The sequence below is a fragment of the Hibiscus syriacus genome, unplaced genomic scaffold, assembly GCF_006381635.1.
Source record: "Hibiscus syriacus cultivar Baekdansim isolate YM2019G1 unplaced genomic scaffold, ASM638163v2 tig00111403_pilon, whole genome shotgun sequence".
Taxonomy (NCBI): Eukaryota; Viridiplantae; Streptophyta; class Magnoliopsida; order Malvales; family Malvaceae; genus Hibiscus; species Hibiscus syriacus.
In genome coordinates, this window is record NW_024063083.1 from 175,496 (window position 1) to 312,631 (window position 137,136).

Sequence of the window (137,136 nt, forward strand, 5' to 3'; positions counted from 1 at the left end):
TTTTCATTATATGATTGAACCATCACTTGAATCAGACTCTAAGCCTTTAGAATCCAACCTTTTTAAGTTAAAATCATCCCATAATTGATATATAATCTTCATTGTAGGATCAATTTAGTTTCATGTTATGCTCTTCTTTTCGGCGTTTCTCAACCTTTAACCATTCAAATTTTTTAGGACTTTAATCATTCAAAAACTCAAAATTAAAAGAATGTGTTACTTGTTTCAATTTTATTGTCTCCGTTTTCCTCTTCTTTTTTCAATTTTACTTTTGCATTTTTTCTAATATGGTTTTGTTACTAGTTCGATTTAATTTATAGGTACGATAATAAGAGTGTAGTTTAGGTTGATTTAGGGCTCAACAAAACTAGAAAAAGAACATGAGTGGTTCAGTTTAGGGTTAATGGAGTTAGAAGAGAGTTGAGTCTAATAATGTGTATTGGTGTAGTTTAGGTTGGTTTAGGGTTCAATGAGACTAACAAGAAGAGTAGAGGTGGTTTCAGTTTAAGGGTTAAAAGAGAGACACATGTAGAGTTTGAGGTAAAAGTAAAATAAATTTGGGTTTCGACTTTCGGATGTGACAATAATATCAGTTTTATGATCGATATAAGATAATGGCCAAGAAAGAGGGTGGTAAGGTAATGGGCATTTAGGTAGGACAAGTGAGGATTGATGAGTGAAGTTTTGTTTGATGGTCGGTGTTAGGTTTTGCTTAAGTGAAGGGGTGAATGGTAGTAATTTCAGGTGAGAACGAGAGATTTTAATTTTTATTTTTAAATCATGTGTGGCACAAATACTAATGAGAGAATGATTAAATAAGAAAAATTTAAAAAAAAATAATGATTAAATTAAAAATATAATATTCAATAATAAAAGTAAGTGTGTGAATAACGCTAAGAGATGGAATTAGAGAATTATATTAAAAATTTTATTGTTATCTTAATTTAAAATTATATAATTATTTTAATATAATTAAATTTAAGATTTATCATTTTGGGATGAAGGATAGTTTTCAATTTTAAAATTTAAATGAATTAAAATAAATTTATTTTACAATTTAAGGTCATAAAAAATTTTATCTTCGTCCTTATAAATGTGATAGGTGATAAATAGTGTCATAAAAATATGGACAAAGCCAATAAAATTCTTGGGAAAACAAAATTACAAAATTGAATTATAAATTCTTATAAAATTTAAAATATAATTTTATTATTATAGTTATATTTAATCTTAAAATTTTAAATTTTATCATTTTAAAAGAGATAAAATATAATTTTTGTCATGTATTAATCTAAAATTTATTATAATTAAGGAGATTATTTAAAGGAACTATAGCCCATGGTAGCCCCTACCTTAACCATCAAAGAGATTCCCTCAAAGAGATTCCGACAACCTCTTTGGCGGGAACCGAAGTCAGCATCGAAGAGATTTGCTCATCGACTTCTTCTTGCCGCCATTTTAGTTGAAAGGTTTAAACTTTTTTGGTTATGAAGTCAACAATTTATAGCAGCTTTAAAATGCCAATTTCGTTTCTTTTGTTGTGAGCTCTTACAATTTACTGGTTTAATTGCATGTCCCAGAGGAAGCTATCCAACACACTTGAATTATGATAAATTGACAGTTTATCCAACACACTTGAATGCTTAAACATCAGGTAGTAGCATATACTGATTAGATTAGTTATGTATCATGTTGGCAATTGTTGGATGAGGTAGAGATACGGGAGTTGCTTATCAATCGTATCGGTCATCGATTCAGTTGGGGGAGTTATCCTGCTCGGACATGGAAGATCCATGCTGTTAAGGATTGAAATATTTATGTGGGAGTGGTAGTCAGAGAAACAGAAGCTTCCCGTGGTGGCAACATTGGTGGAAAGGATAAAGGTCCTGAACTTGGCCTTTGGGAATTTTATCTAAGATCACAATTCGCCGTTCTCTATGTACCTTGTAAGGAAACACGTACGAGTCAAGATTCCTCATGGTGAGACCCTTGAAAAATGTTGTAATGCTTCTGAAATGTTTATTTGCAGCTTGAAGGCTCTTAATTGTTAAATTTGTTTCCCCTTAGTTCCTTTTTGTTATCTCTTTCCTGTTATACTAATGCTTCTTGCTTCATTATTTATATGCCATAACAGTAATGCTTAGCTTTGATTTAATGTGTAAGAAAAAGATCTGCAGTTTGTGAAGGACAAGGAGATATTGCATGTCCTACGTTCAATGCAGACTGGAACCTGGATTTTATAAGCAAAACCAGATGTCCCTGTGCCCTGATTTCTATGGAAGAGGATTAATTGTTCACAGAGATGGATCAGACAATATGTGAGCACCGGTTGTCATATCGGATAAACCACATTTGCATTTTATCGTTAGACCTCAGCACAGTTTTTCATTTCTTTATGATCTCCCATTTCAAATCATCTTAGGTTAGTTTTGTGACCAAGGGCAATTTCTGGTCACAATAATTCTCTAGAGGATTCACTTTTAAGAAGTCCGTAGAGGCAGATCTCACCTGCTAGTTTGCAAATTAATTGACACTGTGCACACCGTACTTACATGTTAACGCTCATGCTTGCTTTGAGCATCTTAAAATATTATTCCAATGATACTCTTTGTTGTCAGGGTCGGCATAACAGGTGGTGCATCATCGGTTCCGGACAAGATTTTCCAACTCCCAGGAGTAACAGTGCACTCCAGCCTTTTTTTTCCTACTCTTTCTTCCTCTGCAAGTTCTCTTCTGATGTCATTGCAGACAGGGCTTCTATACCTCCTACTGCCAGGGTCATATGCGAAAGACATGATGTCTGTGGTGCCTGTTACACGAGTCACCATGTTTCATCATGGTAAATCTTTCGAGTTTCAGCTCCTACGTTGTCGGATTAAGCCGGGAGGTGTACTTGAAGGACTACAACCCTGCCAGGTTTTGCTGGGGCTTGTGTCCTAGCCTGGAATGGTTGAAGGTCTAGTAGTAACTACGCATATTCATTGTCCAACTTAAAAGGAGATGATTTCATCAAACATTCGAGAGTGACATTTTTGCATCGGTGTAAATTTATATTTTAAACATGCCCATGACATGAAAATATGCTAGAACCGTAGGAAGATTAGAATCTTAAGTTCTCTGGATTTCAACTGCCTTTGTTGTAAGCTAACAGCTGTTTACATTTGATATTATCGCAACTTCTACGTTAAAACATATGGTATCTGCCGCTTTATTTATTTTTTTCTCACGAATTGGAATTTCGGGGGAAAAACGATTTTTTGTTCTTTTTAATGAACTTTCCTTTCACGTTCACTGACACACTACAGTACAAAGATGACAAGTGGAGAACCAGCAGACAATCCGGCGATGTGAACAAGAAAACCAACAGCGTCAAAGAAAAATAATAGCTAATAGGTGACTTAGAGCTTAATTAAAACAAGTTGACCCGTCAAATCAAACTCCAATCAGCAATGGAGAACGCTGAGTAGCTTGAGCCAAGTTGTTCAACCATTAAAAATTAAAGAATCGAAAACTCGGGAAATTACTTAAGCAGCAGAGACGAACAAACACGTATATATCTCTAAACCTAAACGAAAGCAACAAAAAGAGAAGACGTGAAATCCAAAGGAGAGATTGGTAAAAGGCCAAACGCGTCTTCGAAGGCAAACTAGAGGCTTAAACAAAGCCCTGTGTCTACATTCTCTATGTATAGAAACTATAACCTTCCCTTTTGGTTTCACATTTCTCCTTCTATATATATCGTTCCTTCCTTTATTACTCCCTCAACAAAAACATTTCTGAAACTATCTTCAAAGATAACTAAACCTTCTTCTCTTATTTAACCATGGCTTCTTTCAAATTCACTTTCTTTCTCTTCCTTTCTTCTCTCTTCCTCCATGCTTCTCTAGGTACGCCATTGTTAATGGAAACATCTCTTTTACATATATATGTTAATGTCTCGGGCGTGTTTTATTATATCTCATTTGATTATGTGAAATTTGTGCAGCTGAGATTGTTTGCGAAGATTTACCACATGATGTTTGTGCGTTTTCGATATCGTCTTCCGGGAAGAGATGTTTGTTGGAAACGGCGATGGAGAGAGATAAGGTAGAGTACCAATGCCGGACGTCGGAGGTGGTGGTGGAGCGAATGGCGGAGCATATCGAGAGCGATGAATGCGTTCGGGCTTGTGGGGTCGATAGGAATGCCATTGGCATTTCATCCGATTCCCTTCTCGAACCACAATTCACCAACAAACTTTGTGCCCCTGCTTGCAGCCACAACTGCCCCAACATCGTCGATCTTTTCTTCAATTTGGCCGCCGGTGAAGGTAACGAATTTACAGAACTTTTCCTTCTTTATAGGTCAAATTATGGTATCAGTCCCTCCATTATGCCCAAATTATGGTTTTGATCCATCTTTATGTGATATTATTTGCTTAAAATTTTTCTTGGTCTGTTGATAACACACACCACGCCTACAGAAGCAACCGCTCGAAATCAGATATTTTAGGATGAACATTCCTTTTTACCATTAAAGCCAATCGAGTTTCTAATTTCTAATGGTATATCCCGATGGTTGGTTGCAGGAGTGTTTTTGCCAGATCTGTGTGAGGCTCAGCGCATCAACCCACGGCGATCGATGGCGGAGTTCATGTCAAGCTCCGGGGCAGCCCTTGGCCCTGTTCCCAATGAAGCAGAGTTATTTGTGGCTGATGCTTTAGCTTCGGCTCCGGCCCCGATTCCCTAGAATGATCAAATTCATTTATGGTGCTTTTCGTTATTATCTAATAATTGGTTTCATCAGAATTGGATTGATTCGAGATGTAAATTGATTTGAGGAATAATTTACAGGGAGAAGAGAGAATTCGGAGTTTGTTTATGAGTGAAGTTTAACAGACAGGACTGTGTCTTATTCTTTTCTATATACATTCTACTCGGCATAAATACATCTTTCCATTTCATTCAGTATAAATAAAACAACTATTCTCTCTTTTACATAGGGTAAGATTGGTTTATATAGCTTAAAATTTAAAAGTTATATATATATTTTTTGAAAAGTTTGATGAATGAAAATAAATAGATAGATTACGAGCAGAAATAAAGAGATTTTCTTTAAGAGAAAATAAGATAAATTAGTTTTAATTTAAAAATAATAATTTTAATTATTAAATTCAATTAATCTATCTAAAATACATTCAAAACTTAAAAATTTTACGATGCGTGAGTAGAAAAACACCAGCGGATCAATTTTATTAGCATCAACTTTATACAGTTTGACGAGAACTTATTAATGAATAATTTATATCATTAGATCCACGACATCTTATCTTGAAACAATCAAAAGAAAAAAATTAAAGGAAATTACAATCTTACGAAATGAAAAACCCCCCAAATAAAATAAAATGTATGGTCATAGAAAAGAAAAACACTCTCGTCAAATTAATTAAATATCCTTAGCATTGTGGAAGATCCGTCGGCGGTGGAGGCAAGGTTGTTTCCGGCGTTGGTCCGTTCTCAACCATGAAGGCAGTGGCAAGACCCACCGGTAAGTGCATGTCTAGGTGGCAATGCAGTAGCCATACACCTGTACAATTTAAGATCATGTATTAGAAACAATAATATCAAGAAGTCTTTCTCTCTAATTGTATTTAGTTCTTCAATTATATTAAAGTTCGATATTTAATCTTTTAAGACTATGTGTAAACATTAACTAATTATTTCATAAAAGGTAGGATTGGTTGAATTATCATTCCGATCTCCAATTAACCAATAATTAGTGATAGATTGATGGCGCGGTTACTTGTTCTTTTAAAAGTTTTAATTATCCTATATTTTAGATTTTTTTTTACTTTCTTATAATTTTATAAGTTAATTCTTTTTAAAAATTTAAAAAATTATTCTTAATGTAAAATTCTATGTCCGTCGTATCTACAATTAACTATTAGAGTTGAACTAACCCGGATTATTAGCTACGAATCTGATGACAGCCCATCCTCCTACCGGCACACCGATTGTGTTGCGTATCTGGGGGTTAACAAAATTGAGCTTCTTTCTATCAGTAGCAGGGTTGTAGTTTCCGAACCCTTGAGCCAATATATGGAAATCAAAGCCATGGAGGTGCATGGGATGATTCTCCGGTCCAAGGATATTCGTATTTTGAAATATTATCTCGACGGTTGAGTTGAATTTAAGTTTGGTGACCTTCGTACTCTTTGGAGCAACCAACATCAGAGGGTTCTTGTTAACGGTATCGTTGGTGTAGTCGAATTCGATGGGAGGCTTCGCGGGGAAATCGGTGGTGTAAAAGCCATTAACGTTGTGGTAAAAGGCTTGCAATAAGGACAAGCTTGTAGGTTTCACGAAGGATTCATTGTTCATACTGGCTGAGAGTTTTGAAACCTGGCAACTTGTGTTCGCCGGGCAGGGCTCGAACGCCAACCCGATGGTGACGAACATTTCGTGATCCACCTTAAGCGGGACAAGATCCCAGAAAGGCCCGCCGACCAACCCTTTAAGGCCGGTAAAAAACTTGTGCGCCACAGGGGTGTCGTTGAATGCCGGAAGTGTCGGCATTAGTGGCGTCACTGGCGACGGACATCCATCATAGATGAGGACACCCCTTGTGGTGGTATTAGCAAACGGTACAAGTGCACCGCCTACAGTTGCAGATGCATATGGTCTAGCGGCCATGTAATATGAGCCGACCGGTTGATCCGCCGTTAACAGAACGTCAACCGTCTGACCGGGGGTGGTTACTACGACATCAGTGACATAAGGCTCGATGTAGTTGGCGTCGATGGCGACAACTGTCATCTTATGATTGGCTATCTTGTAGAAGAGCTCACCATTGAGTGCAGCGTTGATAATACGTAAGAGATAAGTCTTTCCTGGCAACACCGTAAGCTCGAACATTTCTGATAAAAAACCACTTAATTAATTAAATCATATTCAAATAAGATTATTTACTTCTAAAATCAACTACTTATTATTTCTATTGAAAAATAACATAAGTCTAAAATAAATTGTAAAAAACCATTTAATTTAAATTTAAAAAAAAATAAGGAAAAAAGAAGAAGAAAACTGATTGTTATGAAATGACTTACGATGTTTAGAGCAAGGGTAGAGATCACCAGGCCATCCATTTATTGTAAAAGCATCAGAAAGCTGAGGGGGAGCTCCTGTGGCAGTTGCCAGTGTCTCCACATCAACGACATTAGCGTTCCACCACTCACCTAAAATGACCGGAACTTCCCTGTAGGGCATAGGGAACGGATAGGAGTGGCCGTCTCGGGGACGGATGATGAGTGCCCCGTAGACGGTGGAACGGAGAAATGAGACGTGAGCATGCCACCAAAGGGTTCCCTCTTGTTTGATGATCGTGAATTTATGTGTATTTACATCCGGGTCGAATCGGACATTGAGTGACCATGCTAGGTCCATCTGCCCAGCCACTCAGCATCTGAAACACTCCATGCCTGCACAACCAATAATCATCAATTAATTACTCCACCAACATATATAATATAATTTTATTTAACATTAGCAATGTTATTGAAATCATACCAGTGAACAGTCATGTTGTAAGGTGACTGGTTAAAGACATGAACAACTAATGTGTCGCCCTCTTGAACGCCAATCGTCGGACCAGGTAAACTAGCATTTACTACAGTAATCACTTGCCTTCTGCATAGCCGACTAACAGTCAAATTTTTCACCTGGCAATAAATTTAAGTAATAACTAAAGTTAGGGTAAAAATATTCAAAAAGAACAATATAAACGGCTAAATCAAAGCTGCAAGAAGTAGATAATTACGTAGAATGAGTGCTCCACTATTCCAGCAGCCGAAGCTGTTGAGGCAGCAAAAAGAAGCAAAGTGCAGGCAAACAAGAACTCATGGCGCCCCATTTTGATGAAAGAAGAGGAGAATGAGACAGTAAGAAAAACAAGAGCTTCTCTATATATATTTGAAACGCAGTGTTCCTCGTGGAACTTGCATCACATTATTTTTCAACCAATAAAAATAAAATATATATTCTTATCATATGTCAACTAAAGCCTGTAATATCCAAAATATTTGCAGCTTGGCAAACCATTTGTTAATTATTTTATGCATTTGGAATGGGTTTATTATGAGAGAATTTGGTTGGTGAGGGATAAATCGACTAAGAGTGCAATTTCCGAAATAATAGATTTTGACAAAATATATTGTAATTTAACTGAAGAAAACGATGTAAACAACACCCTGGATTAGATTAATCATTTGTGCAGAACTATAACGTATAATATATATGCAAATTTTCAAACAACCCACAGCAATTGGTTAAGTCCAAAATCTAAGAGTTGGTAGATATCCTCATAATCTTAATCAAAATATTAAAAGGGATATTATGTTATTGACTCTAATAATATAGAATTGCCCTAATTAGTCATCTTCAAAAGCTGTTACGTGCCCAAGTCTTGAAGCCGTCAATTGATTTCTTTTTTGATTTTGTTGGAAACGTTTTGGGATTAGCTTGTTAGTTAGCAGCGTTGACCAAATGATTAAATGGATTTTCGAGATATAGACCAAGGTTCGGTCAATCTTGCATTAGGAATTATGATTTCGCCTCAAGAGTCGAGTGAGAAATATGTGATTAATTACACTATAATGTGTCACGTCTTACGCTTCAAAAATTATATGTAATAGGTGTGAGATGACATAATATATTAATCTATTGTTGGTAAAAACAAGTTTCCAAATTTAAAACTAGTTATATTGTACATTTTATTTTATATATTATTTTTTAAATAATTATGTGATAAGTGATATTAAAGTGATCTATTAATTATTTAATTTTACATTAATATAAATAAGATAGATTAACATTATATACATGTCTATAATGAATGTCACAAAATTTAATGATGGAAAATGTCATATCCTATATTCCAAAGGAAATAGACTGTTTATAAGGCGACAAAGTGATTAATCTCACAATAAAGAGAAACAGAGAGATTATGAAGTTTAAAAATGGTGGTGCTATACATATCCTAACATACATGTCTTTTGAAAAGAGGATATTAATTTTATAACAAACGACACATATTAAACAACATTATAAATCTTACTTAGAAATATTATTAAGAAATATATATGTATATTTTATATGATTAGTGAAATTCATTTAAATTATAATTAATATTTATCATAATATTATAAATAATTAAATTTAAATTTAAACATCTCGATGTCCAAAGACGATATTTAATTTTTTTCCATATGTTAGTATTTTTGAATATTGAACTTTTTATACTTTCAAGTACTTTTAAATATATTTTTTATTTTTTATTATTTTTAAATATTTTACATAATTTTCAAATATATTTTAATATTTTGAATTTTTAAATAAGTCATTAACTTTTCTTTATCATACTATCATTCACATGTGTATTGCCACGTCAATCAAGACAGACACAAGATTTTATGTTAGGAGGTAAACATATAAATTTTAGGGAGCGAAAATAGATTATCAATATTAAATACAAAGAAAAAATCTAAAATATATGATAATTTGCATTTCGATACTCTCGGAATTTTACAATTTAATTTTCACTCTAATATAAATTTTGGCTTAATGGCTTTTTTTCTCTTATACTCGATTAAAATTAATATGACATTAAACGTACTACCATATTGTTGTGTGTGTTTTTATTTAACAATGTCATATTTATTAAAAATCAATTTTAGTCGTTGATAATGCACACATCCTATAGTTGTAATTGTTCAAACTCAAGTCCTTTAAGAAGAACAACATTCTATTTCACTATTTCGATCACTCAATGAGTTCGACGTGTACTTCAATTAATTTTGTTTTAAAAATTAAAAAAAAACTACTAGGATTATATAAACTGTTTAGTGGGCGAGAGATGATGTGCTCTTGACATATAAGATGAGATACGTTTGATTAAGTCCTTCAAACAAGTTTATTAAGTGGTTAAACAAACCTCTCCCGAAGCTGTCATTTTCATGGTACAGACCACAGAGTTCGAAGAGAGAATGCAGACAAAACACAAGAAGGTCAATGTTTTTTTTCCCTGCAAGTTGGAAAATCCAATGAGTGGAAAGAAAAATGTAACTTCTTGTTGTTGAGACCTAAACATTCCTCCTAAACAACTGAATGAAAACTTGGAAATTCCATTCCTGAATCTGGTCTGGCATGTGTGGGCCACTTGGATTAATATTAAAGTAGTTTGACTTTTTAAATAAATCTGGACGTTGAGATGCATTTTTCACATAAATATATTTATTGCATACTGATATACAAGTCTTAGCTAATTTGTTCATATTTAATTATTTTTTATATATATTGGCTTGGCTGCGTCAAGAAGACTTGGTGTATATGTTAGTTTCTTTTTATTTTCTTTAATTTTTAGTTGGAGAAAAATTGGTGAAATATTGGCTCCGGTCCCTCTACAATTCTCTGATTTGGAATTTAGTTTATATACTTTAATTTTCTATAATATACCTTTTCTAGTTCATAAGAATATTGACACTATTGACTATAATTTTGATTAAAAGACTGACCAGGATTTTTCACGAAACCATCCTTTTAAACTCTTTTTTTTAGAAAAAATCGCATGTTAGCATTTTAATCAAAATTAACTAGTTGAGTAAATAAGGAGATTAAATTATATCAAATTAAATTATAAAGATTGAATGTAAAATTTAAATACAATAAAAAACTGAAATCATAATTTGAATAAAATATACATAATAATACTGCTTTCTAAACATAATAGAGGGACCAAAGTAAAAATTGACCAAATATACATAATAATACTGTGCTTGGTAAACTATTGGAATTTTTCAACATTTAATTTGGTGAACCTTGCATAGCTTCTTCCTGCACCAACATAGCCAGATGGAAAGGAGTAGTGCCGAAGATCTCTCATTCCATAGTTCTATCTCGACCCATCTTAGCTAATAAATCAACTGCGGCATTTCCTTGACATTACACATGCTAGAATTCCACTTTTCACTTGTGTTGAAGCAACTTATGGATCAATTTTTTGAGCAGAAATTTTTATGATTATTAACCTTTAGTTTAAAAATCTTCATAATCTCTATGCTATCTGTTTCAGCGAGCAACTGTCTTATTCCCGTGCTCCAAGTCAGCTGCAAAATTTCAAAAACAACCCAAAACTCTGCAATAATGACCTAGCAACAACCTAATTAGGTTCTTTTATTTTTATAGCCATGTTATATTTTTGGAGATATTCTTCGGATATATCCTTCGAAAATAATATCTTCACCTATGATTCATTTAGAGTCTTATACTTCCCGAATGACTACAACCCGACAATTAGATCTCTGACAATCTCAAATGATTTACCAAAGTCAAACCTGCTCCAACAGTTGTAATCATCTTGTTTAAGTCATCCTACAGATGATCATAGCTATGATACCAATAGCCCTATATATCGGAAAAGGTTGAAAGGGGATCGTCTCCATCTTTTCATCTTCTCTTTCTTCACTTTCATCTCCCCTTACGCTTTTATCTATTTTATAGAAAAATATTTGACCATCGATCGTTATCTCACCGATTTGAGACTCTTTGCTTAAATTAAAAAAAGATGAATCGATAATGACAGATGAAATTAATATATTCTATCTGTTCTCATCAACAAACCAGGATTTGAAGTGTTGTATATATAAAAAAGATATAAAGTGAATATGTTTGTTCGTTAGATGGAGACCTAACCCTGGGGACATCTCAGTAGAAAAGTGAGAATCTTTGGATATCAGACTTAGTAAAGAAATGCATGCATGAGCGCATAGACGTGGTGGCACTATTTGGAGTTTGATAATCAACATCTCTTTTTGAGAAGCCATCGACGCCAAGATCTTTAATGACAGAATCGCTCAAGGTGGTTTGGGAGAGATCGTAGCCAACAAGATTCAAGGATAGAGTTTGGGATGTTACATACATTGCTTATATAACATTAATGTCACCATTCAAAATATTTACTATGTCATTTGAGAATATTCTAATTCCAACGGCCATACAAAAAGCAGTTGAAATTTTATACCGGAAGAAGAAATCAAAATCCTAAAAAAACAGTGATATACGAATCCTTATTGATCTACCTTCAAGAAAGAAGACAACGGACTGTAAATAAATATTTACTGTCAAATATAATTCAAATGGGAATGTTGGATTTTAAATGTTATAAATGGATTTTAATTGGCAGTTCGATGTTCAGAGAAACAACTAATATATCATCAGTATTGTCAAGAATATTTTCCGCCATAATAGAACCAATCATGTGAAAATTGATAAATACATCATTTCAGCGGAGATCAATAATGGTTTAATTAAATTAAACTATGTTTCTACATAAAAATAAACTTATGAATGTCTTCTCCACGACCCTTTCAAGAGAAAATTTTGATGAGCTCGTATTTTAACCGAGACTTTACAATATATACTCACCAAGTTGAGGGTAGTACAGTTTGTAGTCGAATAAATTAAAATTTGCTTGTAACTTAACTATTAGAGTTTAATTTTTATTTTGTATTCTTCATTTTATATGTGTAATTAAGATATTAAACTTATGAATAGGTTGACTTTTATAAAACTTTAAGTTTGAGTTGTATACCTATTGTAAATCTACATGTTTAAGATCTAATATATGTTTTAGTTTTCAATGAAAAATTACAGAGTCCGAATATGTTCTCTTCTCTATTCCAAAACGTATTTTTTGTTATCTACAAATGTTCATTTTAATATGAATAAAAATGTAAGATTCAATTAGTCCGAATCTAAATTCGATCCAACATAATTTAACAATAGAAAAGATAATATAAAACCATTCAGCCAAAAAAAATTTTTACCAATATCAAAATGACCTCAACCCCATATGAAAACCAAATCGATAAATTCAAATGATTTGAAATTAAAATGACACAAATTTTATATTAATTCTAATTAAAAAAAATTAAAACTCAAAAGAATATGACCTTAGTTGGGTCTACCCAAATCAAAATGACATTCTCAACCGATGCTTCATTCTTAAAACCGAAAACGGAATAAGAATTGATTGTAAGGGAAAACGACGATGCAGTGGAAGGCAGCCCCACCATTAATTCAGTTGCCCCTCTTTGGTTATGGGAGTGGTTCCAACACATTTGACGCTTCATATTGAAACCCCCTCCCAACCCGGTTTTACTTGTTTTGTTCCTTGCAAATAATTCCCATGTGTTCGATGCTACATAAAACCAAAAGCTCCTTTTAACCTCTCCATTTAGCTTTCATAATGGACGACCCCCCACCTTGTGCCCAATCCCGAAGATATTTTCACCTTTTTTATATATAGATCGTTGAACTTATGTACATTTTAACACACACAAAGCAATACTTCAATAATTTACCAATAAGTTGCATAAACGGTTGTTTTAGCTTTTACTTTTTCATGCAATTATCTCCGTTCATTTTATAAATTTTTATATAAATTTTAAAATTAGACACGATTAATTTAAGTATATATGATTTAATAGTCAGTTTACACTAAACTACCTTTGGTCTAACGGCAGTGGTCATAATTCTAGAACTACCATCATCAAATATAATGAGTTAGTATATAAAACTCCTCTAAGACGAAAGGAAGGGTGGCTCGATCTCGAATCTTTATCTTCTTTCCCCATTTTTTTCTTTCTGACGTTTAAAAAATCAAATGATTCTAACGGTTTATAACTTGTCAACTAATAATCGATCTATTAATGACCGATCACCGATTGTACCTCTTCATCTAAATCAAAATAGATAATATGTCATCATCCTACATAACTATATTTGTTCCGCTAGTAAAACTTGTTATGTTTTTTCTTTCTTTTTTAAAACTTGTAATGTTTCAAAATTTATAATTGTAGACACCCATTTTTGTCCGGATTTAAAAATATTATTTATTTATTATTACTATTACTATTATTATTTATTTATTTATTTATTATTATTATTATTATTATTATTATTATTTTGTAGACCCCATATTCAACCCCACCATTCTACTAAATTCTTAAAAATCTGGCTAGTGCAACTAAATTCAACCGAATGTGGACCTCCTGGGAACGAACGTGCGCACCCACCACCTCGCAACTAACCTCATATGTTTGCTTATTTTTCTCTCAAAAATGAGAGTGGGAATCTGGATTAGTGCTTGGCTTATTATTTAAACCAACTTTAAGTTGGAGACAGAGGACATGCACAAACGAAAGGGGCTGAGTTTCATCGTGGGGGTAGTTAACGCCATTTTCCATGCTTTCCTCACTCTCACCATTGCCCTATGTCATATCTCTCTCTTCAGTGCCTTAGTCTCGCTTGACCAGGCCCCAAATATCATCTGAATCGCTTCCACCTCTTCCCCAACGTCTCATCGTTCTAGGCTGTGGGCAAGTATCGGTTGATTTCTTGGCCACTGTTCCTTCTTTCCCTAACCCAGACGACAAAATCAGGAGCACTAGCTTAAAGGTTCAAGGAGGCAAGGGTGTATTGGAGGAGCTTGAAGCTGATGAAGTCAACATTTTCTTCTTTATTTGAAGAAATCTCTCGATTCAACGCAATTTCTGGTGGGCTCCCATAGCTGTGACTACTCTTTTGTTCCGTGGTTCAACTCTTCCACTTTTGATAAATCAGTTTAAAGCTACCACAAAAATGACGTTAATGAGGCCACTCATGGAGGGAATCAAGGAGCGGATGTCAAGCTAGTGATTCCTTGTCAATTACCGAGGGTCAAAATGAAATGAAAAAGCTTTTCAAGGAATATGGTGAGACTCCGTTTACACTGCTGTGCTTATAAATTCATTTAAACCAAGTCAGTACTGATGTTACCGTTAACCCTTGCTATATTTGACTTTGCTCTAAATAAATCAAGTTACCTGGAAATAAATGGGTTTAAATTTTGTTTATTTCCATGTTTACCACGTGCCATAGGTCATGGGGATGTACGGTTTAATCAATAAGTATTTTCCACTTTGTACATATTTTTTTTTCTCTATTTAAAGCATTATAATTTAGGCTTTGTATTTTCTTGTATTCAATTAAGTTTTTTTCTTATCTAACATTTTCGACCTTTTTTAGAATAATTCCAACCAATCCAAGGTAATTAATTCGAATTGAATTTTTTAATTTTAATTTGTAATTTTCACGAGTAAAACAACCGAAAAATTAATTGGTACCGAAAGGACAGTACAAGGGTGATAATCCTTCCTTGACTATAACCGACTCCCGAACCCGACACATTTCTGGTAAAACGTAGATCATGTAAGATGGTATCCGATCCACCTAAATATTTTTTTAAATGATCGGTGGCGACTCCAAATCATTTTTCCTAAGTCGAAGCCCAACTCCGAGGCCCACCCAAAAGACGGTTTCGACAATAATAATTCAAAATTAATTACTCGTGTGATCATTTAAAATTTATATTTATTAGATTGGTGAAATGTACTTTTTGAAAAATCTAGAATGATTATAAAATAATATTTGTTCAAAAAAAACTTAACTTTTAATAATACACACACAATTTATAAATATAATTGTTTAAATCTATTTTTTTTAATGAAAAACAACATTCTCGTCACTTTGTTTGTTTGATATGAAATAAATAAGAATAGAAAGTTGCAATGAAACGAAAAGAAAAAGAAGAAAATAAATAAAAGCAATGTGGAACACAACATTTTGCCTTAAATGGAAAGTAGACATGTGGGTTTGGATCCAAAGCAGGCAGTGGTCCATTTTTTTATTTTCAAACGGATTCTCGATTTCGCTCTCAAAGCTCCATTGCCATGTTACCCTTTTCTAAGTGTCATTACATTAAGAACTTGGCTTTTCTTTGGTGAACTTTTCAATTATCAAAATATTAGTTTATTTTAAAAATTATAATGATATGGGATGAATCATCAATAGCTCCTTCAACTTATTTTTGAACCAAATTTATCGAATGATTTCAGTGATAAAAAAGTGTTACTTTTGTTAAAGATTTTAAATTCGAGCAGTTACATCTGCATGATGTGTATATATTGATAATATGTTAAGAATATTTTAAATTTATACTATATACTACTTTATAATCAATTCAAACTATTAAAAAACCTCAGTTTTGAACCCGCAAAATTCAGTTCTTTTCTTAAATAAAATGTTATTTAATATAATGAAACATATATTCTATCAATAATTATCATTGATAAAATGATAGAGAAATTATACGTTAATTTTATTAAATAAAATTTTAATCTTTAAAAGAATCTATAAAGTGATATTATAAATTAAAAAGAGTATTGTTCTCCATAGTGTTATTTTCTCTATTATTCTAACAATCAGTCGAGGGTTACAACTATTCAAAACCAACATTTTCCAGCACATGCATTTCGCTAAACTAACCGTAACATTCTTGGATAACTCTCGAACATAACAAAATTATTATAATTTTTAATTAAATCGATATTTAATTAATTTATAATTTTAAATTGGCAATAAAAAATATTTCTAACGTTTGATTAAATAGTTATTTTTATTTATATTATTTTTTAAATATTTTCTTTTAACGTTTTATTTTGAGGAAAATAAGTCTATGTATGGATGGAAACCGATAATTAATAAACGGTTAATGCTCTAAAATAATAATATTTTAATTTTAGAATGAAATATTAAAGACTAAAATATTTATTTCAAAATATTTTTATTTTGAAGCTAGCTTGGTGTGCATATATATATATATATATCTTATGGGAGGAAAGAAACCGAAGAATGTTCCAAGGCTGCTTCAGAATAGCTGAAGAGATTTTTAAAGTTATTAAAGAGATTGTAGGTATTCAATTAAGGGGAAGAAATATTAACAAACTAGACAATGTAAATATTAATCTTTGTAATTTTTGGGGTATAGTCTAACCGATCATTTGATTTTGTAAGTATTTTGCTCATATGGGTTTAGGTTGGTGATTGATTTTTTGTAACAGAACTTTGCTCCTTTGAGTAATAAAATTAGAATTATCCCAAAAAAAAAATGTTAAAACAGCTAATATAATTATTTAATCAAATATTAGAGTTTTTTTTACCTAAAATAAAATACTAACAACCAAAACACGACAAAAGTGGTTGAATAATGCAATGGAAAAAAATCTTCACATAGTACAATCGAACAATTATTTTCTTAAATATGGTGATTGCTACAGTGACCATCATAGGTCTTCAGGAGCACACAGCGACCTATGGAGCTGTAACAGAGAAAAGAATTACTACAATAGAGAAAATTTTGTCGCAAGGAGTACTTAACGACTTATGGAGCATTTGACAATCAATAAAGTCATTTTAAAAATAATTTAATTAGAACGGGGAAATTTTTTTCCAACATCAACAAAACACTAAAAAAAATTAAAAACAAATTATTTTTTAAGATAAATCTGTCATGCCCTCTTATTCATCAATTTCTATAAAACGCAAAATATTAAAATAATAATAATAACGATAAACGACAAAAAAAAGTATAATATCGTAATTTCGCACATATGTAATTTATAAGCCACAAAATTTTCTCGAGTCGCATAAAGATTTATTTCCTAAAAGAAACAAGAACATCTCAATCATGGACCGTCCGATAGTGCTTAAAGATGCACACATAAGTAAACTGAGACCATCTGACGTACATAATATGGTTAAGACAAAGATCCAAAGTACAAAACTGAAGTCATAAACACCCAACAACTCTGTGTTTCTCTGTCGTCATAATTTTTTGGGAAGTTCTACAGTGCGGCACTCACTGCACTCACTGCACGTTTCCCTTCTTCTCTGTCTCTGCCTCAACACCTATACCAACACAACCATCGGTTCTTTGTCTTAAAACACACTTATTCTTCTGTTTTGTTTTGGGTCTTTGGGTCACTTCTTGTTTTGGGGTGTTTCGATTTTCTCCATTTTTACAATTCTTTATAGAGTCACCTAATCCAATACCATCTTCTTTAAATTCTCACATTTCATCCCAACCTCGTTCAAAAGCTTCAACTTTGAGCCTAAAGTTTTCAGCTTCCCGGTGTCTTAATTTTTTTCTCAAAATGTCATCGTTGGAGATGTCCCACGTCGATTTAGAGCAAGGAATAACTCACCGCCGGAACGGGAGTGACATCAGCTCCGACGAGGCTAGCGTGGGCTTCTCGGACGCCGACGAGGGCTCTTCCTATTCTCAGTTTTATTCCAGCGTAGCGGGTTCCTATTGCGCTTCCGATGGGGAGATCGGCGATGCGTCGGATTCCAGGAGGGTGTCGTCGGTGTCGAACAAGTCGGTGAGATAGATATCGAGAGGGGAGTCCATGAAATTAAAATGCATTTGGCTAAAGTTGAGAAAGATTGTTGAATTTGTCATTTGGGTCATGAATCTGGTGTTCCTATAGAACTGGGTTGTTCTTGCAAGGATGATCTCGCTGCTGCTCATAAACATTGTGCCGAGGTTTGGTTTAAGATAAGAGGAAATAAGTAAGTAAAAGAATTCTACACATTAACCGTTTTAAAAAAATTAATAAAATATTTATTAGTCAATGACAACATTTACATATTTTGTATAAATGTTCGAATCTAAAATTATTAGAAAAAATAATATTTTTTTATTGTTGAGGTCACTCGATTATTGAATTGAATTCCTGAGGTTTATCGTTGCTTAGACTTGGGTTTACTCTTTATTGGCACTTGGTAGTGTAAGTGTTTAGTGAAATGCTAAAATGTTGATTGTTTTAGGATCCTAGTCAAACTAGAAGAGATGCATGTGAAAAAAGAAAAAGAAAGTGGGGTTGGAATATGGATAATACATTTTACAAAAGGAGGTTGACAGAAATTAAAGTAAAGCAAAAGGCAAAAAAATTATTGACAACTTAAGGCATTAAATGTTAAGGGATGAAGTCATAAAATTTTAGAAGAAAAAATAACTATTTATCAATAAAATAAAAAGAATATTTAAATTATATAACAATTTAAATTTTTTAAGGATTGGATTTTCCCTCCAATCCCTTCGTCCATCCCTGAATTGATATGTCTAATTAAACCCTCAATTCTTTGATGCTATGTGCTTGTTTTTTCCAGGTTTAGGACTAGATATTTATCTTTAATGTAAGATAATCGCTTGCTGGTGCGACGACCACAATTGTTGAAACTAAGCATAAAGTTGTTATAATTAGAGGTAGCATGAAGATAATGAAATGCAGGGTGTAATTATTATGTATATTTTATCATCAGATCTATAATGTTGCACGGTCCATTACTCATTAGCCATCATTAGCCATTATCCTTGTGTCCGATGCTGTTTACCTCATCATCATATTGTGATTTATCATACTTGTTCTCAAACTCAATCAATCTGCTTCTTCTTTTTTCCAGGACCTGTGAGATTTGTCATTCTATTGCACATAACGTAGTCGGAGTTACCGAGATCGAGTCGACGGACCAATCGAACGAGACCAACAGTTCCACGGCAATGGCTGCAGTGACGGTACCGACACCCCATATAGAGTCTCAAAGCTTCTGGCAAGGCCACCGCTTCCTCAATTTTCTCCTTGCTTGCATGGTTTTTTGCATTCGTCGTATCATGCCTGTTTCACTTCAACGTTCCGTCGACCTAAAACTCTTTAGAACAGTTCCTGAAACAAAAACTCGAAGAACAACGAATCGGAATAACCGTGAAGGAACTCGGAGAAATGTGTTACTGCAATGATAAGTAGTAGACTATATATACGTATTTTATACACCCCCAGTTTTTCTCCATACATGTAAAAGTTTGTATGATAATATAACACATGCACATCCATCATAATGAATAATCGAAGCAGTGTCTTGCTTTAGTATTTTAGAATAGGCAATCACTATATAAGGTTAGAGAAGAGCTTTGGATGGTGTTAAGAATAAAGGAATAGTGTAACTAATTAGTTGTTAAATAAGCTGTTCAAACTGTTTTGGATTCTGTTAAGAGTTTGTCGGGTTAACAACTGGGCCGTTTGGGTTGTTAGAAAGTTGGTTATGGTAATGCTTTGTAATTGGGCTATAAAGATGTAAAAGGGCTCGGCTCCCCCATTTTGATTGTTGACCAACCCTTAAGTCTTGTTTATATACAAGATTAACAATTAATTTATAACAAATCCAACTAACTTCCTACTAACTACATACAACACTTCCCCTTAAATTGAAATACATATTAAGACCCAACTTGGAAATCAAGTATTCATGTTGTTGACTTATCAGTCTTTATCATAACATCAGCTAACTGATCTGTTGTAACATGTTCAGTGTGAATAAGACCTCCTTGAATTTTCTCTCTTATAAAACGATATAAGAGAGAAAATTGTAGATGCCATACTTTAAAATTCTGCAAAACATTTGCAGAAGATCATGCAACAGTATCTTATATTTTTTGGACTCCTATGAAATCAACGACCCCTATAGCTTTATATATAATCTAATAATGGACATCTTTGATATAGAGCATATTGTTCCGATATGAGTCACAATATGTGATCAATTGGCATCCACCCAAAGCACTCAACAATATTTCTCTACCTACATTCTTCTTTATGTGCCTTCCTAATTTGAGTGTTGCTTCAAAACGAGATTGCTTCATAAACGGACTCAAATGATGCATTGTGTAAATTATATTAAATCTTGTCAATCTGGTGGTGAATTTGAAATTGAAAAGAACGACTCTTTGTCGTATAGAGGTGGAGATGCGCATGCAATTGACGTTGATGATCAAACGAAGTCCGATGACTTCAAGATGGAAGTAGCAGAAATGTTTAATTGTAGCAGAGAGGCCTCATCTAGTTTTCGTGCTTTTCGTTTTGTCTGTCTTTCTTGATACCAGTTCTTGTGTACTGCATCATAAATATTCAGTCTTGGGCTATGAATGCAAAGAAAGAATTTTGAGGAAAGAATTGATGCAAAGGTAAAGAATTAAAAGAAAGGAAAGGGCTATGAATACGACAATTTTGATGTATTTTTGGCATCATTTTAACTTATTGACTTTTTTATATGTAAATAATATAAAAATAAATATTGATGTGGAATTTTTTAATAAGTTGGTACCATATGAAGACATTTTTACTCAAAAATCATTCTGACATGAATTAATTACCTATAAGGTATCGTTTCAGAAAATTTTATCAGTCTATCATCCGACAAGATCCACGCCTTACCCGAACGAGCTGACGCCATGTCAACGAAAGAGTGCTAGATTGATAAAATTTTATGAAACTGTATACACACTTTTTCTGGGCGAAATATGCATATATATTTATATATTATATATGTATTATTGTTATTTTATTAACTAATATTGTTACATGTTATAGCCTTATAAACCCAAGTACAAAACAGCCCAGTAGTGGACTCGTTACACACAAGCAGCCTAGGAGCACGCCAAGCCCAGTACAACAGCCCAAGCTTTAACCCGCGAACCAAACCTGGGTTCAGGACCCGCTGGAGCCCGTACCGACCCAGTGCAAATTAGAGTTTTTTTCAAACCCTAATCCTCAAGCACCATAACCCCATCTTCGAAGACCTTTCAACCTGCCACGTTTCTCGATCGACCCCGAACCGTCCAACGAATGGGACTCATCCATCACCAACAAACACATATATTAGTCTTTTACTAGGATTCAAACTTCTAAAAATATGATTCACATGCATTATAAATAACCATTGTAACACACGAAAATCACACACATTTACTAGGCAAAATTACACGAAATACGCACGGAGATTAGGAAGCAAACACAAAGTATTCGAAGCATATTTTGTTAAACACTCGCGAAGTGAAATAAAAGTTGAAGTTTCGTACCTTTCGAGGCTTGCATGCTTTGCTTATTTTTTTTGCTTTCGAATTGTAAAACCCAAAAACCAAAGTGGTCGCCGATGACTTGAAAGGGGTGTTCGAATTTTCTTTTTTAGATCTACACCCCCACGAGACGAATTTTGGAAAACTATGGTGATTTTCGAAATGAGGAGGGGATGGGCTTTCGAATGGTATTTTTTTTTATTTCGACGTTGATGATCGGCGGTCGGCGAGGCGGTAGGGTCACCGGAATCTGAAAATCCACTGCGGTGTTCTTCAAGAATGAAGAACACCCAAGAACGAAGGAGAGAAATTTAGAGGGGGCTTTGATTTTGTTTTGGGCGATTGAAAAAATGGTTGGGTGTTTGTGAGGGTTGGGTTTTATACCCAACACGATTGGTGACCCACGCGTCGACCCAACCTAGGGAGGATCCGCGAGTTTTTGCGCAATAATGGGATAATTCACATTTGGTCGCTTGTCATTTTAAAAGGTTTTATTGTGCCCCGAAATGCTTTGAAATTTGTCACTTAATTTGTTTTTTCTTACAATTTTGTCCTTTTCTAAATTTTAATTTTCTTTTTTATTTATTTTACATTTCATTATTTACGTATATTTCATATTATTCTATAATATTTTCTTTATATTTTCTTTATATTTTGTTTTTTTGGTTTTTCCTAATATTTTAATTTTTATATACGTTTTTTTATTTATTTACTTTATTTAATTAGATACTATACTTTATATATATATATATATTTCATTTTATTATATATATTAGTTTTATTTTATTGTCCATTATTTTTTTATTATTTTCTTTGTTATTGTTTTTTTTTATTTTTAATCCTATTGTTATTTTCCTCTTTTGCTGTTATTTTTGTTTTATTTTTGCTTTTTTATATATTTTTTATTCCTTTTGTTTTATTTTATTTTTATTTAATTTACTATTTTATCTTATTTGGTTTTATTTTTATTTCTATCTTTATTCTATTTGTGGTATTACTTCCTCACTTTTATCGTTTTATTTTATTTATTTATTTAGTTGTTTTCTATTTTTGTTTAACCATGTTTTTAGGGTTTATACAATTTTACCTTATTAGTGTAGTGGCTGTTGCATTTAGTTGTGCAATTAGTGTTTTCACATTTCCGCATTTTTATCTGAATTTGATTCCCTACTTCGCTCAAAATCTAACATTTATTTTAAAAGGTCTTTGTTCAAATTTATCAAGAGATAAGTAATTTGAGATAGTATTTTTATCTTTTAATTTAAACTTTTAATTTTTTTAATTAAAGACAACTGGAAATTACGTAGTACTGAAAAAGACAGTTTAAGGGTACTAGACTTTCATTAAATGTAACCGACTCTCGAATCCGATACATCTTTAATAAGACACAGATTTAATAAGAAACAAAAATATCCGATCAATCTATTTATCTTTAAAATAAATGAGCCTGATCCGCTCAATATATCTAGAGATCTTTCTCTCCTTTTGCACGCAAATCTCGATGAATCTCTCTGTTATACTGTGCTTACTCGGTTAGCGGTAATATACATGCTTATATGCGTATATAAGCTGTGTATTTAGCCAGCTTTTACATGGTTATAATTTACTATTCAAATATTATTTGTTTTTTTTTTAAATTGAGATTGGATTTATCTGTTAAGAACATAGATTGAAAGAAAAATATAATTTGTGATGAAATGTAAATTTTACCATTCATTTTTAGTTGTTTTAATTCATTAAATTTTGTTTTTATTTTAGTTTTAGTTATATTTTTAGATCTTTAATTCGTTAAAAACATTATGAATTATGTCAATGTGATGTAGAGACGGATATATGTGACTTTTAAAAAAAATAATTACACACTTATTATTTTAAGAAGATTGTTTAATTTAATTTATTAATAAAATAAAAAAATAAAAATTCACAAATCCATTTTTTAATTTAAAATCTATTATTATGTAAATGTGTCATCAAAATAACATCATTTCATTTATGTTTTTTTTAGTATTTAAAATAACATTATTTTAACAAAAAAATCAACAAAAGTACGTGAAAGAGTTTAAACCAAACCATTCACATTGTTACTGATTTAATGGTCTAATAATATAATTAAAATAAAAATAAAAATTCAATAATGCTTAGAATTAATAAAATCTTACATAATATATTTTAATCTTTCTATAGTTACTATTAATTATAGTAAATACTTTATATAATTATTTTATAATTGTTTATTTATCATTATTTATAAGAATTCATTTATTCTTCCTCTTCCAATATTTTTACTTTGTAATTTAGGCTGCTAAAGGAATAGGGGAGTAGGGAGACTGTCAATCAGGGTGGAACCTTTTTATGGAGCTTTTCTTTAATGCCGTTATTAAAGCAACTCATCATTGGCTTTACCGTTTTACCCTTCGGTTCCTGATTCATTTACTTTTTCTCTTTCCCACCGTTTCTTTTTTTATTTTTATAAATTTAAAAAATTCTAAAGCAAAAAATAAAAACATTTTTAAATAAATTTAGAATTATATTCTAAAAGAACATTTAAAAAATGTGATCCTGTGGGATAAGTTTTAGCATCGTGGTTTGTTTATATAGTACTATGGAATTCAACACGTTTCATTATGAGGCTCCGTATAGCATACGTGGCTACTTCTCAATGAATAACTGAATATCTTGCTATATCCTGGTGGTACCTTGTACATTTTTTTACTCAAAAATCAGTCTGATAAAAAATAATTACTTATCAGACATTATTTTAAAAAATTTATCAATCTAACATCATTTCTTGCTAATAATTTATTGAAAGAGAATTTTAGAATAAGAGGCAGGGAGAAGGGGGTTTCTGTTGTTTTATAGATAAGGGAGCAAAAGTGGAGGATCCAAGCCAAAAATGGAGAATCTAAAGCCTCAATCACCCCATGTAGTCTTCTAGCCCTTCCCGGCGCTGGGACACATAAAACCCATGCTCAAACTAGCAGAGCTTCTCAGCAATGCCGGTTTCCTAGTCACCTTCATCAACACCCACACATCCACCACCGTCTCCTCCCTTCCATCGACACCAACGCCTTCCACCGCCGCTTCCCTAACTTCCACTTCTTGTCCGTCCCCGACGATCTCCCCCCTCTCCATCTACGCAACTTCTTAGATATATTCCCATCTATCAGATCCGCCATCGTCGCTGCACTCCGTCAGCTGTTGGTTTCTGATCTCAACCGCACAACCACCTGCATTATAGCAGGTGGGATCATGTCTTCTTCTGCCGTAACTGCCGGTGACGAATTTGGGATCCCTGTTTTAACGTTCCGCACGTTCAGTGCTTGCTACACCTGGACTTACTTTCATTTGTCGAAATTCGTTGAAGAAGGGGAAGTTCCACTGCAAGGTTAGCTTATTGACTTTTAATCGATGAATATTATACAGATTTTGCTTCTTTTACTCAGATACATATGTGTATTGTTTTTGCAGGTACAGACATGGACAAGCTGCTGACTTGCACTCCAGGCTTGGAAAATGCTTTAAGGCGTTGAGATCTTCCGGGAATTTGCAGGTACGGGCGTTGACTAAACAAGAACCGATCAAATTATTTCAGTTAGACTGATTTATTCATAATAAACTTTGTTTTGCTTAACGAATGCAATTAATTAGATTAATGGAAGTCCGATTGGTCTATTGCCCGAAATCGAATCGCCCGATTCATTGTACTATTTGCAGGGTTGAGAGAGCTCAGTATCCAATATTGGAATTCTTTATCAACGAGGCCACGGCCATGCTGCGAGCATCTGCTCTCATACTAAACACCTTCCATGAACTCGAAGCTCCCGTTATTTCTAAACTCAGCTCCTTGTTCTCCAAAATCTACAATATCGGCCCTTTGCATGCCCTCTCTAATGTCCGTATCAACGACGACCCATCCCCTCACTATAAAAATTTTTGATTGTTTCAATAAAATTATTTATTATTAAAAATATTAAATTTGTCACGATATATTTATTTTAACTAATTTTATTTTTTATTATGTTTGTTAGAATAATCTTGTCATGTAAAGTTTATTGTGACATTGTGTTTGTTATCATTATATAGTATTTATTTAAACAATAAAATTTCGTAATTATAATTAACTTATCATAATAAAATATTTGTCATTATCAATTAATTATTTTGTCACGAGAAATATATTTTGTCATAACTAACTTATATTTAAATATCAAATATAAATTGTACAAAAAATCAAATATAAAAGGTTTTTGTGACGAAAATATATAAGGCACCAATAATTATTTTGTCGCAGTAACTATTTTTTCACTAAATGTAACTTACAAAGATAAAATATTTGTTAAAATAAAATAATTATTTCATCACAAAAAGTAACTTTTGTCACAAATAACTTAAATTATAACTACAAATATAATTTGTCACAACAATGTGAATATAATTATTTTTTGTGATAATATTTTTTGTAATAATTATTAACACTTATAGTTATAAAATATGTCACTAAATGAATTTTTTGATGCAAAAAATTATGGAGAGAAATCTTTGTGATAATATATTTTGTCACTATAATTAAAACATATAACGACAAACACTATTTTTTACTAAAAACTTGAATCTCATTATTTGTTGTGACAACTTTTTTTGTAACATTAATTATAGCTTATAGTTACAAATCGTGTCACTATATGATTTTATTTTTGTACCAATAATTGGAGATAATCATTTGTGACTATACATTTTATCACTATAATTAAAATATATAATCACAAACAAAATTTGTCACAACAAATCTAAATCTCATTATTTGTTGTGACATTTTTTTCTGTTATATTTACTAAAACTTTTAGTTACAAAATTTGTCACAATATGCCTTCAATTTGACGTCAAAAAATTAGAGAGAAATATTTATGATAAAAATTCGTAATAAAATTTATTTTGTTACTATATGTTACACATGTTTATTAATTGTGATAAATTATTATGACGATTTTAGTTTTTGTCATAATTGTACATCTTTTTTCAATTTAATGTAATAATTATTTTTTATCATCAAAAAATTATTAATAGTGACAAAATTAATTTTAATAATTAAATTTATCACAATACTATAAATTTCTTGTAGTGCTTTAGCATCATCAACATACGTTTTTCCCAAAAAATCACCGTTGAACAGTACATTTCCCGATCAGGCACCCGTCAGACTATATTTTTCGATCTAACACCTATTGCAGTATAGCGCGTCCCAGGGGGCGCGCTTTATCATACGTGGCGTAAAGCGCACCCCCTGGGGCGCGCTATACCTGATTTGTAATAAACCCGGGTGTTAGTTTTGTAAATATTTTTAAACTGGTGCCTAATATGTAATTAATTTCTGTTATGGTGATATTTGTAATTTTTTAAAAATATCAAAAAAATATTATTCACTTTTTTAAAAATAAATAAATATTAAATTTTAATTTTATTAAAAATGAATAAACATTATTAACTATTGTTAAAAAAATAATAATTAATGAATAATAATTCATTTGATCTCTCAAGTGTAATTAAAAGTTTATTTTAATATTTTTTTATATTTTTAAACAATTAATTTTAAAATATTGTATTTTCAAGACCTAAAGTCAAGTTTATGATTGTTAAACAGTCGTAGGTGTGGAAAGCTACAGGGATCGAATGAAAATTCGATCGTACAAAGTTAATAACTCAAAATTGTCTAACTGCTGTCTAAATATCAACTTAATTGTACCACGAATAAACATTCGATCAAAGAGTTGATCTTTTCTGCTCAATCTTCACAAAAACTGTTTTGTCTCATCATTTTCTCCCGCGTATGAACTCCTTTTTTTTATAACATTCATGCAAAAGAATATATGTATTAATAATATTTATAATGTTTATTCATTTTTAATAAAATTAAAATTTAATATTTATTTTATATTTTTTAAAATTAATATTATAAATAATATTTTAAATAAAGAGGTGATATTTTTTAGCTTTACATTATATTTTTATTGAATTTTATTCATTTTTAATTCATTTTATTGCATTTTTATTTATTTTATATTTTTTATAATTAATATTATAAATAATATTTTAAATAAAGAAATAATAATTTTTAAGTTTGATTTGTTTGCAACAGTCAATCAAACAAAAATGGCAAAACAAAAGTGATTAGCATTGAATTAAAAAGCACAGCTTGCAAGGTAACTCTGACTCCCTGCATTGGCAGTGACAGTGCCAACCACAAATAAACAAAAGCAAAGACTCAACTGAATTCTCCAAATAATGCAAAGGATCATAGCAACGTTTTAAGGCTGTTAAATTGTGTTATTAATTCATATATTTATATATAAAATATAAATTTAATTAATTATATTTAATTAAATTGTATAACTTTTCCATAATTATTATGTGGAAATAACAAGTTAACTTTTCTGTAATAATATCAATATATTTCTAAATAAAAAAAATTAAAGCTAAACAAAAAGGATAATTAAAATCGAATAATAAATTGTGGGGTAATACATTGTAATTGAATTCGTCAGAGTAGGGTAAATGTAATTTAAATCTGGCAGCGGAAGAGACAAAAGAAATACAGTAAAAACGTGTGGAGCCACCAAAGATTACTTAGAGAATTGCTTGTCTAAAGCTCCTGGTTTGTTTTGAAATTGATATTTTTACACAAATATAATCATAACAGAAATTAATTATATATTAGGTACCAATTTAAAATTATTTATAAAACTAACACCTGAATTTATTACAAATTAGATAAATTAAAAAATATAGTATGACGAATGCCTAATCAGAAAATATATTATTCAACGGTAATTTTTTTTGGAAAAAAACGCCTCGTCAACAACAACAACGAGTATACTATGGAAAGAGAACAAAGATTGCATCACTTGGCTCGATTCCCAACCATCGAAATCAGTCGTCTTCGTTAGCTTTGGGAGCATAGCGAGCTTCACGCATGATCAAATACTCGAGTTCTGGCATGGCTTGGTCGACAATGGGAAACCATTTCTAATGGTCATACGACCCGACTTGATCATTGGAGAAGATAGTGGTAATTCGGGTCAACTCTTGACGGACCTTCAAGAAAGGACCAAAGGTAAAGGATTGATAGTGAGTTGGGCACCTCAAGAAAAGGTGTTGACTCACCGAGCCGTCAGCGGGTTCTTGACTCACGCCGGCTGGAACTCGATCTTGGAAAGTACACATGCGGGAGTGCCGGTGATTTGTTATCCTGTAATAGCGGACCAACAGGTGAACAGCAGGTTCGTGAGTGAGGTTTGGAGAGTGGCTTTGGACATAAAAGATAGATGTGAGAGAAGAGTGGTGGAGAAAATGGTGAGGGATTTGATGGAAGTTAAGAGAGATGAAATCATGAAGGTGATGGATGGAGTTGCAGAGCAAGCTCGGAAGAGTGTTGAAGAAGGTGGTTCTTCTAATCGGAACCTGGAGTTACTGGTTGAAGACATAAGGTCAATGACTACTTTGATTTAACTGCACATTACCCGAAATGGACAAACTTCACATCCCACTCAAACAACAACGTCCGGAGAGAGGATCAAAGATGCTTCCTTTACCCGATCCCTTCATCTTTTCTTTTATTTTTTTTTACTAAGAAAAATATTATCAGAAACAAACAAAATTTGGGAAAATGAATAAGGGTATCATGTGATAAAATTATGTCTTAATTCCTAATTGGTTGTCATCATCTCCAATGCGTAAATTTCGTCGTTACTTCCTGCTTTGTTTATTTAAAAACATCTTCTCCAAGAAAACTCACCTCCGGCAATTGTTCAATTTTCTAGAGCTTTTCTCCCTTCTCAACTCACAAAATCTCTTGTCGGCATGGACATGCCTATGTCGAATAATAGCATGAACTCGATGAACATGCAAATGAGCTTCTATTGGGGTAAAGATGTAACGGTTCTCTTCTCAGGGTGGCCGGAAAGCAACAAAGGCATGTACGTATTGGCCCTCTTCTTCGTTTTGTTTCTAGGAGCCGCCGTTGAGATTCTGGCCATGCTGCCGGCTGCATTTAAACCTGGGACCACCAAACCCATCCATGGAGCTGTCATTCAGACAGGCGTTCACGTTGTTCGGATGTGCTTTGCTTACATGGTTATGCTCTCTGTTATGTCCTACAATGTTGGGATCTTCATAGCTGCAATTCTTGGCCATGGTGTTGGGTTCTTTGTCGTCAAGTTTCGTGGTTTGGCTACGGAAACCGGGCAGCACGAGGACTTGCCTCGCAATGGTGTCGCTTTTAAAATTTGATGGTATTTAATGCGTCAATCCGTTTCAATAATAATGATAATAATTCTCTTGATATTAACAGAGATTTAGAATTCTAGTAACCCTCGTTTCCATATAAAAATATTATATTTTAGATCTCATATTGTCGTAAATTGTTTTATAAGAAAATTAGAAAATATTATAAATAGATATTATATTATAATTGTTTTAAATATTTAAAAAATTATTGTCAAAATATAGGCCTTAGATTTCGTACAGGCCAATTCCAGTAAATTGGTGTTTATAGCCCAACCAGCCTTATAAGAGTGATAACCACTTAAAACTCATGGAGTATGAGAATTGGAGAACAAACTTTACTTTTTATCTTCTTTTTTTAATCTTTTGAATTATGTGCACCCAAGTTTGCAATCAACTTTACTTTTGGATTTGGTTGATGTTAGAACTTGTTATCTTCTATTTTTAAGTTTTCGTAATTATTAGCTCATAGAGCATGCGGATTTTGGAAAACGAACATAAATAACTTGGGTCATATCTAAACTCTTGAACTTTAAAACTTAGAAAATAATGCTCCATTGATGTCAAATCATATATATTCAGCCCTATGTTTTATATCAAATTCCAGCTGGAACTTGCCAGTATTCATGAGCACCACAAATTGATCCTTCACACCCAACAAGCAAGTGCTAGGGTTGAGTCCCATCACCACTGGCTATAGTGCCATAACCCACCCCTTTGCTAATGTAATACATAAGACTTCAAAAATTGATCGAGTGGCTATCTAAATCGATAGCTTCCCAAACAATAGGATTGATTCAAATCATAAATAATTTAATATCATTTAAATAAAATTTCAAGTTTATGTGTAAAATTTATATTAAAAGATTCATCTATTAAAATTAAATATACAACACGAGTGATCTGAATTAGTTAAAATGAAGCTTTAAAATTAAGAGAATAAAAAAACGAACGTTTCTTAAAAATTTTAAATTAACGTAAAATTCTATATCCGTTATTGTCAGAAAAATGGGGGGAGATGGCTCAAAATCAATTTCATTTAATTTCAAGTTCTCCCAATAAAGAATAATGGATTAGGGAAAGGTGGCAAAAGAGTAACCCCACTTTATCTCATTAGGATTTCAATTTGAACAAAATGCAAAGCTTATTATTATCATTATCCCAAATCCCACAGCATACAGAAGTCACAAAAGAGTAATAAACCCGGCCAAACCAAATTAACAAAAAAGCTGCTGCCTTGCCCTAATGAAACTATAAAACTCCTTTAATTTCACCTAAAAATCCAATTCTCATTTTCCTAATAACCATATTTTATATCTTAAACCTATAAATACCCTCTAAACTACTATTTTCCCCCCACTAAACTACCCACATGCACTTTTTTAAAAGTTCTAAACTATCAATATGTCCATTCTTGAGGTAACCGAATCTCATGGCTGATTCCTTCTTGTTCTCTGAACTTATTCCCACCACTTCTAAGCCTCGAACCAGCACCTACAATAGTCATAAACCAAACAAACTCAGCAGCAATTCACAAACCATTATATAAAATCAGGAAGTTCTTTTACCACTATCAGTAGTGACGCTCGCTTTAAACCGAGAGCGAAGGTGGGGTTGAGCGTTAATCTCATCGAGATTCAAGTTCAAAGCGTCAACCACTCGAGCTGGAAGCAAAACAGTAGGACAAACTGCAAAGAAAAAGAGAAGAAAGTCAGATTTAGGAAAAACAAAGACAGCAATTAGCAAAGAAAAAGAAAAAAAAACAGTTATGGACCTTGCTTCTTGCGGGGTTCAGCCGTACCATTACGGCGAGGCAAGAAAACACCAGTTCCAGCACATTCCCTTTTGCCAGTCGAGCTGTCCAAGAAAACAGCTCGCATACCCGACTCCTTTGGAGGCTGGGGTTGTTGCTGCTGCAGAGGGGGCCATGCAGAAGGGAACAAACCCGGAGGCCTATTAGTATTGTTTTGATGGACCAAATGCTGCTGATGGCGCTGCTTCTTTCCTCCCCAAACTCCTGGGTTATTTTGTTTCATTAGCTGGTTTTGCTGCACTTGCTGAAACTGAAAGGACAATAAAAAGAGCCAATTTAAGAGCCTGCAGAGGGAAATTTTCAGGAAAGAAAAAAGGTATTTTTAGCTATGTCTTTAAAGGTTTTTACTTGAGTGGCCCGCAATGAAAGAGATTTGTGACGGTTTGGCGAGGGTTTTTTGGCTGGTGGACCTAGGAGGCCCTTGTTATTGAACCCGCCGTATGGTTCTTCATTCATCCGTACCATCGCAGCTTCCTCTGCCGCCGAACAAAACAGAGCCCATGTTCCCGACGGTGATGAAACTCGAGATTGACAGCTTGAGCTTCCATGGCTGGACCTAAACGCAAATAGGCTCGATTCGGGAGAACTGCAAAATACCCAATCCTAAAAAATGGTAGCAAAAATAACGAAACAGTAATAAGAAATAATCATCAATCGAAAACCTATTGCAGAATCGAATGTTTAAGTATAAACAGACCTTGGAGTTTTTAGAGGCAAACGCCGGGTGGTTACCGCCAAAATCATCTTCAAGAGTATAGCGAGCCATTTGACGAGTTAACCCAACGAGGTAATCCTCTTCGTCACTGTCTGTCTCGGTAGAACCCACCACGAACTCAACTGGAGAACTAAGATCCGACGGCAACCCGAGGGGAAACAAGTCCTTGGGAGGACTGTCGTTAACTTCAACCTTCTCCAGAAACAAGTCATCGTCAGCTAAAAACCGAGGCGGAAGCCTAAACTCACCGTCGTCCAAAACATCCGCCATGAGCGAAGAAAGAAAAAAGAAGGTGCCTTCGATGTTATGAGAAACGGATGGTTTGGTTCAGAGATTTAAAAACAAAGCAGTTGCACCTTGCACCACTGATTCTTAATATCCTTATAAATTCTGAATCCTAAAACCGCAGGTGTATAAATATAGAAGTAACTGTAACAACGAAGAATAGATTTTGCGAGTATGGGGTTAGAAAAGGCAAAAAAAAAAAAATCCAGAGGAGGAGGGCAACAACTAACAAACACGTTGGCTGGCAGTGGCACCTAAGATTTTACAGACTAGGAACGACGTGGTCCACCATTTGGGCTTATGCAGTGTGAGTGGCCCACATTGTTTTCTTTCCATTTTCTTCGGTTTAACTTTAAACTAAAGCCATAATAAAATGTGTAGATTCAAATCCCACATGGAATGTTTTTTTTAAATAAAAAATATATAAGTTCGATTTTAATGTATATATATATATACAAATATAAATAATATGATACTTTTTACATTTGACTCCATATGTAAAATTAAACAAAAATATATAATTTTGTAAAAAGAGTTTTTGTAGTCATATGTGTATAAGGGTAGAATGATAATTGTGTATAATAGGTTGGATTAAGTGAAACAATCACTTACCATAACTGTCACGTGTGAATTATGTTTTCATTCAAATTGAAACGATTCGAAACAATTCGAATATTATCATATGAGAAAATAACTTCAGTGACCAAAAATGCCTTATAATATACGATTTTAACCAACTTTTTTTGGATTTGCCAAAATGACCAACAAAATCGTAATGCGATCGCTAATTCGCAACGCGATCTCAGGTATCGCAAATCAGTTTCCAGATTCGTAACACGAACTTCGACTATGCATTGCGATTTACATATTCGCGTTGCGATAGTCCAAGTTCGTTGCGATAGTCTCCAAGTTCGTTATTGCATTTGTTTCTTAAGAATTTTCTCTAAAAAGATAGTATTCGCGCGGACGTGTCGAAGACACGTATTACCACGACCCGAGACGAGACGAGACCGACGGCGGCGGCGGCGCGCGAGAGTCCTCATTGTTCTCTATCACTCAACAAGGAAGTGGGAAAGCCAAGCCTTAAATACCGTTTCCAATAGTGTTTCCAATACCATGTGGGATTGAAAATTCACTAGCACTTTAAATTATGAAGAAACGGAAGAAATTTTTTGTTTACATTTACAATAAGCCTCTCGTAATCCAAGAACATGCTTTACCAACTTAACAAAACAATTCATCACGATATTGTCTACTCTGCTCGGTATTTCGAGCAAGTAGTAAATGTTTATTATAATTGAACTTAAAGTGTATCCGAAAATACTATTGGGAACAAGTATTGATAATGCTCAATCCCACATAGTATTAGAAACACTATTGGGAATGGTATTTAAGGCTTGGCTTTCCCACTTCCTTGTTGAGTGATAGAGAACAAGGGGGACTCTCGCGCGCAGCCGCCGTCGCCGTCAATCTCGTCTCGACTCGTCTCGTGGTCGTGGTCGTGGTCGTGGTCGTGGTAATACGTGTCTTCGACACGTCCGCGCGAATACTATATTTTTAGAGAAAATTCTTAAGAAATAAATGGAATACCACTAGTCGTTGCGATTTTGGACTATCGCAACGAATTTGGAGACTATCGCAACGAACTTGGAGACTATCGCAACGAACTTGGAGACTATCGCAACGAACTTGGAGACTATCACAACGCACTTGGAGACTATCGCAACGAACTTGGAAAATCGCAACGCGAACTTGGACTATCGCAATGCGAATATGTAAATCGCAATGTGATAGTCGAAGTTCGCGTTGCGAATCTGGAAACTGATTTGCGATACCTGAGATCGCGTTGCGAATTAGCGATCGCATTGCGATTTTGTTGGTCATTTTGGTAAATCCAAAAAAAATTGGTTAAAATCGTATATTATAAGGCATTTTTGATCACTGATGTTATTTTCTCTTATCATATTTATAATTTAGTCTAAACAAAAAAATTATTTAAACTAAAAAATGATTTCAACTTCAAAATTATAAACATAAATAATCGAAAATTAATAAAATAAAAAATAATTTGGATTAATAGTAGTTAAACTTGAAAAAGACAAACTTTAAAATTAGTAATTCAAATTTGAAAGGAGGAAAATCAAAACTAATTTTAATATCAACTTAGCAACCTATATTTTATTTTTTATCTTTTTTGTTAATGATTAGGGGGTGGGTGATAATTAAGGAGTAGTAGTTTAGTAAACACAAGGGGATTGAGGTTAAGCAAAGCAAATGGAGGATGACGTGGAAGTGGAACGAAGTCGGCAATTTTTTAGTTTTAGTTAGAAAAGTGGATTGGGTCAATCCATTTTCTCTCATTCATTGAGGGCGTGTCGTTTTCAAATTTCCCCAATTCTGGTCGTTGGACGGTGCTCCTCTCCTGGATGCAACACCTTCCATTCAACTCTATTCCATAACCCCTTTTCAAATCCACATGCCCATTCGATTTAAAATGTTGTTTAGGTTGGGATCGGGGCACTAGGGACATGCTTACCTGCGGATAGGGACAGCTCACACTATCTACTTGGCCGTTCAGTTAGAGACCGTGCATTTCATGTACCTTCCTCCACCTTCCAGCTCCATGTATGATGTACTCGCGATTATAGCCGTTGGTTTCCTCGCAACAAAAGCTGGATGGAGCTTTCGTGACCTTGCCTTGTAAGGGAAGCGCTTCATGATAAAGTTATCTATTAAAGTCGACAAGTCGGCGTGACAGACATGAACTCGTTTTGTTCCCATAGTTCCCCCATAAAAATGAACAAAATTTCACCAAATAATTTAACTTTCACGCCTTAAGGATAATCGAAAAACATTGTTTTTATTATTATTATTATTATTATTATTATTATTATTATTATTATTATTATTATTATTATTATTATTTATCGACATCGTTATTCGTCCGGGCGGGGAAAAATCGATACCGACTCGAGGTTTTCTTTTTGAAAATCGTTTAAAAATGTGAGGAGTCGCTACCAATTATTTAAGGTGAGATTGGAACACCTTAAAAACCGGATGATTTTAATAAAACATTTCATTTTAATAAAATACCGAGCTTTAGGTCTGCGAAAAATCCAAAAATCATGTTCATGAGTCAGTTACGCGTGGGGAAGGATTAGCACCCCCACAAGCGTCCAAAAATTGGTACCTAGTTGATTATCGTATATTTAAAATTAGAAATTTTGAGTTCGATCTTTATTTAATTTAAAAATCATTAAAGATACAAAGTTTGAAAATGATATTCGTTTATTGAGATCGATAACATTCGCCCCCGAGCGTAAATGCGGGAGATCAGTTATTGTGTCTAATAACCGAACATTGCCTCGTTTTTTTTAAAACATGACATGGTTTTGAAAAGGATGTCGACTTATTTAGGGAATTACCAGTAGTCACCCCTGAGCGTGATCGCGGGAGATATACTATTAATTCCTTAATAAGTGAACAGTGCCTTAGATTTATAAAAATAATACGATCAAACAAAATTTTATTTAATCCTAATTATACTAAAAATAAATTAAGGTTCTTTTCTAACCTACGGTGTCAAATTATGAAAATTAAAGAATATAAGGGCTTAAATCTAAAATATAGGCTCTAATATTAATCCTATTTAATTTTAATTAATTATTGAATCGAATAACTAAGATGGTCCCTCGAGCGTTTACGCGAAGGCCGACTCAAATTATCCCCTAAATTAAAATACTAGTTTAAAATCTAAAATAAAATGGAGGCTCTATTTAACCTATTTAATTATGTCAATATTTAAAGTCTAATTGAAGTTCGGGAACTAAAAAATCAGAGAACTAAAATAACGGGCTCTAAAAGATTTAAAAATCTAAAGACCTAAATTGAACGTTTTTAAAGTTAAGGGATTAACCTACTTATTAAACTAAATTTTTTAGAAAATATTAATCATTAATTAATTTTAATCGAACAATTGATTCGAGTATTCGGGGGTATAATGCGAAAACTCGACTCAAAAACTCAACTCGAATTGCCCCCTAATTAAACTACATTGTCATCCTAATTTCTGATTTTGATTCGAATATTAATCCTACCTAAAAATAAAATTACAAAATAAATTAAATAAATACTAAAATTAAACAAAATAATAAAAATTACAAATAATAAAGAAAATTAAAATACAAAGATCTAAATATAATAAAATTTAAATATAATAACTAAATTGCGAGAAAATAAAAGAAAGTAACTCAATAAAAAGTAAACATGGATCAAAATGCAAGAAAATAAAATTCAGTAACTACATTAAGACTAATAAGTTCTAAATCGAAATAAAATAAAATTACATGCCAAAATAAAAAATATATAGAAATAAAAGATGCAGTGACCAAAGTGTAAAAACTCTCTAAAATTAAAGGTACTGAAACAGTAAATTTACCAGAAAAATAAAGCATGCATAGAGAAATGGTTAAACATCAATTTCGGTCCTTACAGTGACTAAAATGTAAAAAAAAAAAGGAAAGTTGGAGGCATTTAAGATGTAATTTTACCATTAATCTAGCTTATATATATTAACCTTTACTCTTTTTTGTTTCATTTTTACCCAAAACGCAAAAAAAAAAAAAGGAAAGAGCTCTTGAGAGCTCTCTCAACCATTGCACCGCCGACAAACTTGCTCAACCCCAACCACCGACCGGTCGCCACTCCGACCTCCGTACACGATGACTGGAAATTCTAAAATCGACTCAAATCTCCCCGAAACAATAGATCTACCCATTAGGAACCCTCATTGAGACTAAAACCACCAAATAAAACTAAAAACACTCCGAAATCGCTCGGTTTTCCCGGATTTCGGCGACCTCTGATGAGGCCCCCTTTGGTTTAAGTAAGCCTCGATTCCTACTTCTTTTATTTTCTTACTATAAAATACATATTATTTATGCTTTTTATTATTCTGAAATTAAACGAAAAAAATCAAATATTATTGTTATTTCGAAATAAAAAAAATTGAACGTTGTTGTTTCGAAATAAAGTATAAAAACTAAAAAACCACTACCTTGCAAAACTGCTTTGTATTTCTATTGGAAACAAAAAAAAAGCGATCCCTTCATATTATTTTTCTTGGCTTTTATAGCCAAATGTTTACATAATATAATCATAAAATATTACAAATGTTTCGGTGATTTTCCGCATGTCTCTGCAGGAATCAAGGGATGGTGGGAGCAGGTGAAGTGGGTAAACTGCATTTGACTTCTGATTTGAAAATTGGGGATTACAACTGCCCCTCTTTGCTTGTTGCTGTGAAACAGGAATAGAACAAAGACATAAAGCACCAATTTTCATCTGTTTGGTCCATCACTGAAATTTTGAGTTCCAATTTCTTTTGATCGGACGAGTTCTTCTCATTATGAACTCTTCATTGGAGATGTCAATCTACTTCCTTATGTGATGAATTAAAATGTCGATCCAGCTCCTCATGTGATAGATTAAGATGTCGATCCATCTCTTTCTGTAATGGATTTAAAATGTCGATCCACCTTCTTCTGTGATAGAATCGAGCTAAAAGTTGACGTTGATCCAACTCCTTGTACGATGGATTTGAGCGAAAATAAAAATGTCGATCAACCTCATTCTGTGATGGAATCGAACGAGATATCGATGCTGATCTACCTCCTTCTGTGATAAAATCGATCAAAAAGTTGACGCTGATCCAACTCTTTCTGCGATGGATTTGAGCGAAAATAAAAACGTCTATCCACCTCATTCTGTGATGGAATCGAACGAGATGTCGATGCTGATCTACCTCCTTATGTGATAAAATCGAGCAAGAAGTTGACGCTTATCCAACTCCTTCTGCGATGGATTTGAGCGAAAATAAAAATGTCGATCCACCTCCTTCTATGATGGAATCGAACGAGATGTCGATACTGATCTACCTCCTTATGTGATAGAATCGAGTAAAAAGTTGACGCTAATCCAACTCATTCTGCGATGTATTTGAGCAAAAATAAAAATGTCGATCCACCTCATTCTATGATGGAATCGAACGAGATGTCGATGCCGATCTACCTCCTTCTGTGATAGAATCGAGCAAAATGTTAACATTGATCCAACTCCTTCTATGATGGATTTGAGTGAAAATAAAAATATCGATCAACTTCCTTTTGTGATGGAATCGAACGAGATGTCGATGCTGATCTACCTCCTTCTGTGATAGAATCGAGCAAAAAGTTGAGGCTGATCCAACTCCTTCTGCGATGGATTTGAGCGAAAATAAAAATGTCGATCCACCTACTTCTGTGATGGAATCGAATTAGATGTCGATGTTGATCTACCTCATTCTGTGATAGAATCGAGCAAAAAGTTGACGCTGATCCAACTCCTTCTGCGATGGATTTGAGCGAGAAAAAAAATATCGATCCACCTCCTTCTGTGATGGAATCGAACGAGATGTCGATGCTGATCTACCTTATTTTGTGATAGAATCGAGCAAAAAGTTTAACAAACTCTTCATTACGAATTCTCTACCGAAAATATTTATCTTCTCTTCAAGGTTTTTGAATTGACTGCAGTCCATTAAAGATATGGATTGATTCTCTGCGGAAGTTGTGAAATGAATCTTTCGTTGATTCTCTGAGTTCCTGTTATGTTTTCAAAACTTTATGTAAATGTATGCATATGCTCCTATTCAATGAATGCATGAGTATACATGATGTGTTCTTTGGGTTTTTAGGGTTTCGTAAGCCTTTATTTTCCTATTTTATCACTGTCGAATCCCTGTCTTTGTCGACTCTGTGTTTTTCAGGCTGCTGTCATTTCTTATTTCGCCCTTTCATTAATCCTTTACTTTAATTAGTGCAAATATTGACCCAAATAGACGACCTCGGATTCCCTTTATTTTACAGGTCAATTAAAAGTAATACAGAGAAATTTATGGAATTTGTATTATGCTAAGTTACTTGTGGCACACATAAAAAATGAGTTGAAGATTGAAATAACACTAATGAAATTTATTGACAAAAGATAAGTTTTATACAAAGTCATGGAAATCAACAAAAAAAACTCTGGAAACTGCACCAATTTGCACAATTTGACACCCCGAGGTGGTCCTCTGTGAAGTCCTTCATGAACTACTATTATCTCGAGGGGTTTACTTGCCAGATGCTTCATATCAAAATTCCTTTAAGTCGCCCTTTTCGGGTTTTCGACTCAAATCCTCCTTTGGTTTCAAAGTGCCCTTTACGGGTTTTCACCTCGAACCTCTCCTCTCCTTTTTTTCTTTCCTTTTTCTTTTTTTTCTTTTTCTTTTTCTTTTCAGGCGTAGTATTTCTTGACAGAGTCTAAATTTATAGGGTTTTTCAGTACCCTTCCATCCATCTCCACCAAAATTATCGCTCCCAAGAGAAGGCCTTTTTGACAACATAGGACCCCTCCCAATTAGGCATCCATTTTCCGCGGAAATCCTTCTGGATAGGCAAAATCTTTTTCATTACTAGATCTCCCTCTTTGAACTCTCTTGGGCGTACCTTCTTGTCGTGGGCTCTCATCATCCTCTTTTGATACATTTGTCCATGACATATAGCATTCAACATTTTCTCTTCAATAAGATTCAGTTGATCAAGGCGAGACTGAATCCATTATGCTTCATCCAACTCCACTTCTTTCAAGACTCGAAGTGATGGAATTTCAATCTCAATAGGTACGACTACCTATGTTCCATATACCAGAGAGAAATGTGTTGCCCCTATCGATGTTCGCACGGTCGTTCTATACCCATAAAGGGCAAAAGGTAATTTCTCGTGCCAATCTTTGTAAGTTTCTGTAGTCTTCGTAATGATCCTTTTGATGTTCTTGTTTGCTGCCTCTACCGCCCCATTCATTTTCGGGCGATAAGTAACAGAGTTGGCATGCTTTATCTTGAACTGCGAACAAAGTTCATCCATCATCTTGTTTTTCAGATTAGTAGCATTGTCTGCGATGATTCTTTCTGGCAATCCATATCGACATATTATTTCCCTCTTTATGAATCTACAAACTGTAGATCTCGTGATACTGGAATAGGAAGCGACCTCTACCCATTTTGTGAAGTAATCAATTGCTACTAAAAGGAATCGATGCCCATTTGAAGCTTTTGGCGTGATTGCCCCAATGACGTCCATACCCTACATAGAGAACGGCCAGGGTGAGCTCATGATGTGCAAAGGTGAAGGTGGTGCTTGGATTTTATCCGCATATATCTGGCATTTATGGCATCTTCTCATGTAATTGACGTAATCCGTATGTATTGTGGCCCAATAGTATCCATATCTCATAATTTTTCTGGCCATGGACAAACCATTCGTATGTGTTTCGCACGTTCCGCCATGTACTTCTTCCATCACATTCTTTTCTTCTTTGGCATTTACACATCTCAGTAAAACTTGGTCACTGCCCCTTCTATACAGGATTTCCCCATCAAGGAAGTACCTGGCTGCCATTCTTCTGATGGTTTTCTTGTCAATTTCAGATGCACCGGGAAGATAAGTCTGGTATCTCATATATTGTAGGATATCGTGGTACCATGGATGACCATCTATTTCTTCTTCTAGGTGATAACAGTAGGCTGGGGTCTCGTATACTTGCATTGTTATGGGCATCATGTCTGTTCTTTTATTAGCTTTAAACATTGCTGCTAAGGTAGCTAAAACGTCTACCATTTGATTGTCCTATCGGGGGAGATATCTGAACGTGATATCCTCAAATTCTTTTAGTAATTCGAGGATTAAATTCCTGTATTCGACTAGCTTTGAGTCTTTCGTCTCCCATTCTCCCCTTAGTTGGTACACCACTAGCGAGGAATCTCCGTATACTTTGAGCGTTTTGATCTTTCTTTTAATGGCCGCTTTTAACCCCATAATGCAAGCTTCGTATTCGGCCATGTTATTGGTGCAAAAGAAATCTAATCTTCTTGTGAAAAGATAGTAAATCTCCTCTGGGGAAATCAACACTACCCCAATTCCATTTCCTAAAGCGTCAGAGGCACCATCAAAGTACAAAGTCCAAGATTTGTTGCCTTCAGAGCTTTCCTCCTCGGTAGAAATCCACATAGTTCAGAGACTCATAATCCTCCGAGGTACGACTTGCAAGAAAGTCGGCTATAACGCTCCATTTTATTGCCTTTTGACTCACATAGACAATATCAAACTCAGATAACAATATCTGCCATCTAGCCAATCTGCCTGTCACAGCAGGGGACTCTATCAAAAATTTCAACGGATCTATCCTTGATATTAACCATGTAGTATGGTATAACATATACTGTCTGAGTCTTCGAGTAGCCCAAACTAAGGCACCACACAACTTTTGAATTGGTGAGTATCGAGTCTCGTAATCGGTAAACTTCTTACTCAAGTAATAAATGGCTCTTTATTTTCTTCCTGATTCATCATGCTGCCCTAGTACACAACCCATTGAATTCTCGAAAACTGTCAAGTAGATAATTAATGGTCTGCCAGGTACTGGCGATACCAATATGGGGGCATTGGACATGTACCTTTTGATGACTTCCAAAGCCTCATGGCATTCGTCATTCCATACCTCAGGATTATTCTTCTTGAGCAATTTAAATACCGGATCACATTTATCAGTAAGCTGAGAAATAAATCGCGATATATAATTTAACCTTCCTAGAAATCCTCGAACTTCTTTCTATGTGCGTGGTGCGGGAAGGTCTTGAATTGCCTTAACCTTATCCGAATCAATCTCGATTCCTTTATGGCTTTAATTGGTACTTCCTTAATCGTTGGAATAACTTTCTCAAATTTTGTACATGCTCTTCTTCCGTTATGGACTTGGTAATCTTGTCATCCACGTATACTTCTATCTCCTTATGCATCATGTCGTGGAAGAGAGTCACCATGGTTCTTTGATAGGTTGCCCCAGCATTCTTCAACCCGAATGTCATTACTTTATAGCATAAAGTTCCCCACATGGTTATAAATGTCATTTTCTATATGTCTTTAGGGTTTATTTTAATCTGATTATACCATGAGAAGCCATCCATGAAGGAAAACCATGAATGCCCCGCAGTGTTATCCACCAGGGTGTCTATATAAGGTAAGAGAAAATTGTCATTTGGGCTAGCCTTGTTAAGGTCTCGATAATCTACGCACATGCGGACCTTCCCATCTTTCTTAGGTACCAGTACTATATTGGCTACCCACTGAGGATATTTTACCTCCTGAAGAAAACCTGCATCAATCTGTTTCGATACATCTTCCTTAATCTTTAATAACATCTCTAGTTTCATCCTTCTGAGTTTTTGTTGGACGGGTTTGCATTCTGGCTTGATGGGCAACATGTAGACTACTATATCAGTACTTAGCCCTGGCATATCTTGATACGACCAAGCAAAGACATCTTTGAACTCCTGGAGCAAACTTATCAACTCTAGCTTTATTTCTACGGATAGAGTAGTGACAATCTTTATTTCTCTCTGTACCTCCACGGTCCCCAAGTCTACAAGTTCTACTTCTTCCTTGTGGGGTAGGATATGTTTCTCATCTCTTTCCACCAATCTTAATATCTCACTAGGGACTTCACAGTCTTTTTCATGTTCACATTCATTGACTTCTTCCAAACATGGTGGTCGCTCGAAATTTGTCTTGTAACTGGCCTTAGGAATAATTATGCTAGTATTATTGCGATATCTACATGAAATTTGACTCGGATATATTGGAGAGTAAAGAAATAAAGAATATTATGTAATGAAAAAATGAAGAATTTGGAGATTTGGAGAATAAATAATATGATATGAAGAACATTATGAAATAATGTGAATAATGAAAATGATTGTTATTTAAGGAAAATATCTTTTATTGATTGATGGGATAAGCGTGAAGTTTTACAAAAAGTCCAACATATATTTTTTAGATGCTAATACAAATTATTTCTGGGCATTACTTTGGATTGACCCTAAAAACTTTGGTTGTCCAATTGTCGAGCTTTTCACCAGGTAAGCACGGACGGATTCCAGCTAGAAACTTCCCGGGTTAGTTGCCCCCATAAATCATATTGATTGACAGTCCTTTCAGAGCTTTGCCTGTCATCTCAGTTTCGATGGCGCTAGTCAGCTGTTGTTCTGCGTTGTACACTTCTCCAAATTTGAAAGAGCTCTTCAGGGGAGGAAATGACATGCGTTATCCTGAGACATCCTCTCCTCTCAGTCTGGCCTTTCTCGCCTCATTCTTTTTCTTCATTTCTTGACACCGCTGCTGGAAGGTGGGCTTAAATCCGAGCCCGAAACGGTCCTTCTTCCACTCAACAGTTATGGGTCGTACATGCCCCTGCAGCTCTTTTCCCAGTCCTTTACCGATCTTTGCTCCTCTTCCTAGGGTTTGTCTCACTGTCATATTAGTACAATTCGACAGTGTGGGTCGTGGAATTCTACTACCTTCAACCACATAGGTTATATTGATGAATTCCAAAGCCCTGAATGAGCACTCAAAGGCATCCTCATTGATGTCGATATACGGGGTCTCAGACGTTACAAAAGCTATGATTTCTTGTTCGGCCCCAATACTAACCAATCTTCCATCAATTACGAACTTCAGCTTTTGATGCAGGGATGAAGGAACTGCCCCTGCCGCATGGATCCAAGGTCTCCCTAACAAACAGTTGTATGTCGGGTGGATATCAATTATCACAAAATCAACATTGTAAATAGCAGGCCCGATCATTAAGGGTATTTCTATCTTCCCATCACGTCCTTCTGGGTTCCGTCGAATGCCCTGACGATGTTATGATACGCTCTCATGTGTGAGCTATCAATGGGCATCCTTTGCAGTGTAGCTAAGGGCATTACATTCAGTGCTGACCCATTATCTATAAGAACCCCTGGAAGGACATGACAGTGGCAGTGCACAGTGATAATTAAAGCCTTAATGTATCCCATCCCTCCTTCCGGGATCTCATCATCAGTGAAGGTAATATAGTTGTCAGCAGCTATGTGACCCATAATTCGATCCAATTTATTCGTTGAGATATCCTCAGGAACAAACGTTTGGTTGAGTACTTTTAGCAAGACGTTTTGATGTACTTCGGAATTGATCAAAAGATCCAAGATTGAGATTTTTGCCTGTTGTTTGTGAAACTGCTCCACTATATTGTATTCACTGTGCTTAAGAAACCTAAAAAACTCACGACCTTGAGCTTTAGTCACAGGCTCGTTAATGATCGGTGTAGGTTCTTCATTGAAATTTTTTTGCATTACGACGGCTTCGGCTTTAGCTTTTCATTTGTCTACCTCGAGGGACGTTTCTGGTGAGTAGCATCTTCCGCTTCATGTGAAATATCCCACATCACTTACTTCTTCTGAGCTTGATTTATTTTCCTCGTTTGTTCTTTCAGACATCTTGGACCCCTCTGGTATTGATACATTGGTTGTATAGCTCCAAGGAACCAATCGGGTATCCTTGAATGGGAAGAGGAACGGAGTTGTAATCACCACCCTTGTAGTTGTTGACGATGATCTCTCTTATCCCGTATTAATTGTGATGACTATCGACTTTCTTGTCCCCGTCATTCTGCCCAAGCCATCCATCATACATATGCCTATTTCTCATGGTTTCTCTTCCTTACTGAAAGATTCCACTTCTCCACTATCCATCATTTTTTGAAGCAATTCTTGAAATTCAGTACAATTCTGGATATCATGGTCGTTAGTTTGGTGATGTTCACAGTATGTTTCTTGTTCCAATGACCTTGATTTGGGATTGCCGTTAATCATACCTGATGTACACAGCTGCTTGAACACCCAACAGAGGGGAGATTTGACTTCTTACACCTTTCTCTTGGTCGTTCTGATCTCTTCTTCTTCGACCATGTTGATTCCTTTCCCCCCATGAGTGGGTATAGGGTGAGTATTTACAGTTGGTGTTTTGAATTCCAAATCTCCAGTGTTGATAAGGTTTTGTACAACCTTCTTAAATTACGGGCAGTTCTCGATATCATGCCCAATAATCCCTGCGTGGTATTCACAGTGAGTATTGGCATTATACCGGTGAGGGTAAGGTGGTTGCATCGGAGTTAATTTGTAAGGGCGTATTAAATCCGTCTTCAAGAGCGAGACGTAGATTTCTGAATATGGTACTGGCACTGGTGAGAAAGTCGGTCTTGTATTCTCCCTTCTCTGTCTTTTATTTTCATGGGTGTTGGTCTTCTCCTTCTTAGGATGCGAAATCGTGACGCTGGCTGTGTAGTTCTTTCTATAAGTACTCGTTTGGTTCACTTCATTGTCTTTTTTCTTGAAATAGGGCTTCTTCGACCCATCACCTCCTTCAGTCTTGCCACTTTTAATGGCATTTTCCGATTAATTCTCCAGAAAGAACCAAGTCAGCAAAATTCTTAGTAGCATTTCCCAACATATGCCCCAAATATGGAGCCTTCAGCGTATTTACAAAGATAACAGTAGCCTCTTTTTTCAGCAACGAGGGTTGTACTTGTAAAGCAACATCGCGCCACCTTTGGGCGTACTGTCTGAAAGTTTCATTATGTCCCTTTTCCAAGTTCTGTAATGTCAATTTGTCAGGCACTAGTTCGGTGACGTGGCGATACTAATCATAAAATGCTCGAACCAAGTCTCTCCATGACTTGATCTGGGATCTAGTCAATTGATTGTACCATTTAATTGTTGATCCTGTTAGGCTGTCCTGGAAAAAATGTATCAATAGTTTCTCATTTTCAGTATACCTTGCCATTCTTCTGCAGAACATCATGAGGTGAGCTGATGGGCAAGTAGTTTCATCATACTTTTCAAAGTCTGGTGCTTTGAACTTCGGGGGTAGAATCAGGTCGGGGACCAAACTTAGCTCTCTAGCATCCATTCCATAGAATGACTCTACTTCTACTGATCTCATTCTTTCCTCCAGGCTTTTCAACTGCTGGGTTATATCGCTGTTAACCCTACCTTTCTCCGAGACTTCCTGAAAATCAGGTGGTAACTCTTCTACGCCTGATTCAATGGGTCTTGCCCTAGCAGCCGGTGGGTAATTGGTTTGAAATACGGGCTCATTATGATTTTTCTGATTCGCTATGTAGACTCTCGGGCGAGCCTCTTGCACAGCTGGCGATCTAACTGAAATGTGCACTGGGATGAAACCGGGAGGATACGAAGGGTCGGGTGTAAACCCTGGTGGGTGCTAGGGGCCAGATGTAAACCCGACAGGATGCGATGCCATAGGTTCAAACCCTGGAGGATGCGAGAGATCCTGATCAGATGATTTTGGTTGGTTAACAATAGCTTTTCCACTTGTAGCGTGCTTCTTAAACATTTCTTCGATATTTTGTAGTAGGCCGTCTTGTGAACTTTCCATCATTGCTTCCATTTTACTTAATCTTTCTCTCATCTCTACTTTTGCTTGTTTGTGTTCTTGTTCAATTTGAGCTAATTTCTCCTCTATTTTCTTAGTTTTACGGGTATCGTATGGGTGCGAGGTGAATGCCAGGATAACTACAAATAATTGGAAATTATATTTTATTATTTGATGAATTTTAATGAATGAATGAATGAATTGTTATAATGCAATTATCAAGATTTCAAACATTCAGAAAAACGTAAGAAAATGCAAATGCAACCCGATATTGATTCCGAAATAACTTAGTTCATACAAAAAGTACTCAACAACACACCAAGTCTAAGCACTTAGGCAAATAGAATACATCCTCATTGAAATTAAACGTAGAATCTTGCCCTATCGCCTAATATCTTGAGCTCTATCATCAATCCCAGGATACGTCGCTCTTCTTCTGAATTTGGGATCACAAAAACTCTGAGAGCTGCCGCTTCTTCAGATATCTGGTAGACTTGACGAGCAACATCACGGGCTTGATTCACTGCTCTTTCCATTAATTTATGATGCCTCTAAATGGTGTCCTAAGCCTGCCGTAGCGCGGTTCTGAGCTCTGGATTGGTCGATGGTCGATTTTCTTCCAACTGTTAGATTCGTTGATGACCTCTCAGTATTGCAGCTTCTAGTTCAGCAATCTTAACTTTTAAAGCCTCATTCTTTTTCCTGGCTACGTCTTGTGCAGATGAGTAGATCAACCTTGTTTCTTCTAACTCTGTTATCCTTTTCTTCAATATCACATTTTCTTTTTGAAGACGGAGTACATCGCTGTGAAAAGTCTTATCCATACGAAGTAGCTGTGCTTCGAGCCGTTCAATCTGTGCCCGTCTCTGTGTCAATTCTTGGTTAGCCTCATCTCTTTGCTCTCTCAGTCTTTGAGCGTGCTGCAGGGCTCGCTTGTTTTCTTCTTGACCTCTTCTTGCGCTTCTTTCTACCCTATCAAGTTTTATTTTTAGGGTCTTAACAGTATGATGTAGACCTTGGGCTCTCATATTCTTCTCTAAGGCGAGAAAATCTTGACTTAGCGCATCAAAACTCTCTTGAACCTTCTCTTTGTCTTTGCCCAATTATTTTATCACTACATCCTTCTTAATCATCTCGAGCTCCCATATTGTCTTCTCATCTGAGAAGTTTCTCTGTACTTTTTCTCTTTCCAAATTCATCAGTCACATGTCCTCTTTTAACAATTCAGCCTCTATCGGAAGCCTCCTCAATCGCTCCTCTATAGTCAACTCATCTTCTAAATTTGGCTTTGGTGTATTGTTATTAATTCTCTGTGACCTCCAAACCTCATAGACTGGTGTGAATCCAGGCTCTATCATTTTAAAGTTCATACAGTGGGGTTTCTACCACGCTGTATAGATTTTTGAAATCCGCTATCAGTAAACTGGAGTAGAGAAAGAAAATTCTGCCTCCTTCAGGCCGTGCGTAGCTGGTACGAACTGTCAAGTACTGAACTGTCTGAGTACAATTAGTGGAGTATACCCGATTACTCCCCATAATCCGTGCAGCATCACAAAGCTATCGTTACCGCATCTGAAAAATATGTCCTCATTGGGTAACTAGTAAGCCTTCCAATCAATCTCAGTATTATTTACGTTACGGAGAGCTTCAACCCAATCTTTTCTCTTGCTATGCTCCGGGATTTGGTATTTGTCGAGGAAATCCACCAGAGGCAAAAAATTTGATTGATGTCTCTGAGCCCAGCCCTTCTCAACTATCCAGGAGTGGCTCCACCACCAAACTAGTAATAGTGAAGTACATCCAGTGAACTGACCTCCTCCCAATCGTCTACACTGGTTTAGTGACAGGAATGTTTCCGCAAGGATGGCTGGTGCGAGATTCTTTCTGGCAATAGTTTCGACGAAATCGATTAAGGCAATGTCAAAGTGATCCTCGTTCTTAGGGAAAATTACCAGGCCATATACTGCAAGTGCGAAGTGATCTCTTCTTCTTTTTGATGGAGTCTGCTCATAAATCAAACTCTTCAGCTGAGCCCAAGAGATCCCCTCATCACAAATGTACTCTTCGACCCACTCCTTGATGTTTCCCGTCAGTGTGATCATTTTGGTTATGAACCCCTTATGTCGAATTACCTTGGTGTAAATGGAATGTCTTCTAACATTCGGGATATTCAGCAAAGCCGTATACTCTTCCAAGGTAGGGGTCATATCTACTTTACCGAAAGTAAAACACCTATAAGCTGGATTCCAACACTCGGCTAAGGCTCGGATCACCACTGAATCTACTGGCACTCTTAGCAGCTCTACGATATCGCCAAATGTCTCTCTGGATATAGTCTTTTCGTTATCGTCCCATGTGGACCAGAATCTTGATAATTTTGCCCAGTGTGCCTGCTTGACTCGAATAATCACCTTCTCAGGCAAAACTGAATCTTCAGTACTAACAAGGTTGTCCCCGAACCGCATCTGCCCATATTTAGCCCAGGTCTGAACACTGATTGCATTCTCAGTCCCATCGGAAGTCATTGTTGCCTTAAGCTTTTTTATACTAACTAGGTAATCTGGGAATCAATATCATTTATGAAATGACATTATATGATAATGATACATGCAATCAAGAAAACAAAGCAAAAAGTTAGTGACATTAGAATAAATCACTAAGAATCGAGGAAAAATTAGTGAATATTTAAAAGATCGAATGTAAAATAATCATAGAAAATTAAGAATCCTAGTCTCATACGATCTAATTCTCCTAGGTTGACCACATGTCTCTAACGAGGTAGGCTTACTAAATTTTCTATATGAGGTTGGGTTCTAACAAAGGTTCCCAAGCCATCTTTACAACCTGCTAAGGTTGCCCCCCCGATTCTGGTCAGTTACAGACTTGCGAATCAGGTTCAACTCAGGAGATCACACCACTAAAAGCATACCTCGGATCCGATATCCGGATAGGCAACTTAGGGTGCTTTTCAAAGATACTATATCAGACCCACACAAGAAAGCCCAATGCTACTCGTGAGATGTGACGTTTCTCCCTACTTAGGTAAACCAGGATTGAGCTCGGGTTTAGAGCTATGATATGCAACAATCCTAAATATTCACAAAAATGTAAGCATTAACCAGAGTGAAATCTTTTTTTTTCTTTTTTGAAATAACATAATGAACAGTAAATTAAATAAGATCGAACTCGTAATTTCCAAAATAGTAAATATATGGTAACAAACTCGTGGCTCGACTCTCAATTTGTTTTAAAAACAAAAGTCCCCAGTGGAGTCGCCAAGCTGTCGACACCGTTTTTCGCCCGGGCGGGGAAAGACCGATACCGAATCGGGGTTTTCTTTTTTAAAATCATTTAAAAATGTGAGGAGTCGCCACCAATAATTTAAGGTGAGATTGGAACACCGTAAAAACCGGGTGATTTTAATAAAACATTTCATTTTAATAAAATAACAGGCTTTATGTATGCGAAAAATCCAAAAATCAGGTTCGAGAGTCAGTTACGCGTGGGGAAGGATTAGCACCCCCACAAGCGCCCAAAAATTGGTACCTAGTTGATTACCCTATATTTAAAATCAAAAATTTTGAGTTCGATCTTTATTTAATTTAAAAATCATTAAGGATGCAAAGTTTGAAAAAGATATTCGTTTATTGAGACCGATAACATTCGCCCTCGAGCGTAAATGCGGGAGATCAGTTATTGTGCCTAATAACTGAACATTGCCTCGTTTTTTTAAAAACATGATGTGGTTTTGAAAATGATGTCGACTTATTTAGGGAATTACCAGTAGTCACCCCCTGAGCGTGATCGCGAGAGATATATTATTAATTCCTTAATAAGTGAACAGTGCCTTAGATTTATAAAAAATAATACGATCAAGCAAAATTTTATTTAATCCTAATTATACTAAAAAAAAATTAAGGCTCTTTTCTAACCTACGGTGTCAAATTATGAAAATTAAAGAATCTAAGGGCTTAAATCTAAAATGTAGGCTCTAATATTAATCCTATTTAATTTTAATTAATTATTGAATCGAATAACTGAGATGGTCCCTCGAGCGTTTACGCGAGGGCCGACTCAAATTATCCCCTAAATTAAAAGACTAGTTTAAAATCTAAGATAAAATGGAGGCTCTATTTAACCTATTTAATTATGTCAATATTTAAAGTCTAATTGAAGTTCGGAAACTAAAAAATCAGAGAACTAAAATAACGGGCTCTAAAAGATTTAAAAATCTAAAGACCTAAATTGAACGTTTTTAAAGTGAAGGGATTAACCTACTTATTAAACTAAAATTTTTAGAAAATATTAATCATTAATTAATTTTAATTGAACAATTGATTCGAGTATTCGGGGGTATAATGCGAAAACTCGACTCGAATTGCCCCCTAATTAAACTACAATGTCATCCTAATTTCTGATTTTGATTCGAATATTAATCCTAATTAAAAATAAAATTACAAAATAAATTAATTAAATACTAAAATTAGACAAAATAATAAAAATTACAAATAATAAAGAAAATTAAAATACAAAGATCTAAATATAATAAAATTTAAATATAATGACTAAATTGCGAGAAAATAAAAGAAAGTAACTCAATAAAAATAAACAGGGACCAAAATGCAAGAAAATAAAATTCAGTAACTATATTAAGACTAATAAGTACTAAATCGAAATAAAATAAAAATACATGCCAAAATAAAAAATAAATTAAAATAAAAGATGTAGTGACCAAAGTGTAAAAACACTCTAAAATTAAAGGAACTGAAACAATAAATTTACTAGAAAAATAAAACATGCATAGAGAAATGGTTAAACATCAATTTCGGTCCTTACAGTGACTAAAATGTAAAAAAAGGGGAAAGTTAGAGGCATTTAAGATGTAATTTTACCATTAATCTAGCCTATATATATATCAACTTTTACTTTTTTTGTTTCATTTTTACCCAAAACACAAAAAAAAAGAAAAGGAAATAGCTCTTGAGAGCTCTATCAACCATTCAACCATCGGTAAACTTGCTCAACCCCCGACCATCGGCCGGCCGCCACTCCGGCCTCCGTACACGGTGGCTGGAAATTCTAAAATCGACTTAAATCGTCCCGAAACAATAGATCTACCCATTAGGAACCCTCATTGGGACTAAAACCACCAGATAAAGCCTTAAAGTACCCGAAAATACCCCGAAATCGCTCAATTTTCCCGGATTTCAACGACCTATGACGAGGCCCCATTTGGCTCAAGTAAGCCTCGATTCATACTTCTTTTATTTTCTTACTATAAAATACATATTATTTATGCTTTTTATTATTCGGAAATTAAACGAAAAAATCAAATATTATTGTTATTTCGAGAAAAATAAATAAATAAATTGAACGTTGTTGTTTCAAAATAAAGTATAAAAACTAAAAAACCACTACCTTGCAAAACTGCTTTCTATTTCTACTGGAAACAAAAAAAAAACGATCCCTTCATATTATTTTTCTTGGCTTTTATAGCCAAATGTTTACATAAAATAATCATAAAATATTACAAATGTTTCGGTGATTTTCCGCATGTCTCTGCAGGAATCAAGGGATGATGGGAGCAGATGAAGTGGGTAAACTGCATTTGACTTCTGATTTGAAAATTGGGGATTACATTATTATTATTATTATTATTATTATTATTATTATTATGAGACAAGCAATAAAAAGTGAATTTTTAAAATTTTATATATCGATGAATTTATAAAATTTTAAGGAGTAAAATTTTATTTTTAATATAAATTACATAAAAATTTAAAATAAATGAAAATTTCAATTTTTGAAAGGGTGATTGTTTTTACTTACCCTTCGATCTATCTCTGAAGAAATGAATTGCATTTTTAAGATAAATGTTAGAGTTTAAATTCACATTCTATAAGATAATATGAATATTCTTTACCATTAACATGAATAGATTGAGAGGATGGGTAAAGGCAGTGACTCTACCTAAAAAATTTTAATTTGTACATATTTTGTATATTCCTTTTGTTTATTCCTTTTGTTTATTATTTTAAAAATATGTTGTCGCTCCATAAAATTTTATAAGTATACATCTCTTTAAAATTATATAAATTTGTCTCCTAATATAAAATTATATAAATTTGTCTCTTAATATAAAATTTTGCTTGTTCCCTAATCATTTGATCAACTAATGGATCAATTACAATAATTTATATTACATTTAAGATAAATTATACCACTAATCACCTAATTATTGTCTCTTTATATTTTGATCGTTAATCTTTTAATTTTGTTAATTAAATTATATAATTATTTAAATTCATTAAACTAAGTAATTTATCATTAACATTTAATGGAGTAGGTAAGATTATTGTTATAAAAACTAATATAATTTGATCGTTAACAATTTATTTATATTGGGGTTCAAAGTACAAACCAAGTAATTGCAACCTAGGGAAACGAACAAAGGGCCAAAATCATAGCCTAGGCAAGCATTACCCGCTAGGGTAAACCCCATATTTGTTGTTAAATTGCAAACTCTTTTATGTATTTTTTTATAATTTTTTAATGTTTATATAAGAACTATATTAAAAATAAATTTATATTAAAAATTATTTAAAGAATCCAAAGTTACAAAAATAACTTAAATTACAAAAAAATTATAATTATAATATTAAAATTTTATCTTCAATTTTTTTAAAAGTATTTCTCATTAACTTTAAATTTAGAATCATTTAAAAATAATTGTGAAAAATAAAAAATAATTTAATTTAAAAATATAAAAGTTTTAAATTAATTTTTATTTTTAAATATTGGATTAGCTACAATTTAATATATATATATATATATATTAAATATAATTTATTTATTATAGTTGTTCTAATTATTTATTTATGCCATTAACATATATTAATGATATATATAATGTTGTAAGTATTGTATAAATATGTGATTTTCCTTGACAATTAGAGTGCTTTTACTCCAGGTAAGAGTCTTAAGTTTGAATCTCATCGATTCCTTTTTATTTTTGTTTTTATGTCATAATGTATCAAATATATAAGTACTTAGGACCAAATGTAGAATTATGTTAATTTTGTTAAATATCACATCACTATCTCCGTTAAATGTTAACGACAAATGACTTGATTTAATATATTCAAATAGTCACGTGATTGACAAAGTTAAAAGATCGGTGGTCAAAGTAAAAAAGGAAAATAATTAAGTGTCAAAGTGAAAAAGAAAAATAATTAAGTGTCAAAGTGAAAATGGACAATAGTTATAAAAAGTACAAGTAAATATACATTTTTGTATCAAATATTAAGACGAAATAAATTACTTAACTTCAAAAAAAAGTAAAAGTAAGATTTATCAAAACTTTTGATTTAAAATTGATATAATCTCGCTTAACCCCTCAAAAGAAAAGATCTAACTTTTATTGATAAATTATATTAGCCATTGCCCTTAAAAACGTTACTTTTAAGCAATATATATATGGAGAGTGTTGACTGTGGCTAAGCACATGCATCGCTAGCCTTTTGGTTATTCTTCCATTACAAGTTTATTGCTTTCATGTGTAATCTACTGGTAGATGTAACGTGCAAATTTGCAAACGAGTTGATAACAGAATGAAAATGATTTGGACCCACCAAACCAATTCCAATTCATGCTTCAGTGGTGCCAAGCCAAATACTTTTGACCTTGTCATGTGTATATATATTTGTAGGAGGTTCATTCAAAATATGGTTACTGGTAGGTAAATGAGCCAAAGATTATGTTTTTAATTACACGAGCTACACAGACTAATATTCATAACTTTCCTGAATAAAAGATTAATTGGGTGGTTTTTATTTTACAAATTTTAAATTTGTTTTTGTGTAAAGTGATTCTTAATAGAGACATTGAGATTTATTAAAAGAAAAAATCTAAACTTACAATGAATAGTTACAATTATAACCGTACATGAAACAAATGATTAGAATATATCCCTATAACCATTAACACGAGAAACTAGCCACTTCATACAATGGTCATATAAAAAATGTTAAAAATTCAACCAAAATACTCAAACAAACCACGAAAGATGAATAAAACTACTGATAAACTACATATCAGAGTCAAGCTATGTGAAAAACTATCAACGAAAGCAACCACCTATCCTAATACAAGTCGAGGGTTCAAAGCATGGAAGATCATCATGATAAGCATCATCTTGATCAGTTAAGGCGTCGTCAAATCCAACCATAATAAAATGTAAAAATGAAAAAAAAGGTCAAATAACAAAAAAACGTGTCAAAAAATAGAGGAAAACGTGTCAAAAGATAGAAGAAAATGTGTCTAAAAGCCAAAGTTATTGAAAACTAAGAATCAAAATAAAAATAAAGATATAACATAAAAAATAAGCAAAAAAAAATATTTACAATCAATAATCAACGTTATGGTTGGTGTCGTTGCTCGCCAAATAAAAATATAAAAATAAGAACTGAAAAAACATAGGAAAAAACTTAGGTGACCTAAAGTGATATTTGTTGATGAACATTATGTGAAATAGTGATTTATAGTGATAAGTATGATAAGTGTGGATTAAGAATTTGTGGTTCATCCCCTTCTAACGTGATAAAGAGTCGCGGGAGGAAGATAAAGGAATCTATCTTTTCTATTTATATATTAATGCCTTGAGGCCCAGGATAAGCAAGGAAATCATGTCTGTACAGTGTACTGGTCAAATCGATGTTCGTTGAAGCTCTATTGTTGGATCAACTAACTGTGAATAAGGCTTACAATTACAAGCAAGTTTTCCGTCAGACAATTGTACAGATCTTGATCTGGGTGTTGACTTTCTTGCACTCCATCACAAGTTTGAGTCACGAGACTAGTTTTGAGCTTGTTATAAACTAAGCGTCCTGATTGATTATATGGGATAAAAAAATAAATTTCCGTTCACCGTACCAATGTTGATACACAACATGTGAAGTGGTAGTTTATGGTGGTAAACACGATAGTTATAAATTAGAAATTTATGATTCACACCTTTTAGTATCGACAAAAAACAACAAGTGAGTAGGAAAATGATATTAAGAATAAAAAGTAAGCATCGTAAAGGCTCGTTAAGACGTGGATTGATACAAAGCCCAAATAATCATTAGGCCTTTTCCAGTTTTAGCTTAGGAGGAAGACAGTTTGGTCCATTCCATTATGATTTTGTATTAGGCTCTACCATTGCTTGAATTCCGTGATCATAATTTTCTTCAATAGTTTATTATGATTGTAAGATAATTTTTATCTATATAACTTTTTAATCTATTGATAATATATATTTTACAACTGTAATTGTTGAAAATTTTATGGGGAAGAACACTTATTTTTACTTTTGAGACCGTTGATTCATGACATTGGTAATACCATTAGATGATGCGAAATTTACAAATTAACAAAGGAAATAAGGCGATTAATGAGAAATAAACGTTATAATTTGTTTTCATCCCCGTACTATACTTGAATTTGGATTTTAAGCATGACACTTTAATTTGATATAAGCTGGTTTTCCTACTACATTATTATATTATTAGATACTTCAAATTATTTATTCTTGACGGGTTTTTAATTAAATTAAATGTTGACTAGATTCTTTTAAATATATTCTTGAATATGGGTTATTTTATAAAAATTCATGCCATATGATAGTAATTTCTATGAAACAAATCATTAAGACTTCATGGTTAAAATTGGCCAAAAGATTTCATTTATTTAATTTTTCAATTCCACGAGTTAATTGATTTAATTTATTGATTTAAGAGAACGATTGGATGTAAAAGAATTCATAAACTTAATTAATTTTTTAATAATTTTTAGGGCCTCGTGAACCTTTAACCCTATTATGAAAGCAAGAGGATCAAATATGTAATATTACTTACAAAGGATCAATTTCAAAATTTAGCACAATAGAGGGACTAAAACCAGAATATGATCAAAATAAAAAAAGTATATTCCAAAGCTAAACACCCAACCCAACTCACAAAACCGCCAAAACCACCGCATTAGGGTTTATTCAGTTTTTCTTTTACTTCAAACTTGACCAATCTCAACTAATGAATGCCTATTTCCCTTGAAATTTCCCACTTCCTTCTTTAAAACCATGTGATATCAAATGAACCCCCAAACCCCCCATGTTCTTTTTTTAATGAGCAAGCTTTGAGATATTATGAATACGGAGGCAAGAGTTGGGCATTCTTCTAAGCAGGGGTTGCCTCCGCCGATTGGACCTATTCAATAGCTTCTAGCCGGTGGTATTGCTGGTGCTTTTGGAAAGTCACCGCTCCTCTTTCTCGTCTAACCATCTTATTTCCGGTATGGTTTTATTGTTGCTTCTCCTGTTTTTCAGAAAATGAAATGATAATTCTTTTTCTGATTTTTTGTTGTTAAATTGATCTGGGTATTTCGTGATTTTATATGTTTTCGTTTAGATAGAGCTGGGTTGGGATTATGTTTATTTGATGTGATTTTTTAAAGTGAAATCAGTTTGCATTTATGAAGGGAAGCAGATTTCAGACTGTGCGCTGATAGCGAATGAAGTTATTGACTATGTGGTCAAAAGCAAGAAAGAAGCAGTGTTATTCAAGGCTGATTTTAGCAAAGCGTTTGGTACTGTTAATTGGAATTTTTTGAATTTTACTCTCAAGAAGATGGGTTTCGGTAAGAGATGGAGGAAATGGATTAATCTATGCATTTCGACCCCTTTGATCGCTGTGTTAGTCAATGGCTGTCATTCTCCTTATTTTTCAATTAAAAGGGGTTTAAGACAGGGCTCCATTGTCGCCTTTTCTGTTTAATGTTGTAGGAGAAGCTCTAAGTGGGCTGCTAAGGAGAGCTGTAGATTTCGGTCTTTGTAATGGAATTACCATAGGTGACGGAAGAGTTGTTTTGTCGCATATTCAATTTGCAGACGATCTTCTCATATTTTCCGAAGCAAAGGGCATAATGATAAAGAATGTTAAGCGGGTTCTAAAAATCTTTGAAGTAGCTGCATGTCTGAAATTAAACATGAAAAAGACAAATTTATTTGGTATAAACGTGGCTGAAAACAGAGTGAAAAGTTGGGCAGATTCGAATTCATGCGGTTTAGCGGTCCTTCCTACAACTTATCTCGGTCTCCCTCTTGGGCATAAAAAAAATTCTCAGTCATTGTGGCAGCCGATTCTGGATAAAGTCAGTGCTCGCTTGGACAGCTGGAAAGGTAAGCTTCTCTCTTTTGGGGTAGGCGTACTTTGGTTAGATCAGTGTTGGTTAACCTTCTTGTGTTCTACATGTCTGTATTCTCAATTATTAAGCTTATAGCTGCTAGGATTAACAAATGTATAGCAAATTTTGTTTGGAAGGGTAAAAATGAGAGAGGAATTCACTGGATTAAATGGGATAACATGTGTGGGCCTAAATCTCATGGGGGACTGGGTTTATTTGATGTTAATTTAAGGAATCACGCTTTGCTCAACAAATGGGTTTGACGCTTTAGCGAGGAAGGGGATAGTTTATGGAAAAAGGTTATAGAAACAAAATATAAGTATGATCAGGAGTCTATTATTCCAAAAGTTGATAATGTCAGGAAATATTCTTGGGTTTGGCATAATATTATAAATCCAGCAGAGTCTAGTGGTACTACTTTGTTATCGGAAGTAAAATGTGTAATGGGAAATGGTTCAAAAATTGAATTCTGGTCTGACCATTGGACGGAACTGGTTTCTTTAAAAGCTTCTTTTACTAGACTGTTTGGGTTATCGATTAAGAAAGCCGGAAAGATTTGTGAGTTTGGCCATTGGGTTAATGGAGTGTGGATTTGGGAGATTGAATTAAGAAGACATCTTTTTGAGTGGGAAAGGTTTTTGTGGAGCGAATTCATGCTAGTTATTAACAGAACTGTTAGTTTAGCCCCTGGTGATGATAAATTAAAATGGATAGGCTCTCTAGATGGCTCGTACAATGCTAAATCCTTCTGCACTAAATTAGCTTAAGTAGATAAGGTGGAAGACCCTATTTGGAAATTCGTGTGGAACAAATACGCTCCTCCAAAAGTTGCAGCTTTTATTTGGAGAGCGGTTCAACAAAGATTGCCGGTCATCATAGAGCTGGAAAAGAGAGGTATACACTGCAATGCTCAGTCTCTTTGTGTTTTTTGCAATCAAGATCTGGAAACAGTAGATCACGTTTTGTGCCATTGTGATGTGGTGTGGAAAGTTTGGCAACGCTGGTGTAGTGTATGGAAGGTTCATCTAGTATTCCCTAGGAAGGTTAAAGGGTTGCTTGACGTATGGACACAGCAGAAAATCAGAAGAAAAGTTCGGGAATTATGGGTTTTGGGTTTTGGCCCGATCTGGAATATTTGGCTCTGTAGAAACAAAGTTAGGTTCAAGGGTATTGCATTTACTGTTGATCAAAATTTTAATACATGTTTGTTCCAGATTGGGGTTTGGGTGAGCGCTTTATGGCCAACGTTGATTCCGGTTGTCCAAGATTTTTTGCGTACTCCTCAGTTAATCATTCTTGGCTTTGGGTGTGAGTAACTTCATGTTTAATCAATCTAGTTGGGTTCTTTTGAATGGATTAGTTCCTCTTATAGCTGTAAACAAGGCAGAATGCAGCTCTAGCTTTAGTTCCACATTCTTTATCTATATAATAGCACTGAACATATTTCTTCGGAGGATTTTTAGTGCAGGTAGATTTTTTAAGATTCTATCCAGTGTAGTTGCTGTGTTTTTTTTCCTGGTTTCGTTCGAAAGGCTACTGCTGGTCTTTGTTTATTCCCCTTTGGAGAGGTTGTTTACATCCGATGATTATGGTTTTGTTGATGAGTTGACGTTTCAACTTGCTGCTGAGTTTTTGCGGTTTGTTATAATTCCCTATACATGCTTTTTTTTTGTATTGGTGTTGGTATGATATTGGGAGTGGATTGTTATTGAGTTGGATTGCAGATTGATAAAGTTTGGGTTAAAGTAGTGTTTGATGCCCCGTATTTTAGTAGGTTTGAATATTCTGGGCGTTATTGCAAGTCGGTTCATTTCATCGCCGAGGTGTTTGCTTTCTAGCTGTTCTTTTCGACCTTGGATTGATGGCGAGCAAGATTGCGTTCTTATTCTGGTGTTAGTATGAGTTCGGTTGTAGTTTGGGGAATGTTTTGTTCGATGTAAGAGCTATACTTGTATTAGTTCCTCTCCACCTCAAGGTTCACTCTTTTTCTTCCATGTAGGGATAGGGAGGTTTTTTAATGAGGTTCTTGAGGTGGTATACTTTGTTACGATCATAATACAAAATACCCTCTTTCAAAAAAAAAGTTGTGGGAAGACCTGACAATTTTAATCCCAATCCCAAAATTTGACCCGTTTAACGCGATTTCAAACTAGCTCCAACTCAATTTGATAGGGAAAAACAACACAAATCGAATGTGAAAAAGTAACGAAATGACTTAAAACAACTTGCGGTGAAAAAATCCAAATAGTAAATTTGTATGACCTGAACCTGAAAATTTTTAAAAATTGAATTGACTTGATCCTATTTAAAATCAGCCTAATCCACGTGTATAGGTGTATAGTATAATTATATAGGCATTTAGGTCACATCGAGCATGAAATAATATAGTTGTAGTTGCACGTTAATGATTTTGAATTATATATTTTCAGAATGCCGGTCCCCAGTTTAATACTGCCGGCTGTCATATTAAGCATGCAAATACGTTCTACCTTAACTGTTGAATGATGATCACATATTTTTCAGGTGCAAGGAATGCACCCGGATGTATCATCATTGAGCAAGGCTAGCATATGGCGGGAGGCTTCACAAATAATTAATGAAGAAGGTTTCAGAGCATTTTGGAAAGGCAGTCTGGTTACTATTGCTCATTGACTTCCGTATTCTGCTGTCAGCTTCTATGCCCATGAACACTACAAGAATGTATGCTCTTTCTTTATGGCATGGCTTTGTTTTCTAGTTCCCAATAGGAATTTTCATTTCATTCTTTCATTTCTTTTTGCAGTTGTTGTAGTCGATTCTTGGTCTGGAAAATGAAGGGAAAAATGCTAGTTATGATCTTGGTGTGCACTTTGTGGGTGGTGGGTTAGCTGGAATGACAGCTGCCTCGGCTGCATAACCTTAGGATATTGTAAGGACACAACTTGCAGCACAGGTAATTTCAGTAATACCTGGGTGAATAATGAAATTGCATTGCATACCCTTCAAACACGGTTCACATGTAGTCTACTGCTCCACATTTATCCATACAATTTTACTGTTTTTGTTCTTACTCTCATTTCAACCATTCTTCTGAACTTTGCAGAGAAATTCAATATACTATAGAGGCATTTGGCATGCTTTCCATACTATTTTCAGGGAAGAGGGATTTTTGGGCTTGTATAAAGGACTTAGAGCAACACTATTGGTATATGAATTGTTCTTCTTGAATTCTTTATTTTCCTATCACATTGTCTGTAACTGCTCATGCAATGTTATATTTGATGCAGGGTGTTGGACCAAGTTTGGCAATAAGCTTTTCAGTTTACGAGTCCTTTAGATCTTTTTGGCAGTTGCAAAGGTAAAAGTTCTTATTGGTATAGATTTATTGAAAACACCTTTTTTCTGTTCTCTGCTTGGTGCCTTTAAGTTGTAAACCGTTTTGAAAATTTTCACTTCACATCAGGCCCAGTGATTCCAAACTCATGGTTAGCCTTGCCTGTGGCAGTCTCTCGGGCATTGCATAATCAACAGGTTAATAATATGCAACCCTGCCCTTTTGTTTGACTCTCAATTATTTAGAAGCTGCTTCTGATCTCTGCGCGACTTCCCTTTTCTTCATGGATGAATTGCAGCTACATTTCCTGTCGATCTTGTGAGGAGACATATGCAACTGGAAGGGGCTGCTGGACGAGCCTGTGTTTACAAAACTGGGTTGTTCGGGACTTTCAGGCAAATAATCCAGTCTGAAGGCCTTCGTGGCTTGTACAGAGGGATTCTGCCCGAGTACTACAAGGTGGTTCCTGGTGTAGGCATAATCTTCATGACCCACGTGACTTTGAAGATGTTTCTATCAAGGAATCCTACAAGTTATTAGCATCATCACAGATTCCACTTTCTGGTAGGGTTAAAGGAAATTAGGGTGAAAAAGGGAAAGAAGTCGGTTGAATTTGGTCAAGATGTTCTTCTGTGGTTCTGTTATCTGAGAAACCCTGTTGGTAAATTTTGCTTTTGTTGCCATGACTAGAAGTACATCATTGTGTAGCTCCAACATGCTTAGGTCTTAGCGTCCATAGAATTAGCACTTGTTTGTAACCTGCCTCCATTCAGGTCAGACTCGCTGCCATTGTTCAATTCTTTTGTATTTGAAGCGATATTAAATTACAAATGATGGTTATTGACCAAAAAGCTTTGTTATATGGAAAATGACTGTTGGTTGAGGGCATCAACCTTTTGCCCAGTGCAGAAGCCAACCTCTTTTCAGTTTTTATCTATGGTCAGCCAGTGGGCTTCTCCACAGTTGTCTTTTGTCGACGGTGCGACCACCGTTGATGGTTATATTTGCTTGTGATGTTTCCTCTTCAGCAAAGTTCACTTGGGCCATGTTGTATTAGCACCATCTTCACTCCAGAATCTTGTTGGCTTGAATTTTGTGGGACTTTTGGACTCTTTGCATCATTTCTGCTACCTCGTATGGCTGGTGGCCACTTGTAGACGGCTATGGTTCCTCACTGACGATGTTTTTTGTTGGTATTGTACTGTGATGGTTTTTGACACTTTTTGCTTTGGGCTTTGTTACAGTTTGTCCTCAGTGGAGGATGGCATGCCAATGATCAAGTGCGGGTGCCTTAGTCCTTTGGTCACGGTGTCTCCTCATCTTCCTCTTCCCTCCTATCTCCTATCATGACGGTGGCAGCGGCTGGTTTGTGCTTAAGAGAATTTTGTAATACGTTTGTATTTCTTGATCCTTTTACGTGGACTTTTATAGAATCAAATCTATTGAAATAACCAGAATACTTAAAATTTAATTATATTTATATTTAAAAATAATTAACATTAGAACCTAATAAACGATTATTAAGAGAATTTTGCTCTCCTTTTTCCTTAAAAGATAAGATTTGGATTCAAATAATTGTCAGTCAAATTCATCATTCTCACTTTTGCTTCTTTCAGCATATTAGCAGGAGAAAAAAAGTACCAAATAGAAAACAATAGCACATCTAAAGATTCCATATTTTTAATCGCAGAAATGAGAATATTACAACATCCAAACGGGATACAATTGACCCGTTAACACCTCAGCTCCCCTTTTATCAAAGAATAACTGTACAAATAAATATTTTTAATGCCACATAGAAAGCTGTTAGGATCACTAAAAAATAAAGTTTAGGGGGGCATTTGGAGGGGGAATGTCATATTCTCCCGTTTGGTTAGTCGAGAATTTTATTCTCGATAATGTAAGATTATCAATAGTGAAATTTTTTGGATATATTATTAAGAATGTCATTACATCCCTTAGGTATTGTTGGATTACCGGTATTTTGGACCAAAATACCCTTATTTTTTTAAAAAAAAAATATTATTTTTTTATCGTTGAATAATAAAAATTCTACAAATGTTAAATTACAAATTTATCCTTAAATTATTTTAGATTACAAAAAAAAATCTATAATTAAAATTTTAGATGAAGTTCAAAGGTTAAAATAAAATTTTATCTTTTCATTAAACCTTTTTATATTTTCAATTTTGTAAAAAAAAATTATATGAATTTTATGAATTTAAATTTTTTAAAGAAAATATATAAATATTTTTCAACTTGTTAAAAAATAAATATATACTAAGAACAATTTGGTCTAATATATATTCTAATAATCTTTTATTCCTTTAACTAAACACGGTAATGTTACATTCCTGCTAAACCAACAAAATACAAAATACAACATTCTCAGTAATCCTATTCCCTGGTAATCTTACATTCCGTGAACCAAAAGCACCCTTAGACTCTATGGCGGATGCTTGTTCTTGAGAAGTGCCATCCTCTGAGATATTAACCTTGCCTGTTTCTAAGAAAATCAATGTAAGTTCGAAGTCTATACCGGTCTGAGTTTGTGAGGGAAAATGGAGGATTCAAAATGAGGGATGGTGCTTCAACTAGAAGGAAGACTAATAAACACACTGCCTTTGAATACAAATTTGCTGCACTTTCCATTTCACCCATGAGCTCATCAACCTGCAAAGATATATGCAGGACAATTTTCAGCAGGTAGGTTTCCTTCAATTGTTAACTTTCCTGATGAATAAAATATGTAACTTCATTTTATAAAAGATATTTGCTCGATCTATCGTCCTATCTCTAGTTCTTTTCACCTCATTTGAATGGGACAAGACAATGCATAGTCAATTAGATTGACAGATAATTACGATTTAGGCTACTGAATGATATGAAGGTTAGAAGGAAAAGACTCACTCCTCCACGTCTTCCCAAAGCAAGCGCGGCCTGAAATATTGTCTCCATCGCATCAGGCATCTCTCTACTTCCTGCAAGCGTGATGATAAAATGCTATTTAGAATATTAAACTTTTTACAATGAATAGAAACGGCATGACTTTGGTTTCATACACATCAGCAATGACAGAAATGGCTCTCGGGCAATTTCAAAAGTGGGGCAACAAATATTGATACAGGGAGTAATAATTATCAAAGCCATACCAGGCTCAATAGCCTTGGCAAGTTCCTCGGCATTCTCAACTTCCCGGAGAAATTTCCTCTCTATCTCTGAGGATACATATTCTGGACATACTTCCGTATCAGATGTTCCATGCTTCTTGCTGGCACTCCACAATCTGCTTGTCTCTTGGCTTGGACTTCCTTCCATGGCTGATGCAGCCTGTGTATGGCATATATGCAATGCTTGCTTCCAAATTGCAAGAATCACAAGCTGGATTGAGAATGCTTCGAGATGCCTACCTGTCTCGGTCTATCAAAGAACCATGATAATGTTACAATATAAAACATCCTCAATAAACCTCATGGTAGCAAAGAAAATACCAAGAGAGTCTAGCAAGCAAAATCTGCTCCACAAGCAACATCAATTATAATTAGGAGTGGCATTGAGTCATATCATTTAAATATTTACTATTGCAAGAACCTTACAGACCCAAAAGTCAAATATGGAGCAGCAGAAAAGAGCAGTAGGTAAAAAATCTAAATGTTGAAGCTGTTTACACTGGCAACTTCGACACCAAAACATTTGCCTCATACTACAATCTAGCAAGTTTCAGTGAGATCACTCATTGGGTAAGCAAATATGATCATCAACATATATTAACAGATCATGGAAAGACCCATTCAAGAGAGCCAAACAAATGTTCCAGCATACCAAGATGCGTACAAATGAGACGTTTATTGGTAAAATGGCAGCCAAACATGCAAGCATGGGAGAAGATGCTGGGGAAAAGAGAGAACTAGTATGATACTCTACTATGCATAACACTCATAGTAGGTTTATTATGGACTAACCTTTTCATGCAGTAATTCTGTAATTGCAGATGCGCACTGCTGTAATGACTTTATCCTTGTCATGCAATGTGATGACGGCTGTTCCAGAGCATCCCCAATATTCATGGATCCTGGAGAAGTCCCAGGGGCAGAGCTCTGACTTTCCAAGCTTCCAACATGATAGACGTTAATATTGGTTGCCCCAACAATAGGCACAGGAGCTGTTGATGTGGTGTTACTCGTAAAGGGGATCAGAGGTGGATTCTCTTGTTTGTATGGAATATGGTTTGGCTTGGAAGTGCTAGCTGAAGAAGATGACACATCAATGGGAGGTCCAGTTACAAGAACATAATCTTGGTCAATCAACTCCAGTGTATCACCAACTGTGGAAGCAATGCAAGAGTATGAAATTTTATTCAAAGTATGACAATTTCTCATGCAAGAGTGACATATAGGGACCAATATCCTTTGTAAAATGCAACATATAATATTGTTGGTACCTCTTGAATGACCATGCTCCATGGATTTGGGAGGTTCAAATATAGTTTCACCTGAAACCTTGCTGCTTTCATGTCTAAAATTAACATTGTCCAATTTATGTCTTGTACCACTGTATCTGGATGTAAAATCCACTTTATTTAAAGGATTAGAAGATTGTTCTCTAGTATCTCTTGTTTCGGGAGAAAACCCATGACGAGATTTCATTGAAGACCTCTTCTTTCCAAAGGAAGGGCTCCCTTCAGGACCACTGGAATCGTCATCCAAAAAGAAAGGAAGACAGTCCTCCTGAAAGCTTTCATCAGTATTCCTTACAGGACTGCTTTCGAAAGAAGAATAACCAGTCCTTGAAATTCCCTGCCTCCTGAAAATACCGGAATGGATCATTATTTAGGGAACTGAAGGATAATGTACATCAAGACAAGTTGATGAGAGCAATCATTTCCTCATATACCTCAATGGTTCATTTGATTGGCCCCGAGAAAGAAATGGGTGATTGAAGAACTCTTCAAATGTTAAACGTTCCACTGCAAATACAAGGATAAAGGGCACACCATGAATGAGGAAAAGCATATAAATAAGAATTGCTCAGCACAGTTTATTCTGATAGCATTACTGAATGAAACATGACTTATGGTACTCTTTGCTCCATATCTTCACAGATCAGCTAAAGCTTTATCTTAGGAGCATCCTTTTTACTAGATCTAAGCATCTAGAGGCTGTTACTTAGATTAGAATAATTCTTGTAAGTTGTAAGCTGAATTAACAAATAGGTTGATAAAGGCATTTGTGCAAAATTGCAAGCCAAAAGGATAAGAACTGTAGGTATAAACTACACAATTCTAGTTGAGGTTGAAGCCTATGAATTAAAGTGTTCTTCCAATCACTCTAATTTTGGATCCCTCCCATCCTAGAATTAAGTAAGCACATAATAGTGAAATTGAGGTTATGTTCTCTAATATGTCAGCAGATAATTCAATTGTACATGTCAGAGATTTGTATTTAATATCTACATTTGTGAAATACCTGGATTACGGCGCAGCAGTCTTACACATAAATCTTTGCAATCAGCAGTCAAATAATTGTTTTCCACAGGGAAAAACAACTCAGTTGATTTCATAATATTCTGGAGTAACTGCATAAGACAAGATACAAAAAATAGATCAACAAAACTGTAAATGCACCAAAAGAATCATCAGTTCAACTCAGGTGATCAATTGCAAGTCTAAACTTGGAACTTTTGAGAAACCCGGGGACTACTTTATACAAACAGAAAGTTCATTAAACCTGAATTTGATTGTTTCCAGTGAAAGGAGTTTTCCCAGTAACAAGCTGAAATAAAATAGCCCCAACACTCCAAAGATCTGCCTGCGTATTAAAGTCAAAATTAACAGGCAATAATTTCAGGAATGAACAAGAAGAGGGAAGAGGAGCCGTAGGAGGGGAGTAACTATCACCTTTACATCATACTTCTGCAGTTGCATAATCTCAGGAGCCATGTAAAGAGGTGAACCACATAATGTTTCAGCAAGCCCCCTAGGTTGCAGAGATCTAACAGAACAACAGTGATATGTTGTAATAATTGACTATGCATGAAAAAATCATTAGAAAAAATTATTTCCACATCACAGTTTCCACTAAATTAAAATCTTTATCATCTTCTTTCCCCTGCATACTTCAGGGTTATATAAGCAAATGAACCTGATTTTAATTGCATAAATGATTAAAGATAATAAGTGTGAATAACTTCACTGACTTATACCAATTACACTGGATCATTTGCTTCCACATTTTTTCAGCAATTATTTCCACACTAAATTAAAATCTTTGTCATCTTCTTTCCCCTGTCCATACTTAAGGGTTATATAAGCAAATGAACTTCATTTTAATTGCATAAAGGATTAAAGATACAAAATGTTACAAGAATGAGGGGGAAAATCTAAATTTAGTACACATATCATGTTTTGAAGCCTCGGTTTTCGTTCTTCACTATATTAAGCACAAATCACAAAGTTGTTACATCCTAAGATTACCTCTCTTTCAAATTTGAAAATAGAAACCATTTCCAGGACATCTAAAGCTAGATAAGCGAATAAAACTGACAATCAAAGAAGATGGGTGGTCTCAATTTGTAGAACCAACAACCTAACAATTTACTTGCAATGTTGCACATGTAGCGAAATTTAACATCCTAGGTTAGTTCATATGGCTAGGAGGATTGAAGGGTACATTTTCATAGCAAAGATTCCTTAAAAATGATGGAAAATTAGACGTGGGGAGAAAACACCCCATAAGTTGATGGGTTAATGAGATCATTTACCTTGCAAATCCAAAATCTGCAATCTTTAAAGCTGCACTGCTGTCATTTGTTGAGAGAAGAAGATTCTGTTTCAGAAACAACAACATTACAAAGAGAACATATTGAAAGAAAACTTTCCAACACGGACAAGGCTAGTCTATGCCAAAGGAAATTTACGCAACTTCAACACATTCCATGATAAGGATCAAAAGCAAACCCAATTTAGAGGGGGAAAAGGTATAATCTCTTGCATCTAATTCCTATTTGATTACAGTAACAGAAAGGAAATAGTATTTATTTGAACAGGCTTGCCCTAATCCTTAATAGGCATCAGTAGACATAAAGTTATATCAAAATTCAACTTGAACCACAGAATGAATTATACCTGAGGCTTTAGATCCCGATGTATAAGATTATTGTCACGGAGAACTTGCAAGCCAGCCGCTACAAGAAGATAATTATAGAAGTATAAGTGACCGGATTTCAGTGGTTAAGTAAAATAAACAGCCAGACAAGGTCTGCAGCATACCTAGCTGCTGCATGAAATGCTTTGCAATTGCCTCAGGGGCACTTCCATGGCGTGTAATAAACATAGAAAGGTCACCCCCCTTGCAGTACTCCAATACAAGGTGTATCTTTCCAGGAACCTATTTAAACCAAACAAATGATTGAGAAAATACCATATGGTGGCACTTATAACAATTACAAGTAAAAAAAAGAAGGAAATGTTATATCAACATTATCTCCAACAACTTTAACGTCAAATCAAAGATTCAAAAGTATATTACAAGTGCCATTTTCCAGTTGACCTCAAACTTACAAAGGATCTAATGAGCAATAACAAAATGCCTATCCAACTCTGAGCGAAATTTCTACTACAAAAACCATTACTCCACTCTAAGCAGTCCATGGAATGAAGGGCACGGCATATAACTACTTCAGCAGAATGCAACTATTTTAGACAGATATAAAAGCCGAAGCTTCACAAACAAATACATGACAAATAGCTTTTTAATTTAGTTTCCATTGACCACTGCAAATTTACCATTTTTTCAATGATCGTTGAAGCTTCTCCATTATTATTAGTTGTTGTGGAGTGAACGGAAAACACAATGAAATTCCATCTCATATTTGGTCTTCCAAATAGCAGCTCTCCACTTAATAGAGGCTTAAGTAAACACATTAAATGGATAGACTGAAAATTCCACCATTAGTTATTTCATTCGTTATCTGCTTCTATCAACTACAAGTACGGCCAAATAACTCCTTTTTCAATCAAAATTAGATTCGTCTCATTTTGAATACCGTATCTTAAGATATCTTCACACACACAAAAATGTATCCGAATTCTCCGTTCTTTTATCATTTTCCATAAAAGAACTTTCACTCAATAATTGACACCTAAAATTTTAGTCCCTACCATACAATTAAATAGCTCAATTTCTAAAAATAATTTCAAATATCCGCTTCTTCCACTCATTCCTCTACTTTCTGGGCATCCAAACAACTCCTAGAAAACAAATAGCACAACGAACCAATTAAATAATAAAAAAAGAACAAGAAGAAGCGAACCTCAATAATATCATGCAGTCGAATAATATTAGGATGATTAATTCTCTTCAAAATAAATATCTCCGACATCAAACTATCCTGCAATTTCTTATTGAGTCGACCCATTGCTATCTCCTTTATCGCCACCTCGGTCCCATGAACTCGATGCCTAGCATGCCAAACAATCGAGAATGAACCCGACCCGATTTGCCGACCCACTAAATAATTCCCCACCACTCTTCCCCTCCCTGTTGCTTGAGCCATTACAACAAACCTGGAATAAAAGGAGGGAAAGAAAATCCCTACGATCCGACGCCAGAATTTTAAGCTTTAAAAATGAAAATGGTATCGAATTCTGAATGTTGATCTTCGGAAGTTTCGACCCGTATTTTAATTGGATTTTCCGATTGGCCGTGCGAAGATAAATAATCTGATGAGTAGAGGGGGAGGAGGGGGAGATGGGATATTATTGATTAATGGATTTTTAAATTTTTTACATCTTAATTATTATCAGTTGAATTATTGAGATTTTAATTTTGGGGTTAGCCAACGTAATCGAGGATTAACGTTTGTGATTTTCATTGTTTTCGAAAGAAAAAAAACACAAGCTACAAGCGGTATTAGACGGAGTGCATAATCTTAATATGGCTAAATTATAAATTTACTCATTAAATTTTATTATATCTCATATTTGACTCACAGTATTTTCATTTTTTTTAATTTACTTACTGAATTATATAAATTGATTTTTTTGATAACTAGATCGTTTTCTCTCTAACAGCTAAATGGAATGGCTTAATTTAGTAATATATAAAGATGATTGTATTTTTTATTAATATTTAATTATGACGTATAATATTTAAAATAAAAAATAAAATTTTTAATGTTTTCTCTAAACCCTAATCCTAAATTTATTTATTTCGATGGAAATTTATTTTTTTCAAAACGACATCGTTTGATGTCATGTATCATGTCATAATGTTGTTAATTATTTAACGGTGGAGTGAGCAAAACAAGAGCAATATCAAAGTTCACTGAATAAATTAAAAAAATTGAAAACACAATGAGTATAGTAGGAGAGAGAGTAAATTTCAATGAATAAATTTGTAAATTTCAATGAATAAATTTGTAATTTACCCTTTTAATATATAGTGTGAGCAGTGAGTAGGAGTGTTCAAAAATATCTGATTCAGATGACTCGATCCATTAACTCGTCGGTACCTATGATATGAAAATACGAGTATTTAAATTTTACAAATACCAAACTTACGAGTACCCAAACTTAATGAGTCAAAACATGAATTGATATTTCAGTACTCGTAAATCCTCTATATGCAAAATTTTAGGTAACCGAAAATGCAAATTCCCAAATTTTAACACTCCTAATAATGAAATGGCAAGTTTTAGTTGGGTGGATTAGTGAACAACTTTAGGTGTAGGTGATGATGTATAAGTTGCCAATATTGACTCTCAAAACGTGTTCACGAGGCATATAATTATAATATTACAAAATATATTTATAATTAATCAATATCATAAATAGGCAGAATTAGTGGAATAATGCTGGTGGGTCGTTTAATTAACCTAATTGGGTAATTTGTTTTTTTTTTTATTTTGAAAACTATGACATTTGCAAGAATGGACCTAGAAGTCATCTCGCTTGCCTGATGAGTTACAGTGATGTTATTTTTTGATGGTCCCTGGGACATTAGTCCCGCAGGTGAAATATATTTAAGATATATTTAAGGAATTATCATGTAAGTATGACGAGTCTTAATAAAAAAATTATATTTTTATGGTAATAAAAAAATATTATTAATAAAAATAAATAATCTTCTAAAACTCGTTACGTCGACGTGATGACTTTCAGATCTATTATAATAAATATCGTAATTTTTAAAATAAAAAGCAAGTTATCCTATTTGACTAATTAAATGGCCCGTCAGCATTATCCCACTAATTATGTCATCATAAATATGTTCTCATAATATTTTAAAATTATTTTATATCGCTTCAAAATAAGTGCTCTAATTTGAGAAGCGCGATACTGAGCACAACAGCTTGCTGCATGTGAATATAGATTTATCCCTTGAGGAGGAAACAAGGTAGCACACCTCCTGGTCACATGCTCGATCTTAGGAAACGAAGATGTGTTTTGAGTGGAGGAATTTCCAGAACGAGCCGCGAACTAGACGTTGGAAGATAGGCGATGGATCGACCCATCATGATCGGTCTCAAATACAACGATTAAAGGATCTATTTATCTTATTAACATCTCATAACGTAGGCTTCATAGAATTGTCTCAGTTTAGGGAGTCCAGGAAAAGAACGATCGAATTTAGGAATTTAAGTTTTTCTTTTATTTTTTTCTCTTCATTTTAGTTTTATTTTATATTATAAATGAATCCGGTGTTTTATATTCAGAAAAATATTTTATATTTTATTCAGTTTAAATTTATGACATACTAATTTTCTTCATTTTAGTTTTATTTTATATTATAAATGAATCCGGTGTTTTATATTCAGAAAAATATTTTATATTTTATTCAGTTTAAATTTATGACATATTGATTTAATTACAGTTGATATGTGTATGTCACATCAATTATTAATTTGGTTAATGATTTCTTTTATTTTTGGTTGATAGACGGTTATATTAATCTTGTTGTTGATTACCATTTTTGGTATTTCTTTTTTTTTTCTTTCTTTTCTTATACTTTTTTGCTTTTTTAGTTTTTAATATTTTTGTGGTACGACTTTCTATGTCTTCGTAGCTTTTTTTTATAGTTTGATATATTTTCGATCATTTGATCGTTATTTTTATTTAATTTTTAAGGATGAATATGACATTGCAATGACTTATCAATATAACGTTTATTTGTTTGTTCATAGAATCATCTCAAATACACGTTCGTTGATAGTTTTTCCACGTCGCTCGACTCTGATTTTTTGTTTGTCAGTTGCCTTTCAGTTGCTCGATCTCCTTTTATAGTTCATACGACCAAATTTGTTTGTATCTATTTTTTATTGAATTTTTAATATAGTTTTTTTTAATATTTTCTTTGTATGGTATTTGTGTGATTATTTTATAGGGACATATATATATATATATAATTTATTTACACAATGTAAAACTCTTTAGTTTTACACAGATTTAAGATTGTTGGATGAATGAAAATAGATGATTGAGACTAACTTCTTGTTTTGTTTCCAGTGAATATCTTCTCATTTCATATTGTTAATCTCAACAATCTATTTTCACTCATCAAACGACCTTAAATTTGTGTAAAACTAAAAGAGTTTTTACATTGTGTAACAATATCCATCTCATATATATATAAAGGGTTAGGATCTACTTATACAATGCAAATCTCTTTAATTTTATACAGATTTAGGATCATTGGATGAGTAAAAGTAGATGTGTGAGATTGATGTCTTTTTTCTTTTTAGTAAATATCTTCTCATTTCATACTATTCATCTCATACATATATTTTTTCTCGTCTAAATATCATAAATATATATAAAATTAAAATAAGGGTAAACTATAGTAATGATCACTGAACTTTTCTAAAGCTTTCATTTAGGTCCCCCAACTTTTAAATTTTGCAATACAATCCTCCAACATTTAGTCTGTTTGCAATATGGTCTCCGACGTAACCGGCTGTTTGACGCCGTTATACTGCCGTTAGTACGTTTGCAATATGGTCACTGAACTTTTCAGGCGCTTGCATTTAGGTCTCCTAACTTTTAAAACTTGCAACACAATCCGCAATTTCATTCTAAACCCCAAATTCATTTTCGATCTTGAATTTCCTTTTTCGTTTCTTTTTTCTCATTTCCAACGTAACTTTTCAGTCGAGGATGCATGGGAAATTCTAATTTAATTTTGAATTATGTGGAGGTGTTGACTTGAATGAGAGTCCATTGAGAGAAGACCCGACCAAGGGACTATCGGGACCATCAACGATTCAAGGTATAATGTTAGATACAAGTCATCTCAGGTGAAGCATAGATGTTCGATGAAATGCTTCTGAGAAATAAATGGGGTTAGATATGCAGAGTTGACAAATACTACTAAGATGAAATAAGTATCTTTGTTGAAAGTCACCAACAAAGCTGGAATTATTTTGTATAAATGGCATATAATAATTTCTTCATTTAATCCTTGCGGTTAAAGATTTTCCAACAGATGATCAAATATAATGAAATCTCAAACAACACATTCACCTCTTAGTCTCTTTCGTAACTCGAAAGGCATCTTGACAGGGTCAAGTAGCTGCTCCAAATATACTACCCTGTCATGACGCCTATCGAGTTGAGTGCATGCAGAATTGTCTTCTAAAGCTATAATTCAAAACAATTCAACTGTAAAATTTCCAAAACATGTACAAAAATCCAATTCATTCACGATATATCAGTCTCATAATCAACATGAACTTATTAAAAAGAATACGAGCTCACAGGACGCCGAAAACCATAGGTCAGATCAATACAATTCCTAGTAAACTAGTACCAGCAGTCTCTCGGATTGAGCCTGACGATTTCACTATGTCGATACTCACAACCAATTCCCTAATTTAAAGAAAAACCAAACAAGAATATCAAAAAAATTTAGCCTATGACCCTCTTTCACTTCTATTCTGATGGACTGAATATATTTCATAAAGAGTACTAAAAGTTTTGTTTAAGAAGAAAGAAAGAAAATTAGATCGTTTTGGTTCAAAACTAACACTGAATATCAAGATCATTGACATGCAGTTCCAGAAACATAAAAATTTCAACAAAAAACACACAATGCGAGCTGAAATTGGGAAAGTGCGAAAGAGGAAAAGCTTACTTCCGGATAGCCCAAAAGAGAAAATAAATACCTTCTTGCAAGTGAGGGGAGAGGATAAGAAATAAACGCAATCGGTGTTGTGTTACAACAATTCTTCCTCCATTTTTTCTTTGTAAATAAAAAGCTGAAAGACAAAGCACTGCTTGGGTTTACAATTTTACATGGCAGAAAATTGAAGAATAAAAATCAAACGATAGTGCATGTGAGCGAAAGAGATTGCGAGGTGAATGTGTTGTTTGTGATTTCATTAATTTTGACCATCTGTTGGAAAATCTTTAACCACAAGGATTAAACGAAGAAATTATTATATGTCATTTATAAAAAATAATTTCAGTTTTGTTGGTCACTTTCAACAATGATACTTAGTTCATCTTAGTAGTACTTGTCAACTCTTCATTTCTAACCCCATTTTTTTCTCACAAGCATTTCATTGAACATCTATGCTTCACCTGAGATGATCTGTATCTAACATTACACCTTGAATCGTTGATGGTCCTGATAGTCCCTTGGTCGGGTCTTCTCTCAATGGACCCTTATTCAAGTCAACACCTCCACATAATTCAAAGTTAGATTAAAATTTTACATATATCCCCAACTGAAAAGTTACGCTGAAAATGGAAATTCGAGATTAAAAAGGAATTCAGGGTTCATAATAAAATTGAGGACTGTGTTGCAAGTTTTAAAAGTTGGGGGACCTAAATGCAAGTGCCTGAAAAGTTCAGTGACCGTATTGCAAACGTACTAACGGTAGTGTAATGACGTCAAACGGTCGGTTATGTCGGGGACCATATTGCAAACGGACTAAACGTTAGAGTACTGTATTACAAGTTTTAAAAGTTCAGAGACCTAAATGAAAACTTTAGAAAAGTTAAGTGACCATTATTATACTTTACCCTTAAAATAATTTTACATTATATAACATACTCTCTCCGCTATAAGAATCAATTCTTTCTATTTGCCCCCCGCATATATTTGTGCTCCGGATCTTCTTAGCTCCGGCAATTTTCAGTAGGAATCCAAAACAATCAATGGGTTCCCAATAAGAACACCTCACTCCTTCAACCTCGATTTCACTTGCTTGTTAAATTCCATTTCGGCACCATTTTCATTTCAAAATTATTGTTTTACATCGACTGAAATAAACAGGATCAAACATTATCAAATTCAATGGATTGGGGAAACGTAACCGCCAAGGATCTGATCGACGCGCTTCGTGAAGTTGACTGGTCATCACCGCCGCGACCTCTCTCCGAATTCTTCTCCCGGTTCACCGTCCCTCGATCATCGGCCAAATGGAATAGCCGTTTTAAATGCAATCTCTACTAGTATTTCTCTCTCTTTTTTCTTAGAATTTGAATCAGATTGAATATTGATCGGTGCTGTTTAGTCTCCGAGAAAACAAATTAAATTGTTCCAAAAACAAGAAATTCTTTATTTTTTTTATCTTGAGTGTGTTCCGCGAATCCTAGATCAAATACTATTTTCTTTCAGTTTCTCACGTGATTTTTATGCTCTTTTTTTTTGCAGTTATCGAACCAATTATTTCATTCTGATTGTTCTCATTGTTGGTAAGTACACAGGCTCGAAGTTATTTTACTAGATGCATTTTCTTTTTCCTTCTAATTTCTTTGATTTTGCAGGTTTGGGATTCTTGAGGAAGCCGGTTTCCATTATTGCTGCGATTTTAACAGCATTAAGCATCGCTTTTCTGAATGACAGGTAATCTATGTTACAAGTATCAGGTTGTTGTTTTGAATGTTACCTTTGAATGGATGGATGAGCTCTAATGCTCTAGTATTGAAGGTTGCTATGGTTAGATTTAGTTTTCACATTTATAGTTGCTAACAATTGTTTGTCATATAGTTTTGCTGGTACTTTTAGTGAGAAGGTGACTAGAACTGTGAGGCAATTCTATCCACATTTAGCAGCTAAGATGAGGCCTCTCCTTACGTAAGTTTTATTTACTTCTGTCAATGTATGCAGAGTATATATTCTTGATTTTGGTTCTTAGGTATTAACTGTTCCATTATTGCCAGGCCTGTTATTCGTGGACGTCCATCAACTAAAAGAATAGTTCACATATGTGGTCAGCCTCGTTGGGTTTTTGTCATCATATTTTCTTCTGGTATCAATATGTTTGAGAAATGTTATTTTTTCTTATCAAAGCAGAATTAATCAATTTGCAATTGAATGGGTTATAAGATGGCTTATTTTACCATTCTTGTTACAGTAAGTTTCATCCTTTGGTATGTATCCCGTGGTCTCTTTACTGTGCTATGGACACTTGCCGTGGCACTTCTTGGTAAGTTACCCTCATGTCTTTTTTTCTCATCTCCCACCTTAAGCTTGTTATTATTAAATCTAAATCCCTTTCTCTTTTTTAGCCATTCTCCTTCATGCTATTTTTAGAACACCGAACCTGAAGGCTCGTCTTAACACTTTTCGTGAGGAGTTTCGTGCAGTTTGGCGCAATTACAGTGAGCTATGAGCTCAGTCTATATCATGGGAGTATGCATCCAATTTTTATGTTGATTTAGTTTATTTTTATTTTATTTAGGTTTTCATTTGATTAAGAGTTTAGTGCTGTTAGTCTGGTTTTACTTCTATACTTTCAGCTGTTAATCTGTTGTTCATGCTCACCTCTTTTATTTTATTTTATTTTATAGGAATTGCATGCCTCGTTAAAAACTTCTTTCTTGATTAAAGGATCTTGTAAAAAAGATCCTTAATCAGCGGAAGGAGAAAAAGAGTGCCTTAAGATTTCATTAACCATAAGAAACATAAGAATACAACCAGGTCGCCACCCCCAACATAAGCAAACAACCAAAAACAACCGAAAAAACCCTACACGACAACACTAACACAGCTAAAACCTTCTAAGCTACAACAACAGTCACAAAAATGACTGACCAGCCTTAACACCTGAACATAGCCCGAAAACCAACACAAAAACAAACCAGAAGCCGAATATCACAGCTGACTCAATCCATAAAAGACAAAATCAAAAACAAAATCTTGAACTTCCGCACGAACAAATAACCAGAAACAACATCCGCATAAAAGACAATCAAAAACAAAATCCTGAACTTCCACACGAACAGAGTACAAGAATCAGCTTCCGCCTTAACGCCTCTTCTTGCTCGACTTGTCGACAGAAACCATCCGAATTACCAACTTCATACAGATAAAAAGAAAAGAACCGCCTGAAAGTTCCAAAACATCCACTGCCTTAACCTTCCTCTGAGGACTCTTGCTTCGACTTTAACGAGGCTTCCTTTTTTGAGCCGCAAATTTCACTTGAAAATTTCTGAGAGAACTAAAAATTGCATTCCTCTCCTCCACAGCTCTTTGTTTCTGACTCCCATCCAACATGGGGGAATGAAAAGTATATTCCTCAGAAGCACGTGCAGGCTCACACCTTTTCCTGCTGTCTTCTTCTGCCCCTCTCTTATTGTGAACAAGCACTTCCTCGTGTACCCCACTAACACTTTCCAAAGCCTGAAAATTACCACCACTTTGATAGACATGCTCCTGCACAGCTGCCCCACTAACCAAGTCCACATTCTTGGTCTCCGAGAACCTTTTAGAATTGAATAAAAACTTAGACTGCCGTAAGCCACCATTTCTTTTAGAAGACAAACGCCTACCACTAACATCAAGAAACGTGTGCTGCTCAACTTGCGAACGCGCATTATCAACTCTAGAATCACACACATCCAAACCTGAGGCCATGTGTATCCCACTAGCTCCCTCCAAAATGTTAAGGTCTCCACTCCTCTGGCCAATCGTAGATGCCCCATAACAAACTGTCGGGTTAGCACAAATCGGCAGTTTATGCCCATGCACATTATCATCGATAGCATCACACAGTTCCACCTCAGACCCCACTTGCTCCCCCCTAACTACCTCCAAAGAAATAAAAGTGCCACTCTTCTGACTATCAATCCCATGCGCAACTACCCCATTACTGACTGTCGGGGACACAGCTTTAACAGCCCATACCTCACCTGAACCACACATACCGCCCCCAGTATGCGTGCCATCAATAGAAGCTCGATTTTCTAGCTGAACTTCCTTAATATTAGTGGAATCATAATTAACTCGTGAAAATGTTCCAGCACATACCGCCAACTCGGAAGACTTTACTGGCGAGACACCATCGAGGTCCCCCTCCGTGGGTAATGGTGAAGCAACTGCCGTTTCCGATACAGACGAATCCTCTCAGACGGAATCAGGGCTAAAGCAAGGTTCAATCTCGGAAACAAATACTGTAAAAGACTGATCCCCAACTTTCAAAACACAGGATTCTTCCACTCGAACTTTACAGTTCGTAATGATCTGAAATAAGGCCCTATCAAACGAGCCAGTATATAAGGTCCCTGCGTCAATTGAGATAAGAGTTCCCCATTTTTCAACAATGTTTCTGAAAGTAGAATGGCTCCACACAAAAGGTGGGATCCCTCTGCACGATAACCATACCCATCGGCTGCTACACTGAAAGTTTTCCGACCACAATTCCACCTTTTCAAAGCATTTATTAAACGCTCCAATCTGATTGTTTAGAGCAAAGTCTCTACTCTCTTCATCTTCAAAAATGATCAGAATTGCTAAACCACTTAACCTCATAATTTTCGGGCCTAAAATGTCTTCCTTGTGCATAAAAGCAGCTAACTCTTTCATTTTTATAAATTTTCTGCACCAACCAACCAAACTATCTCTAAGAGTAATTAGTTTATCCTCGTCAACTACACCGATAATGGGAGCTTCTTTGACATCCTCCTCTCTACTCTTGACCAAAGCTGAATTTTAACCAGTAAACTTTTTCCTCCAGAAAACATCACGAGGTTGAAATCTCGCCATGAAAACTCTAACCTTTTGCCTTGAATCCAAGATCTATCAGCACAGAAGATAGCCCTCCTCGCGTCCTCCAATTTAGAGAAGCGGACAAAACCAAACCTGCTTCCTCCCTTGCTTCTTTTGATAGGGATGAAAGAATCGACCACCTCGCCATATTTATCAAACAATAACCAAAGACCTTGATGATGAAGACACTCTGGAATATTGAAAATAATCACTGTAACGCAACTTTTCCCAACAGATCTTCTCACCTGACTCGCCATCTAAAAGAAATAAAGGGGAAGGAGAACGAAATTTTTGAAAAATGCCTAAATTTTTAGAGAGAAGGGGGAGCTTGGTCTCATTGTGGTTGTTCAGGGCAGATTCTGCTGCAGTGGCAATTACCACAACCCGCTCACCTCTTGTATTGATTATGGAATATTGTATATATTCATGTCACATGCTACTCATATATTCCATGATTGTGACTTTTTAGTTCACTATCATGATATGCACATGGTGCATTAATATTTTCTCTAAATTCTCTCATTTATTTGTGTTCTCTTGTCCAGAAATGCCTGATGTTATGATACCTCTAAATAATGTTACTAGTTGCTGATTCTCTTCAAGTATCTTTTTGTGCTTGATTGCCATCCGAGTAATTCTGTTATTGAAATGGAACTTATTATTCTAGGGTTATATACTAGTTGGTAAATGCTTTCTTAATTAATAGAATAGGGGTACTAAAATGATTTGTCTTTAGATATTGCTGATGCATTTGGTCACTTACTTGAAGAAAATATGGCTTTAGCAACTCCCATTCCTGTCCCATGGTTAAAAAAAATGGGGAAAAACATTGAATTGAATAGAGATACGCAAATGAGACTTATCTTTAGTTGATCTTTAGCTGATCCTGAATGTTTTGGTCGTCACTGCCATTGGGGTTCTACATGACGATAATACTTGGTAATTTTTTTCTTGTCGTATGCAACAAGGAAAACAGTTACTTCTCTAATATAATATCATTAGGTGGTTTTGGATGGTAAAACAATTTTTATGGACTAGATTCATCTTTATCCCCGTGGTTTACACCAGATCTAGTCAACTGACCAGACCCTTCCAAGTTTAACCACTCTCTCTTGAATCATTGACGTAGTAAAACTTGGGAGAACAACTTGTCCCAAACTTTGTTGTCACTATCATTTCTGAACTCCGATGCATTTCTTCTTTTATAACCTCTAGCTTCTGCAGCCCTTCTCTTATTGATTTGTATTCTGCTTCTGGTATGTGAGTGGTATGGCTTAAACATGTTGTGGAGTTCCATTTTACAATCCTGGTTGCTGATATTCGGTTTCAGGCTGCTGTTGATGTCTCTACCAAATAATTTCTTTAGCTGGATTAAGGTTAAGAAGGCTGCCGATCTTTTCGTATAGCAGACACGTTTGTAAATTGTCAGGACCTCTTTGCCTTTGTAAATCTGTTTTTATTCCTTTTCGGAGAGACCACGGAGGAATTTTACCCATAACCTCCTTAGGAATGGGGGGGGGGGGGAAACACCGTTCAGATTCTTTGTAACCGCTGATATTTCTTTTAGCTGTACTTGATTCTTAGTTACTTCTAGTTGTTTAAAGCTGAGATAGTAGTATAAATATAATAAATTAGTATTAATTACATTCAATGGCTTAATCTAATAATTTTAATTTACAATTAAATTATAAAAAATAAAATAGTACTACAAAACTTAGGTCTAACTGTGGTTCTAATCCCTTTAGTATGCTGGAATTTAATCTTCCTACTTCAGTTATGATTGAAATTGATAATACCATTAGTTGTCATTGAAGTGGTCACTATAGCAACAATTGATAATACCATTAGTTTGACATTGTTAGATTGATATGTAAATTTACCATTAGTTAATCATGCTGTCACTATAACAACAATAAGTAATGATGTTATAAGAAGAATAAGTTATGGTGTTATCAATTTAGAATAAGCATTAGCATTATAAAAGTACAATGATAAAATTAACTGAAGTAAGGATTGAATTTCAAATTTTAGCATAGGAATTATATCATAATTTGTCTCAAGGTACAAAGGATTGATTAAAAATGTCACATGATTTTTATTAATTAGAATTAAGATTGTGTCGAATATAAGTATTGCTACGAGACTGACTACTGTGCCAAAGACAATACATGGTATTTGAGATGGCGACCCTGTTCTTTTTACCTGGAATGTCACATAAATATGAATGAATATAAAATGAACTTAAAATTAATCATGAATAAAATTAAACAACTTATCAACTAAAATATTTAGAAGACTTGGAATAAAGTTATTAAACTATAAAAACAAAATTGAATGAACATTTGATAAACCATTATTGACTTGAACATTGGACGGGTGCCTACCATTTTGGTAACAGCAGGACTCTGCAATGAATTTTAGAGTAGCCATCTAGTGTGTGCCACACCAAAGTTTCATCTCCTTTGCCATACTTTGATCTAACAACATAGACAAATATATATATTAACATATGTTTTATTATCGGTGGGGTGATTATAAGATGATATTTGTTCATGATCCTTTTTAGTTATTGACAACGTATACACTCTGCAGGCGCAACTTCTCAAATCCAAGGGCTCGAGAGAAAACAATAATTCCTTTAGCCACTGAAGTCAGTCAATAGGTTCAAATATTAACAAATATTAGATGCAATGACAACAACATTCTTAGAAGAGAATTCACTTTTGAACTTTAAAACGGAAATCATAAATTCTAAATATAAATAATAAAATAAATATATTTTTATATAAAAATCAATAAATGTAACTTAGAACTTTAGATGGGTTTTTTATAATATTGAGAGTGAAGATTCAAGATGATCTAATTGCAACAAAATATGAGGGAAAAGGTAAAGAATATTGCAATGTGATGGTAGCTAATTTAACTTCACTTATGTAATTAGAATAACTTAATAATTAAAGTTAGACTAAAACTATGGTAGGTAGCCATTGTCCATCTAACACCATTTTGTATAAGATGTGGAAATTAAGTATGTGGGTATTTCTTTTATCCTGTTTAAGAACATTGTCAACTTAGTGTCTTAATCTACAGATTAAATTTCTTTATCTACAATTGAAAGTTATCCTTTAAACTTGACATGCTTTGGCCATGAAGGCAATAATATTTTTTTAAAGGTAGTGAAGTGTCATTAAAAACCCTCTTTATACTATGAAGTAATAATTTGAGGATGATCATGACATTAGATATTAAAATTTTTTTTTTCATAATAATTGAGGATTTAAATTTAACTAATTTTAACTACATGTAATGTGTAAGAGCTTATTGCACTCCAACTATGATTTTCATTTTTAAGTGGTCCCTAAATTTTTAAATGTTTTAATTTCATCTAAAGTGATTCATATAGTTTTGAATATTCTAATTTCATCTCCGAATTACAATCTTTAAACTTTTGAATGTTTTAAGTTTATAACAATTTTATTAACAACGGACATGATTAACATATACTTATTTATATATATAAATCATTTTATTCCATTTTTTTAATTCAATTATTTCATACAATCATCCTTTATAAATAACATTCAGCAACATATTTTTGTCATAATCCTTGTAATATATGATGGAGTCTCAATCTTTCAAACGACAGCAGCTTCATTTGATTGATTCACAAACTAAAATATTGCACGTACTAATATATGGTTCGATATTAATCGTCCACAACAATATTAGATTAAATATTAATCAAGTTGTTAATTATTTTATTATTATGTGACAAAGAGAGCCAAAATTGTCGGTCCAATAATGTTTATTAATTAACTAACAAAATTAAAAAATTTCAATGAAAATGAAAAAAAAAACTGTATACAAATCTATTAATTTTTTTGTTTGATTTTAATTTGTAATTACTTTATTTATTTATTTGTTACTTTGAGGTAAATACAAGACATTATCTGCTCAAAAATAACTCTCAACCATTTGAGATTAAATACTCATAACTCTGACATTTATGGTACACAAACTTAGGATCTCAAAAAATAACAATGATTCATTTATCACCGAGGTCACTTAGTTCGTGTATAATTATTTTATTTAAATATTATATAAAAGTGTGTAAAAAAGAAAGAAAGATATAGACGGCAATTTTTCCAATAAATCACCGGTGATCGGTATATTTATCGATTTAACACCAGTCAGATTATATTTCTCGATCTAACACCCATAGCAGTAAAGCGCGCCCCCTGAATCGCGTTACACGCTGATTTGGCGCCACGTGGGTATAGCGCGCGTCATGCCTCGCGATATACGGTGATCTGGCGCCACGTGGGTATAGCGTGCCCCTTGATCCGCGCTATACCTAGGTATCTGACACATGGGGTATAACGCGGTGCAGGGGGCGCGCTATACCCCTAAATACCCAACCCTACACGTCCCCATCCTCCCTATAGATACCCTAATCCTCAATCACTTTTATCACACTAAATTCTCTCAAATTCTCTAAATTTCTCTCAAATACTCTATCTTTTTAAGGTATATTTTATAATATTTTTACTATTATGTATTTACTTTATTTAATATTTTACTAATATAATTCTTTTGCAGATATATAATGGAAGACAGTCTACTTCGCTCGGATGGAAATCATATATCTCTACACTTTACTGATACGGTAACATTTTAAAGTTTTAATTTAATTTAAATTATTAGTAATATTTAGTTGATTTATTTAATGCATGATTATTAGATTAAGAATTAAATATCTCGACACTTTGCTGATACGGTAACATTTTAATGTTTTAATTTAATTTAAATTATTAATAATAATTAGTTGATTTATTTAATGCATGATTATTAAATTAAGAATTAATTTTTGTAATTATTTATTTTTAGGAGAAGGACCGTGTATTAGATCATTTTATTAGGAATCTTAAGTTAGTGATACCCAGCCATGTCTTGCCGTATTTAGTAGAGGTTGGATTCGGTTACATAGGTAGATATCAGGGTCACTATAAGATAGAGTCATACCTGATTTCTGCCTTAGTAGAGCGGTGGAGGCCGGAGACCCACACATTCCATCTTCCGTGCGGAGAGTGCACGATCACACTTGAGGATGTTTCTATGCACCTGGGGATTCCGGTGGATGGAGATGTGATATCGGGGATAACTTCCGGTTCTTGGACTACTTTGTGTCAGGATAGTCTAAGACGTGTCCCGAAAATTTTTATCGGAGGTAGGATACCGTTAAATTGGTTAGATGCCAATTTTCGGGAGTTGAGCGCAGAAGCCTCTGAGGATGAGGTTAAGATGTATGCACGGGCATGCATACTACAACTGATAGGAGGGTTGTTGATGCCGGAAAAATCGCGCAACCTAGTTCACTGCATGTGGTTGCGATATCTTAGCGACTTTCATCTCGTTAGATCATTCAGTTGGGGCTCGACAGTTTTGGCTTTGCTATACAGGGAGATGTGTGGAGCCACTGACTACAGACGTAATGCTATCGGCGGATGTCTCCTGCTGCTGCAGTCTTGGGCATGGTATCGATTGCCCTTTTTATGTCCCGTTATAAAGAACCCATTCGTATTTCCACAACTTCTGAGGTAATTATAAAACTGATTTTGTATATTAATAATTTTATACAACGTATAATAAATTTTTTTTCTTGAATAGGTGGTCTACTGATAGGAAAAATCATCAGGAGCTACCTGATGATTTAGAAAAAATTAGGGTGCTAATCGATCAGAAGGCTGGCACACATGTATGAATTTTAATGTTTAAAAATAGATTTTAGATTATAGTTATATAATTAGATTATTATTTTGATAAAAATTATATATTATTTGTTTTAGTTTGAATGGGTGCCATATTCTACTGATGATGTGAGGGCGGTGATCCCACCTGAGCTGAGGGGTCCATCAGATGTTTGGATGGCGATGGTCCCTATGATCTGTTATGCGACCATCGAGTGGCACTCCACTGATCGCGTGCTCCGGCAGTTTGGTTGTTTTCAACCAATTCCGGAAGCACCTCGCAATATGGACGAGTTGCATAGCTTAGACAGACGTGGCAAGACATATACAGATTGGTTGGTGAGGCATCATGGGTGGGTCGTGTTGTGGGAGGATCGACATCGGCGCCTTCCCCGTAGAGAGCTCATCTTTGATGACCTCTTGATGTATGCTGAGGATTATTATGAGTGGTTCAACAGTAACGGGAAACCGTTTCTACTTCCCGAGGATACACGAGGGCAGACCTTTCCACGACGTCGATAGAGACGTTAACCGACATAGCACCATCGTCCCCCGACTCGTGGACGGAGAGCAGGTGCTTCCGGTTCATCCTCAGCTGCACCAGCAGGATCTTCCCAGCAGCCACCGCAGCCATATATGATGCCGCAGCCATATATGATGCCGCCATCGCCTTTCCATTACCAGATGCCACCATCGCCTTTCCATTACCAGATGCCACCGCCGCCTTCACCTGGTTTTATGACCCCGCCACCGTCACCGTCACAGATGACCCCTCTTGGAGGCTATTATGGGTCTATGTTTGTAGATCTGACTTGGGGTTCATATGCTGGATATTTGGCAGGTTCAACCTCATCACCCATGGCCACAGCACAAACACCTCATGTACAGTTTTCACACTCAATGATGTCTGGGTTTTCCCAGTTTTCGCAGGCTGGTGGGATAGTCAGTCATACACCTCCAAGGTCCTTATTCTATGGAGGTGCTTCATCGTCATCAGCTCCTCATCAACCTAATTTACCTGCTCAGGACGACGACGACGACGATGACGATGGTGACAACGAGGAGTCAGAACCAGTGATACGAAGAAATCCTCCTCGAGACCGATAGCCACCGCCCTGCGGAACACATTCGCGATGCATGCATCGATAGATTTTTTTATTATATTTGTATTTACTTTATTTTGTTTAATTGTAATTTTTTATTATTTCTCATTTAATACTTACTTTATTTTGTTAAATTTGTTGGACTTTTTTTTAATATATTTCAGTTAATTTTGTTTATTACCATTTAATATCAGTTATTGTAATTTGGTTATCATTTATCATTTAATTCTTATTGTAAGTTTGTTATTAGTTTGATAAAATTTAATGATTGTGTTCGTTTTTTTAATCTTCATCAGCGATTATCGAATGACATTAACTTGAAGTAAATGTAAATTAAAAATACAAGAATTATTATTTGATAAACAAATACATCATTTCCACATCAATTGTTACTTGATGACAACAAAAGTGGACATGTTTTTCTAGTGTGTCATGGGTTTCTACAATGGCCACATCTTCTGCCTTGTCTAGATCTTTCTCGAATATCCATATCGCAATGAATTCGATTGGATTTTAGACGACCACACTCCCTCAATAAACTCGAATTTGGTACAATCGGAAGCCAATCTTGAACCTCATCAGGGTCTTTGTCATTACCTATGGGGGGAAACTCAAATTCGTATACCTTAAAAACTTCATATAGTAGGTATACAGGATCCACAAAATGGTTATAGTCTTGACGTGTATGTAGGGATGGTAAAAAAACTGAACCCGATGGGGAAAATCGAAAACCGAATTAAACGGGAACGGGGGAAAACCGTTTATGTTAAACGGGGATGGGGACGGGGAAGGGTTTAGTAATCCCCACCCCGATACCCGACCCGATAAATATTAAAAATAATTATTATATATATATATATATATATATATATATATATATAATATTAATAAATTTAATTTAATTAAAAAATATATATAATATTTATATATTTAATTTAAATATATATAACTGGCTCGATACCCTGCCCGATACCAGTTTAAATAATCGTTTATGCTAAACGGGGATACCCGTTTCCTCGCGGTTTTCCCTGATTACTCGATGGGGATCCCCGTTTAAATCCTCGCAATTTTTTAAGCGGGGACGAGTATGAATTTTTTAAACGAGGACGGGGACGGGGGGACCAATACCCGGCCCGTTGCCATCCCTACGTGTATGCGAGCAAGCTGCTATCACATGAGAGCATGGATACTTCAGAGCTTGAAAAAACCCGCAGTCGCACGTTTTGTCCCTTAGATTTACTCTTAACGACACAACTTCAATCCCTTGAAGAGGTCGCGGCAACTCTGTGACACGAAACATTTCATGCCTTCTAGAGAAACTTGTTACATACATTCCATTTGATGCATCAAATTTTTTTCTGTAGATCTGCAACTAATCTAGGGTGATAGACATGACCACCTTGCATCCAGGTTTGAACATGTCCCCCGAGCTTTGCAAAAAGCGCCCCCAAACGAAAATATGTAGTTTTTACCAAAGCCGCTACAGGTAAGTGACGTGCACCCTTTAAGGTTGAATTGATTGCCTCAGCCAATTTGGTCATCATGTGTCCATATCGATATCCACCATCATATGCATTCGTCCACATTTCTTTATCGATGAGGCTGATGTAATCGTATCCTTCCTCGTTCTTCGCCCGCAAATCTTGAAGCATTGATTCAAACGTTCGAGGAAGTAGTTCGTAACCTGATCAAAAAATGTATAACTTACTAACTTGCTTTCTTTGCAAAATAAAAATGATAAAAAAATGTATAACTTACTAACTTGCTTTCACTTACCCATGCGCATAATTAATTGACACTCATCATTCTTCTTGTACCTTCCATGATAGTTCGCAGCAATGTGTCGGAGACAATACCTATGCTGGACAAAGGGTGGTTGCCACATTGGACCCAAAGACTCCATTGCTGCTTTGATCCCAGCTCCGTGATCTGAAATGACACAGATTTTTTCCCTCGTGATAATATGTGCACGTAAATTTCAGAGGAAAAAAGCCCAAGAATCTGTATCTTCTCCTTCGACAAGAGCAAAAGCAACTGAAAGAATGTTGCGATTGCCATCTTGGACAACTGTCAATAATAAAACTTGCTTGTATTTTCCATACAAGAAAGTCCCGTCGATCTGGACCACAGGCTTGCAGTATTTGGCAGCATTAACGCATTGTGGGTAACTCCAAAAAACCCTGTAGAATTGACATCGATCGCGAAGAACTCGATCATTATGGTATGCATAGAAGGTTTCGAAGTCCACAATTGTCCCAGGATTCAACGTCTATACCAGCCTAAACCAACCTGGAAGTTCGTTGTAAGATGCATCCCATTCGCCATGAAGTTTGACAATGGCATTTTGTTTTGCCAACCAAGCTTTTTTATAGGAGACGGTGTACCCATATTGCGATTATATAGCTGAAATCAACACTGCAACAGCTATATGAGAGCTTGCTTTTACCATGGGCATGATGGCTTGGCATATCACTTCAGAGTCCAAGTTGGGATGATCTTGGTTAACACCTCCAGCACAACATGTGTGAGGACCGTTGTATACTGTTAGTTCCCATATGTTATTTTTCCTTTTCATTTTCGATACGCGAACCATCCAATTGCATCCGTTTTCGCGTCTGGCACAGTAGCATACATATTTTTCGGTCGTCGATCGGTTGACTCTGGACTGAACAGAATTACAGATATTGTAATTTTTGATAGCCATCATCGTTTCTTCTTTGCTTGATAACTCCATGCCTAAAGATAACTCACCATTATTTATTGATGAGTAATATCCATAGTCACCGAGATGAGGCATATCCGTAAATTCTGGCCCGTACATTGCACCATAATCAGCTTTATACATGTGTGCAGGAGGGTCAGTTTGTGCCACATTTCCTGGAACTTCATCATCATCAGAGTTGAATTGTGGTGATTCTGGGTGAATAAATAGTCCAGTCTCAGCACCATCCGCACCAGGCTCACGAAGCAGTTCTTCTGGTGGAGATGATGGTTCCTCCATGCTCTCTACATTTAGGTCGAAGAACCTACTACTTGCACGCCTTCCCCTTGAACTGGAAGGCATATCGACATTGAGATCGAAAAAGCTCACAGTCGAATGCCTCCCCCTAGAGCTTGAAGCCATTGTTTCAAATGGAAACTGCACAGATGGTTGCGTCGATGGCATCTCCATATGGTCAAAGAAATTTGCAGATGAATGCCTTCCCCTTGAACTGGACGCGGTGTTGCCATACGGATTGTTCGTGGACCCACCTCGGTACATATCGTAAGGAGTTGCAGATAAATGTCTCCCCATTATGGCATTAAAATCATTACACATTACTGTAGTCGGGCTGTTAACTTGATCAACTTGTTCAGCCAGCCCATAGTGTGAGCTTAAAGATTGACCCCGAACAACACGCACTTAAAAAAATGTGCATACATCTCAATATCGGCGTCTGAATAATTACTTTGAGCTTCAACCATCATTTGAACATCATCATTGTTCGAAAGTTCGAACGTTGTATAAGTTAATGGCAACAATGATGTTGGAAATCTGTACTGCAACGACGACATTCTTCTGTTACTTCCAACATGAATCTTCCTCGAAATCTTCGTTATCAGCTTCTCAAGAGTTATGTTTCTCTTGAATGATATTTTAACACGCTCATTTGATACGAAAATAACGCCGGTTTTATCTTCTCGAATTTCACCATCATAATAAACAATATCTGAAAGTCGCGCCATTCTTTGAGTTTAAAAGTGCGGCAATATTATATCTGCAAAAAAATAACTTAAACAAACATGATTAAATAAATTATATATGAACGAAAATATAACACAAATTTTTTTTACACATCAACGTAAATAATTTAAATAATATAATTTTATATTCTTACATGGTCCGCAAAACTATTTCGACATATGCTTCCGCTTTTCAATTTTACAAACATAAAAATTAATTAAAAATAATTAGTATACTATTTTTTCAAATAATGATAATAAACAATAAGTATAATTAAAAAATTATAACAAAATTATCTTATAACGAAAAATCGCACGAACTTCTAAATCAAATATAAGAAGATTGTCAGAATTATTACTCGTTGACGGAATTGTTGTATTAATTTATAAGAGAGGAGAGATGCGAGGAGATGTGGGGAGAGATGCGAGAACCGGATGTATTTATAAACATATAAGGTGTGGTACCTGCACCGCGTTATATGTAATTATTATATAGCGCGGATCAGGGACCGCGTTAAATATAATTTTGGTACGGCGTATAGCGCGACCCCTGATCTGCGCTATACCCCTACATGGCGTATAGCACGGAGCAGGGCACGCGCTATACCCCACGTGTAACCCAGTCAGCGTATAGCGCGATACATGGGGCGCACTATACTCCACGTGGCGTCAAATCAGCATATAGCGCAGTTCAGGGGGCACGCTTTACTGTTACGGGTGTTAGATCGGGAAATATAATCTTACCGATGTTAGATCGATATATATACCGATCACCGGTGATTATTAGAGAAAATCGCCGATATAGACATCACTTCTAATAATATTTCAATTATTTATTAACGGAGTTGATTTGAAATTAACTATTAAATTTAATTACTGATTTAATAATATTATTAATTAATCTTAATAAAGTCAAAGGTATCCGAGTATATGTCAGAATAACATACACTGCCAACTTCAAAATATTTTAACATTGTCTACTAAATATTAAGAAAAATAATTGTCGTTTTTGAATTATTGGGTTGGTTTCAATCGACGAACGCAAGAAATAAAAAAGGAAATGAAGTTTGTGGTTATTGTTACTTAAAAGCCATTGAGCTTGAATTTTGTTCATATCTGTATTCTGTTAGCTTGTTTTCTCTTCCATCTTTAATTCTTCAAGCTCCAACTTTGCCTTTGAAAGTTGATGAAAATGACTACTGTTCTAAAGCAGTTGTTGAAGAGTTTTTGCACCAATTCACCTTGGATATACGCTGTGCTTTGGAAGCTTAGGCACTTGAGTCCCATGTAAGTTTCATCTCTTTTATCTTATTGTTAAGCCGGGACAGTATAAATTTGGAAAGTTATAGAAGATGAATAAAAAATATAAAGAAATTACTTAAACTATACGAGGATTTGAAATTTCAACACCTATTGGTCCATCTTTGCTGGCAAGAAAACACCCAGAGTTTCCCTTTGGATTGCCTGTTGTATAAGTTTCACTATGTTGATCTTCAGGGGGTTGACCTGGGAAGATGAGTATTGTGTTTATCCAATGCCATCAGAGATGATCCCATCACAGTTTGAAGCAAGCATCGACGACTGTTGTTTTGGAGGGTACCAAATTGGCCTACTGCTGACAAATATGTTGAATCTTAAGTATGCATGGGGAGAGGGGTAAAATCTCCATCCTCGTTACTTCTGACACAATAAGATTTTTTCAGATCCACCTGTAACTTTGGATCTCTCCATTTTCCAGGGTTGTTGGTAAAGTGGCATGTACTGGGAAGCATTGCTGGGTTTCGTATGACGATATTTTCACCGGCGAAGCTGACTCGAATTCGTTTTCAGAGGTGAGTTTCTGTTAATGGCAAGTGATGTACTTAAGATAGATGACATACAAGTTAAAGCATTAGAGTGTTGTTGTTTTCCAATTGCTAGTGTCCAGAGGAATGGCTACTTCAGTTTGCATCAGGATTCAAGGTAATATAATCTGCTACTGCACCTTTAATAGCAAGTCCGTTGATATATTCGAGCTATTCGATGTACATGCTTCCATGTGCACACTGCACGCACGTATGCATGTCTTTGATTGATGCAGACTTGATGATAACGTTGATTATTTCCGATGCTACCGCAGAGTATTGTACTGGTACCCGTGCTTCCACATGGAGTTCTTCAACTTGGTTCACTGGAGATGGTATGTATTTGGTCTAATTTTTTCTTATAGATTATAGTAGAATTGCGGATGTTTTGTGAAAATGCAGTATCCATACTAACAGTCGGTGCATCGATTACTTGTGCCTAGTAAATGGATCTTATGTTCTTCCGTTTATTTCTCCACACATCAACAGGTCAATGAAGATTTGTCCATTGTTGCATACATCAAAGATAGATTTGCCTACATTCATGCACAGTTTCCTCCATCATTGCTAATGTCAAGATTTTCCGAGAAGTTAGAAGAGTCTTCAAGCGCATCAGTTAGTCCGCTGAACTCCGAAGATTCAAATACTGTTTTTAGTATTCGGAATGCATTTAAGGTGCCTGGAACGGATCTGCCTGAACTTCTTGAAAGTGAATGCAAAAATATTAGTGTCCCACCAATTAGCCTAAGTGAAGTGTCATCGCCACTAAGCCAATCTATAAGTTCCAGCCAATTAGCAACGCAGGAGACCAAACTACATGGCTCGTCTCGTCTTAAGGAGGAATCGCAAGTGTTTCCTGAATGTAATACTCACGCAGTGGGAGCAAACGAAGAAATCTTCCATGGAATTGAAAATCTTTACCCTGCCAAAGATCCACTGACACCACCTTTTGAAAACTACCATGCAGATGATGCTTGTTACCTTAGCTTCCCCGAAGATTGTGAATTGCACAAAGCACTTGGACCGGCTTTTCGAAGAGACAGCAATGAGTACTTGTGGGAGTCGTCTCTTTTAAGTGAGAAGGTATTGAGTGATCTCTTTGATGGAAATGAACTCCTCTTGTCTGCCAAAGTAGGTGATGCGGAGTATTTGTTGCAAGCAGTAGTAGGCCAAGTATATGATATCGCTAACATATCCGATCATGCCATGACATCTACCACACAACTTCCTTCTCAACCTCAAAGTGTAAAGGACGATCCCACTCCATTGAGAAGACTTACATCTCCGGAATATGTTGGAGTCGATTCTAGTCCTAAAATGACAGCCTCTTCCGAGAGTACAATAAGCATGTTAACTGATAACGATAATCCAGAAAAAGGTTTCGATTACACACGTTCCAGGAAAGGACAAAAGCCGTCCACCGTCAATAAAAGAAAGGCTAGAGCTGGTGATAAGCCAAGGACGAGGCCAAGGGACAGACAGTTGATCCATGATCGGCTTAAGGAGCTGCGAGAACTTGTCCCGAATGGTGCTAAGGTCAGTACTTCCTCAAATGAGTATCAGTTTGCCCTTCTAATATGTTGCTCCCGATATGCCATCAAAATATAACCAATAAACTTCTTGTACAAATTCAGTATAGCATTGATGCTCTCTTGGATCAAACAGTTCACCACATGATGTATTTGACAAGTGTGACAAACCGAGCTGACAAATTGAGGCAATGGGTGTACGGAGAGGTATGTGAAGGCCATGTCATGTTAGAAAGAAGTGTTTGAGATCTGACTTAATGCATTCAAAACTTTGAATCTGTAGGTGACTGCTCGGAAAAATGTGAGATCATCTGAAATAAAAAATGGTTACCACCAAAACCGAACGAGCTGTGGTTTTGAGATACGAGATGAACTGAAAGTATGCCCCATAGTTGTGGAAGATCTTGCACACCAAGGCCACTTGCTCATTGAGGTTCATTCTCCGTAACATAACAAGAGATTACACGTTATAATAGATTTCTGAATCAATTAACAGTCCGCATTCGTTGCAGATGCTTTGCGACGAGCACGGTCTGTTTCTAGAGATTGCTCAGGTGATCCGGAGTTTTAATTTAACGATCCTGAAAGGTGTGATGGAGAGCTCTTCGAACAATACATGGGCTCATTTCGTCGTCGAGGTATCCAATAGTTTTTCGAGTATGCGTCTAGACCATATGGGTATTTACAGTGTGACATTTTCTGAGACTTGATTAACACCGTGTGGCAGGCTTCAAAGGATTTTCATAGACTGCATATTTTCTGGCCTCTGATGCAGCTTTTACAGCGTCAAAGGAATCTGCACAAGGCTTTATAACCAAAAGATGGAGTATTTGTCCGCACAACGTTTGCATGACGGAATGAGACAAAACTAGTGATCATGTATATGCTTGAATGGATAATCTACTCTTAACAAAGGCTGCTGAAATTAGTTTGTACGGTTATCAGTTGGACTGTTATCCAATTGTTGTTAATCTCTTTGAAATTAGTTAGGCCTTTCTGGGTTAGTTACATATCAGACTATATATACCAGCCCATGTATTGGGCTTTAAATACACCCGGGTTCCTGATTTCACTTTATTTTAATAAATGTTCACTCAAGCATATGTAAGTTTCTATTTTCTCCACTAAAGTTTTAAAAATAATGAAACGATTACTGACGTTATCGAAAAGTAACAAAACACTACCATGATACAAACAAGTTGCTGGAAGTCTAACGGAACCCAAGGACAATAAAAATTTAAATTTTTTTTATTTATATCATCTCTAGTTTTATTATTTTACTTGGAATGGAGGATGATCATTCATGCGTTTGTGGAAACAATATTGAATGATGGAATTTAAACCTTTTTTTTTATTAATTTATGGATTTTTGAAGAATTTTTAGAATCTCTACCTTTTCTATTATTGAAATTTCTATTTATTTTTAAAAGTTTTCAATTTTTTATTTTCTTAAAATATCAAATGATAAAATTTGATTAAATTACAACATAATTTTAACAAAAAAAAATGGTGAGGACTAATAATACTGACATAATAAAAGTAGAAGGATTAAACTAAAAAAGGTTGAAAATATGAAAACGAAAACTTCACTAAAATATAGGGATTAAAGTAGATAGTAAGCTTTTTTTTCATTTATAAGAATGAGGGAAAGGATGAATTCTCCGGACTTAACATCCTATACAACTGATGATATAGATACAAATGTGATTTAACTTTCTATAAAATTGTACTTTTTATTTTTAAAAGATTAGATAGGGTAGAAACATGTTTAGAATAATTTTTTTTAACTCGACCCGACATGAGATAATAATATAATGAGTTAAGATCTAATTATATAGTGTAAAACTTTTTAGTTTTTTGCCCTTTTAGGATGTTGGATAAGAGAAATCAAATATTGAGACTAACAATAAGAAATAAGAAGATATTCATTAAAAAATAATTAATTTCAACTTTTGATTTTTTCTCATCTAACGATCTTAAAATTATATAAAACTAAAAGTTTCACACTAAGTGTAAGTAGACTCTAGCCCTGGTACAATTATCTCTTATATATTTATGTATAATTATAATAATATTCACCTCCTTATATATGTGTATCAATTATATTCTTAATTTATCGAATAAAAATAAAAAATTCATATATATTTATATTGGGTCAAATTTAATCGAATATAAACTTTTACCTTAATCTCTTTAAATTTAGATTGGATTAGCTTAGACTATGTAATTGTCTAGAATACTTAATTAAGCGTGTTAACAGAAGATTGAAAATTGCTAATCATTTTTATTGTTTTGGATGGTCAAATACGCAAGGGTCTTCTTGACTATCTATCCAATACTCAAATAGTAATGAAGTCATTGTTGCACAGAATGGTCAGTCCAACTCAAAGTCCACACTGAGAAACGAAACTAAAAAGCAACGAAGTTCCGGTTAATACCGAGTCAATTTATTGATTCAGGATAATTTCATTCAATTGATTTTTGGATTGACTATGAAAGTTGGTTAAAATATGTTTAATCCATTTTAAATCCATAATCAAATCAGTTAATTATAAATATATTTAAAAATTGACTTGATTTTATATTAAAGATGTGATTTTTGTGTGACCTTATATTAGAAATAAAAGGGTATAAAATTATAAATTTTTAAGATTATAAAATAGGGATGGGCGAGTGGTTTTTTTTTTTAAAAATCGGGTTTGGGTTAGATCGGGTCGGGTTTTTTAAATGTGATGTTTGGGTCGGGTCAGGTTTAGGGTTAAAAAATACCTACCCTACCCGAAAAAATAATTTTACTTTATATATTTAGGAATAATTACAATAATATTTCTCTATATATTATTTTTTCAATTAAGTCACTGTTTTTATTGAATAAAAATAATATTTTTATTATTATTTCGAGTCGGATCGGATGAAATCTTGTTTCGGTCTGGTCGGGTCGGGTTTCGGGTGGAGGATTCCTTGTTCTCAAGTAGGATCGAGTGGACCAAAAACCCGATCCATACCCATCCCTAGTATAAAATTAGATCATTAATAGAGTAACAAATATAAAAATAAAATCTAAATTATATAAGAATTTAAAATTTCTAAGTCAATTTATTTTTTAGTTACCTATTCTTTTGTTTATAAGTTAATTATTTTTTAATTGAACTTACCATATGAGGAAACAATGTGGTAAGCAGTTGACTTTGATTAAAAATAGAGAAAATAACCTTAGTGACTGAAAATATCTTATAATATACGATTTTAATTAACTTTTTTTGGATTTGCCAAATGACCAATAAAATCGCAACGCGATCTTAAATTCGCATCGCGAACTTCAACTTCGCAACTCAGTTTCCAAATTCGCGTTGCAATTTTCCATTTCGCGTTGTGATAGTCCAAATTTGCATTGCGATATCGCAACGCGATCTTAAATTTGCAACTCAGTTTCTAAATTCGCGTTGCGATAGTCCAAAATCGCATTGCGATTTTTCATTTCGCGTTGCGATAGTCCAAAATCGCATTGCGATTTTCCATTTCGCGTTGCGATAGTGCAAAATCGCATGGCGATTTTTCATTTCGCGTTGCGATAGTCCAAATTCGCATTGCAATTTTCTATTTCGCGTTGCGATAGTCCAAAATCGCATTGCGATTTTCCATTTCTCGTTGCGATAGTCTTGCTCTTGCATTTATATTCAATGCATGCAACTTACAATGCTCAATCCCACATTGTATTGGAAACACTATTGGGAATGAGTATTTAAGGCTTGAATTTCCCACTTCCTTGTTGAGTGAAAGAGAACAATGGGGACTCTCGCGCGCCGCTGCCGCCGTCTCGTCTCGTGGTCGTGGTAATACGTGTATTTGACACGTCCGCGCGGATACCATCTTTTTAGAGAAAATTCTTAAGAAACAAATGCAATGGAAAATCGCAATGCGATTTTGGACTATCGCAACAGAAAATGGAAAATCGCAATACGAATTTGGACTATCGCAAATGCGAATTTGGACTATCGGCAACGCAAAATGGAAAATCGCAATGCGAATTTGGACTATCGTAACACGAATTTGGAAACTGAGTTGCGAATTTAAGATCGCAATGCGAATTTGGACTATCGCAACGCGAAATGGAAAATCGTAACGCGAATTTGGACTATCGCAACGCGAATTTGGAAACTGAGTTGCGAAGTTAGAGTTCGCGTTGCGATTTTGTTGGTATTTTGGCAAATCCAAAAAAAGTTGATTAAAATCGTATATTATAAGACATTTTCGGTCACTAAGGTTATTTTCTCTTCCGAAAGTACATTAATTAATTAATGAATAGAAGGATCAATCAATCTACCGAACGCGGAAATGATATTTTTTTACTGCCCGCAAACCCCGAAGTGTCATCAAATACATGGTTTTCAGAACTGGATCGGTTAGCGAACCGGTCATGCTACCGATTCACCGGTCGCACCGGTCGAACCGGTCCGACCGATCGGAAGAACCGAACGACGTCATAATTATTTAAAAAATTAAATAAAAATACCAAAAATATTTAATAATAAAAATAATTTTTTTATATCACAAAACATATTCAAAGCAAGTCATAACATATATAAGTTAAAAACCATAAAATCAAATGAAACAAAATGATTCAAATTAACTACAACATAATATTTAAGGTAAAACATATTAAATAATAAATATAATTATATAACTATAATTAAAAAATAAATTTGGAGTTAAAAAAATTATAACAAAATGATATTGTTTGGTTTAATTTTTTTTTAAAAATAATCTCACATGGCTAAGAAACATATAAGAGCATCCCAAAAGTCTAAAGAGAAAATATGAGAACAAAACAATCTCACATTGCTAAGAAACATAGAAGAGCATCACAACTAACTTCTATAAATAATAGAGGTAATTTGACATTCAAAATCATGGAGCCTTTTGGTGAGCATTGAGTGAACTATTCTTTCACTTCAATCAAGCTCGAATTTTAGGCTTCAATCGAGCTTCTAAATTTTTTTTGAGTTCAAGTTTCAATATTATATTTCGAGTTTGAGTTGAATTTGATAATTTTTAGCTTGTGAGTTTGAGTTGAGTTGAGCTTACTTTTAAAGTTTTCAAGTTCGAGTCGAGCTCAGCAATACTCGAGTTCGACTTGGCTCGTTTGACAAACGACGTTGTTTGGTTTAATTTAAAAAAAAAAAACAAAAATCCCGGTTTTCAGCCAGTCCGGTTCGAACGGTTCAACGGTTCTGGCCGATTCACTAATAGCGGTTCAACCGGTTTAGATTGAACCGGACTAAGCAACGATTCCCGATTGAACCGATTGAACCGACCGATCCGGTCCGATTTTCAAAACAGAGATCAAATAACAAAGCCCATGTCTTTCAACTACGGAAGGTTGTGCCTCAAATTGTCCCTACGTAATACGGCAATATGAACATATATTTAATTATAGGGTAACTTTTACCATTATTCATCAAACTATTGTTCTTTCTATTATGGTCATTGAACTATCTTTTTTTTAAAGCATAATTAGTATTTTATTTATTATTTATTATTAGAAAATTAGCGATAATATCGATATGATATTCTTTCTCAAATTTTTATTTTATTTTTTCTCTGTTCGTCGGGAATTCATGTGTTATTTTTAATATATTTTTAAAATATTTGTTAATAATTATATAATTTAGTTTCATAGTTAACACTGGATCCCTTTTACAATGATCCTCAGTTCGATTTATCCTAATTGCATTTTAACATAACTCTAATGTGATGATATGATATAACTCAAATATAAATTTTGATAAAATTTTGGTTTAACTCAGTGGTTGGACGTTAGACCTCGGGACCATGGTTTGAACCCCCTCCTCACCGTTCAAAATAAACATCATCGTATTTATCAAATAAAATTAAAGAAAATCTAAACAGTGTTAGTGATTAAAATAAAAGATAAAAATAATATTAGTGTTTTTTTATACAAAAATAATTCTGTAACTAAAATAAAAATAATAGATTAATAAGTAATGGTGTAATTTACCCTTAATGATGATATAAACTCGAGTTGTTTTTGATACGTTTGTGAGATGGGGAAGAGTGAAATAACACGGAAATCTTGTTTGTTTTGACCGACTCATCTAAATTAATCCCAAATTCCTTACTACTAAATGCCAAACATAGAGAATAAAAAATAAAATAAAAATAAAAAAAGAGATTTTTTATTTAATTATCTCATTCTGCACAAATGTTTTCTCATGCCGGCTTAAAAAAATCCCTCCATAGCAGTTGATTAAAAAAACCAATTTAATTTAATTTATTTATTCTTAAAAGAGTTTATATTCGATGAGCTGTAAATTAATTAGATCACGGAACAAGTAAACAAAGTCCCTACTTTATAGATTGGTCAATTGAGCGAGTTAGATTGATGTTGGATCATATTAATTCAAGTTTATAACATTCGTAGTGGTTTGTTTTTGTTGAAGGGGAAATAGTAGTTTTGGTTGTTTAATTTTTTAAATTTGTATCGAAAGTTGCATACAAATTATATATAATTGTGTTAGGGAAGGGAAAAGAGAATAGACCAATAGAAGAACACGATGAACAATTAAAAGAGATCGAGAGAGTGTTTTTTTCTCTCTATTCTTGCATAATGATTTATATATATATTTTTAATGTTGATGTCATATCTAAGGCGATAATAGTTATTTGTAAGTTAATATGATAAATATATCTGACTATTGGACAATAGATTTGGTTGGTAAATCACGTAGGTTTAGTTGGTAAATCAAATAAGTCTACTAACGATAATGTCAAATGGATTGCAGTTGTCGAATCTTTGAATCCGAGATTCTCTTCTCATGTTGCCTCACTGATCTTTAAGGCATTGTTCTTCTCCTGGACAACCGATTTTTCGTCTCATCCAACCTTTGAGCCTCTACAGCATAAAACATGTCTTCCATCTAGACTTATGATAGAGCGACACGTGTACAAGTTTCCAATTGCTCAATGTCAATTAGGGGTGTTCAAAATTCGGTTTTAACCGAATTAACCGACCGAATCGAATTAGTTCGGTTAATTCGGTCGGTCACCGAATTAATTCGGTTGGAAAATGATTAAGGATTTTTTTGGAATTCGGTTAACGGTTAATTCGGTTCGAAATCGGTTAATTAACCGAATTAATCGAATTAACCTTTAAATATAATATATTAAGAGGTCCAATCTATTTAAAATCTATTTAAAACCTAAATCAATATTAATTAATTAAAATAATATCAAAACTAAATACAAAATGTTTGAATCAAATCAATTATATATTATTTAAATTAATTGTAAATTGTTTTTTTATTAAAAAAATATTAAATTCTAAAATTCTAAAAAAAATTGGTTAATTCGAAAATTAACCGAATTAACCGAAATTTATTCGGTTCGGTTAATATTTTCGAAAAAAAGTTCGGTTCGGTTAACGGTTAAAAAAAAGTTCGATTAATTCGAAAATGGTAGTTCGGTCGGTTCGGCCACCGAATTAACCGAATGAACACCCCTAATGTCAATCATATCATTGATTCCATAGAAGCAACTCTTTAATGCAACAAATGTTTTATTCTGCAAGTCTCGAGTCAAGTTACTTTATAACATTTCATCGATTAAGGAAAGACATGTGTTGTATCTCATCCGGACTTCCTCCGTAAGTCACACCTCCGTCCATCGAACTCCAAAGCCTTAAGAGTTTCTCGAAGCTTCCATAATTTTATATCCCTAAACGAGCTACAATATCTTGACATAACCACTAACAGATCTATCAAATAAGTTTACTATCTTACAATCAGATCTAATTACCCTATCAACATAAAAATAATCATCATAGACATGAAACAAATATCATGTGCATATGTAAAAATTTAAATAATGTGCATCAAATTTAAAAATTAAATAAAAAACTTAATTAAATAAAAAAATAAAATATCAAAATAATATAAAATACAATTTCAAAGATCAAAACCTCATTTGACCAATAAAGTATCAAACACTGTTTAATTCCAGCTTTACCTTTCAGTTCAAAAACAAAATAAGGCTACTTTGTTTTTCCAACAGTTTAATATTAATAGCATGTTCATACTTCTAAATAAGTATTGACATAAATTGGTATTAACCATCTAATAAAATCGGATTCGAAGTTGCTATTATTATTTTAAATTATTAAAAATATTTAGAAATTTCGAGCACGACTGCTCTATTCTCCATGTGAAATCAGAACTAAGAAACACCTTTCCCACCTCAGTTTACAAAAAACCGACAAATTATAAAAAGGCTTAATTATGATTTTACTCCCTTACTATTTGAACTTTCGATTTAAACCATATACTTTTTAATTTGACATAATTTATTTTGTTTCTAGTTTTAAAATATTATTAGTATATATAAATCAATAATATATTTAATTATTTATGTTAAAGAAATGAGATGATTTAAGAAAAATCTAGATTATCACTTTAACGAAATCAATTAATGGATTGTTGAAGTATAAGTGTGTGTTTACGTGCATGGTTGATAGTTGTGCATGCATGAGTTGTATGAGTTGGTTAGAGGCTTAGTTGGGATAGTTGTGTTTGTTATAGGTTGGTTATGAGATTGTTAACTAAGTCGGTTAAGGCTGTTATACGAGCTGTTAAAGACTGTTATACAAGTGTTCTTGTATATAAGCATATTGTACTTCATTAATGAACAACAAGTCTTAGTACTCTCTTCAACTCTTTGATAAGTTCTAGTATGAACTTCAACATGGTATCAGATGCTGGTGGTATAGTGGCGTGGTGAAAAATTGTTCGTCGTCAGGTGAGTATACATCAGTGTCATTACACCTCCAATCTCTTCATTTCCTAGTGGTGATGTGAGCAGTTCTGACTGCCTGGGTCTTACTTCGAAAGGGTGCACTAACAAACGATTGTGTGTTGTTTTAGATGACGGGAATTTCTTGTTGTGGAAGCAACAAGTGCTATTAACGGTGAGAAGTCATCGTCTTGAGAAGCTGTTGTCTGGCTCGATTGCTTCTCCACCTGCGACGGTGGTGCTGGATGATGACACGGTTGCTGAGAATGAAGATCACGAGGTCTTTGTGGCCCAAGACAGTGCTTTGGCCTCGTGGTTGTTATCTACGATTAATCCTTCCTTACTGTCGCATCTTGTGGGGGCAGAAACGGTTGCGCAGGTGTGGAGTACAATAAACAAGATCTTTGCATGCAAATCGGTGACGGCAGTAATGAACTTGCACTATCAGCTTAAGGCAGTTCATCAAGGTGACTTAGGGATGCGCCTGTACATCTCTCAAGTCAAAGAGATATGTGATGCATTAGCCTTGTGTGATAGCCCGGTGTCCGATCTTGAGCATATTGCCACGATCTTGAACGGCCTATCAGCAGAATATAGGCCGGTTGTAACCGTGCTATCGGCTAGTCATGATGTTTTAACGCTGGAATGTGCAGTCTCGGTGCTCATTGATGCGGAGACCCAACAAAAGAATTTCAACCGCTTTGACAGTATAGTTGTTACTGCTAATGTTGCATAAGTGAAGAATGTTGAAGGAGATAGGTGCGATCGATACGCTCGTCAAGATCAAGGTAAGGCAGGCAGGCATACAGTTTATAATAATCAGGCTGGCCGTGGTCGAGGGCGTGCCAAGGTACAGTGCCAACTGTGTGGGAAAAATGACCATCTTGTCAAATGGTGTTGGTACAGGTTTGATAAGTCATTTTCTAGTGTAGATGAGTCGGATGTGAGAAGCTCGTACAAGGAACGAGTACCTACAACTAATGTATGTCAATACAACTCCAGTGTTTGTCCATGTAAGAGCAAACCGATTGTGAATACAGTAGGCTTGGAGAGTCAAGATCGACTCAGATCACTTCCAAGTGTAGCTGTAACAAGCTCTTCTCCTGCTTCGAGGTTTGTAGACTCAGGAGCTACTAACCATATTACCTCTGATGATGTTGAAATTACAAGTGGTTCTGACTACACAGGCGCTAGTAAGTTGGTTGTAGGGAATGGTAGTGGTCTGTCAATAGCTAAGATTGGTCGAATCTCTGTTCATATTACATCTAGATCTTTAATTCTAAGTGATTTACTGCATGTGCCCTCTATAACTAAGAAGTTGATATCAGTGTCCAAGCTTACTAGGGACAAAAAAGTGTTTTTGAAGTTTCATGTTGATCATTGTGTGGTTCAAGATGAAACTTCAGGTAATGTGCTGCTGCGTGGAAGAGAAGCTGGTGGTCTGTACGAGTTTGGAAATTGGTTGACTGATCGTCGAGCTACTGAAGCGAATTTGGCTCATAAGTCTAGTAATAGTAGTTATGTACTATGGCATGATCGTTTAGGTTATCCATCCCATAAGGTGTTGTTACAAGTTTGTAAACGTTATAATGTTTCGCTGTCAAGTGGTATGAATAAAGAATTGCTTCCTACATGTGTTCCTTGTCATATGGGTAAAAGCCATAGGTCTCTTTAGCATGTCTGAAACACATTATGAATGTCCATTTCAGATAGTCTTTACTAATCTATGGGGTCCGGGGCATATTGTATCGCATGGGTTCAGATACTATGTGTCGTTTGTAGATGCGTGTTCAAGGCACACCTAGGTGTATTTGCTGAAAGAGAAATGGTAGGCAGTCCGAGCATTTGAGTTATTCCAGTAGCTAGTGTAACACCCTTAACCAGTATATGTCTTAATATACTAGTCAAAGATGTCACATCAACTTGAAAACATTTACTGAACTAAATTTTACGTAAAAATTTGTTTCTTTTGAAAACACTCTTGTTCTAACTTTAAAAATATATTTTAAAGTATATTTCAACTTATAATTTATTTCTTTATTACAGGAAAATAAATTCATTATTTATTCAGTAATTTTACTAAACCATGTCTTTTCGTAAAATCTTTTAAAAATATAATAATGTAATAAATTATTGTCATGCATAGATATCGATAAAACTAAACTAAGTAAAATAAACTAAAATAGTTCTAGTTTATAATTACAAATTATTTAAAATAAATACGATAATTAGAAACTACTGACATAATTATACATGCCACTATAAGTCAAAAGAAATATCATAGATGTCTTACTGATACTGATGATATGTATGTCTTTCCAGAAAGATGCTCCGATAGCTCCTTACTGATCGTATTTATCCTTATTAGAACCTACGCATGAAAACCATCACGCGCTAAGTATAACTTAGTGAGGCAGTAATAATCTATGGTGAGTAAAATCTGAAAATATCATAAACATAAATAAAATAAGTCAACTTAAAACATTAAAATGGCAAACCAACTTATCCAAGTCGATTTCTTCACTGAGACCTGAAATTTCTTTTTAATTCATGAACTCATGAAAATTCTGTTAAATCATATATAATAATATAAGTATATCATGCTTTCTGTTAACTGAAATTCATTCACAACTTACATATTCATTTTCATAGCCCAATGCATATTTATGAGAACATAAGTACGTGAGTAAGGTGCGCACTATGCACAACATGGTGCAAATCGTAACTGATACTGAGATATGATGCACTTCAGTGCCATTATAACCTGAATGAGCACCACCGGTGCTGGACATTGATACACGAATGTACCAAAGCTGATATGATAACATTGATACACGAATGTACCAAAGCTGATAATGGATAAATACTCAACTAATGGCATGCCAAGTGTACACATAATTCTCATTATACATACAATGGGCTCATATGCCATAATTGAATCCATAATCAAAATATCATGCTTGGGCAGTTCATACCCTAAATCATTCATAAAACTGATATAAAATATTATAAAAATAATCTTTATAAACTTTATAAATCATACTGTAAATTGGAATGAGTTTGACTTATCGCAAGTCGTCCTCGATCAAAATAATTAAATAAATAACTGCACTCACCTTTGCCTCACTACAGAACTTGTATATAATAATCCTAGTCACGAGCTTTGTCCTTTCCTTTCGAATCGTTCGGATTGCTAGATTTAATGTAGTCTGACAATACCAAGTTATAACACAAAAATTGTTCGAACTACATATTAGTATCGTACTAATATAAGCTCGTTTTAACATTTGAAAATCTATATAATAAAATCGATAACTAAATCGATAACTAAATCGATAACAACCAAACTCATAACTCCATTATAACTTCAAACTTATCGAAACACTTATTCAATTCCATAATTAATTATTTCCAACATGATTCTTCAACTTTTACGAATTATAAAATCTAACCACATATTTTAAATTCTTCCTAGAATTCAACTCAACTTTTCCTTTAATTTATAATGGTCCTTCACCGTTATGATAATTGTACATTAATTACTAAAGTTCCAGCACTTGAATAAAATAACCAAATAATACTTCTTCATTTAAGAACTTGCAAACAAGTCCCCAAAGTTTTGGAACCTTTCGAATTCCACCATCTAACCATTAAAATGAATTCTTTTAGAATTCTTCTCAACATTCCCAATTTATTCAAAATGGTCTCTTGCCCTTTAACTTCAATTCCAAGTATTAAAAAATATACTCAACATTTAAACATTACTCTTCATCTTCTACTCCATTTCAACTTAAATTCTAAAATTTCCATATTCAAACAACTTGCACTACCTTTAAAGAATCAGTATTCTGTGTTGATATACACACTGTAATTTAATTCCGTTTCTTTCATTGAAAACTAGACTCGAATACGAATCTATCCATATAAAGAAATCCTTCTAATTCATTCTGTACAATTTATGGTGAATTTTCAAAGTTGACCAACAGAATCTGTTTTGTGCAGAATATACTGCCCGTTTTTCTGACCTTTCCTCAGTTAAAAATTCATATCTTTTTGTATACACATTGAAATTGATCTCCATTTGTTTTAAACAAAACTAGATTAATATATGAACATAATAATCACCTCCAAATAATTTTTATAGAATTTCTGGTGAATTTTCAAACTCACTGCCAAATTCGAAAATCTAAACTGTTTTCATTAATTTGCATCATTGGTTCTTCTTCAATCCTTACAACACTTCTAATATCAAGAATTGATCTTTAATCATAAAAATCACACTTCCCCTTCATCCACCATAAATACCCATTTTCACATTTAAGCATGAAACCAAGAAATAATTATACCATCTTGTAGAGAAAATAGGATAGAACAATTTCCTATTTCACAATTTAATCTCAAAACTCACTAAATTTGATCAAAAATAGAAGAAAACAAATTGACTCACCTTGTCTATGGGTTTCAACAACTAGCTGGAGAAGAGAGAAGAGTTTCACGGTGTTTCTCAAAAAATATCTCTAATTATTAACCTTTAAAACTAATTAAATGAATTTTTTATTCCTTTTTGGACCAAATACCAAAATTGCCCTTAATAAATCTTGAAAATTACCAAATTCCATTGTATTATCTTCTATTAAAATATTCCTTGGTCAAAGATGATACAACTTTACTTTGACTTTCGAAATTGACCATGCAATTTTCAAAAATTGCATTTTAGTCACTAAATTCCATTTGTTTGCTCAAATCTGAAAAATTGCACTGTTCTGAGCCAAGTTTCTCCGATCGAAAATATGAAAATAATATTTCCAACCATTTTATAACATCCTTCAAATTTTCATAAAATTTCGGTTTGATCCGATTATCTGATTTCAATACTGAAATTTACCGCTTTATAGCTTTATCACAATTCCCGCACCAAAAAATATGATCCCCACTAAAATCTCTGTTTTAATCCAAACTTTTCATTTACAGACATAAAATATATATAATTTTTAAAAATTACAAATTTTGGATCCTAAACTTTTCAAAGTGTATACTTTAGCCACTATACTTTCAAAAATTACATTTTAGTCACTGGTAAAAATTTAGGGTATTACAATTCCTCCCCCCTTAAATAAAATTCGACCTCGAATTTTCCATATGTATTTACATACCTGAATTAAATAGATGAGGAAATTTTTTCTTCATGTCTTCTTCTCGTTCCCAAGTTGCTTCCTCAACTTTATGGTTCCGCTAAAGAACATTTACTAATGGAATCGTCTTATTTCTTAGTTTTTGACTTCATGTGCTAAAATCTTTATTGGTTCCTCTTCATATGATAAATCTGGTGGAATCTCAATTTCCTCCCGTGTAACTACATGTGAAGGATCTGATCGATATCTTCGAAGCATCGATACATGAAATACATTATGAATCTTGTCCATCTCTGGAGGTAACGCCAACTGATAAGCTACTGGTTCAACTCTCTTTACAATCTCGTATGGCCCGATAAATCTTGGACTCAATTTCCCTTTTCGTCCAAATCTTAGAATCTTTTTCCAATGTGACACCTTAAGAAATACCTTATCACCTACTTGATATTCAATCTCTTTTCTTTTTAAATCAGCATAAGATTTATGTCTATCTGCTGCTATTTTGAGATTATCTTGGATTACTTTCACTTTGTCTTCCACCTCCTTAATTAGATATGGACCAATTACATCTCGATCTTTTAATTCATATCAATTCAGTGGCGTTCGACATTCTCTTCCATACAATGCTTCAAAATGAGCCATTTTGATACTTGATTGATAACTATTATTATAAGCAAACTCTGTTAAAGGCAAATACTTTTCCCATGATCCCTTGAAATCAATAACACACGCCCTTAGCATGTCTTCAAGTATCTGAATAGTTCTTTCAGATTGACCATCCGTCTGAGGATGATAAGATGTGTTGAAATTTAGTCTGGTTCCCAATGCCTCATGCAAAGACTTCCAAAATCTCGAAGTGAATCTTGGATCTCTATCTGAAACTATCAAAATGGGTATTCCATGAAGTCGTACTATTTCTTTGATATATAACTCAACATACTTGTTCATAGAATAATCTTCTCGAACTGGAATAAAGTGTGTTGTCTTTGTCAATCTATCCACTATCACCCAAATCGAATCTTTCTTACTAGGTGTCAAAGGTAAACCTGTCACAAAATCCATAGTAACTCGTTCCCATTTTCATCGAGGAATTGAGATAGGTTACAACAACCCCGAAGGTACTTGGTGTTCTGCTTTTACCTGCTGACAGGTTAGACATTTAGAAACAAACTCAGTGATATCTCTTTTCATACCTGCCCACCAATACCGACTCTTTAAATCTTGATACATTTTGTTTCCTCCTGGATGCATAGTCAAAGGACTATAATGAGCTTCAGAAAGAAGATCTTTCTTCAGTTCTTCGTCATCGAGTATGCAAATTCGATTCCGATAATACAAACATCCATCAAGCTTAATTTCAAAATCTGTCATTTCCCCTTTCTTTGCTTGCTCCATTCTATCTAAACACTTCTTATCTTTATTCTGAAGATCCTTGATATGATCCAATAGAGCAGGTCTCAATCTCAATTCTGTAATTAATACACCATCATCGTCCATTGATAGTCGTGCATCTAACGCTCTCATAGCAGCAAAGGTTTTTCGGCTAAGTGCGTCAGCTACCACATTAGCCTTCCCAGGATGATAATCAATAATCACATCATAATCTTTGAGAAGCTCAACCCATCTCCTTTGTCTTAGATTTAACTCTTTCTGAGTGAGTAAATATTTTAAACTCTTATGATCTGTATAAATATAGCATCGCTCACCATATAAATAGTGGCGTCATATCTTCAGAGCAAACACTACAGCTGCTAACTCCAAATCATGTGTCGGATAATTCCGTTCATGCGTCTTTAACTGCCTTGAAGCATAGGCTACCACTTTACCTTCTTGCATTAAAACACATCCCAAGCCATTATGGGACGCATCACTGTATATTACATAATCTTTTCCTGACTCTGGTTGTACTAATACCGGTGCCTCAGTCAAAATCTCTTTAAGCTTCTCAAAACTTTCTTGACACTTTTCATTCCAAATGAATGGTACATCCTTTCGAAGTAGTTTGGTAAGTGGAGATGCAATTATTGAAAAATTCTTTACAAATCTCCGATAATATCCAGCTAACCCCAAGAAACTTCAGACTTTCGAAACATTTTGTGGAGGTTTCCACTCCACTATAGCTTGCACCTTCTTGGGATCTACTCTAATTCCTTCTGCTGAAATCACGTGACCTAGAAAGGCAACCTCTGACAGCCAAAATTCACATTTTGACAATTTAGCATATAACTTTTTATCTCGCAACGTCTGTAGTACGATACGGAGATGTGTTTCATGCTCTTCCATAGTCTTAGAATACACCAAAATATCATCAATGAATACAACCACCAATTGATCCAAATACGACTGAAAGACTCGATTCATCAAATCCATAAATATTGCTGGAGCATTGGTTAGTCCAAACAGCATCACAACAAACTCATAATGACTATATCGAGTTCTAAAAGCCGTCTTTGGAATATCTTCCTCTTTTATCTTTAGCTGATGATACCCTGATCGAAGATCAATTTTTGAAAATACTGAAGCACCCATGAGCTGATCAAACAGATCATCGATCCTCGGAAGAGGGTATTTATTCTTCACTGTCACCTTATTCAGTTTACGATAATCTATACATAATCGCATCGAGCCATCTTTCTTTTTAACAAAAAGTACTGGTGCACCCCAAGGAGATACACTCGGCCTAATAAAACCTCGATCTAATAGCTCCTGTAATTACGCCTTTAGTTCTCTGAGTTCCGTTGGAGCCATCCTATATGGAGCCATTAAAATAGGAGATGTACCCGGGAAAACTTCAATTTTAAACTCCACTTCTCGATTAGGAGGCAATCCGGGTAAATTATCAGGAAATACATTTGAAAATTCTCGAACTATCGGAATATTCTCTAATCGAATTTCAGATGTCCGGGTATCGAACACATTTGCTAAGAAAGTTGTGTAACCTTTTTCCATCATTTTCATTACCGTAAAGGCTGATATTACATTAGGCAAAGATCCCGTTTTTTCTCCAATTACTATTATCTCGGTACCCTCTGCATCCTTTATAAATAATCGCTTCATGCGACAATCTACCCAACCATAATGCCGAGATAACCAATCCATGCCCAATATAATCTCAAATTCGTCAAACGGTAACTCCAAAAGATTCGTTGGGAATATAACCCATTGAATCTTTAGTGGACAATTTCTACTAATCCTTGTAACTCTAACACTGTGACCCAGTGGATTTATAGCTATCATATCACTATTGATGGGTTCTAACGGAATATTCTTATTTTTAACTAATTCTGAACTAACATACGAACGCGTAGAACCCGGATCAATAAAAAAAATGCAGGCTCATCATAAAGATAGAAAGTACCTGCTATGATCTCTGGATCTTAACGATCCTCATTAGTCTTGATGTTGTAAATTCTCGCTGGAGCACGAACATCAGACTGGAAGGCTGTCTCTGAATATCCCCTCCCTCTACCTCTGCCTCGACCATCTCTCTGAGGCATTGCCACTGATCGCTCTGTTTGAACAGATCTCTCTCCTGCCATTGGACAGTCTCTGATATAATGACCTGGGTCTCCACAATGAAAACAAACTCCTGATCCCGCTCTATATTCACCTGAATGATACTTTCCACACCGTGGACATAATGGTGTTGTCCCTGAGACTGAGCTGATCTGCCAGCTCCTGTAGCCATTGTATGTACTTGACGCCCTTTTTCCTTAGCCTCGAATCCTCTGCGACTAGGTGCACCAACTTCGGATTTACTCTAGTACTGATAACCTGAACCTCGACCTCTTTTAGATTGAGATGAGAATGATGCTCCTGATCTTTTAGACTGTCGTCTCCGCTCTATCACAAAATTCTCATTTTGTGCCATTTCCAAATCTTTTGCTTTGTTCACCACTTCCTGAAAAGTGGTTAAGTTTGCAGCCAACAAAAGTTCTCTGAGTCTGGGACGGAGACCTCGAATAAATTTCTGACATATATCTCTCTTGGTGGGAACCATCTCTGAGGCATATCGAGCAAGTTTATTAAACTCACATTCATACTCGTAAATAGATTTACCACCTTGGATTAGATTAAAGAAATCATGCTTCATCTGAGTAATAAATTGCACTCCAATATATTTCTTCTGAAATGCTTCTAAGAAAAACTGCCATGTGATCTGATCTGGAGGAACATGTGTCATCACGTTTGTCCACCATATACGAGCCTGACCTCGTAACAATGAAACTACTCCCCTCAATCTCTCATCCTCCGAACAATGAATACTGTCCAACATTATTTTTACATCATTCAGCCACATGTCTGCCACCACTGGGCTTTCATTTGCTTCACCTTTAAATTCTGTAGCTCCTAAACATTTTAATTCTTTTGGAACCGATATTCTTGGAACTGGTAAAGGTGGAGGTAGAGACGGAGGAAGGGAAGGTGCTGATGCTGGCTGATATTGAGCTAAGATAGCCTCTAGAGCTTGTAAGAACGTTCCTTGATCTGGAGCGGGTACTTCCTGAGGTACCTACTCTCCCTGACGTTGGGGTACGTGCTCTACCTTGTTACTACTCCCACTATCGGTTCCCTCAGGAACCTCTTGTTCGGTGGCCCGTCTTATGCCTTCCGAACCCGACGTCTAAACAACAACACAAATTTACGTTAGTAAGGAGCAGCATCATAAATAAAATCATCAGACCATACCATATCAGTAATTTTGACATCCTAGTGGCATGTACATATTTCTGACATATTATAGGCTCGGTTTAGGCTAAGAATCGGCTAAATCTATAGCTCTGATACCCATAAATATAACACCCTTAACCCGTATATTCTTAATATACTAGTCAAATGTGTCACATCAACTTGAAAGCATTTACTGAACTAAATTTTCCGTAAAAATTTGTTTCTTTTGAAAACACTCTTGTTCTAACTTTAAAAATATATTTTAAAGTATATTTCAACTTATAATTTATTTCTTTATTACAGGAAAATAAATTCATTATTTATTCAGTAATTTTACTAAACCATGTCTTTTCGTAAAATCTTTTAAAAACATAATAATGTAATAAATTATTGTCATTGCATAGATATCGATAAAACTAAACTAAGTAAAATAAACTAAAATAGTTCTAGTTTATTATTACAAATTATTTAAAATAAATACGATAATTAGAAACTACTGACATAATTATACATGCCACTATAAGTCAAAAGAAACATCAGAGATGTCTTACTGATACTGATGATATGTATGTCTTTCCAGAAAGATGCTCCGATAGCTCCTTACTGATCGTATTTATCCTTATTAGAACCTACGCATGAAAACCATCACGCGCTAAGTATAACTTAGTGAGGCAGTAATAATCTAGGGTGAGTAAAATCTAAAATATCATAAACATAAATAAAATAATTCAACTTAAAACATTAAACTGGCAAACCAACTTATCCAAGTCGATTTCTTCACTGAGACCTGAATTTTTTTTTAATTCATGAACTCATGAAAATTCTGTTAAATCATATATAATAATATAAGTATATCATGCTTTCTGTTAACTGAAATTCATTCACAACTTACATATTCATTTTCATAGCCCAATGCATATTTATGAGAACATAAGATACGTGAGTAAGGTGCGCACTATGCACAACACGGTGCAAATCGTAACTGATACTGAGATATGATGCACTTCAGTGCCATCATAACCTGAATGAGCACCAGCGGTGCTGGACATTGATACAGGAATGTACCAAAGCTGATATGATAACATTGATACACGAATGTACCAAAGCTGATAATGGATAAATACTCAACTAATGGCATGCCAAGTGTACCCATAATTCTCATTATACATACAATGGGCTCATGTGTCATAATTAAATCCATAATCAAAATATCATGCTTGGGCAGTTCATACCCTAAATCATTCATAAAACTGATATAAAATATTATAAAAATAATCTTTATAAACTTTATAAATCATACTGTAAATTGGAATGAGGTTGACTTATCGCAAGTCGTTCTCGATCAAAATAATTAAATAAATAACTGCACTCACCTTTGCCTCACTACAGAACTTGTATATAATAATCATAGTCACGAGCTTTGTCCTTTCCTTTTGAATCGTTCGGATTGCTAGATTTATGAAGTCTGACAATACCAAGTTATAACACAAAAATTGTTCGAACTACATATTAGTATCGTACTAATATAAGCTCGTTTTAACATTTGAAAATCTATATAATAAAATCGATAACTAAATCGATAACAACCAAACTCATAACTCCATTATAACTTCAAACTTATCAAAACACTTATTCAATTCCATAATTAATTATTTCCAACATGATTCTTCAACTTTTAAGAATTATAAAATATAACCACATATTTTAAATTCTTCCTAGAATTCAACTCAACTTTTACTTTAATTCATAATGGTCCTTCACCATTATGATAATTGTACATTAATTACTAAAGTTCCAGCACTTGAATAAAATAACCAAATAATACTTCTTCATTTAAGAACTTGCAAACAAGTCCCCAAAGTTTTGGAACCTTTCGAATTCCACCATCTAACCATTAAAATGAATTCTTTTAGAATTCTTCTCAACATTCCCAATTTATTCAAAATGGTCTCTTGTCCTTTAACTTCAATTCCAAGTATTAAAAAATATACTCAACATTTAAACATTACTCTTCATCTTCTACTCCATTTCAACTTAAATTCTAAAATTTCCATATTCAAACAACTTGCACTACCTTTAAAGAATCAGTATTCTGTGTTGATATACAAACTGGAATTTAATTCCGTTTCTTCCATTGAAAACTAGACTTGAATACGAATATATCCATATAAATAAATCTTTCTAATTCATTCTGTACAATTTATGGTGAATTTTCAAAGTTGACCAACAGAATCTGTTTTGTACAGAATATATTGCCCGTTTTTCTGACCTTTCCTCAGTTAAAAATTCATATCTTTTTGTATACACATTGAAATTGATCTCCGTTTGTTTTAAACAAAACTAGATTAATATATGAACATAATAATCACCTCCAAATAATTTTTATAGAATTTCTGGTGAATTTTCAAACTCACTGCCAAATTCGAAAATCTAAATTGTTTTCATTAATTTGCATCTTTGGTTCTTCTTCAATCCTTACAACACTTCTAATATCAAGAATTGATCTTTAATCATAAAAATCACACTTCCCTTAATCCACCATAAATACCCATTTTCACATTTAAGCATGAAACCAAGAAATAATTATACCATCTTGTAGAGAAAATAGGATAGAACAATTTCCTATTTCACAATTTAATCCCAAAACTCACTAAATTTGATCAAAAATAGAAGAAAACAAATTGACTCACCTTGTCTATGGGTTTCAACAACTAGCTGGAGAAGAGAGAAGAGTTTCACGATGTTTCTCAAAAAATATCTCTAATTATTAACCTTTAAAACTAATTAAATGAAATTTTTATTCCTTTTTGGACCAAATACCAAAATTGCCCTTAATAAATCTTGAAAATTACCAAATGCCATTATATTATCTTCTATTAAAATATTCCTTGGTCAAAGATGATACAACTTGACTTTGACTTTCGAAATTGACCATGCAATTTTCAAAAATTGCATTTTAATCACTAAAATTCCATTTGCTTGCTCAAATCTGAAAAATTGCACTGTTCTGAGCCAAGTTACTCTGATCAAAAATATGAAAATAATATTTCCAACCATTTTATAACATCCTTCAAATTGTCATAAAATTCCGGTTTGATCCGATTATCTGATTTTAATACCGAAATTTACCGCTTTATAGCTTTATCACAATTCCCGCACCAAAAAATATGATCCCCACTAAAATCTCTGTTTTAATCTAAACTTTTCATTTACAGACATAAAATATATATAACTTTTAAAAATTACAAATTTTAGGTCCTAAACTTTTCAAAGTGTATACTTTAGCCACTATACTTTCAAAACTTACATTTTAGTCACTGGTAAAAATTTGGGGTATTACAGCTAGTACGTACACAGTTTGGTAAGGAGGTTAAGGCTGTGCAGAGTGACTGGGGAGGCGAGTTTCATTCTCTCTCAGCTGTGCTTGCTAGATATGGGATTCAACACCGAGTGACATGTCCACATACGTCCCAACAAAATGGCGTTGTGGAAAGAAAACATAGACACATGTTTGAGATGGCATTGACACTTCTTGCTCGATCCTCTCTACCGTTGAAGTTCTGGTCTTTTGCAATGGTAACAGCAACCCATTTAATTAACAGGCTGCCAACCAAAGTCCTTCAAGGGCATACTCCCTTTGAGAAGTTATTTGGGAAACCTCCGACATATGATCACCTAAGGGTGTTTGGTTGTAGGTGTTTTCCTCACCTACAAGTGTTTCAGCCGTACAAGCTTGCATATAGGTCACAACCATGCGTTTTCATAGGTTATAGTGTAAATCATCGTGGAGCGCAGCATGTATGTGATATTTCTTTGCAGATGCATACATGTCTTGATCAGGCTGCTCGAAGAGAAACTGAGCATGTACTTGTATGTAGTAGGGTGGTACCTGAGGCTTCTGAGGTTAGAGCTTCTAGCAGCAGTGTAGGTCAGTCCATTGAAGGTGTCAGTACTGGTGCAGGAGAGAATATGGCAAATGTGGTGCCAGAACAGGCAGAGCAGTTTGGTGAGTTGCTGGTGGATGAGCCGGTTCAGGTTGGTCAGTCTAGGCAGTGTGAAGATAATGGCACAACGTGTTCATTAGCTAATAACAGGCATCCAATGGTCACCCGCAGTAAACGGGGTATTTTTAAACCAAAATCGTTTGCTACTCAAATTGAAGACAACACTAGTGAGCCAGGCACGATTGGTCAGGCTCTTTGAGAACCAAAGTGGAAAGAGGTTGTGCTTGCTGAGTATGATGTGCTGGTTAGGAATGGTACGTGGGTGCTCGAATCGCTACCAGAAGGACGAGAAACAGTTGGATGTAAGTGGCTATTCAAGGTTAAGTACAATGTCGATGGATCTGTGCTAAGGCACAAAGCTCGGTTGGTGGCTCGAGGGTACTCACAGGTGCCGGGTCGTGACTTCAATGACACGTTCAGCCCGGTGGTGAAGGCTACCACAGTTAATGTTGTGTTATCACTGACAGTGACTCGGGGATGGAGTTTGAGGCAGGTGGACGTTAATAACGCCTTTCTTAATGGCGAGCTTGGTGAGGAAGTCTACATGGTGCAACCACCAGGCTTTGAACAAGTAGCTAATGATAGCACTCGGTTGGTTTGTAGGCTGAAAAAGGCATTGTATGGGTTGCGCCAAGCACCACGCATGTGGTATGCCAAGCTACGCCTATTTTTGTTAGAGTTGGGCTTTTGTGGTACAACAGCTGATGCGTCGTTGTTTGTGAAACGAGTTGGTGGAGTTCGCACGCTGGTTCTGGTGTATGTAGACGATATCATCATTACCGGTGAGTCGAGTGGTGCTATTGATAAAGTTGTCAGATTGCTTGGTAAGAAGTTCTCTTTGAAGGACTTGGGCGATCTTGGTTATTTCCTTGGTATTGAAGTCAGTAGATCGTCTGATCAATTGGTTTTAAGTCAGCATAAGTTTGTTCGTGAATTGTTGAAGCAAACAGATATGCTTAATGCTAAGTCAGCACCTACGCCAATGGTGGTTGTACCCAAGTTGACATGTGATGCGGGGAAGGTACTTCAAGATGAGAGCATATATATGATCGTTGTTGGATCCTTGCTGTATCTGAGTCATACAAGGCCAGATATACCGTTCAACGTTAATCGCGTAGCCCAGTATATGCATCGACCTCGTGATGGTCATTGGCTTGCGGTTAAGAGGATTTTGCGATATTTGAGTGGGACGATCGACTATGGCTTGGTGTTTAGATCGACTTCTGTATCTGAGTCGTGCTGCTTGACTGCATTTGTTGATGTTGATTGGGCCAGCAACGTTGATGACCGTAGGTCGGTCTCTGGCTTGTGTGTGTTTCTCGGCTGTAATTTATTTTCTGGAGTGCTAGGAGACAGGAGACTGTGGCTCGCTCGACAACAGAGGTTGAGTATCGTAGCATTGTTGACACAGTGGCTGAAGTAGTCTGGGTTATATCGTTGTTGTCTGATATGGGTAAAGAGGTTGCTGCAGTTCCTGTGGTGTGGAGTGACAATACGAGTGTTGTTGCCATGAGTGCTAATCCGATATTTCATGCTAGATCGAAGCATATAGAGCTGGATATACACTTTGTGCGTGAGAAAGTGGCATGTGGAGTGGTTCAAGTGAACTATGTGCCTGCAGAGCATCAGGTTGCTGATGGGTTGACGAAACCCTTGGCAAAGTCTGCACATACAGTGTTTCGACAGCAAGTGTAGATGGCAGAGAAGGAGAGAACTGAGAAGGACGGGGAGAATGTTGAAGTATAAGTGTGTGTTTACGTGCATGGTTGATAGCTGTGCATGCATGAGCTATATGAGTTGGTTAGAGGCTTAGTTGGGATAGTTGTGTTTGTTATAAGTTGGTTATGAGATTGTTAACTAAGTTGGTTAAGGCTGTTATACGAGCTGTTAAAAACTGTTATGCATGTGTTCTTGTATATAAGCATATCGTACTTCATTAATGAACAACAAGTCTTAGTACTCTCTTCAACTCTTTGATAAGTTCTAGTATGAACTTCAACATGGATTATCAATTTAAATTGACTAATAATATTATAAAATCAATTTATTAATTTATTTAAAATTAAATGAACAGACTAATTTCTATATTTCAGTAGAATATAGGAGTTAAAATAAGAATTTGGGCAAAAAGAAGGCCCATGTGGCAGTAAAACCTGAATCGTAGACCAAGAATAAATCAATAAAGATGTCTCTTTCTTTGTTGTGTCATTGGCACACGCAGAACAAGAAAATCATTCCTCTTATTGTCCTTATAATAAGCGCGTTGCCAATGAAGAAGCTTGGAAATATCCCCGCCATTTCCTCAAATACCCTCACGCTTCCACTTTATCTCTAAAAACCCTAACGCCCAACTCAAAACACCATAAATGAAGACCCACTGAGACGGAGGAGACCAGGCTCACGAAGCCAGGTTTGTAGACGCGTCCATGGCGTCGCTCATTGCTGGTGATGGCTCTTTCTCCTCCAAGTCCACGCTTCAAATCTTAGCCTTCGAGGCGGCGAAAACTATGTCTCGCCTTGTCGCACTGTATAACTCTCTCTCAGACGACGAATTCTTCAAACTCCGGCAAGGCCCCGTGAAGTCCCGTGGCGTCGCCTTTTTAAACTCTGTCAACGAAAGCTATCTTCTTGAAATTGCGTGTAAAGAGAAGCTCGAGGATCTCGGTCTTGCCGTTGCTGTGGTTTCTCGTTTGAGTAAGAAATGCATCGATGAAGGCCTCAACCGGTTCGAATTCACTTACCAAAGCATGACACGGGGAGTTATTGATATCGGAAACATTGGTTTTAGCTCCAGAAACGTTGGAAAAACCATTAAAAAGATGGAAAAATACGCGAACGCAACATCTGCTCTATGCGAATCGTTGGTAGCCCTCTACGAATTAGAAGCGTCAGAGAAGAAAATGCAGAAATGGAAGATCAACAAAGATTACTTTAACCAGGAAATCACTTTTCAAACAAAGAAAGTTGCACATTTCAAACAGGTTTCCCTTTGGAGCCAAACATTTGATACAACTGTGGGGTTAATGGCTCGAATCGTCCTTGTGGTTTACTCCAGAATCTGCACCATTTTTGGACCCTCCGTTCCGAGTCTTCCTTGCTTTTATATTCCCAAAAGGAAAGCTTTAAATATGAAGGTTTATCCAGAGGCCAATTATTGCTTTCTCGTAGAGAAAGACAAGTACATGAAACAAGCCTCGAAATCGGGTCCAATCACGAAAGCTTCCAAGGCCAAACCAAGATCACATCAAGTTAACGCCTTGGCTTTCCAAATTCCAGAAACGAGAAACAAAAGGCTGATACAATCGGCTCCGGCGAACACCGTGGGAGCAGCGGGGCTTGCCTTTCGTTATGCGAATCTAATCATTATGGCAGAGAGCTGTTTCCACACGACAACAAGCATCAGCGACGAAGCACGAGAGAACATGTTCGAGATGTTGCCAATAAGCCTGAAATATGCTTTGAGAAGGAAGCTGAAAAGCCAATGGAGCGAGGAGAGCGACGGGGGACAAGGTTTGGCACAAGGGTGGAAAGAGGCCTTGGAGGAGATAATAGGGTGGTTGGCACCAGTGGCCCATGATACGTTGAGATGGCAGCAAGAGAGAGACTTGGAGCAACAAAAACTAAACGCGAAGCCGACAGTTTTGTTGTTGCAGACATTGCATTTCTCGGATTTGGAGAAAACGGAGGCTGCGATCGTGGAGGTTTTGGTAGGGCTGAGTCATATATATAGGCACGAGAATCGGCGGGAGAGGCATGTTGATGGTTGTTTTTGGTTATAATGAAACCAATGAAGGAGTTGGTTTGTCATTATTATTTCAGAATTCAGATTAGGTCTCTTTTTCCTTTAATTTTTTTTTTCTGGGATCGTATACTCCATTGGTTGATTCTTTTACAAGCTCGCCTTCTTGAAGAAGGGGAAAACACTACATTAATTTGTGTTTTAATGAAGACTAATAAATTTTTTTGAGTTTATTGCATCATATATCTCCAAACTATGACTCTTATTTTAAATTTGTTCTTAAACTTTTAAATGTTCCAATTTCATCTTCAAGCTATGACTCTCATTCTTAATTAGTCCTTAAACTTCTGAACATTCTAATTTCATCCCTATGAATCTATTTCTAAATTGGTCCTCAAACTTTTGAATATTCCAATTTCATCCTCATTCACCCAAATATGTAATTAGTTTCAACCATATTTTAACCTAAATTTTTTTATTCAAATATATAATAATATAACTTGACCTAACGGTTTTATTAAAAGAGATGTGATCAGTATATATGTGTAGTTTGGGATGGAATTGGAATGTTCAAAAAATTTAGGGACCAATTTTGGAATGGAAGTCATAGCTTGGGTATGAAATTGATATATTCAAAAGTTTGATGATGAATTTAGAATCATAGTCACATTTTAGGAATGAAATTGAAATATTTAAACATTTAAAGACCAATTTAAAATAATGGTCATATTTTGAGGATACATGATGTAATTAACTCAACTATTTTTATTCAAATTATCTGTGTTGAGGTAAAAAAGAAGCCGGCTTTGCTGCCGTGTGAATAACAAATCCTATTTCCTTAGAGAGAGAAAAAGAGCCAACACTGTTTTGCAATTTACCAATGTTATCAAAATCGGATCAGTTAGTCTCTAAAATCAGTTTTACAATGAACCGATAGAACCGGTTAGAAATTGGGAAAATCGGTGTAAACCGACAGTTCTGTTTTTTTTAAATTAAACCCAACGATTTGTTTGTTATAATTTTTTCGGCCCCAAATTTATTTTATGATTTTAGTTATATAATTATATTTATTATTTAATATGTTTTATTTGAGAATTTAAATTTAACTTTGTATTTATTTATTATATTGTTAGGTGATGAAGATCTTGATGTTGTGTACTTTCAAGTTCAAAGTGATGTTATGGAGTTTCAAGTTCAAAGTGGTGATGGCGGTGGTAGTTCAACACTTCAACTAATGAAGAAGTTTTTCCCAATATTTTGGAATTTGAGGGAATCAATTTCAATGAATATTATGATGATTGGTACTTGTATCAATTATGTACTTTTTTATTTAGTTGTTGATGAATTTCATTAGGTATTGACCTTAAATATTATGTTATAGTTGATTTGGATCATTTTGTTTCACTTGATTTTATGGTATTTAACTTATATATGTTATGACTTGTGATATTTTTATACCTTTTAATATTGTAAACTTAAAAAGAGTGTTATATATATATATATATATATATATTAATATTGCTTTGAATATTATGTAAAATTTAAAAAAAAAATATTATTCATATAAATCGGTTCAAACTAGTTGAACCAGAGAATTAATACCTTCACTGATTTAAGATCCAGTCCGATTTTAAAAACATTACAATTTACAGGCTGCTTATTGTCTCACAAAAACAAATTACACTGCAAATGCGCGTTCGATAATTATTCGTAAGCCAACGAGATCTTAACGTGAAGTGAGGGCTTTAAACACTTTTGAATTTTCCAAGTTAAAATCAAAATTTATTGTAGCGTGCTAACTATTAGATGTGATCTTATTACAGCTGTTGATGTAGTTGATTAGTTGTAATTTAAAAAAACGCTTAATGTATGGGTATTCGAATGGTAGAAGGTATCAAGTAGTTCTTTAGATCTATATTGATTATTATTATTATGTTGAAGTGGTCATTAATTTTATTAACATGACAATCAGTGTATAAATGATTATGTGATAAAGACATTTGATTAGTCTTTTTTAATGACTTATTTGTTTTTTTAAAGTATTTTTTAAATAAAAAATGAAAGTATTCAGAAAATATTAACAATATTTAAAATATATTTAATAAAATTATTTTTAAAAAAATACTTAAAATTTTATAAAATAATTGACCGGTTGAAAAACTTTACAACTTGAAAAGAAAATTTTGGTGGCTACATTAGAATTTGAAGAATGATTTCGTCAGAAACAAACAGTGAGGATCGTTAGTGTTGATCCTTTGCCAGCCCTTGAAGGACAATAAAGAAGGTGAGGAATATGGTTGACAATAACGAGGAAGTCTTAGAGGATGTAAGATTATTTGGGAGTCAAATGATGGAGGCGGTGGTGGTTTCTATGAGATTATGCGAGAAGCAGGCTTAGGTAAAGAAGGAAGAGGAGGCATTCACTGAACAACTTGGAAAGCTATGGTGGGGAATATGAAGCTTCTCAAATATGAATTCATAGACTAACAAAGAGAGAGAGTCTATTGATACAAAAAGCAAGGTGTTGGTATATTGTACAAAGTAACTGAAATACGAAGTAATTTCATTCGTGTTAAGTAGAAGACGTTCTAATTCTATTTAAGCATTAAAAATTTGAAATATTCAAACGACTAATCATGATGGATTTCAATAGATGATGATATCCTACTATACAAAAATTTACTCGCTCGGGTGAGGTGGGTTATAAGTACAATATACGAAACAATCTTTGAGATGAATCTCTCAAAGACCCCAAGAGTGGATGGTTGTCATGCGCATTTCTACCAGAAGAATTGGGAAATGTAAGGTCCATGAATATATCAATGGGTGAAGGAATTTTTGTCAAGGAAGAGATTCACGAAGATTTTAATAAAATACTCTTAGTGCTTGTTCCAAAAGTTGAATCACCGAATTCTATTACTTAGTTCCGATCCATTAACCTTTATACTGTATTATATAAAACAATAACAAAAATGATAGTTAACTGGCTCCAATTATTATTATCGCAATAAATCTTGAAGAGTCAAATCAATTTTATGTCGGATTATATAATTTCAAATAATATTATTATCACTCAATAAATTATCAATTCAATAAACAATTGAGAAAAAGTTGGGTGAATGACTATTAAACTCGTTCTCGTGAAAAATTTATCAGTCGATCTTAGTGATTAAAATAAATATTATTATCTCTTAAAATTTTATGTTCAAACAATTTCGTACTCAGAGAATATATACATTATTATTGATTAAAGAACATTTTTAATCACATTTTCATAGTTAATGGTCATTTGTGAGATTAACCAATGAGGAACGGCCGAACGAGTCAGGCCACTGAGTTGTCGGAAAATTGCAACGAATTGGTGGGTTCTCAAACGCCGTAACTGAATAAACTATATGCAGTTAATTAAACCATTTTCAAAAGTATTAAAAGCGCATAATCTGACGTTTAATTAAACACCACGCGCCTTTCCCTCCCCTCCCCTCCCCTCCCATCCCATCCCCTCCCCTCCCCTCCCTCACTTTTTATTATTTTTCTCGGTTCCCCCTTTTTTCTTTTCCTTTTTAAGCTCTCTCTGAATTTCTAGGGTTTTAAATTTTTTACGTTATCTCAAAGTTTTGATTTCTTCAAATCTTCCGGGGTTAATTCTTTCGATGGAGTCGATAAGGTCACCCTATTGGTGCTACAGGTGCAACCGCTTCATCTGGATCCGGATTCGATCCCCCCAAGATTCGATTCATTGTCCCGACTGCGACAGCAGATTCATCGAAGAATTCGAAACGCCCTCTCGTTCTCCCATTCATCACTGTTTCCCCGCCGCCGCTATGTACTTCGAGACGCCCAACCCAGCTCTTAGCCCCAGGTGTTGGTAAAATAGACTGCTGCAAAACGAGGCATTAGCATTGACTGGAAAAATATATATTGAAATATATAAATAAAGAACCGAATAACCATGTCGTGGTATTAACCACTGCCTTAGAAACGAATTCGTCTCGATGTGTGTAATCGCTGCAGTAGGCGGACCGTCCCCCGAGGTTAACACGATCGCTCCGAATTCCGTACACCCGAAACCGGAGTGGACAGCTGGTGGTATTGCACTTCTAATCGGAAAGCACATAGAGAAAAACTTTAGAAAACACTTGGAGAGTAAATTCTAATTGTAGAGAGTGTGAGTTGAGAAGTTGAATTTAGCTCTCTATTTATAGGCTAGAAGTAAGGGTAAATCCGTCCAACAAGAAAATCAAATTAAATTTGATTTTAATTCTGAATTTAAACCCTTTTTGTAACTCCTCTTGATGAATCTGGCTCAAAAAATAGTCCATGTTCATTGCATAAAAATTAAACAGTTATAACTCCTGAAATTAAATCATATAACTCTTATAACTTCTGATATTAACAGCTTGTCTCTCCCATGAACAAAGCTGGAAATCAGTCAAGATACATTTAGAAAAATAAATGTTTAATTTATTTAATTTCAGACAACTAATAATCAGCTGTTATCATATGAAATATTCAAACTTTAACAGTCTCAGTAGCATATAAATTTCAGATGAATCTTTCACATTTTTCATTTAATCTTTCACAGAAAAATTCCTTATGAATTTTCTCTAAAAAGATAGTATTCGTGTGGATGTGTCAAAGACACGTACTACCACGCCTTGTTCTTTATCACTCAACAAGGGAATGGAGAATGTAAACCTTAAATACCATTCCCACTCATATTTCCAACTCTATGTGGGATTGAGCATTACCAACATTCTCTCACTAATGCGAAAGAATTCTTCTGAAACTCGAAAACAATCTTTCCAGAAGAGCAATAGCGAGATTAGTTGCTTAAGCACTAGTGAACGTATCTAGAACTAGTACATAGTGATGATGAACAATCCTTCTCTTAGATAAGTGAAACTAGTCTGGAACTTTCTAAGATGGGGGTAAACTCATAACACACAACTAACCCCTTCATCTACTTGAGTCCTCGATATGTAAGATATATATATACAAAAGTATATATTTGGCCATCTTACCTCAGAATTCTAGTAAGTGTTCTAGAAAAATGGCCCAACATTTTTCATAGAAGGCGGCTAACCCTTCTCACTTACATAGGTTATTTCATCAAGTTTATCTCAACATAAACCACCCTTAAAAGGGATATGAAATAATTAAGAGCTTTTATAATAGCTCAATCTCACAAAGGGTATGGTGACTTTTTTCAAGTTCATTATTAATGAACTACCCAAACTCTGGGCTAAGAAGTCATTAAGAATAAATATTCATCCTCAATTATCGGTAAATTCAATAAGTCCTTCTCACTAGAACCATCCAAATACTTGGATTTGAATTTATTAAGAGTTTAACAAACTCAACCTTTATGTCGGTAAGTTCATTATTTCCTTTTCATTTAGGACTACCCACTCACTCTGGGTTATGAACTTATTAAGAATATATATTCAGCCAAAATCGGTAAATTCATCAAGTATTTCTCACTAAGACCACCCAAAGCCTGGGCTATGAATTTATTAAGAGCAATTAAGCTCATCCTGGGTATGCACATTATTCATCATAGGGATAGGCAATAGGAATGTGCAATGTTAGTCTTTCCATGGTTTCGTTTGACCACATGGAACTTAGATAACTAAGTTGGGTATCCACCATGAATTCCTCAACCAATGGGCTTTAAAACCATCCCCCTCGATGAATCTAGGACAAAGGATCTGCTAGGTTCCTTTCCGACTTCACATACTCTAAAGAGAGCACTCCATTCTTTATCAAGTGTCTAACTGATTCATGCCTTATACGAATGTGTCTTTTCTTACCATTGTACACATATCACAGCTTGCGAATCACACAACAAATAAATCGGAGAAGTCAGTCTTCCCCACAACAGAATATATGCTAACAAGCTTCTGAGCCACTTGGCTTCTTTCCCAGCTAGGTCAAGAGCTATAAACTCTGACTTCATGGTAGAACGAGCAATACAAGTATACTTTGATGATTTCTACGAGATTGTTGCTCCACCTAAAGTAAAAACATACCCACTCGTAGAGCTTACCTCATCATTATCAGAAACCCAATTGGCATCACAATATCCTTCCAGTACCGCATGATAGCCAACAAACTCAAGTTTCTAATTCAAAATAACATTAAGATACTTTAGTAAGCGTCTAAGAGTAATCCAGTGTTCACCACTCGGATTATGAGTATATCTACATAGTTAACTCACAACATAAGCAATATCAGGCCGAGTATAGTTCATTAAGAACATTAAGCTTCCGATTAATTTAGCATATTCAGTTTGAGAAACGCTACTTCCTTTATTCTTAACAAGATATATGCTAGAATCACAAGGGTTCGAACAGGGACGATATCAAAACTGTCAAATTTCTTTAACACTTTCTCAAGATAGTGTGCTTGACCTAAAGAAAATCCCTTTTCAGTTTTGGTAATTTTGACTCCTAATATTACATTGACTTCTCCCAAATCCATCATCTCAAATTTAATGGACAAGAAATTGTTTGTTTTGTTAATGGACTCAATGTTAGAACTGAAAATCAACATATCATCAACATACAAAACTTATGATGACGTTATCAGTACCAAACATCCTCGAATACACACAAGCATCCGAAACATTCACAACAAAACCAAAACTAAGTATAGTTTTATAAAATTTCTTGTACCATTGTTCCCATATAGATCTCCTCATCTAGATCTCCATTAAAAAATGTAGTCTTAACATCCATTTGATGTACTTGCAACTTATGAATGGAGGCTAGTGCAAATAATGCACGGATCTTTGAGATGTTCATAACGGGGAAGTAAGAATCAAAGTAGTCTAAAACAATCTTGTGAGTGAACCCTTTGACAACTAGCCTTGCCTTGTACCACTGGATCAAACCATCTGGTCTCATTTTCTTCCGGAAGATTCATTTGCTACAGATTTGTTTAAATCCTCTAGGCAAGTCAACTAATTCCCAAGTATGATTAGACATTATCGATTCTAGTTCATCATTAAAAGTGTTTTTCTAGAAACTAGGATCGATAGATCTTATAGCTTTTTTAGGATCCTCATATAACATTTAAGCTATATGATCAGAAAGAGAGTCTAAATCATTTATCTCAGAAATAAAGGAAGTGATAAAATTTGGTCCAAATAGCCTTTTACTTCTTCTAGGCTCGAAATTAATTTATTGAGAAGACCTAGCAGGAATACTAGAAGAAGTGGATAGAATATTTTTTATTTGAGTTTATGCATTTAATCTACATTTTAAGACACCCCCACATTTCTAACATTTTAGGATATCCATAAGTGTCTTGTAAAACTTGTAAACAAATACTCAATCATACTAGAGTAAAGTTTGTTATGAGTTTTAGCCATAAAACTATATTTTAACAAACTCAAGTTTTGTTTACACATAATTATATTCTCAAAGTTTTGAGAAGTTACAAATCATTAGATTAAAATGCATAAACCATTATAAAATTAATAATCTCTTTTCTTTCCTCTACTTAGGAAAATCACTTAAAGAAATTTAATAGTTACAACACACTCTTAGTAGCAATAATGTCTATCATATTTTCATTCATGATATTCAACATATTAGCCTTAAAGAGACCATCACATATTTTATTTACTATGACTAAGTTTGGTATTCCACTCAACCAAAATAATCTCTACTCTTTTAACTTCTGCACTAAGTTTTAAGAGTTTTTATCTTGTCATAGTATTTTATAAATTGGAATAGTGAACATAGTAATAAACAATGCACCAGGTAGGTTTCTATGAATGAGAGGTGGTGCACCAGGCACGCTTAAGTACCAAGTCTTCATAGAATCAATCCTAGACATGCACTTTCATACTCATCACACTACTTTCCAATAAACCATTTACAGATTTTCTCTTTCTTAAGGCTTTTTAAAGAATTATGCTTGATACTTTTAATCACAATAGTATCTTATTAAGCATATATATTTCGGGCTTGCACTACTACCTTATCCTTAGTAGCACTACCTTAGTCTTCACTAGTGGTTTATCTCATTTCATAGTATTTCCACTAAGTTTTAAAGACTAACTCAAAGGCGCATCTATACTAATTCATGCATAATTATAAGCATAAATTAATAAGTAACAATAGTCTGACCTCGCAGGTAGAATCATAATTTCCAAATAGACTTGTTCATCCTCACCACGCATGCTACTTCAACCTTTGCATTAGAACCCAAAATCTATCTTGACAATCACTTCATCTGAACCATCACCTCTTTTGAATCTTCTGAATTCAAATGAAGATTACATATGGTTAGTCACAAAAATATTTTACTAGCAGTAATAAAATAAAAATAATTTACTGATAGTAATAAGATCAATATCTTTGAGATTTTGGTTCCTTATCTACAGTAGATTGTGGAAATCAAATCGAATTTAACAACTATTTGATTTTGGAGAATCTTCTTATTTCAGCTTTACCAGCTCCATATTTCTCAAAAAATTACATATTTCATGTATCTTTACAAATTTCTCAAAGAAAATTATTAGTACGACAAGAGAGTTGACATTTATTTTTCAACTTACTATTTAGAAACTGAATAATCTTACCTCACATGAAAATAAATTGTTACACATCTCCACATGAACCAAAGGTTGTTATTCTCCAAGAGAATCAATTTCCATTATAATGGAGTCATTAAATCATAATTTTTATTGCACAAATATTAGCAATATACACCCATGTATAATAGCAATATATATTCATTAAAATGAGAAAATAGCTAATTCACCAATATAGCTATGTATACACGTTAAAAGCAATAAATGCTTTTTAAAGCAGTAAGCACAATGAATGCTAAAATAATATAAAGCTAATTGCTTTATACATGAAAGGAACTGAAATAATATTCATATCAACATTTCATGGATTATTATGCATTAAAAATGTCAATGAATTATCAATAAATATTGCTTTTATTATACTATTTGACTAGTATATATTGGTAATAGCCTAATACCATTCGAAAGCAATAAACACACGTCTCCATTATCTTTTCAGTTTTGCAATATAAAGACAATTCATTAAAAAAATATTTTGAAAACTAAAACGTTTTTTTTTCGTTCCTTTAGTCCATAAGACCTTATAATACCATTAATGCTTATTATGAAATCATAATACTATTAATCATTATTATAATATAAAATTTATAAATATTCAAATATTAATGGATTATAAACAACTGTTAAGAAGTATTTAACAGCTATAATACTAATTTTTCCAATTCCATGCATTTTCTCAACTTTAATTCATGCTTTAAAGTTTCCAATATTTAAATGCAGGAAAATAGTCATGTCATGCATGTTTACTGTTGCTCTTAATAATTATAAATTAATCATGAAATTAAAGCATGACAAATTTCTAAACATTAACAACCACAAGTTTGTTACCATATTTCTGATCATGGCACTATCAAAGTCCTTTTGATAGCAAGATTACTGAGAAAACATGATAAATCAAGAGACTAACCGTAATCGATAGCCTCAATTTCCTTTCTTTAGATATTATGGTAATCGATGCAAAAACATATGCCCATTAGATCGTACTGTTGTCGTTTGTAGCAGCAGTATAGAATTCGTTTCTAAATTGTTGGTAAAATAGATTGCTTCAAAACGAGACATTAGCATTGACTGGAAAAATATATATTGAAATATATAAATAAAGAATCGATTAACCGTGTCGTGGTATTAACCACTGCCTTAGAAACGAATTCACCCCAATGTGTGTAATCGCTGCAGTAGGCGGACCGTCCCCCGAGGTTAACACGGTCGCTCTGAATTACGTACACCCAAAACCGTAGTGGGTAGCTGGTGGTATTGCACTTCTGATCGGAAAGCACATAGAGAAAAACTTTAGAAAACACTTGGAGAGTGAATTATAATTGTAGAGAGCGAGTTGAAAAGCTGAATTTAGCTATCTATTTATAGGCTAGAAGTAAGGGTAAATCCGTCCAATAAGAAAATCAAATTAAATTTGATTTTAATTCTGAATTTAAACCCTTTTTGTAACTCCTCTTGATGAATCTGGATCAAAAAAGAGTTCATGTTCATTGCATAAAAATTAAACAGTTATAACTCCTGAAATTAAATCATATAACTCATGTAACTCCTGATATTAGCAGCGTGTCTCTCCCATGAACAAAGCTGGAAATCAGTCCAGATACATCTTAAATTATGATTTAATTTAGAAAAATAACTGTTTAATTTTTTTAATTTCAGACAACTAATAATCAGCTGTTATCATCTGAAATATTCAAACTTTAACAGTCTCAGTAGCCAATAAATATCAGATGAATCTTTCACATTTTTCATTTAATCTTTCACAGAAAAATTCCATACGAATTTTCTCTAAAAAGATAGTATCCGTGTGGACGTGTCAAAGACACATATTACCACGCCTTGTTCTCTATCACTCAACAAGGGAATGGAGAATGTAAACCTTAAATACCATTCCCACTCGTATTTCCAACTCTATGTGGGATTGAGCATTACCAACATTCCCCACTAATGCGAAAGAATTCTTCTGAAACTCGAAAACAATCTTTCCAGAAGAGCAATAGCGATATTAGTTGCTTAAGCACTAGTGAACGTATCTGGAACTAGTACATAGTGATGATGAGAAATCATTCTCTTAGATAAGTGAAACTAGTCTAGAACTTTCTAAGATGGGGGTAAACTCATAACACACAACTAACCCCTTCATCTACCTGAGTCCTCGATATGTAAGATATATATATACAAAAGTATATATTTGGCCATCTTACCTCAGGGTTCTAGTAAGTGTTCTAGAAAAATGGCCCAACATTTTTCATAGAAGGCGGCTAACCCTTCCTACTTCAATAGGTTATTCCATCAAGTTTATCTCAACATAAACCACCCTTAAAAGGGATATGAAATAATTAAGAGCTTTTATAATAGCTCAACCTCACAAAGGGTATGGTGACTTTTTTCAAGTTTATTATTAATGAACCACCCAAACTCTGGGCTAAGAAGTCATTAAGAATAAATATTCATCCTCAATTATTGGTAAATTCAATAAGTCCATCTCACCAGAACCATCCAAATACTTGGATTTGAATTTATTAAGAGTTTAACAAACTCAACCTTTATGTCGGTAAGTTCATTATTTCCTTTTCATTTAGGACTACCCACTCACTCTGGGTTATGAACTTATTAAGAATAGATATTCAGCCAAAATCGGTAAATTCATCAAGTCTTTCTCACTAAGACCACCCAAAGCATGGTCTATAAATTTATGAAGAGCAATTAAGCTCATCCCGCGTATGCACATTATTCATCATAGGGATAGGCAATATGAATGTGCAATATGAGTCTTTCCATGGTTTCGTTTGACCACATGGAACTTAGATAACTAAGTTGGGTATCCACCATGAATTCCTCAACCAATGGGCTTTAGACCCATCCCCCTCGACGAATCTAAGACCAAGGATATGCTAGGTTCCTTTTCGACTTCACATACTCTAAAGAGAGCACTCCATTCTTTATCAAGTGTCTAACTGATTCATGCCTTATGCGAATGTGTCTTTTCTTACCATTGTACACATATCACAACTTGCGAATCACACAACAAAGAAATCGGAGAAGTCAGTCTTCCCCACAACAGAATATCTGCTAACAAGCTTCTGAGCCACTCGTCTTCTTTCCCAGCTAGGTCAAGAGCTATAAACTCTGACTCCATGGTAGAACGAGCAATACAAGTATGCTTTGATGATTTCCACGAGATTGCTGCTCCACCTAAAGTAAAAACATACCCACTCGTAGAGCTTACCTCATCATTATCAGAAATCCAAATGGCATCACAATATCCTTCCAATACCGCAGGATAGCCAACAAACTCAAGTTTCTAATCCAAAATAACCTTAAGATACTTTAGTAAGCATCTAAGAGCAATCCAGTATTCACCACTCGGATTATGAGTATATCTACTTAGCTATTTCACAACATAAGCAATATCAGGACGAGTATAGTTCATTAAGAACATTAAGCTTCCGATTAATTTAGCATATTCAGTTTGAGAAACGCTACTTCCTTTATTCTTAACAAGATGTATGTTAGAATCACAAGGGTTCGAACAGGGACGACATCAAAACTGTCAAATTTCTTTAACACTTTCTCAAGATAGTGTGCTTGACCTAAAGAAAATCCCTTTTCAGTTTTGGTAATTTTGACTCCTAAGATTACATTGACTTCTCCCAAATCCATAATATCAAATTTAATGGACAAGAAACTGTTTGTTTTGTTAATGGACTCAATGTTTGAACTGAAAATCAACATGTCATCAACATACAAAACTTATGATGACGTTATCAGTACCAAACATCCTCGAATACACACAAGCATCTGAACCATTCACAACAAAACGAAAACTAAGTATAGTTTTATAAAATTTCTTGTACCATTGTTCCCATTTAGATCTCCTCATCTAGATCTCCATTAAAAAATACAGTCTTAACATCCATTTGATGTACTTGCAACTTATGAATGGAGGCTAGTGCAAATAATGCACGGATCTTTGAGATGTTCATAACGGGGAAGTAAGAATCAAAGTAGTCTAAAACAATCTTGTGAGTGAACCCTTTGACAACTAGCCTTGCCTTGTACCACTGGATCAAACCATCTGGTCTCATTTTCTTCCGGAAGATTCATTTGATACAGATTTGTTTAAATCCTCTAGGCAAGTCAACTAATTCCCAAGTATGATTAGACATTATCGATTCTATTTCATCATTAAAAGTGTTTTTCTAGAAACTAGGATCGATAGATCTTATAGCTTTTTTAGGATCCTCATATAACATTTAAGCTATATGATCAGAAAGAGTCTCTAAATCATTTATCTCAAAAATAAAGGAAGTGATAAAATTTGGTCCAAATAGCCTTTTACTTCTTCTAGGCTCAAAATTAATTTATTGAGAAAACCTAGCAGGAATACTAGAAGAAGTGGATAGAATATTTTTTATTTGAGTTTATGCATTTAATCTACATTTTAAGACACCCCCACATTTCTAACATTTTAGGATATTCATAAGTGTCTTGTAAAACTTGTAAACAAATACTCAATCATACTAGAGTAAAGTTTGTTATGAGTTTTAGCCATAAAACTATATTTTAACAAACTCAAGTTTAGTTTACACATAATTATATTCTCAAAGTTTTGAGAAGTTACAAATCATTAAGATTAAAATGCATAAACCATTATAAAATAGATAATCTCTTTTCTTTCCTCTACTTAGGAAAATCACTTAAAGAAATTTAATAGCGACAACACACTCTTAGTAACAATAATGTATATCATATTTTCATTCATGATATTCAACATATTAGCCTTAAAGAGACCATCACATATTTTATTTACTATGACTAAGTTTGGTATTCCACTCAACCAAAATAATCTCTACTCTTTTAACTTCTGCACTAAGTTTTAAGAGTTTTTATCTTGTCATAGTATTTTATAAATTGGAATAGTGAGCATAGTAATAAACAATGCACCAGGTAGGTTTCTATGAAAGAGAGGTGGTGCACCAGGCACGCTTAAGTACCAAGTCTTCATAGAATCAATCCTAGACATGCACTTTCATACTCATCACACTACTTTCCAATAAACCATTTATAGATTTTCTCTTTCTTAAGGCTTCTTAAAGAATTATGCTTGATACTTTTAATCACAATAGTATATCTTATTAAGCATATATATTTCGGGCTTGCACTACTACCTTATCCTTAGTAGCACTACCATAGTCTTTACTAGTGGTTTATCTCATTTCGTAGTATTTCCGCTAAGTTTTAAAGAATAACTCAAAGGCGCATCTATACTAATTCATGCATAATTATAAGCATAAATTAATAAGTAACAATAGTCTGACCTCGCATGTAGAATCATAATTTCCAAATAGACTTGTTCATCCTCACCATGCATGCTACTTCAACCTTTGCATTAGAACCCAAAATCTATCATGACAATCACTTCATCTGAACCATCGCCTCTTTTGAATCTTCTGAATTCAATGAAGATTACATATGGTTAGTCACAAAAATATTTTACTAGCAGTAATAAAATAAAAATAATTTACTGATAGTAATAATATCCATATCTTTGGGATTTTGGTTCCTTATCTTCAGTAGATTATGGAAATCAAATCGAATTTAACAACTATTTGATTTTGGAGAATCTTCTCATTTCAGCTTTACCAGCTCCATATTTCTCAAAAAATTACATATTTCCTGTATCTTTACAAATTTCTCAAAGAAAATTATTAGTACGACAAGAGAGTTGACATTTATTTTTCAATTTACTATTTAGAAACTGAATAATCTTACCCCACATGAAAATAAATTGTTACACTTCTCCACATGAACCAAAGGTTGTTATTCTCCAAGAGAGTCAATTTCCATTATAATGGAGTCATTAAATCATAATCTTTATTGCACAAATATTAGCAATATATACAACAACAACAACAAAACTCAATTCCCATATGCAATAGGGTAAGGGGGAGGTAGGGTAGTAGACTGCCCCCAACGCCAGGTTGAGAGTAGCTTCCGTGGAAGACCTCCGACAGTCAGAAAATTAAAAATATAGATAAAATGCAAAGCATGTATAAATAAATACATAAATACATAGTTGAACAGTATTCATATGCAGTCATAAATATCATTAATATTATATGCGCGTTTGAAATGGGAAGTAATCCCTGCAAAAAAATCCCTGCAAAAAAATCTATGCAAATAGACAGAAACGTAAGACCCGACTAAATTTAAAAGTGAAGAGAATATTACACAGAAGTCTACGATAGCAAGCTCAGTTCTAAGCCTTCATAAATACCAATAACAGAAACGTATAAAAAGTATACTTCATAGAAATTACTACGAAGGCATTAAAAGAAGACAGAGATGATACACCCTAGAGATGTGACCCACACTACTCGACTACCCTAATCTTTTAGTCTCCATACTTTCCTATCAGAGGTCATTAAAATGAGAAAATAGCTAATTCACCAATATAGCTATGTATACACGTTAAAAGCAATAAATGTTTTTTAAAGCAGTAAGCACAATGAATGCTAAAATAGTATAAAGCTAATTGCTTTATACATGAAAGGAACCGAAATAATATTCATATCAACATTTCATGCATTATTATGCATTAAAAACGTCAATGAATTATCAATAAATATTGCTTTTATTATACTATTTGACTAGTATATATTGGTAATAGCCTAATACCATTCGAAAGCAATAAACACACGTCTCCATTATCTTTTCAGTTTTGCAATATAAAGACAATTCATTAAAAAATTATTTTGAAAACTAAAACGTTTTTTTTTCGTTCCTTTAGTCCATAAGACCTTATAATACCATTAATGCTTATTATGAAATCATAATACTATTAATCCTTATTATAATATAAAATTTATAAATATTCAAATATTAATGGATTATAAACAACTGTTAAGAAGTATTTAACGTTTATAATAATAATGTTTCCAATTCCATGCATTTTCTCAACATTAATTCATGCTTTAAAGTTTCCAATATTTAAATGCAGGAAAACAGCCTTGTCATGCATGTTTACTGTTGCTCTTAATAATTATAAATTTATCATGAAATTAAAGCATGACAAATTCCTAAACATTAGCTACCACAAGTTTGTTACCATATTTCTTATCATGGCACTATCAAAGTCCTTTTGATAGTAAGATTACTGAGAAAACATGATAAATCAAGAGACTAACCGTAATTGATAGCCTCATTCCTTTCTTTAGATATTCTGGTAATCGATGCAAAAACATATGCCCATTAGATCGTACTGTTGTCGTTTGTAGCAGCAGTATAGATTTCGTTTTTAAATTGTTGATAAAATAGATTGCTGCAAAACGAGACATTAGCATTGACTGGAAAAATATATATTGAAATATATAAATAAAGAATCGATTAACCGTGTCGTGGTATTAACCATTGTCTTAGAAACGAATTCGCCCCGATGTGTGTAATCGTTGCAGTAGGAGGACCGTCCCCCGAGGTTAACACGGTCACTTCGAATTCCGTACACCCAAAATCGAAGTGGACAGCTGGTGGTATTGCACTTTTGATCGGAAAGCACAGAGAGAAAAACTTTAAAAAACACTTGGAGAGTGAATTCTAATTGTAGAGAGTGAGTTGAAAAGCTGAATTTAGCTCTCCATTTATAGGTTAGAAATAAGGATAAATCCGTCCAACAAAAAAATCAATTTAAATTTGATTTTAATTCTGAATTTAAACTCTTTTTGTAACTCGTCTTGATGAATCTGGCTCAAAAAAGAGTCTATATTCATTGCATAAAAATTAAACAGTTATAACTCCTGAAATTAAATCATATAACTCATGTAACTTTTGATATTAACAGTTTATCTCTCATATGAACAAAGCTGGAAATCAGTCCATATACATATTAAATTATGATTTAATTTAGAAAAATAACTGTTTAATTTATTTAATTTCATATAACTAATAATCAGTTGTTATCATCTGAAATATTTTAACTTTAACAGTCTCAGTAACCTATAAATATCAAATGAATTTTTCACATTTTTTATTTAATCTTTTAAATTACGAATTTTTCTAAAAAAATAATATTCGTATGGACGTGCAAAGTACACTTATTACCGAGCCCCACCGCCACTCCTCATTTCCGACGAACTCGAAGAAATGCTGGCGATCGGTCCCCTTTCAATCCCGTTGTCCTTCTCCGTGGACCTTCCTCCGAATCCGAAGGTGTAGCTCCCGAAAGAGGAAAATACCAATTTTGAGCTTTATTATGATGATGGATCAGGGTTCAGCCTCCGCCCCTTACCTGCTAGCATGTCTGAGTTCTTAATGGGTTCGGGTTTTGATAGGCTTCTTGATCAGTTATCTCAATTAGAAGTAAACGGAGTTGGCCGTTTCGAGCAACCACCCGCTTCCAAAGCGGCGATTGAATCAATGCCGGTGATTAAGATCACTGGCGGACATGTAAGCACG

General features: G+C 34.5%; 6 protein-coding genes and 4 pseudogenes across 11 annotated transcripts; 7 read left to right on the top strand and 3 right to left on the bottom strand.

Annotated features, from left to right (window-relative positions):
- The first annotated feature begins 1,338 nt into the window (after nucleotides 1–1,338).
- Nucleotides 1,339–2,940, top strand: LOC120162706 (annotated as a pseudogene).
- Nucleotides 2,941–3,769: 829 nt separating this feature from the next.
- On the top strand, nucleotides 3,770–4,880 carry LOC120162679. The gene is made up of 3 exons (XM_039172787.1): nucleotides 3,770–3,887; nucleotides 3,986–4,309; nucleotides 4,568–4,880. The coding sequence occupies exons 1-3, from the start codon at nucleotides 3,824–3,826 to the stop codon at nucleotides 4,726–4,728; spliced, it is 549 nt and encodes a 182-aa protein (XP_039028718.1). The 5' UTR covers nucleotides 3,770–3,823; the 3' UTR covers nucleotides 4,729–4,880.
- Nucleotides 4,881–5,424: 544 nt separating this feature from the next.
- Nucleotides 5,425–7,887, bottom strand: LOC120162680 (annotated as a pseudogene).
- Nucleotides 7,888–24,715: 16,828 nt separating this feature from the next.
- Nucleotides 24,716–29,325, top strand: LOC120162707 (annotated as a pseudogene).
- Nucleotides 29,326–29,531: 206 nt separating this feature from the next.
- LOC120162660 (copper transporter 2-like) lies at nucleotides 29,532–30,175 on the top strand. Its single transcript, XM_039172768.1, has one exon. It carries the CDS (start codon nucleotides 29,677–29,679, stop codon nucleotides 30,103–30,105), a length of 429 nt encoding a protein of 142 aa, XP_039028699.1. The 5' UTR covers nucleotides 29,532–29,676; the 3' UTR covers nucleotides 30,106–30,175.
- A 1,240-nt stretch (nucleotides 30,176–31,415) lies between these two features.
- LOC120162659 lies at nucleotides 31,416–32,922 on the bottom strand. Its single transcript, XM_039172767.1, has 5 exons — nucleotides 32,610–32,922; nucleotides 32,261–32,515; nucleotides 31,874–32,162; nucleotides 31,668–31,787; nucleotides 31,416–31,593 (listed from the first exon to the last, which is right to left on the bottom strand). Exons 1-5 carry the CDS (start codon nucleotides 32,895–32,897, stop codon nucleotides 31,499–31,501), a joined length of 1,047 nt encoding a protein of 348 aa, XP_039028698.1. The 5' UTR covers nucleotides 32,898–32,922; the 3' UTR covers nucleotides 31,416–31,498.
- Nucleotides 32,923–57,275: 24,353 nt separating this feature from the next.
- On the top strand, nucleotides 57,276–63,006 carry LOC120162667 (annotated as a pseudogene).
- A 1,201-nt stretch (nucleotides 63,007–64,207) lies between these two features.
- On the bottom strand, nucleotides 64,208–70,560 carry LOC120162665 (serine/threonine-protein kinase ATG1c-like). 3 transcript variants are annotated; one of them, XM_039172773.1, is made up of 15 exons: nucleotides 70,444–70,560; nucleotides 70,104–70,412; nucleotides 69,061–69,178; nucleotides 68,917–68,975; nucleotides 68,553–68,617; nucleotides 67,690–67,783; nucleotides 67,520–67,600; nucleotides 67,259–67,367; nucleotides 66,687–66,759; nucleotides 66,367–66,596; nucleotides 66,235–66,327; nucleotides 65,756–66,117; nucleotides 64,946–65,213; nucleotides 64,704–64,774; nucleotides 64,208–64,466 (listed from the first exon to the last, which is right to left on the bottom strand). In XM_039172773.1, the coding sequence occupies exons 2-15, from the start codon at nucleotides 70,344–70,346 to the stop codon at nucleotides 64,284–64,286; spliced, it is 2,049 nt and encodes a 682-aa protein (XP_039028704.1). In that variant the 5' UTR covers nucleotides 70,347–70,412; nucleotides 70,444–70,560; the 3' UTR covers nucleotides 64,208–64,283. The 3 variants fall into 3 exon arrangements, with proteins under 3 accessions (XP_039028704.1, XP_039028703.1, XP_039028705.1); XM_039172772.1 differs by having other exon boundaries at nucleotides 66,235–66,596; XM_039172774.1 differs by lacking the exons at nucleotides 68,553–68,617; nucleotides 68,917–68,975; nucleotides 69,061–69,178; nucleotides 70,104–70,412; nucleotides 70,444–70,560 and having other exon boundaries at nucleotides 64,211–64,466; nucleotides 66,235–66,596; nucleotides 67,520–67,596; nucleotides 67,690–67,726.
- Nucleotides 70,561–76,025: 5,465 nt separating this feature from the next.
- LOC120162623 (PRA1 family protein A1-like) lies at nucleotides 76,026–81,368 on the top strand. Of its 3 annotated transcripts, XM_039172730.1 has the most exons (8): nucleotides 76,026–76,245; nucleotides 76,448–76,488; nucleotides 76,561–76,639; nucleotides 76,784–76,870; nucleotides 76,957–77,045; nucleotides 77,151–77,222; nucleotides 77,305–77,428; nucleotides 81,114–81,293. In XM_039172730.1, the coding sequence occupies exons 1-7, from the start codon at nucleotides 76,088–76,090 to the stop codon at nucleotides 77,406–77,408; spliced, it is 630 nt and encodes a 209-aa protein (XP_039028661.1). In that variant the 5' UTR covers nucleotides 76,026–76,087; the 3' UTR covers nucleotides 77,409–77,428; nucleotides 81,114–81,293. The 3 variants fall into 3 exon arrangements, with proteins under 3 accessions (XP_039028661.1, XP_039028660.1, XP_039028662.1); XM_039172729.1 differs by having other exon boundaries at nucleotides 77,305–81,368; XM_039172731.1 differs by lacking the exon at nucleotides 81,114–81,293 and having other exon boundaries at nucleotides 77,330–77,358.
- A 10,035-nt stretch (nucleotides 81,369–91,403) lies between these two features.
- LOC120162661 (transcription factor EMB1444-like) lies at nucleotides 91,404–94,765 on the top strand. 2 transcript variants are annotated; one of them, XR_005519567.1, is made up of 10 exons: nucleotides 91,404–91,643; nucleotides 91,854–92,012; nucleotides 92,095–92,188; nucleotides 92,277–92,318; nucleotides 92,476–92,535; nucleotides 92,690–93,736; nucleotides 93,835–93,936; nucleotides 94,013–94,162; nucleotides 94,226–94,367; nucleotides 94,457–94,765. XR_005519567.1 is itself a non-coding variant. In XM_039172769.1 (10 exons), the coding sequence occupies exons 1-10, from the start codon at nucleotides 91,543–91,545 to the stop codon at nucleotides 94,541–94,543; spliced, it is 1,968 nt and encodes a 655-aa protein (XP_039028700.1). In that variant the 5' UTR covers nucleotides 91,409–91,542; the 3' UTR covers nucleotides 94,544–94,762. The 2 variants fall into 2 exon arrangements, 1 of the variants encoding a protein (XP_039028700.1); XM_039172769.1 differs by having other exon boundaries at nucleotides 91,409–91,643; nucleotides 94,242–94,367; nucleotides 94,457–94,762.
- The last annotated feature ends 42,371 nt before the right edge of the window (nucleotides 94,766–137,136 follow it).

Bases quoted from the DNA above. Each gene is read 5' to 3' on its own strand.
- LOC120162679 (XM_039172787.1), top strand. From the start codon at position 3,824: ATGGCTTCTTTCAAATTCACTTTCTTTCTCTTCCTTTCTTCTCTCTTC. The intron at 3,888-3,985 runs GTACGCCATTGT...AAATTTGTGCAG, and splicing joins CTTCCTCCATGCTTCTCTAG to CTGAGATTGTTTGCGAAGAT. The intron at 4,310-4,567 runs GTAACGAATTTA...GGTTGGTTGCAG, and splicing joins CAATTTGGCCGCCGGTGAAG to GAGTGTTTTTGCCAGATCTG.
- LOC120162660 (XM_039172768.1), top strand. From the start codon at position 29,677: ATGGACATGCCTATGTCGAATAATAGCATGAACTCGATGAACATGCAA.
- LOC120162659 (XM_039172767.1), bottom strand. From the start codon at position 32,897: ATGGCGGATGTTTTGGACGACGGTGAGTTTAGGCTTCCGCCTCGGTTT. The intron at 32,163-32,260 runs GTAAAAACCTTT...TTGTCCTTTCAG, and splicing joins TTTCATTGCGGGCCACTCAA to TTTCAGCAAGTGCAGCAAAA. The intron at 31,594-31,667 runs GTAAAAGAACTT...TGACTATTGTAG, and splicing joins GAGCGTCACTACTGATAGTG to GTGCTGGTTCGAGGCTTAGA.
- LOC120162665 (XM_039172772.1), bottom strand. From the start codon at position 70,346: ATGGCTCAAGCAACAGGGAGGGGAAGAGTGGTGGGGAATTATTTAGTG. The intron at 66,597-66,686 runs GTATATGAGGAA...CGGTATTTTCAG, and splicing joins CAATCAAATGAACCATTGAG to GAGGCAGGGAATTTCAAGGA. The intron at 64,467-64,703 runs GTGAGTCTTTTC...ATATCTTTGCAG, and splicing joins CTTTGGGAAGACGTGGAGGA to GTTGATGAGCTCATGGGTGA.
- LOC120162623 (XM_039172729.1), top strand. From the start codon at position 76,088: ATGGATTGGGGAAACGTAACCGCCAAGGATCTGATCGACGCGCTTCGT. The intron at 76,640-76,783 runs GTAATCTATGTT...TTTGTCATATAG, and splicing joins ATCGCTTTTCTGAATGACAG to TTTTGCTGGTACTTTTAGTG. The intron at 77,046-77,150 runs GTATCAATATGT...TTCTTGTTACAG, and splicing joins TGTCATCATATTTTCTTCTG to TAAGTTTCATCCTTTGGTAT.
- LOC120162661 (XM_039172769.1), top strand. From the start codon at position 91,543: ATGAAAATGACTACTGTTCTAAAGCAGTTGTTGAAGAGTTTTTGCACC. The intron at 92,189-92,276 runs GTGAGTTTCTGT...TCCAATTGCTAG, and splicing joins ACTCGAATTCGTTTTCAGAG to TGTCCAGAGGAATGGCTACT. The intron at 92,319-92,475 runs GTAATATAATCT...ATGCTACCGCAG, and splicing joins AGTTTGCATCAGGATTCAAG to AGTATTGTACTGGTACCCGT.